Source organism: Adiantum capillus-veneris, chromosome 24, assembly GCF_014529385.1.
Source record: "Adiantum capillus-veneris isolate H3 chromosome 24, ASM1452938v2, whole genome shotgun sequence".
NCBI classification, from domain to species: Eukaryota; Viridiplantae; Streptophyta; class Polypodiopsida; order Polypodiales; family Pteridaceae; genus Adiantum; species Adiantum capillus-veneris.
In genome coordinates, this window is record NC_140954.1 from 66135229 (window position 1) to 66279407 (window position 144179).

At 43.0% G+C, this 144179-nt stretch overlaps 2 protein-coding genes across 3 annotated transcripts; one reads left to right on the forward strand and one right to left on the reverse strand.

The window, feature by feature from the left end:
* Positions 1–25192: 25192 nt before the first annotated feature.
* Positions 25193–72812, reverse strand: LOC147426506 (adenylate kinase 3-like). Of its 2 annotated transcripts, none has more exons than XM_086497936.1 (7): positions 72657–72812; positions 72288–72423; positions 71632–71777; positions 71430–71549; positions 70953–71120; positions 70706–70795; positions 25193–25531 (listed from the first exon to the last, which is right to left on the reverse strand). In XM_086497936.1, the coding sequence occupies exons 2-7, from the start codon at positions 72403–72405 to the stop codon at positions 25433–25435; spliced, it is 741 nt and encodes a 246-aa protein (XP_086354062.1). In that variant the 5' UTR covers positions 72406–72423; positions 72657–72812; the 3' UTR covers positions 25193–25432. The 2 variants fall into 2 exon arrangements, with proteins under 2 accessions (XP_086354062.1, XP_086354063.1); XM_086497937.1 differs by lacking the exon at positions 72657–72812 and adding an exon at positions 72490–72637.
* LOC147426507 (uncharacterized) lies at positions 62830–70280 on the forward strand. The gene has a single exon (XM_086497935.1). The coding sequence runs from the start codon at positions 63642–63644 to the stop codon at positions 65424–65426; it is 1785 nt and encodes a 594-aa protein (XP_086354061.1). The 5' UTR covers positions 62830–63641; the 3' UTR covers positions 65427–70280.
* Positions 72813–144179: the final 71367 nt, after the last annotated feature.

A 144179-nucleotide genomic window follows, 5' to 3' on the forward strand; every position in this document is an offset into this window, starting at 1 on the left:
TTTTGGCATTCATTTTGATAGCAATTTCTCTATGGACAGATTCATGTTTGTTTTAGCACACCATAGTGCTATTGAGCTCTTTTGAGAGCAGATATCCTCGCAATGATACTTTTTACTACACGCAGCAGTTCTTGACGCCTGTTTAAGCGTAGTCACTCATCTATTTTGAGTTGCAGACATTACCCATTGTACTACGTGTGGAGCCATTCTTTGGCTATTTTGGCAGTTTTTTCAGTCATTTCTAAGACTTGGTTTGGAAGAGCCCTTTTTGAAACTGTGGCTAGTATCTTTGAGTCTACTTTAGCCTTTGGAGGGTCATTGCGTGAAATTTTCTTTGAGTTGGGGTATTTTCAAATGTTGAGATACCTTCGGTGATACAGGTGGTTGGAGTTTCCCTCTACGTATCCTCACCATAGAAGATGTAACTTATGGGATTTTATGCTTGATGCCATGTATGGCAGTCCATTGAAAGTGACATTGTCAATTTTTTGATGCCTAGTTAGTGTAGTTGGCACATTCTATGCATTTTTTAGTTGAGTTTTGACTCCTCATACAAAGGAGACTCTGTTTGATTTTCCTGCAAGTTGTGACTTTCATGGTTAGAACTTTTGAGCCTATTTTGGTTAAGATTTTGCTCTCGATACAAATGCTACTTTGCCCAAATTTTTGCAGCTTCTCGCCACATTTTGACACCTCTCAAACCCTCTTGTCAACGATGGTTTCTTCTTCAGAAAAGGAGGAATATTTTATCCGCAAGTTTGATGGTAGCAACTTCACCATGTGAAAACACTGCATGAGGGATGTTTTGACTAAGAAAGTTCTATCAAAACCACTGAAAGAGTGTGCATAGGGTGATGGTTATACATAGGCTCAGTGGGAGATTTTTGATGCAAAATCCATGGCTACAATACGTCTACATCTAGCCGAGTCAATTTTCTTCACTATCATAGAGAAGACAACAGCCAAAGCTCTATGGGATAGCTTATGTTTAGCATGGGAGAGCAAAACTGCATCCAACAAAGATTTTCTCATGAAGAAGCTTATGAATCTCAACATGAAAGAAGGTAGTACAGTTTGTGGACACTAAAGTGAGTTCAACTCTTTGTTCAGTCAGTTGACATCTCAGGACTGTAGTGAGTTTAACAACGAGCTCAAGTCTATTTTCCTGTTATGCTCTCTACCCAGTTCATGGGACATATTTTGCATAGCCATTAGCAATTCAGCTCCCAATGGCAAGTTAGTGTTCAATGATGTCACAAATGCGTTGCTCACTGAAGAGATTTGATGTAAATCTCTTGAAGATGCTAGTCATGGAGATGCATATATGGCTAGCAATTCAATGAAACAAAGAGGCCATGCCAAGAACAAGAACAAAAGCAAAAGTACATAGAAAAATCCTCGTAGTCCAAGTAGAAACATGAACTCTAGTAGAGAGCACAGTGCCATAAATGTCAAGTGTTACTATTTCCATAAAAAGGGTCATTACAAAAAGGATGTCGTAGTTTCTTAAGAGACCAAAAAAACATGCAAAAAGATAATTTTGGCAAAGTACGATAAAGATTGAGGAGATCAATGTGGTTGAGTCTCCCATGCCTACCACTATAGTAGAGGATGCTTCTCCTCCATTAATGAATGTTATGCCATTAGTGATGAATGCAGAGGTGACAACAAATCCCTCATATGTTCTCATTCTCACTTTGGATCTCACTCTAGATTCTTTGGTTGCACAAGGTGAGGGTTACGCACAGAATTGGATTCTCGATTCTAGTGCAAGTTCTCATGTCACACTGCATAGAGATTGGTTTTCCTCTTATGCATCTATGCCTTGCATCCATGCAAGGCCTAGTCAAGCTTGGTGATTCTTATGAGCTTGACATAATTGGCATTGGTGATGTAAAGCTTTAGATGCATAATGGCACTACTTTCGTATTGCAAAATATCCAACATGTGCCCAAACTTACAAAGAGTTTGCTTTCTATATAAAAATTGGATGACCTTGGCTACACTACAGTATTTAGTAATAGTTCTTGGCTAATCCGCAGTAACAACCTTGTCATGATGAAAGGTCATAAAAATGGATCCTGTACTCTATGTTTGTATTGAGTGTCGACGAACACTCTATCTATGTTGCCGAGCTGTCGTCTATTGAGTTGTGACATAATGATTTGCGTGGTCCAATGCCACATAAGACTCTAGGGGGGGCAAACTATTTCTCACACTCATAGATGATTCTACCAGAAAGGTGTGGGTGTATCTCCTTAAGCATAAGGAAAAAGTCTTTTCTACGTTCCAAAAATTTCTCACCATGGTTGAGAACCAATCAAGAAAAAAGCTCAAAGCTTTTCGCACGGACACTGGTGGAGAATATGTCTCCATGGAGTTCAATTATTTTGCAATCAAAGAGGTATTCGTAGGTAGTTTACAGCTCCATACACACCTGCACATAATGGGATAGTTGAAAGAATCAATGACACGATTCAAGAGCGAGTTATCTCTATGATTTCTATGGCAAAGCTTACTCTAGAGTTTTGGGGGAAAGCTATCTTGATAGCAGTGCACATTACTAATAGGTCAACTAGCTCTCCTTTGAATTTCAAGATTCAAGAGGAGTTGTGGATTGGGAAAATGCCAAGCTATGATCATTTACGTATTTTTGGATGTGAGGCATATGCACATATGCCCAAAGAACTTTGTCACAAGTTAGATCCCGGGTCACACAAATGCATTTTTACTAACTATGGTGCAGATGGATAGATGGGCTATTGTCTCTAACACCCAAAATCCCGCAAAGTCATTCGTAGCTCACATGTGATTTTCAATGAATCAAAGATGCACAAGAAGCCCATTAAAAATTTGAGTACAGACGCGTTCAATTTGAAGATGTAGCCTCCAAACCAATTCAATTTATAAGTGATGCACCTGATCTTCAAGTGCAAGCTACTACTATTGCTCCAGAGAGAGCAGAGTCCAGCAGTCATGCACCGAGATGCTCTGTGAGAGTATCACATGCGTCCAAGTGGTTTGAGCCGGGTATACACCACATTTAGGGCAGAATTGGTTTGTAGACTTAAAAAGGCACTCTATGGCCTCAAGCAAGGTTCAAGGTAGTGGTACCAAAAATTTGACAAATTCATGCAGCCTCAGGGTTACATAAGGAGTCAAGAGGATCATTGCTTATACACAAGAAAGTTGAATGATGGCTCTTTGATCATCTTGATCTTGTACGTAGATAATATGCTCATTGCAGAAAATCAATTGATGAGATCAATCAATTGAAAGAGATGCTAAGCACTTAGTTTTCCATGAAAGGCTTGGGGAATGCCAAACACTTTATTGGTATGCGCATCAAGAGAGATAGGCAATGTGGAATTCTTGAATTGTCTCAAGAAAAGTACATCCACAAGGTCTTGCAATGTTTTAGTATGTAGGGGGGAAGTCATTAACTACCCCAATGCAAGCATACTTAAAACTCAGCAAGGAAGATTCTCCCAAGGCAGATACTAAGAAAGAGGAAATGGCAAAAGTGCCATATTCTTTAGCAGTTGGCAGTTCAATGTACGTGGCAGCCACAAAACCAAACATTGAATCAAACCCTCGCAAAAAGCATTGGAAAGTAGTGAAGAAAATCCACGGATACTTGAAGGGTACAGCTAGCAAGTGTTTACGCTTTGAAAACAACGATGTAAATTATGCGAGTTGTGTGGATAATAGAAGATCCACATTTGGCTATGTATTCATGTTTGCTAGAGTGGTTATCTCTTGGAAATCGTGTCTCCAAGATTGCACGTCTTTATCTACCACTGAGGCAAAGTACGTTATTACGTCTGACGCCAACAAGGAAGCCATATGGTTAGCTTGTCTAGTGGGAGATTTGGGCATTCACGAGGTTCCAGTACTGCATTGTAATAGTCAGAGTGCCATTGCTTTAGCAAAGAATCCGGTGTTTCACTCAAAGTTGAAACACATAGAGGTCAGATACCATGTCATACGAGATGTATTGGCTGGCAAGAGCATTGAGCTTGTCAAGGTTCACACTGACAAAAACCCCGCAGATGCTCTCACGAAGAGCCTAGCATTGGAGTGGTTTACACAATGCATAGAGATTATGGGTGTTGAATGAATCCTAAGTGATACTTCATCGACTTTGTATAGACTAACTATACTGACACCGCTATTCACCACCATGACCTTCAAGTGGGAGGTTGTTGGGGTGTAGGCAAGGTGGCCATGGGAACCACCCCCTATTTGAATTTTCTTCCTAATGAATATAGGGAGAGAAAGTGAGAGTAATACAACTCTCACTTCCTACTCCACTAACCCAAACCCTGATGTCTTATGCTTCATCTCCTTCTCCCTTCCCTCTCTTGCACTCACCGTTGCTCCTACATATCACAATGCAACACTGGAGTCTAATGCCAAGATCTCCTATTAGGCGAGGTAACCACACAGCTTCCTTGCTAGCATGGGAAACTAACACATACTAGCATACAATCCTGGAGACATGACCTCCATGACACGACTGCACCAGCATATAGGAACACATAGCAAGACATGGATCTTCAACTACCCACACAACCCGCATAATCAGCATCCATGTAACCCACAATGGATGCATCACTATTCCCAAAGTATAAGCACTTGTCCATCGTACCTTTCATGTATCTCAAGATGTGCTTCACCACTTCCCAGTGTTGCCTGCCAGGATTTGCCATAGATCTGCTAGCCACTCCCATTGTAAAAGCAATGTCTGGTCTTGTGGCTAACATGGTAAGACTACCAACACCTAAATAATATGGCACCTTATCCATTTGTACTTTCTCGGAGCATTAGACTTGGAAACATCATTCTTTATAAGTTTTGCATATACTTGCATTGGGGTACTCAACATAGTCTTCCCCAATGCCTATTAAAATGTTGCCAGACTTTTTGGATATACTCTGATCTAGCTTGATTCACATAACAAGAAAGCTCCCAAATATTTCATAGGAAACTACATGATAAGTGACTTATTTAAGATGGAAATATTGTCTTTAGACTTCCCAACTAGCAATGAGCATATCATCAACATAAAGTATGAAGATGATAAGCGAACCATCATTCAACGTTTGGGTATGAAAACAGTGATCTTCCTTGCTCCTTTCATACTCTTGGGATTGCATGTACTTGTCAAACTTCATGTACCGCTACCTTAAGCATTGTTTTAGGCCATACAATGCCTTATGCAATTCACAAACTAGTTCTATCTTGGGTTTGACTTAAAAACCCTTTGGATATTTCATGTAGACATCCTCATCAAAACCCCTGTGAAGAAATGTCTTCACATCCACCAATTCCATGTCCTCAGTGGCTACTAGTCTGAGCATGAGATGAGATGTTGTCATCTTGACCACTAAAGAAAACATTTCATTGAAACACGCGTCTTTATTTTGCTTGAAACCTTTAGCAAACAATCTAGCCTTATACTTAGGCTTGAGATCTTCTGTCGTGCAATTCTTCTTGTACACCCATTTGCAAGGCAAAGCTTGTTTGCCCTCTGGAAACTTTGTTAGTTCCCAAGTCTCATTTTCTATCATCAAGTTATACCAAGATTGCATTGTGTGCTCCCACTTCATGCTATCTTCCATTCAAATATTCCCTTGGTAGTAGGTAGGCTCCTCATGTGGTCAGTGATCGATAGATAGCCTAATCTTGGCTGAAATTTCTCAGGAGTATGGTGGGATTATGAGATACACGTGTAGATCTCTTCGTTGCCTAATTGTTGGACTCTACTCTCTGAGGAGTATCACTAGCTCTCTCATGAGCACTACTAGCTATATGAGATACACCTGTAAATCTCTTTGCTACCTAACTATTGGACTCTACTCTCTGAGGAGTATCACTAGCTCTCTCATGAGCACTACAAGCGATAGGTACATCGCAAGTAGACTAAGTTGTTTGGATAACTAGACTTGAGGCTACGTCCTTGAATCTCACTCTGCAATACTCAACCTCTTTCACAGGTTGTCTATATGTCTTTGATTCATTAAAATCACTTGTGAATTGTGACTAACTCTTTGAGATTTTGGATATCAAAGATAATAATTCATCTCTCCGTCTGCACCATAGCCAATGAAGATGCATTTGTGTGACTAGAGTTGTAGATTCTTTCTAAGCTCTTTAGGCACATGCGATAATGCCTCACACCCAAATACACGTAATCTATCATGAATAGGCTTCTTGCTTATCCACATCTCTTGCAAAATCTTGTAGTTCAATGGTGTACTAGGCAACCGATTGATTATATGCACCGATGTCATAACCTCTCCCCAAAACTCATGAGCTAAATTGCCATAGATAGCATGGAAGTGACCCTCTCATGAAAATTCCTATTCATGCACTCAACAACTTCATTTTGACTGTGTGTGTATGGCGTAGTAAACTGCCTCCTAATGCCTTGTTTGTTGTACAAGTCCTTAAACTCAATGGAGACATACTCGCAAAAGTTGTCAGTGTGCAAAGCCTTCAACTTCTTTCTTGATTGGTTTTCTTTCATAGCTAGAAACTTCTGGAAGAACACTAAAGACTTCATATTTCCTCTTCAAGAGGTAGACCCACACCTTTCAAGTAGAGTCATCTATGAAAGTCAAGGAATATAATGCCCCCCAAGAGACTTATGCAACATAGGTCCACATAGATCACTACGTACTAAATCTAAAGGATTTTCTAACTTTTGATCTAATGGCAATGAGGTAAGCCTAGTCTGTTTTTGTATATGAAATGCTCGCACAAATTTAAATCAAAATAGTTTAACATATGGATATAGCCAGAATATTGTAATTGTTTCATTCCCTTCTAACTTTTATGACCAAGCCGGCTATGTCACAACTCAATAGAAAGTAGTTGGGCCACATAGTTATAGTTCTCTTTCATAGAGGAAATATACAAGGAATATAATGAGCCAGACTTTTGTCCTTTGAGCATGACCAAATTACCTTTTTTTATCATTCAAGAACCATGGCCAAACATTATATTTTATCCAAGATCATCAAGCTATCCTGCTAAAACCAAGCTCTCAGCACATGTCTAGCACCTCGCATCATGAACTCAGTATTGTTGCACATATGCAACTTCACATCTCTAATGCCATATATCTCAAGTTGATGAGAACCATCCAACTTAACTTAACCATGAGTAGAATCATAAATGGAGAACCGTCTTTGTGAGGAGTACATGAAAATTGGCATCTAAGTCAATAATACAATTATGTACATAGCATTTGTCAAGAGCTGACAATGCCTCTGGACTAAATCTGTAGTAAAGACTAGTACATTTGAATGTTGCGGCATGTCAGGAATAATATCAACATGTGGAGATTCAATGACATTGAGATCCTCTATCTTCACATTGCTAAATTAGGAGGTGCAAAACTTACAACAACAACTTTACCCTTCTTTCTTTGCAACAAATAGAATATATTTTTTGTCCTTTCTTGTGCCAGTGGTAGCATTCAATGTTCCTCAAATCACTTCCAATTTCTTGATACATGTACTCTTGTGATCTTGAGAACGATCATGATTGCGACTATGACCTATCTGCCTTTGATTATTCTATTGACTACTCCCACTTGCCATGTACGCATCACCATGCCCACTAGTGTCAAGAGACTGATGTTGAATCTATTATATGAGCAAAGCACTAGTAACATCATTTAGAACAAGCTTTCTCTTAGGGACGTAGTTACTAACGGTAGTGTTAAATGTGTCCCATGATGTAGGCAAAGAACATAACAAGAAAATGGCTTTCGTTTTCTTATTGAAATTATGCCCCTTTGATGTCAAGTCAGTAAACACATTGCTAGACTAGTTCAAGTGTGAACTGACATTGCTACCTTCTTTCATGTTAAGACGCGTAAGCTTCTTCATTAGAAACACTTTGTTTGATGCACTCTTACCATCCCATGATGATTGTAAAGACTCCCACGCTTCTTTAGCATTGGTCTTGTCCACTATTATGAAGAATATAGACTCACCAAGATGCAACCTTCCATACAGTGAAATTTGTGCCATCAATCTTTTCAAAGTAGTACTGTTCTTTCTCAAAAGATCCAACCATACTAACAAGAGCTAACTGCAAGAGAATAATTCTAAGAACTTGTAGCAAATTTTTTGACAAAACTTTTTGACAGTCTCATTGCACATAGATTAAAACTCTCAATTGGAAACCCAACAAATCATTGCAATATCAATGCAAAAGAGTGTTGTAAGCAAACTAGAGACTTGTGAGAAAAACTTGACAGAGTCTCCTCTGTACAAAGATTACAAATCTCAAGTAAAACTCAACAAATCAACGTATAAACTATTAACAAAGTGCTAATAGGACATAAAATGGCATGTACTGCTCAAAAGAACTGTCGAAAGGCTACCAACCGGGCTGCCAACTTGGCATCAAAGCACTTATACCTATCTATTCATGTCTTATGGTGAGGCCATTGAAGGAGTACGAGCGGAAGTGCGACGCGAGAGAGAGAGTGCGAGAAGAAGAGCATGATGATATGGTGAACTCGCTCTGTTGTAATGTGTAGAGCATAGTGAGTTCTTATTAGGTTTTTACAAAAGAATATGTGTACATACCTGGCGGCCCGCCCACTTACCTGGGTAACCACATTGGGCTTTATACCCCAACAACCTCCCACTTAAAGTCCAATGTGGTACTTTAAGTGTGAGAGAAGCTACTATACAAGCTAATATACAAGAGATGTAGAGAAGTGATGTACTACCCTACACCTAACTGCTTGCGAAAATACGCAAAGCTCTCTGAGGGAAGTCCTTTTGTAAGTAGATCAGCAGGATTTTTTGTGGTGTGAACTTTGACAAGCTGAATTTGCTTATCCTCGAGCATTTCCGTGATGAAATGATACTTCACATCCACATGCTTTGTCTTTGAGTGATAAACTTGATTGCGAGCCAATTGTATAGCACTCTGACTATCACAATATAACACAGGCATCTCTTCTTTGATTCCCAAATCTGTTACTAGTCGATTAAGCCAAATTGATTCTTTGCATGCCTCTGATGCTGCAACATATTTAGCCTCTGTAGTAGACTGAGTAACACAATCTTGTAATCTAGAACGCCATGATACTGCTCCACCAGCCAATGTAAAGACATACCCTGACGTAGACCTTCGGTTGTCTAAGTCACCTGCATAATCTGAGTATGTAAAACCCTTTACACTTAGCTCCTGACTCCCATAGCATATACGAATACTCTTTGTAGCTTTCAGGTATCTCAATATTCCTTTCACTGCCTCCCAATGTTTCTTGCCTGGGTTTGACATGTATCGACTTACTACTCCCACTGCAAATGCAATGTCTGGGCGAGTAGCAATCATTGCATACATCAAACTACCCACTGCAGACGCATATGGAATCTTATCCATTTCAGCATGTTCTTCCTCAGACACAGGACAATCTTGTTTGCTAAGTTTCACATATGGTGGCAATGGAACACTCAATGCCTTTCCCTTCTCCATATTGAAACGTTGCAAAACCTTGTCAATATACTCTATTTGAGATAACCAAATCAACTTCTTTGATCTGTCTCTCTCAATGCGCATACCAAGTATATGACTTGCCTCACCCATGTCTTCATGTCAAACGATTTTGCCATCTTTGACTTCAAAGCTGAAATTTCTTCCAAGTGCTTGCAAGCAATCAACATTTCATCCACATACAAAATAAGGATCAGCCAACTGCCATCCTTATCCTTCTTTGTATATAGACAGTGATTGAACTCACTACGTTTGTAGCCTTGAGAAAGCATAAACTTGTGGAACTTATGGTACCATGCCCTCGGTGATTGTTTTAAGCCATAAAGACTCTTTAACAACTGGCATACCAAATCTTCCTTGCCTTTCTCAACAAACCCTTCTGGCTGCTACATGTAAATTTCCACATCTAAATCACCATGCAAGAACGTTGTCTTGACATCCATTTGGTGCAACACCAAATCTAATATGGCAACCAATGCAAGAAAGCATCTCAATGTAGTCTTGACCACCGGAGAGAAGACTTCATCAAAGTCAATGCCTTGTTCTTGCTTAAAGCCCTTGGCAACAAGCCTTGCTTTGTACTTTGCCTGACTATCATGAGCGGTGATCTTATACCTGTAAACCCATTTACAAGGTAGAGCCTTTTTTCCCTGTGGTAATTTAACTAGGTTCCATGTCTGGTTTTTATGCAGAGCTGTCATCTCTGATTGCATGGCCAATTGCCAATTCCCGGAGTCCTTCATTTGCATTGCTTCCTTGTAACATGAAGGCTCATTGCAATCAATCAACATGACATAGTTCATAGATGGAACATACCAATCAGGAGGTCGCGTGATACGTCCAGATTTACATAAAATAGGTGGCTAAGGCTCAGCCACAACCTGTGGTTCCACTCTATCATGTCCTTGCTCCTCTTGAGCCCTGACATTTTGTCTTGCACGTGCAAGTCTATCTTCTTGGAAGACAACTCTTCTAATCTCCTCAACCCTCTCTGGTTTAGAATGATATTTGGATTCATTAAAGTGAACATTATTGCGGATAACCTTTTTGGATTCGGGATCCCAAAGTCTATACCCCATCTCACCGGAATTACCATAGCCTAGAAAGATGCACTTTCTACTCTTTGGCTCAAGTTTGTTCCTAAATTCCTTTGGAACGTGAGTATATGCCTCACAGCCAAAGACTCTGAGATGCTTGTATGAGGGCACCTTGCCTGACCATACCATCTCTGCCATTGAATCCTTCTGCAAAACCTTGCTAGGAGATCTATTTATAAGATGAACATCTATTGATACACCTTCAGCCCAAAACCCATTTGGCAGCTGTGCATTAGACAACATACTTCTGACCTTCTCTTGTATGGTCCTATTCATCCTCTCAACAACACCATTTTGAGGAGGATTGTACGGAGCAACAAGTTCACGTTTTATACCTTTTGACTCACAAAAGTCCTAAAAGGCCTTAGAAACATATTCTCCACCATTGTCAGTGCGTAAGCATTTAAGCTTCTTGCCACTTTGATTCTCCACAAGTGTCACAAACGTTTTGAAAACACTAAACGCTTCATCCTTGTGCTTGAGAAAGTAAACCCATACTTTCCTCGAGTAATCATCTATAAATGTCATAAAGTAAGAAGCTCCCCCTAGAGATAGGTTAGGCATAGGTCCACACAAATCACTATGAACAAGTGCCAACTGTGTATCTCTTCTACTGCTTCTATGCTTATGTGGCTGCTGTGTTTGCTTACCATACAGACAATGTTCATAGAATTCAAAATCATTAAATGAAAAGCCAGGCAAATAACCAGAACGAGACAAGATTTCCATTCCCTTCTTGGACATATGTCCTAACCGGCTATGCCACAAAGAAACGTTCGGCTGCTCGGTTACATTGATTCATTTTTAGAGACATTTGATACATAAATCATGTAAAGTCCTCCACACTTTACTCCATGTGCTACTGTCATAGAACCCTTGGATATCTTCCACATGTTCTGTCCAAAAGTGGTGACGTAGCCAGTATCATCAAGCAAACCTGTGCTAATCAAGCTCTTTGTAATTGCGGGAACATGTCTCACATTCTTCAGCGTGAAAGAAGAGCCATTCTGAAACTTCAATTGAACATCTCCAACACCTAAGATCTCACATGTCTGCCCATTGCCTAGCCGAACATGATCTTTAGTGGTCACATAAGAGGTAAACCACTCCTTGTTTGGAGACACATGAAGTGATGCCCCTGAGTCTATAATCCAGTCACTCAGTGCATTTCCATCAGATGCTGTAAGAAGAGCTGAGTCCATTGTATTCTTCAAGAAGTAGATGTCTCCTGACACTAGACTGTCATCCTCTGCAACAGTGTTTGTCACATTTATTTCTTGAATCTTCACTGAGGACTTGTTCTTCTCACCATGGTCTTCAGCTTTCTCTTTGCCTTTTTCTACTTTCCATTCTCTGCAATCTCTTTTCATGTGACCCTTCTTGCCACAATGGTAGCATTCTATGTCACTCTTGCCTTTAGCACTGCGGGACTTGCTACGAGACTGGTTCCTCTTTCCACCTTTGTACTTTTCTTTGGTCCTTCCCCTGACAACTAAGGATGCTCCTTTGCCTTTGTCCATTGTCTTTCTATTAGTTTCTTCAGTAAGCAGACTGCCTTCTACACCTGCTATGGTCAAACCATCTGGAGGTGCAGAATTACTCAAAGCTGTGCGAAAAGTGTCCCAACTTTCCGGCAATGTGATCAACAGGAACATAGCTCTAACAGGTTCATCAAACTTGACACCTTGAGCTGACAACTGACTATAGATGGTGTTGAATTCATTCAGATGATTGGACATAGGTGTCCCTTCTTTCATCTTCAAGTCAACAAGCTTCTTAAGCTAGTATACGTGTGAAGCTGCACTCTGCTTCTCATAAAGATCACTCAGCTTTGTCCATGCTTCATAAGCCGACATCTCGTCTGCTACATTGAAGTAAACGCTTTCTGCCAAACTCAGCATAATGGTAGAAATTGCCAATTCATCCATTTCACTCCATTCATCTTCGTCCATATCTTCTGGTTTTATCCCCTTGAGCTTTATAGGTTTTATCTGGTTCTTTTGTACCAACACGTGCCAAATCTGCTTCTTCCACGATGGGAAATTGGTTCCATCCAGCTTCTTGATATTGTAAAGAGCAATGTCCTATGATCCAGCCATAGCTATGCTTCACGGTAGTTTACTTTCCTAGGAAAAATTCGACAGAGTTTCCCTATAAACTGACCTCTAAACCAATATCAACCTGTCAAATGAACCAAGAAAGCTTCAGATTCTGCAGAAATTTCGACAGAGTCTCCTTTGTAAAATGGCTCTGGTGTACTAAAAAAACAGACCAAAAAACAGCTCAAAAAACCACTGTCTCTCTAACACTGTAAGCTGTGGGTAAAACTGTCCTGCACCTGTACTGTCTCTCACTATCCTGTCATTGTCCTGTAAGTATAGACTGTGACAATGCATCAATGGCAGTAAAGCAAAGATGCAATCCCAACTGTTTAACTCACAGTCAATACATCCTAGCTGCCTATCTAAGGGTGCTCGAGGGATCGCTCCAAGACCTGTATCACCGAAAGGATCTCAACATTCGAGAATCCCCCAGCTCAATAAAACCTCACTCGACCCTCAACAAAGGCTGCAGTAAATCTGACAATACATAGACTTCCCACAAAGTCATGCATCCACAAATTTCCCGCTGTATGATGTAACCGTTGCGGCGGTTGTTTGCTGTGTGACTCACAGCCAGCAAACCCTCAACAGACATACATCATCTCTGACAATACATCCCATGTGGAAGTATCTGCAATGTCAGGATGAAATCTGGAATATCAAGCAGCAAACACAAGCTACCTGATGAACTAGTGGATATCGCCTACAGTCTGTGTGTAGATGCAGCCGTGTCGTATGTGATATGCCTCCAAGAACTGTGAGCCGTCCTTCGATGTGTAGACAGCCACAAATTAGCACTCTGGGAGTGCCGATATCCTCAGCACCTGCAGTCGTAGGCCGAAACCCCAAATTTGCACAGTCGGATCCGCACCAGCCTAGACCACGTAGTCGAAAATGGCCTGCACAAAACTTTGTCGAAGCCGAACGGTGGCCGAGATGACCTCAGAATGAAATTCTGAGAACACCAAGCCCTTCACGTTCTCCCACAGGATTTGGGGCCATGTCTTCACCTGTCGAATCTCACTCCAATCTGAGTAGGTGACTCTAGCTTCCTGCAATGCTTCCCCGAGCCTCGATCTGAGCTCTAATACCAGTTGAAGGATTACGAGCGGAAGTGCGACGTAAGAGAGTGCGCGAGAAGAAGAGCACGACGATATGGTGAACTCGCTCTGTTGTAATGTGTAGAGCATAGTGAGTTCTTATTAGGTTTTTACAAAAGAGTATGTGTACATACTTGGCGGCCCGCCCACTTACCTGGGCGACCACATTGGGCTTTATACGCCAACAGCCATGAATGGGGATCTCTGTCAACCTAATCCACCTCACATTGGGTAACCTAGCCCCCAATGCTCGGCTTTAAAAAAATTTACACAATTACCCTCACAAAAAGCTATGCAGACATGACTAGCCAAAGTCTCAAAAACGGCTCTTCTAGATCGGGTCTCAAAAATGGTTGGGATTTCTAAAACAAGCCAAAATTGGCTCCACAACAATGTACAATGGCAATCTCCACAACATAGCGTACATCCAAAGTATAAAATTGTCACTTAAAGACTGCAAGACGCACACTCAAATAGGCGCCACTGAGATGCAAGCAAAATCTGGACTGAAGTGAGCTCCTTGCGGGGAGTAAAAATCGCTCTCAACCAAAGCACAAGCACACACATGCTGCTAATCATGCATATCCATACACAAAAAGCCCAAAGAGAAGTAGTCCTTGTTTAGGAAACTCCAATTGAACCGGGAATTTGTCACTAACAAAACGTGTCAACTATAGCCAACTAGGCTAGGCAAAATCAAACCACATATTCCATACATGTAGTAATCTAGCACCTGTCACGTGTAGGAACATCAGATCTGCAATAGGAATGCTTGTCAAGAAAAATTGTGAGTCCGGCAAATTGATAAAACTAGTAACCTATGAGTTGTCAATGGTTGAGCATCACAAAACTAGACCACAGTAGGCCTATATCAAAATCTATACAAAACAGAGCACTAAGAAGCCAAGCAATTAATGTCAAGACTACTCTCTCTAACGATTCCATGAAAAACATTGTGTCAAGGTTCGTGTCGATGTTGAGAAGGTGTTGATGCTGAGAAGAGGATGTAGGGATCCACCATTAATGTTGATTTTTGATGCCTGATATAAATACCTTGTCGATGCGGAACAGCGAGAAAATTGATGCCATTGAATTTGATGCCAAAAATGCTTGAGGAATAGCTTATGTGCTCTCTCTCTCTCTCTCTCTGATAGTTGTTGAAGCCGTAAAGATGAGGGAAAATAGCGAGGAATCCAAATGCAAAAGAAGGTCCATTGACAGCTAGAAATCAAGGTGTAAGATATCAAAATCAAAGTTCCATCAAGAATCGCTTCTGTATGCCATGAGAGAAGTAAGAAATCTCTCTCTCTATCCCTTGCTATGTTTCAAAAATCGCATGTGTGTATGCACGCACACACACTCTTGCCTTTTGCACACACCCAAGAACTAACTTGTTCTTTCTCTATCTCCTTGCTCTGTTGTGTTCCAATGCCAATGCTTCTTTTCAAAGAACAGTAGCGTTAATAAATTTTTGCCACCATTTCTATGCTACTACAAAATCTTCCCTTAGCACTACTGAGAGCTCCCGCTCCCTTCACTTCATAGCGTTAAATAAATAAAGATCAACGTTGTCTATTTTCTCTGCACTATGGTTATTTGCTGCTCAAATCTCTATAGCATTGTAATATTGAAAAATTGCGTTATTGAGGACCTTCAATGTTAAGCTCACCATGTAGCTTGCATGCACGCTGAGACGAGAGAGAACCACCATGGCTCTGATACTACTTGTGAGTGCGCATGCAGATCCTGCAAAGGGCAAGGGAGAAGAAGAGCAGACATAGGGTGTTGGTGGAGCTCCATGTGAGAATTGACCCCTCACCTCTCCTTATTGATCTATATCAGCAAATAATGGATAATATTAGTACGATCAGTGTTATAGGTGTCTAGCAAGTTGGCCTGAATTCTAACACTCATGTAGTGAGAATAGGGGAAGAAAGCCATTCTCTACCTCCACTATTGGTGGTAGTGGAAGATAAAGGTGACCATTTAATCAAGCATGGAGAGGAACCATCTTTTTTTCAAGAGGATTTTTCGAAGCCATGGGCCCACGGAGAAAACACTTCTATCAAGATGCTCCTACTAAAAGTGAACCTCCACCAAGGGCCACCAATCCCTTCGCCAACCCACATGAGATCTATGCATCAAGCTCTACACCATTAGCTCCTACGTGGGACCCAAGAGGTTTAGTTTTCCCACTAATAGGGTGCTCATCCATAAAGAACCAAAGCTAGGGCCTAAAGTCACCCCTAAATCACCTCTCCACCTACACCATTTTAATCAACCTTGATTGGGGAGATGCTTGGAAGAAGCATATACATTGACTACCCCTATTCCATCTTGAACAAAAACAAGCTAAGTTGGGCTAACCACAAACATGATTACACACCTGAATGTAGGTTCTTTGTTCATTCCACAAGGCCTTTTGCACCACAATTTTATGAAAAATGGGGAGTTGAGTATTTTAAATTTGACCCCCACATTTCAAGGACTATACTAGGGCTAGAGTTTGAATTTTCCCAAGGGAAACAATGGGAAAAAGGGCAAATATTTTCACGTTTGAGGAACCAACCCCCATGGCTAGACCACATCAACCTCAATATAAGCCTCAAACACCACAATATCCATCAAGACCTTGGAATTTTTGAGGAGGTGTGACTAGGGACCTGAAGGGCAAAAGAGGAACCCAACCCATGTCTCTTTTGCTCCTTTCCCTTCTACTCCTTCTCATGGCCCAAAGGACTATTCACCTACAGTGAGAAAAACTGGGGAAACAAGCCATAAAAGTGACACCTAAGTAGTCTCTAGATGTAGCTTTTGGCAAGGTACGGATGAGGAAAAGCAACTCAAAGGGGTCAAAACCTCTCACCTCTAAAATCTTTGCAAGCGTTACAAAATAGAACCACCAATCCACACAATCATGTGGCTCAATTGTTTCCATGTAATCTATGCCCAAAAATTCATCAATATACATACAAGGTTCAAGGATTTGGCCTCACTCTAGAAGGCAAATCCCTTGCTTGGTGTCAAACTCTACAAGTGCTAGTTTTGTATGATTTACGGTTAAGGTATTTATAGAAGAAAACACCAAGACCAACATCAAGCACAACACACTAACTCAAAGTTTTTTATCTTTAAGTAATAATTGAAGGAAATTTTGCAAAATAAGATCGATAGGCTGAAGCAATATATTTTGAGGTGTTCTACTTCAAAGAAGTCATTAGAAGAAAGATTAATCTCTTGCTTCCTAGAACGGTTGAAGGAAAATACCTTATATATACACCTATTTAGTAAGCATCACCCTACTCTGAATGAATGCTACAAAACTTTTATACTTTCTGTAAATTATTACAACATGGAGGGAGCAGAAGAAGGGGTAGACAACACCTTTGAATCTTTATGTGCCATTGTGGACCAAGTCCTGTGGAGAGTACAGCAAGAAGCCAACGTATCAAGTTACTACATGCAAAATCATACCTCCTACCCAAGAGCATATGTCTATGGAATAACCACCCTACTAAAGTTTCCAAACAATTACAAATGTTGCTCAAAGTGCTCGTAGAATGTGGTGATATAAAGTATGTAGGAAAATGAACAACCATGATACACAAAATTGTTTCTTTAGGGCTAGCGAACTCAATGACCTTATAAGGAGAATTGACCAACGGCCGACCCAAGGGCAGGGCAGAATGACCAAGAAGGTATGTAGATGTGGTGCCTAAGGATAAGGGCAATGAGACCAGAGATCTAACACCCATGGCTACCTACTACGAAGGAGATTATGATCCCTCATATTCACCTAGAGACCTTAGGGAGATGAGCAGCTACTATAAGTCTGCTAGTCATAACCCTTTACCTAATGAGAGTCAATGTAAACATTCATATGATCAAAGTTTGAATCAAAGTTATAAAAATGTGTTAAAGAAGATGTTGAGGTGGGATATCACTTGTGGGATCCTTCTTCTCTTAAGATTCTATAGCAGTGATGTCATATTCAATAAGAAGAAAATGCACAAGATCTTCCCAACAAGGTTGAGATGAGGAAAGTTAGTTTTGACGATGATATACGACTTGTTTATTAGCAAATAGAACAAGCTATCCATGCACCATAGGATGAAGAAAGTGCACAATATTATGCTCCTATTAGCTTTGACCATGCACAAATTAGTTGTTGTTTGTCAAGGAATACCAAAATGCCAATGAGATAGGCCAATTCCTAATGGAAAAACTACTGCATTGAGAAGGTCAAATCAAGTTTCTAGCCACCTAAATGATTTGTATGACCTTAGATTACATTAGGCTGACAGATTACATTAGTTTTACATTGTTTTAATCAAAGTGCTAGTTGGCTAGCACAAAATCTAGTGTTTCATGCAAAGATAAGCACAACGATGTGTGAAGGCACTTCACACATCGTAAATGAAGGCACCTCATAAATGAAGGCACTTCATTTATGAGGTGCTTGAGGACAAGCATATCAAGCTTGACAAGATATACACATTTTTCATAAAAGGTCTACCCTCCACGAGGTTTTCATAGTGTTGAGTTTTTATGCACATTGGATAGAGATCTACATTCTACATGCCATGTATATACATCCATAGCTTGCTTAAAGGCACATTGGCCTTTACGACAATTGCTGGGGAGCAGTTGCACATTTCTATGAAGCTTCAAATGAGGGAATGGCTACACATTGTTTTTAAGCTCCACCTAGGAAATTCCTAACTACTTTCTCTCTCTTTTGGATTCCCTTCACTTACAACACTAGCAGCTAGCCTCGTTGACACATGACAATAGAGATGGGGAAGTTTCACAAGCTCTATCCACCCAGTGCTACCATCAGCAACAACAAGGATTGAACTCATACTTCAATCTAAAAATGGAGATAGAATTGGATGCATTAGCATTGCTTGATAGAAAATCAAAGTGAAATAAGGTCTCCCAACACATGCGGAGAATACTTGGAAAGTCCTCATTTTTTCAAAAAGGGACCAACCCATTGGTTATTGATGCTACTAATGGTGGTCTTAGTATGGAATTCTTGGCAACTACACTGTCTAAAAGCATTGTGAGAAGGTCGAACTCCAATTGACAACTCCAAAAGTGATGATATAAGAAGCTCCTGGCAGATAATTGATGGCACAACTCCAATGCTAAAGAGGAGCTACTCATCTTTTTTATTGTCTCCTCTAGGAAAAACAAAGTTGCAAACATAAGTATTTATTGGTGGGAAATGTAAATTCAAACACAACCTCAATATTGTCAAAGCTCATGACTCTAATGGTGCCCATCATGAATGTCACTATAACGAGGAAAGGCTAAAGAGGAATTAAAATGGCCTTCCTTTCATTACTTGTAGAAAATATATTTGTAAAGAGACAAAGAAAATCAAATATATACAACCTCAATCTTGTCAAAGCTCATGACTCTAATGGTGCCCCTCATGAATGTCACTATAACGAGGAAAGGCTAAAGAGGAATTAAAATGGCCTTCCTTTCATTACTTGTAGAAAATATATTTGTAAAGAGACAATGAAAGTCAAATATATAATGTAACAAGTCAACTAAAATTTAAAATTATCTACTTAAATTTTAGATAAAAATTCAAGCTCTCTCTCTCTCTCTCTCTCTCTCTCTCTCTCTCTCTTTCATTAGAGAGGTCTCATGCGACATGAGAGAGCATTAAATATCATGAAAACTTTAAAAATTTCCCTCGACACCTTAGGTACGCCCATATAAGAGTTGGGTAATTGTAACAGAGAGATGGTGTGATTACTGAGTTGACTACTCTCCCAAGAAGGAAAATACATATGCACCCGTTGAGGGTGCAGTTATTCAAAGGAGAGGGAAATGATTGGATTGGTGTTAACAACCACCACAACCCCCCCCCCCCCCACCCCCAAACACACACACACACACACACACACACACAAAGACAACTAGCCTCTATGGCTAGCCTTGTTGACAAATGACAATAGTGATGGGGAAGTTTCACAAGGCCTATCCACCCAAGCGAGGATTGAAATCATCCTCGAGTGTGCAAATGGAACTAGGATTGGATGCATAGCATTGCTTGATGGAAAATCAAAGTGAAATAAGGTTTCCCATCACATTCAAGCAATGCTTGGAAAGTCCTCAATTTTTCAAAAAGAGACCAACCCATTGGTTGGTGAGGCTACTAATGGTGGTCTTGTCTACACTAAATATCTAAATGCACTGTGAGGAAATCGAAATACAAGCACTAAGCTTTTATTGTTTGGTCTAAGAAAAGAAATATCAGTAGTGGCCAATCTAAATTCAAAGACAACCTCAATCTTATCAAAGCTCATGACTCTAATGGTGCCCTTAATTAATGTCACTAGGCTATAATAGGGAAAAGCTAAAGTGGGGCTTATCAGTGCCTTTCAATCAATATGGTCTTCTAACTTCTTGAAAATGCATTTGTAAAGAGACAAAAGAAAATAAAGAAATCTAACAAGTCAACTACATATTAAAATGATCTACTTAAATTTTGATAAAAAGCTCAAGATTCTAATACATGAAAAGAATATTATCATATAAAATATTAACAAGTCAATTATATATTTAAATGATCTACTTACATTTTTATAAACGGTTCAAAATTCTAACACAACGAATATTAGCACCCACTTGCCCTCTTGGGAGTGGTGCTCGTCCTCTCGCACAGGGATAAGGCCCACCTTCCCTTGTCTCCTTGGAACTCCTCTTGCGGCCTTGGATGTCTTTCTTGACAAGGTTTGGCTCCCCTAAATAGGGTGCAATTCCCCATTAGTTATGATCTTACTTTTGGTGTTGTGGTGGTCAGTGATTTGTTTTCGTTTTGCTTGTGGGGTTCTCCTTAGAGGTGATGGGGGGCATGGGTCTGCTTGGTGGCAGCAAGTGGGAAAATGGTGGCACCCTTCGCCTCTTTGGTTACCCTTCCTCATCTTGCGGCGGTATGATCTCTTGTGTCCCTTCTGAATCTCCCAATCAATACTAGTTGTATTGCCCTTGGTGGCTTCCCTTGGAATTGTAGTAATTCTTTTTTGTGGATGATCTGATGCTCTTGCACTATGATTGTAAGAGGCTTGTATGATAGATAATATATGTTTCACTAATTTAATCTATCTACTCACATTAGTGGGATGATCTGATGCTCTTGCACTATGATTGTAAGAGGCTTGTATGATAATATATGTTTCACTAATTTAATCTATCTACTCACATTAGTGGGTATGGCAAACAAAAAAAGAATATTAGCATATGGAATGTACAAAGAATGTAATCCCAATCTCTCTCTCTCTCTCTCTCTCTCTCTCTCTCTCTCTCTCTCTCTCTCTCTCTCTCTCTCTCTCTCTCCCCCCAACACACATACACAAAAATTAGAGAGGCTGCATGAGATATGAAAGAGCAATAAATATCAATGAAGCTTTAGGAATTTCCCTTGACACCTAAGGTAACCCCCGTATGAGAGGGGATAATTGTAACAGAGAGATGGTGTACTATTGTTTCGACTACTTTCACACCTCCATAAGAGTGTGTAGGGGGGTTAAGAGAAGGGAAATCGTATCATTCTTTTGCACTTAGCTAAGAAATTTACCCCATCCATATAGTCCTTCTGTTAGAAGGACCAGACAATGGATGCAAGTATTTTCCATTATAGATTGATGTGATGCAAAGATTAACAAGTAGTATAGTGATAAGAAGGGACTAAAATAATTATAGTAGAATAGAACACATTGATGGTACTATTCTGAAATATGAGAAGAATTCAATACCTGAGACCATACCTTTTTTATAGAATAATGAGAAATATGTCTACCGCAAATAAAAACATGGATCAAAAACTTGTGGAGGTTGATTCAGATACAAAAGCAAGTCTTATGTCCCATGAATAATGTCCAATGCTAAAGAATAGATGTCTTCCTCAAACCATTCAAAGGAGCCCAAATATCAAGGAGAAAAAAAAGTTGCAATATAGAAAAGTAAGAACTTGAAATTATATCAAATTTCTTATGCAACATCAATTGCAACTTCGTCTGATTCCAACATTCTCTTCAATCTCAAGATAGGGAGGCCACAAATGTAGTTTCTCGATGGACCAACAACCAAGCCATCAGGAGATTTTTGGGTACACCCCAAGGAAAATCATGTCATGTTATTACCTAAAAGACTAGCATCCATTAAAATATTTGTAAACAATCATTAATCTTTGTGAAGGTCGGGGATTTAGTTTCTATGATGACATGGATCGCTAGGGTATGAAATGAGAACAAAGGTACTTTTCTTTTGCAAACCGTATCAACACATGTATCATTGGATGGCTCTTGAGAAGGATGACCTAAACCTCAATGTCCATATAATTTGGAGATTGTTTACAAACTTTACGACTCGCCCATTGCTGAAGGAATATGACCGCATGGATGTACTTAGAGAGCCCTTTTGATCCCAAAACTACCCTAAAATATCTCCTTCAACAAAATCGAAAATTGCCTCAAAAGCCAATTGGAGGGGCAACAACTTTGTTCAAAGCCAAACATAAAGTCTTGTACATGCTCAACTCAAATGTATTAGAAACTAAAGCACTACAACCCTCGCAAGTATGAAGGCAAAAGGAAGCATTAAAAAAGTTGCAATTAAAATGAAAAAATAGAAAATAGCATTTTGGTAATAGAATATTATCTCAATAACAACACCAAGCTCAATAGATATTTTAATGGATGGTCTACTTATTGACCTTGTACATCAATATTCCAAATTGACTCAAGAAAAAGTTCCATAAAAGAAGGTGCTAACAAATTTGAATCTTTCTTTCAAATTCCTTTTTTGGTTTAAAAATCAAGTCACAACCATCTATAGAAATTTTTTCTTTATAAAATGTCCTGAGGCAAACACTCAAGTGCTTAACAATGCATGATCATTCTTGAAGTAGATTATGGTACATGGTTCATGTTCGAATTAAAGAGCATTTCTCCTTTTCACCGTGTATCTACAAGTGATGCTGCAAAGGAGAGGAACCAATGAAACACGTTTCAACCACAAAAATTCGTCTTGGAATGTGAAACGTCTTTTTGTTGCTAATGGCATTTTCTCTTATTTGGGGTTTTTCACCTTTTGCAAATTTGTTACCTTCACCATCAAAATGTGTAAAGTATTGTTTTTTTTATGCCCATTAATTACATCCACACAAGTAATAGAACTACACCATTCATAGGCAACTTGAGGATAACTTGCTCATACCATCGAAGGAATCAAGCTTGCAAGCCCTAATTTTTTATTGGAGCTTGTGCCATTTTAACAGATGGCAAAGAATATAAATATGTACCTTAGTATACAAGAACTAATCGGAATCAAAATGAAGATAAATACGATGATTTCTTCCTTGACCATGTTGCTAGTCTACCCTATGTGTTAACCAATTCTTCTTCATAGAGATGTCATGTGCAAAAACAAAGTTAATATATGCTATTAGCTTTGGAAGGTGTGACCTAGAATGTGTGAAATCACTCAAATGATACCATAAAACAATGCAAATTAGGGTGGGCTACTACAACAGAGCATACTATACATGAAAAAATTGCACTTTCTTCACAAGCTTTCTACTTATGTTGTATCTTTGCATTGAATCATGCATCCAAATTCTACTCTCAATTCTCCCTATTTATATCTAGTTTTGCTAATGAGCAATGATATTCTATGTTCACCAAGTAATTTTGAAATAATTTGTTATGTGACACTTATCGAGTAAGTGTAGTTCTGTTCAATTCTATATGGGCTCAAAGTTGAAGACAACCTTTAATCTCATAAGTGTTTGAGTAGTAATCTATTGAGTACAACCTCTGCTTGACTATCATCGGCAACAATGAGCGCTAGGTTCCATTGTATTTGCTTATGGCAGATTGATTTCTCTCAAACGGAAGGTTTTAATGAAATACATGATGTTGTGGCCTACATGAATAAGAGCTTTGCTTAGAGCATTAGGAGTTGGTGGTAGTGTGGCAGGGTTCGTGTTTCCATATTGGAAGCCACTCGACTCATTCTGTCATGTAGCAAAGTATAGTAGGTGTAACTGACAAGAGTCTAATCATAGCCCTTTGAAATGTGTAATTTGGGCTCATGCTATTCATGATAGCACATGTTCACCGATCCTCAACAAAGGAATAACAAAAGCAAGAAAAGAACTTTAAAAAAAGAAAGTTAATTTGCATTTAAAAGAGTCCCTCTTGAAAAAGTGATTCGCATCTGCAAGAGCCCTTCCATAATGCCCTTTCCACTACAATCCAAAAATATGTTTGCTAGATCCCCCTTCAATCATTCAAAAATATGCTTGCTAGAGCTCTAATCTCTTGCTCCTTCACTATCGTATAAAGTTCCTTTCAGGAGCATGTAATGCCCATGTCACAAGGGGAAAAAGATGCAATTTTTGCCGTTACCTCAGCACTACTGTGAAGACGAAGAAATATGATTCAAACCACTATACTCTCATATAATCATGTGTTTTTGCGCGATCAATGTGGAAGCACTCCTATTTTGGGCAATTTCTTCTCAATAAACTAATGTGGCTACTTTTAAAAGACAGGTTCCACAATTATCACCCATCTCACTACTTCTCCCGTAGGGTATGAACAAAAGTGACCTTGAAGATGCCACTGGAGGAATCTCTACCACAATCTCCTCCACCACAACTCATGGTTAAATATGCATGCCATTCTCTTAAGACCAGGCTCCGCTTTTACAGCTTTGTGCAAGGCTAAATGTTTAAAGCTCGCTGGTTCTTGTGATGAACCTACATTGTTAATCATATCAAACATCATCATCCACCAGATTATACTTGTTCTTTATAGTTAATATGCCACAAATGATTGTTAACGCATTGTGGTTTCACTTAGCTTCATGGGACCCCGTCCACCCACTCATACATGCAAATTTCAGCCAAGTGATTTTTGATGCGTTCTAGCACAACATGTTGGCATGGTATAGTGGAATAATCCCATGAAATGCAAGCCAAAAAAAAATCCATATTTCTTGATCAGTTGCCAACTAAAATAAGAACTCAAAACGGGTTTCACCGCCATCACAAAAATATGCTTTACTTCAACCAATGAAAACAACTAAAGCAAAATCCCACTTCACGCTATTATGTTATGTATTTGACAATGGCCAAATCAACAGCATAACCTTAGAAAAACAATAGCATGTAATTCTCTCCCCCCCCCCCCCCCCCCCCCCCCCGTTGCATGCGCTCTTACATTGCAATATACTAACAATCAATCTATGCCACTGTTCAATCATCACATTGATATATAGAGCTGGCGTTACCCAACAAGCATGGCCAATTCCACCATGCAAGCATGACAACATTCGCTACTAATGCTCAATAGCTTGCAACTTATTTAGCCCAAAAAATGCCTTAAAAAGGGCTAGCCTTACCTGATGAGGAAAAAAAAAAGGCAGCAACTTGGACAAACAAAATGTCCAATATGCAAGTGTAATCATGAGGTCAGCCTGACAATGCGCCATCGACTTTCCTCATCTCAAACGGCCGAAGCTAACCTCTTCAATGTCAAAAAATTGCTACCCAACAAACTCTCTAACTGTTAAGCGAGTTTTAACTCAGCGCATTCTTAATCTCTGCAGACACCTCCTGTGGAGATTTCTCCGCATGCAAACCGACCACGACTCCTCTCTCTTTGTAGTGATCAACTACCTGGAAAAAAAATATATGACTCTCTCTCTCTCTCTCTCTCTCTCTCTCTCTCTCTCTCTCTCTCTCTCTCTCTCACACACACACACACACACACACACACACACAAGTTGAAAAGACACTCTCCATGGAGCAGTATGGGACTGCCGTGAGATAAAGAATGGCTGAGAGGATGCATTGGGAAGAATGACTCATGATGTAGAATCCATACCCTCAAGAGTAAATCATCTTGACACGAGCTGCAACTGTAAGTAAACATGACGTGAGTGCAAAGGGAGAGGCTACAACTTAATTAGAGAGAGAAGCCATCACCAAAGTAAGAATCATCCATGACGCCTTCACCAGATCAAGGTTGAATAGGTACATCCAAACTACAGAGATAGTAGCCACAAGCCCAAGTAGAAGCGCGACAAAAGCTAGGCTAGAGAACCACCAGCATGAGCATACAAAGCACACACCCACTGCCAAAGGTTACTCACATCGAGAGGAAAGAAGTGTTTGACATGCAAAGAATAGGCACGGGTCCATTATAAAGAAACAAATGAAGGAGCCGGACAAGGCAATCCCATGTGGAGAGGTAGCAATCGAGGAAAAGGGAGCACAGATCACCGAGAGACATGTTGTGATCGACCATTATACGCACACCGAGCCACATCCACAAGACAAGTACATGTAGCAACACCATCATCTGCATCTTCCTGAGGGTAAGGGAGCCAGCTGCCACGCGGAGAAAAGATCTACAACACCAAGGAAGATGAGTCCATTTATGCCATAACCAAAATCCAGAAACCTCACTGTCACAAACTGCTGACGTGTCGAAGCACTGAAGAAGGGAGCCAACTTGTAGATCCTGGCCGAGGAAATAAAGCAGGACCCACACACAAACACACAAAGGAAATAAAGCAAGACCCACACACACAAGAAATTGCGTAGCTGCTGATGACGTCGCAAATTTCCGAAAATTATGTTGGTTGATGACGTGGCAGGCTGTACGGATTTCCACGTTTTGCGCTGGCTGATGACGTGGCAAGCTGTACGGATTACCGTAAATTACGCTGACAGCTTTTTGGCATTGCTTTTTGGACCAAAAGCTTTTGAGTTTGAAGGCTTTTCATGTAAACTGCTTTTCAGGCCAAGGGCCTTTAAATATGAGGTTAGGGCTCATTCTCTGGCATGCTTCCTAAAGAAGGTGCAGAGTCTATAGTACCGGCTTGTACTGTGTTCATGCAATATAAAGAAATACCGAAAGGGGCGCTAAGGTTTGGGGCCAATACTCTCTGGGGTGGAATTCCGCCACTCCGTGTCACGTGTCGTCTGTCTCTCAGTTCTGCTTTTATTGAAGTGCTAAAAGTCTATTCAGTCTGTTCTTTGCTATTGGCACGTGGTGCCCGTCTTGTGACACTCATGTCTCAATTCGAAGAAGCAACAAGGCGATCTGAAAATCATGCCGGATCACCACTACACCGATGCAATAGGGGGTAAAGACTTGCGAAGCAAGAAGGGAATCCAAAAGGGTACTGATGGAGCAAAGTTTTGATGCTGTCCACACTGAAAAACACGGCAAATGAGGGCTGGAAAATCTGCTGGAAACAGGGATTTCAGCAATCTACCCGGTGTCGAAGAGACGGGAAGCCAAAAATTTCGGGTAGATATCAATATGTGCACCAAGATTTGGCTGAAAATCAGGTTAAAAAAAAAAACTCCACAACTTACACTAGAAGGAATGTTGCTTAATTAGCTTTATATGACCAAAAAAAAAAAATCTAAATGAATTATTGGAATAATAAGTGAGAGGGTTTTTCTCACGGGAGACATCGGAGTGCAGATATTTCTTGGTGGCACTATGAACAGAAATATTTGTAGCACCACCAAGAACGGGTACTGCTAATCCGTTACATAAGATGGGTGACAAGGAGCATCGGTAAAAAGTATTCAACCATCCGGGGAAGGACATCTCTGATGCGTCATAGGATGGGTGGCATAGAGCATCGCAAGGAGATTGTACCATAGGTTCGGTGAGAAAAGACTAGGTGATGAGTATTCCTGATGCGTCACAAGGTGGGTGACAAGGGGATCGAAAAGGGGATATTCCATAGTCAGGAGGAAATTCAAAACTATGTTAGAATTGTGCACAAGAATGAGCAAGCACTTGAATGAAGATGGGTTCAGAGGAAACTTTTGAGGAAAAACAAATGCTTTTTGAGAAAGCAGGTTGGAAAAGCAAATGCTTTCCCGCAAAGAGGTCTATGTTAGCATTGCATATGTGCATGAGACTGCATCCAGGGACACCTGGGTTGTGTTTGTGTGAGCATTGTTTTCAGCTTACAAGGTTTTATCAAGTTTTTAACATGTTCAGACCATTTTTTTAAATAGACAAGCTGGCCACTTCATAAGTGGGCACCCACCAGTTAAAATACCCATTAAAAAATCCAGCGCTTTCTTTCTTGGCAGCCCACAATCGTTCTCTCTCTCTCTTTTTGGCTGAGAAGCAGCGATCCCTCTCCCCCTCTCTTTGGCACCACTCTCCCTCCCCTATTCCTACCGGCAAGGCTGCTTCTATTCCCACCAGCTGCCAGGAGTTATGAAGGCAGATTCTCTCTCACTCCCAAGCAGAAGAAAAAGGCCAGCGCTAGCAACAAGGAGAGGCTGCTGCAGATTTCAGCCACGAAGATGACGCCGCCGGTGATCCCCATAGCTGCCCCAAGTGCACGAAATGTCTCCAAGACCATGTAGGCAAGTCCCATCGTCAAGAAGTGCCATAGGAAGTTTTTCCACCACGACAAGAAGTTGTTTTTCTCTGTTTTCAACCCATAGACGTCGTAGACGAGGGTGATTTACGAGAACCAACCAAAGAACACACCTCTCCTATGTGTAGGATTGGAGGAGAAGGTTCTCTACGACAAGATCTCTTTCGGGAGATTGCTTTTCGAGAACCAAGTTGCGTTACGAGTGTCAAGACTTCAAAGGTAACATTTTCATGTTTAGATCTCTAACTATTTGTTTGTGGGAGTACTTCCTCTTTGCGAGGGAGTAGAGCCAGATCAGCCCAAGGGTTTCACACCCTGAGTTGGGAATAGTTCCACGAATCTGAGAGTGGTAAGACTCTAGAGTTCGGATCCGGAGGTTGAGATTCCCAAGGAAGGACGTCCAAGAAAGCAAAGTTATTCTACAGGAGGAGGACTCAAGGAACAGAGTTGGAAAAGAGTTGCAAGGATGCCATACCCCGAGTTTGGAAGGTAATACCCAGAGGCAAGAACCTTGGTTCTCAAGGATTCTAAAAAAGAAACGGAAGTTCCTTGGAATAGGGTCTTGCCCCTAAGGAATAGGAAGTTGAGGCTTCCGGGAACCATCAAGTCTGATTCTAGAATGAAATGGTAATACATTCGATCCAAGTGCTTGTATAGACTTTTCCCTAGAAACAAAGAATCTTTTTTTTTTTTTTTTAAGGGGGGGGGGGGGGGGGGGGGGGGGGGGGGGGGGGGGGGGGGGGACCAGCCCATTTTCTGGTCCCTAGTAGTGTGCCGATCTTCTCACTCCTCTCTACTTCTCTCTCTATCAATTGGCTTCAGCAAAACCTATTTATCCAAGTGTATTCAATATTGTTATGTGTTGCTCCCAATTGTGACAGGCCTCGAGATCTATCCAAGAGCAGAGAACACAGTCAGCAAGGCCTAAGATGTAGATCCCGCACAAGAAAGGGCTCCAAGACAAAACGCTATCCTAGGAGAGGGAAAATGCAGGTGCAGTCCACCCTCAAAAACACAAGGGCATCCCATCAAGGGGAGAAGGTGAAGGGGAGGACGGGGGGCAAGGAGAGGTGACAAGCGCACTCCACAGGCTGCAAAAACGCAGCAAGCTTTTCAACAACATAGATGGAAAGGGGACCTTTCTCGCAACAAAAACTTGCTCAAGAGCTCCTCTAGCCTCTAGGGGTTGGGAGAGAGAGAGAGATGAATAAAAGATTGGCAAGCCCACTACCACCAGATGGAAAACTCTACAAATGATACAACAAAAAGGACAGAGTGCCTTCTAGGCCAAATATATAGTGAAGGTCGGGCAAAAGTCTCTGTCAAATATCATGACCAAAAAAAAACATCATCCTAAAGATAATAAAGCGGGCAAATCAGGCCTCAGACGGGCAAGTGCCGGTGCAAACCCATAAGTGTGCCTAATATTCCTATCCGGCAAGTGTACAGGTGGCCAAACAACAACCGTGGCGTGTGATGAGAAGCTTGTAACCAAGAGAAAGGATTTAGAAGGTGCACTCTTAAACACTTAAGGCACCAGATTGCTTCAGCCATTGCATGTGCCAAAGCATAGCTATGGATGCCTAGAGTAAAGGTCAAATATGGACTATTATATTTAGCAAGCACGCTCACTTTGTCCCAAAGAAGAAAATCATCATAAATAAGCTATACATTGCCCAACTTTTCAGATATCATGGGATGCCTACATCCATTATTTTGGATAGAGATCCTCAAACGACTAGTTTCGACTGGCGGGCTCTTTGCCAGAATATGGAATTGCTCTCAAATTCTCTTCATTCTTGCATCCCAAGACAAATGGTCAGTCTGAGATCACATATTCAATGGTGTTGGATTGTTCTCGTGTTATGTTTCAAACCATAAGCCAAAGTGGGATAGGTACTTCCCTTTGGTCAAATTTTCTTGTAGCATACACCATCTACACCCTCTAAGATTGCGGAAGGTTCCACCAACCTCATGTGTCACAAATTGCTGACGTGTCAAGTCAGTAAAGAGCAGAGCCAACCTTCAGATTACGGCCAAGGGGCCTACACCCTAAGAAGACAAGCAACTGCAAAAGAAGAAGTCCTACCAACTTATGGGACCCCGTCCGATGGGACCCAATTGACATAAAAGCATTTAGAATAAAGCTGGACCCTCACACACACCAGCGTGGAACTGATGACGTAGTAGTTGTACGTAGGCTCCAGAAATTACGTTGACAGTGCTAACGTGGCAGGTTGTACGGATTTTCGCGTTTTGCGGTGACTGCTGACATCGCAATTGTACCAATTTCCATGATTTACGCTGGCAGCTTTTTGGCATTGCTTTTGGACCAGAAGCTTTTGAGCTTGAAGGCTTTTCATGTAAACTGCTTTGGAGCCTAAGGCCTTTAAATATGAAGCCATAGGCTCATTCTTTGGCGTGCTTCTTGGAGAAGGTGCAGAGTCTACAGTACCTGCTTGTACTGTGTTGATGCAATATAAAGAAATATCGAAAGGGGTGCCAAGGTTTGGGGCCAATACTCTCTGGGGTGGAATTCCGCCACTCCGTGTCGTGTGTCGTCTCTCTCTTTCAATTCAATTGTTATTGAAGTGCTAAAAGTCTGTTCAGTCTGTTCTTTTTTACTGGCACGTGGTGCCTGTCTTGTGACAGTGGTATCAGAGCATCAATCGTATGCTTTTCTGAAAGCATACCAATCCTACCAAAGAGGAGACAAAGCAAACCAGAGACTACGGAATTTTATTTGAAGTATTAGCCACTCCCGACCCGGTCTTATTAGCCACTCCCACATAAGCCATAAATCACTCGCAAGAGAAGAAGGATATGAGATTTATTTCGAGTCACTGTTTTTCTCATAAGCAGTGTCATACAGATGTTGATGTCTACAGCTACCAAGCCACACACTCCAAGGACTTGACAAGCTTTCAAGAAAAAAAATTTCCTCAAGTTATATGGTTTCTGACATCTTCCTTCGGAGTGCAACTTCTGGCAGAGTGGGGTATCCTGAAATGCTTGCCATGGAAACCCTAGCAGATTGTAACTTGAAATTTCTCGACATCTCTCAGTAGATGTCTCTTCACGAGCTGATGACCTTGGAGGTCCGATGTGACTGCGACGATGTGACTGCAATGTCTTGGGGCTACCATCACTGCCACAGGAATATTGTCTGTCCAAGAGCTTATGGACCATGGTGCGGTCAACTACGACCTTATGGAAGGAATCTAACCTTAATTTTTTGCTGCAAGTTTCAGGATGGAAAGTCAGTCGACTTTTCGAGCTCGATTAATGTCGAAATTGCTTTTTAAGTTTGAAATTTGTTTGAGAACTTGTTTTGTGATCGTGTTTGAAATTTGTTTGAAATGGATGGTCTCTGTTTTGAACCTGTCTTGGTGCCGATTTGAAATGTTTGACTCTAGTTTTAATACTGGTTTCAATGATTGGTGATTTTACTCCCGGGTGGAGTACTGAGAAATGATGTTTGATAATGCTTGTTCATACTCATGGCCCGAACCCTTGTGGTTATTTGCGGGGGGAGTATTGAAATGTTTGAAAAGTGTTGTTTTTACCGATGGCCCGGACCCTTGTGGTTATTTACGGGGGGAGTATTGTTGTTTTGACTCCCGGCCTGGACCCGGATGGTTATGTGGGAGGAGTATTAAGAAGTCTGAGCAGTGGTTACTCTCAGCACCTCCAAACAACGCAGGCTGCGGTCTGGGGGGCGTTTGGTTGTAAATGGGCTCTATATCTCCCGACCCGGACCTTTTTAGGTTATGCGGGAGGAGTGATGAGGGAGTCGTTGAATATCTCTCCGCCCGGACCTTGTTAGGTTATGCGGGAGGAGTGTTCATCAACAGCTTTATGTTTCTATGTCCTCTAACATACATATGTGAGCATTTGTGTTGCATTGTGATGTGCCAACCACTCAATATTCCTAATTGGATGAGATTGCCTGGGTATGTAATTTTAGTGCATCAAGACACCCGTGGAAGATTAGTGCGGCTTGGGTGTGATGGCTAATTTTACTACGCCAGCATATCAAGAGTTCCGAGCTAGACGAAAGGAGAATCCAACTCCTTGAACAAAAGAGCCGAAAGGAGAATCCAACTCCTTGATCAAAAGAGCCGAATGGAGAAGCCAACTCCTTAACAAAAAAAAGCAAACTGATTGTCCCTCGGAATGACCCTCGGAAAAAAAATTTAAGCCGACTTGAGTTGTTTTGCAGAAATGTTGTAATCGCCGACGATTACTCTCTTTCAAGAAGAAGGGATGTCACAAATTGCTGACATGTCAAGTTAGTAGCAAAGCCAACTTTCAAATCACGGTCGAGGGGCCTAAACCCTAAGAAGACAAGCAACAGGAGAAGAAGAAGTCCTACCAACTTATGGGACCCATCCGATGGGGCCCAAGTGACATAAAAGCATTTAGAATAAAGCTGGACCCTCACACGCACAGCGTGGAACTGATGACGTGACAGTTGTACAGAGCGTGGAACTGATGACGTGACAGTTGTACGGAGGCTCCGAAAATTACGTTGACAATGCTGACGTGGCACGCTATACGGATTTTCGCGTTTTGCGTTGATTGTTGATGTGGCAGTTGTACAGATTTTTGTGATTTACGTTGACAGGTTTTTGGCATTGCTTTTGGACCATAAGCTTTTGAGTTTGAAGGCTTTTCATGTAAACTGCTTTTGGAGCCTAGGGCCTTTAAATATGAGGCCATGGGCTCATTCTTTGGCATGCTTCCTTGAGAAGGTGCAGAGTCTAGAGTACCGGCTTGTACTCTGTTGATGCAATATAAAGAAATACCAAAAGTGGCACCAAGGTTTGGGGCCAATACTCTCTGGGGTGAAATTCTGTCACTCCGTATCGTGTGTCGTCTCTCTCTTTCAGTTCAGTTGTTATTGAAGTGCTAAAAGTTTGTTCAGTCTGTTCTTTTCTATTGGCACGTGGTGCCCGTCTTGTGACATTATGCACTACGGATAAAAAGATTTGGGCATGTCGCTCTGTAGAGGATTTGGCTACTTCCTTTGCCAAAGTGAAGGAGTCTTTGCAATAGTCTTTGTACAAAAAGGTAAATCATAGAGATTTACAACTGAAAGAAGGTGATTACATTCTTCTTAGGTTTAAGGAGACGAGACTCAAAAAGATAAGAGGAAAGGAGAAGCATACCCAATGCTTAAAATGACATACTATGGTCCTTTCCACGTCTCTTAAAAATCAATGATGTTATCTTTCAAGCTACAGCTATCAAAACATTGGAGGATCCACGATGACTTTCATGTGAATTTTCCTTCTTAGGCCACTTCACGAACAAGTGCCATGAAAAATGATCCTAAGAAGCAACCAGAGGTTGCAGAGAGTGAGGAGATTCTTCGGCCAGTAGCACACACGAACAAAAGTGAAGGGTACGTTGATCTCAAGGCGGTTGGTGAAGTTGAGGAATTGTCCCAAGCGGGTCAAGGAGGCAAGGTCACCCTCAGTTCTTGGATCTTTACCATGAGACTTTTGATTTGGAACCTACTGCTTCAAGGGTATAGGCAATTATAGCAATTGAGTCCAATTCGCTTGTTGTATAGAGGAGAGCCACTCCACCCCTTGTCAAAATATCAACTATAATCACCATGAAACACATTTTGACAGGTCTAGATAGATGAAACATTTTTAGCCTTGAACATTTCACTAATCAAGTGAAGCACGTGCCATTCGCTAACAACGAGCTAGTATAGTTTGAAGACCCCTAGAAATCCGTGTATATAAGTTTCACAAAGTTACCAAAAACGAGGACGGGAGGGTCCGAAACGTGGAGAGGAGGGGCGGCCAATGTAACCGGCCTGTTCAATCCAAAAAGGGCGGTAGACTTTACTTCAAACCTTGATTTAGCTTTCACCAATTATTAGTCGTCTATTATACCTGCGCTATAGTGACACAAGAGAGGGGAATGGGATACAGATGCTAGAATGCACCTGTATGAGAAGACCGACACCAGATTGGCCCCTAACTTAGGCGCCCCTTTCGGTATTTCTTTATTCTTTAAAAGAGGGAATAAATGTTGTGGATCCCTACGAGCTGCCCCGCACAAACTTGGCTGAATTTCAATTGTTCCGGCCTGATTTCGGCAACATAACTGTACTAGGACCCTTCACAGTCAGTATTCCCACGCATTGAATGATTTTCCCGACGCATACGGGAAATTTACACAGCAGGCTGTAATTTACTGTTTCGGGCTCCGTTTCGCATGCCGGTCGCATCCGTAGCAAGTCCTCGAGCTCCCGCACCTGTAGGGCTACTTGCCCTTTGAATCGGACGAGATTTCTGGCGTGAAACCTCTCCGAATTCACCTGTACCTGCGGGGGAATTAGCCGCTAGCTAATCCAGTACCTGTGCAAGAGGCTCTTGCCTCGGCAATCGCGCATGAACCCACACAACTGTACATTGGTCAAATGAAGAGCCCACTAGAGGGGCATAACATACTGCCAAAGGGGAGAGAGAGGGCAGTGCGTAGCGTGCAGGGCATCACTCCTGGCACCGCACTGTGCATAAGAGGGAAAGCAAGCACTCCATAGCTCTTAACCTGTGACAAATCTGAAAATGAGGCTCTCCTCCTCCTAAATTCACCGCCACTTCTTGTTGCATGAGGCAAGTGCACCAGAAGGTGCCACTTGGCACATTTATAAGCATTTTCCCGTTTCGGGGTTGCCGTCTAAAAATATCCCAACCGGTTGCCCAGTTGACTTCACGGCAGAGTAAGAAAATGTTCCCCTTGTCATTCCGGAGATAATGACGTCAACACATTTTCAGGTCCCAAAATAGCAGTTCCCTAAATTTTAGGAGATGCTGCCATTGTATCTTTCTAGGTCATCCGACCCTCTTTGTACACTGCGGCCACATCCAGAACTGAAATGTAGCCTCTGTAGCAAAGGATTCCACTTTGGCTAGTCAATGACCCCACTTGGCTAACCATAGTCCTTGTCCAACCTTAGTGCTCTCTTGCCCTCAGGCCTGGACTCCCTCTGGACAGTTTCACACTAGCTATGCAATGCAGGGCAGTTAGATTTCCCGAGGGGTGTTTCCAAAAGGTGAAAGTAAATAGATAATAAGAAAGAAATCAACAAAAAGGATAGATAATAGTCACACGCTGGTGACAGCCAGAAAGGAAACGGACCCGGAAAGGTCGACTAAAGAAACGCTTGAATTGCCTCCATTCAGTTGAGCCTCGAATCTGCTCCCAAACAACCCCAAAATTGCCCCCAAACATGCCCTAAAACAGCCCCAACCTGACCCCAAATGGTTACTTTTGTCAGTTTCGCGCGTCCCCCTCCCCCCCCCCCCCCCCCCCCCCCCCCAAACAAAACTCTGGAGCACTTCTAGACAGGGGGTCTTCCCTCGTCCAAGGGTAAGAAAGCACCTGTTGTCTCGTGCACACTTCAATTGCGCTACGTGGACATGCTTCTACTACAATCTACCATGAGTCATTAGCTTAGGACTAAGCCTAACACCTATGTGAGCCTCTAAGAAGACGTGCATGTCTAGGCCGGTCATAGTTGCATACCCTCTCTTGCATAGTAGTCATTGTAACAAACTTGGACACTCCAAGTCAAGATTCTACCGCGACACAACAAAGATTCACTTCAAAACAGTTCACAATTCACAATTGATTCGACACGGCCCGGCGGAGTTCTGTGCCTAGAGATACTGGCCCCAAAGACTGGCGCCCCTTTCGACATTTCTTTTTGTATTAATCTGTGTTCAAAGTACAAGAGAGTGGGAGGGTTCTCACTCTCAGACTCTACGTCCAGATGCTCTGAGTTGTGAGGGCCCTACCCACTTATTTATAAGTTTACAAGGGATTCCAGAAAGCAAGGCCCCAAAAGCTTTCAGTGAAAAGCCTTGCAAAATAAAGCAAATTGACCCCAAAAGCTTCTCAAAAATATTGCGTAGATTTCAACAGCGTAAAAAGCAACTTTCCGTGCAGCCTTGTCACGTCAGCCTGTTGCCGCATATTGCGCCACAAATCACGGAAAGCAGTACAGCATGCCACGTCAACAGTGCGAAATTTTTGCCACGTCAACACTTCAAGAGCAAGAGTGTGTCCAAGTCTGCTGCCCAGGCATGCCACGTCACCAATTTGTGACATATCCCCCTCTTGAAAGCATTGTAATCGCCCTCGATTACGCCTGCAAAACAGACAGAAGCCATAAATTGTCTTAGCAGACACTGACTGTTAGACCAATCAACACTCACATCACAAGACATCACAGGACATCACATGACAAATCACATTCAACAATCATTCCAATCTCAGACGATGATTAATCGGCAATGTATTTAGCAAATGCATCTAGATCCAGTCGGAACCTCTCAGATGCCTAATTGACTAATCCTTATTGCAATCATGCCTATAGAGATTTATCGGACCGAAATGCAGCAGTCATTTCGTCTATCAGTTCCTGCACTTAAACAAGTCAAATACAAATCAGTATCATATTATCGGGAATTCCAGTTCATAAAGTCATACAGCAGAATATTGTCAGCTCAGCAATATCCCTGAAACCCAAAGAGACATCAGTGACTCTATATCAAATCAAGCTATCGGGGCAATCTATCGACAAAGGAGTGGAGTGACTCCCCTCTTGTGCATACCCATTGCACTAGATTCGCCCATGCTGAAATCGGGGTTCTATCGGAGTAGACTATGCTAAACCGAATGCTTCAAGGTAAAGATTCACAATCTAAGGAGTATCTGCCAGGTCCTCCTTCTCCATCCACTTCGCATCCAATGCGGGATAGTTCTTGAATTTAACCAAGAACCGCCTTATCGCTTTACCTTTTATCTTTCTATCTTAATGTACCAATATCTGTTCTGGAACGAGTATCTCCTCGTTTTCCTCCACTTCGGTGTAAGGTGCAGCGGAAGTGAATGTTGAACTTTGCTCAAGATGAGTGCTCCGAACTGTGCTCAAGGGTTCCTTTTACTTACGGAAGAGAGAGCCTTCCGTTCCTTTAGTGAGAGAGTACAATGGACACAAACAAAGTGGATGAACACTGTGAATGAAGGTGCTGAGACTGAGAGATAGAGAGAGAAGAGAATATGACACCAGAGACGTTGTAAAACCCTCCTCCGAAGGCCCCACTTTTTTACTTTTTACTTTTTACTTTTTTGGGCTAGAGCCGGCAAGCCAGCAAGAAACTTCCTTTGCTTCGCATGCACGCAAACGAGTCAAAGACAAGTTATCTTGCGGACTTGCCGACAAGGGGAAAAGCGCCTCCATGCCGTATCGTGGCATGTCAACGGGGAATGGAAGCAAGTTTCCCCCTCGGGGGAGTAAAAAGTCTTTTCATGCCATGTTAGTCAGTCCATGTTCCCTTGTTAGTCACGCCACCCGAGGGTAACGTCAAGAAATCACCAAACGAATTCAGTGATGCACTTAAGGACCAAAGCTGAGAGAGAGGGACAAACCCTTGTAACTCACAGACCATGCTGAATCTTGCCCAAGTACTCCAGGATTTTCGCCTGGTAGAAAAAGGCCCCCGTCCAGCGGATGTACGGTAGGACTGCCATACCCAAAATGGGCGTCAGCTCAAAGGAGGCATCCCAATCCGGCCAACCATGGTCACCAAGGCCCGCTCGGAAAGCCCAGGACCATGTTAGGCGAGACCGCACCGTACGCAATAACTACAAGCCCTACGAGCTTCAAACACCCTCATGGGCCAGAGCATTGTAGTATCGCGGTACGGCCCCGTAGAGGAATGCTGCAACGTTATCCACATAAGCACTCCTCAGTTGCGGTCCACGACGACCATTATGGGCCCCACGAGGGACAACCCAACCTGGCAATCGCTTTCCGCTAATCTCCCCTCCCAGGAGTAACACTTCGGTATCTTCACCGCTAGGATTGTTTAATAGCCGTCTAGCATGTTCCAAACAGGGTCGTATTGAGCTTCTGAGATTGTCCAGTTCAGGGCACTGTACCAACAAGTGCGTAAGTGACCTTGAACCTTCTTCCATTCCGCACAACGGGCAAGTCCTCGACTGCGCCCGTTCAATCTTATCCTTAAGCATTAAGCCATCCACTCTTGCTAGTAACAAGACTTTCTCCTCCATCCCACCGGGGTTCTTTCCAATGCTCTGCCTAAAGAGGTATCCACGCGTGTCCTCATACTTCCTCCCAATATAAGGATCAAGGGAGACACATTGATGTGAGTGTTCCCAGAGCTTCCAGCTCTCCTGTTTTGCGGTTTCAACAGAAGCGCCGTTGATATACCTCTCCCCCCAAAACTTTGTCCTTTTACACCAAGTCCACTTCTTGAATTGGTTCCAGTCTGGTATATTGTTAACCAAATCTGCAATCCAAGTCTTTAGATCTACGTATTTGGTAAAAGCTTGTACCCTCTGCCCTACACAATAAGCTGGTACGGGGGGGAGCCCTAACTCCCGGTGAAGAGTTGTTGCTGCCACAGAACTCGACTTCGCGGCCTTACTGACTACCCACCTCATTCCAGTTGCTATAAGCGTCTCTAATGGGTTCAACTTCCTCGTGTCATGTGAACCCATTATCTCCGCTCCATAGGTCGCCACTAGGAAGACGCACGCCTTGAGAAAGGCCAACCTTGACCACATCAGAATTTTCTTAGAGCACAGAAGATGTTTATGGGCATACAAAGACTTACGTGCGCTTTCAATCCTATCTTTAAGGATAGTATCGATCGAGACTTCGCTGTCTATTAATATGCCCAAGTATCTATACTCTGAGGCTACCTAAATCTCCTCAAGTCCGATGTGCGGCTTGAAGGCAATAAGTTCCTCAAGGTCCCCGTTAAACACGGTCGCCTGGCATTTCTTTATGCCGAACTTCATCCCCCACTTCTCTGCCCAACTATGCAATCTATCTAAACTAGCCTACAACTCCTCCTTAGACTCCGCAAATAAAACTAATTCATCTGCAAAAAGCAGGCCCTGGATCTTCAGGAGTAGGCCTGGAATAGCCACCCCAAGGTCAGTCGCACTCTCATCCACGATGTCATTAATGAATATATTAAAGAGAGTAGGCGACACGGGACACCCTTGACGCATGCCACGGGCGATTTGGACCTCCTCACTCAACTTCGCTCCGAATGTCATTAATGAATATATTAAAGAGAGTAGGCGACACGGGACACCCTTGACGCATGCCACGGGCGATTTGGACCTCCTCACTCAACTTCGCTCTGACCCGCACTCTGACCTTGGAAGATTGGTACAAGGCTCGAAAGAAATTCAAGCAACGACCTCCAATCCCTATGGCTTCCATCTTTAAAAAGAGCGCCTCGTGTTACTGTATCGTACGCCTTTTCAAAGTCAATTTATGCAACAAACGTCAGTTTCTTAACAACCTTTCGTCTGAGCACAATCTCCTTCAAGGCAATCACTTGTGCCACACATTCCTCCCGAGTCCGAAATCCGGCTTGACCACGCAAGAAGAAGTTTCTTTCCTCGAGTTTCACTGAGATCCTATTGATCACGAGTGAGGTCAAGAGCTTCAGAGAGATTGGAATAAGAGATATCCCTCTGTAGTTGTCCAGATTAGAAAGATCACCCTTCTTCGGGATATACAACACTACCGAGGTAGATGATGCCTCCGGCAACTTCCCTGAATCAAACCAAGTACACAACAGTTTGAAGACTACTCTTCCCATGTCTGTATTTGGTTTAAATCGATCCGATCTAGTTCCCTTATCTTGCATAAGGATATTGAAAAATTCAGGGGGAATGCAGTCTATCCCAGCTGCTTTATGTCGCTTGATCTTGCGACATACCTCTCGAACTTCATTCCAACTAATAGAGTCATTGATGCCCTCTATTCTAGGCCAAAGTCGCATAGCATGGTTACGCCAGTGTTCTGGGTCCTTGTTGTGCCCGGAGGGGTCGGCGAAGACGCGAGAAGCATGATCCTTCCAAATGTCTCGGATCTTCTCTTCGTCCGCCTGCAGCTCGCCGTTCTGGTCTCTTAGGGGTTGAGCGGGCCCTCCTTTTCTGCTCCCCCCTAGAACGGCTTTCATATGCTTCCACCAAGCATACCATTCCTTGCGTCTTGCCAACTCGACGCTCTTGAGCATGAATCGTTTGAGAGCCTCTCTCTCGCTTCTCTTCGTTTCAGCTCGCGTCTCTTTTCGGCATTCAACAAACTTCCTCCAAGCCCTATCTTCACTAGAGGAATCACTCTCTGCTTGCCGCAGAGACTTCCAAGCTTCCTGTCTTCGGTTGATGGATCTCCCGGCTCTCGGGTCTAGCCTAAAGCCTCTATTCGGCCTCTGGGGGGCCTTACGGAGAACGCACCAACATCTCGAGAGACTCTTTCAGCTGCCTCCTCAAAGCTCTTCGACTGGCGGTTTACCGCCGCTTGCGTGATTTCCCCTTCCTCTGTCGCTTCTGGTAGGGAGTCCCAAAAGTTGTGATGCAAAAATAGTTGAGCCGCCGGTTCAATTCTAGTCGCATAAATGGAGGGGGGGGGGGGGGGGGGGGGGGGGGGGGCTCCGCACACACCACATCACACACCAACTTCACCTTAACAGGCCAGTGGTCCGACAAATCCACCGCTCTTTGGACACTGGCATGGCTGAGGAACTGAAGGGCGAGATCATTGGCCAAAAAGAAGTCAATGTCTCATCGTCCTTTACCACCGGAAGAGTGATACGAGAGTCCAGAGCCTCTCGTTTGGACAATCTTAAAATCAAGGTCCTCACTCCCAAGCCATCTCTTCATCAGGCGCCATCTAAGATTCCAATCCCCTCCTACCAGGAGAGGAAGGCCCTTTCTGCCCAACCTACGAAGCTTCGAAGCTAACGCACTTAACACGTCTGCTCGCTCATCCACTAATTGCCTCTACGGGACATAAACATTTCCGTAAATCCAACCATCCTTCATATTCAAAGGAAAGAGTTGGACAAACAAGGAGTTTACGTCCGACATTCCCAACTCAAAGGCTCTGAGCTCCTGAGAGACTAAGGTCACGAGTCCCCTGGCTCCTGGCTTATCAGATCCTGGCACTTGGAATGTCGAATACCCCGCCATTCTAAGGGGCCATGCACCCTGGAATAGTCGAGTCTCTTGGAGACCCACCACATTCCAAGTCTTTTGTAACATTACGTACTCCAACTCCCCCCCTTTGACCGGAGTCCATTAATGTTAAGCGTGGCAAAGATCGGCGATTTTAGCACTTCCATCGCCGACACCTGACGGTTCCTAACTCTCCTCACGAAAGGAAGCGAGATCTTAGCAAACCACCTAAGCATACTCTCCGTTTGGATATTCTGGAGGATATCTAGGGCTGCTTGTCTACTAGAAGTGAAAACATCGAAGCGGGTGCTCCCCGTCCGATTGTTAAGGAATCGATCCAAAAGCTCAATACTTGCAAACAGGGAGGTTGATCTCGGTGCGCGCTTCAAGGCCTTGCTGAATGACACTTCGGTGTGTTCATTAGCGCCCCAAATGCACAGCTTGCCAACCGTCCCTTCTGAAACACCCCTCCCAAGCCTGCTTCTCATCATTACCCGTTCCTCTCAAGCTGGTCTGCTTGGGGCGACGACCGGGTCAATCTCGGGTATCGACAAGGATCTTAGCCCATTGTTTTGTAGTTGATCGGCATTCATAACCTCAATGTACCGTACTTCCCTTGTTGAGTTCGGTCCATCTTGGTCTATGCCCCCGCCCCTCCGCTCCTTAGACGGCTGCCCGTCAAAGTTTACTGCGGGGCGTTCAGTCTCAGCCATAGCTAGTGAGTTTCGCTGCCCCGCTACGCATTGGTTCATCCCGTCCTTCCCGGTTTCTGTGAGTTCGGGTTCACCGTAGCAGCAACCAACGAGGCCCCGCTCCCCACTTTCTGGGGTGCTGTCGATCGCTGTACTCGGAGCGGCTCCCAACGCCCGCCTCCCCGAGGGTACCTGGTAGCAGCCCTCTTCCACGTCAACCCAAATACCCTTAACTGGTGCTCCTGGATCGTTTATATAATATGGTTGTGATTTCATAGAAAAGACACGACTATACTTAACGATCAGGTTGTTCACCTTTAGTTTGGAGGGGTCCGGGTTAGGTACGTCGTTCCCGAGGGATCGACAACCCACTTTCCGGATTGTGGTTGTCCTGTATGTAAGATTTCATGGTCACAACTGCCAACGTGTTGACGAATCAACTCCATCTTCTAGACTTGTGGATTCACATGTAGTATCGATACAATTCGCACAACGTTTCGCTCCTCGATCGGTGGGCCAAGGGACAAGCGGGTCCTTGATCTGGGTGTGGTCCGTAACGGTCCCGTGGTTAGCAAGACTTTAGAATCCACACCCTACTGTAACTCATCACGTAGTTGGTACACTTGCGGGTGGATCACCAAGCCCGAGGGTCCATGATTTTGGCTCGAAGTAGAGGGTGTTCCGTGAAATGGGATGGGTCAGGGGAACTCGTCGCCTCACCTCACCCGTCTCCCGTTTCACAGCGCACCCACCCTTCCACAAGCGTTGACTGTTCTGTGGAGGGTGACATTGGCACCGCCCCGAGGGAGGGTGAATCGTGAAATGGAGTGGGTCAGGGGAACTCGTCGCCTCACCTCACCCGTCCTCCGTTTCACAACCCACTAGTCCGTCTCAAGACGTCACCGCCACCCCTTTAGTTTGGAGTTTACTCTCTCCATGAGTCAAGGGGGGGACCAACGAAAAGGTTACACAGGGAGCGCCTTCAACCCACCAACCTCAACTGTATGAAACACCCATCCGCTGGGAAATCGTGAAATGAAGTGGGTCAGGGGAACTCGTCGCCTCACCTCACCCGTCCCCCGTTTCACAACCTACCAGTCTAGGTTCTGGTCTCAGGCCGTCACCGTCACCCCTTCCATTGGGTAAGTGTTTCATACCGTTGGTGCGGAATTACAATCAAAAGCCTCTCCCCCCAAGCGGTCCTCCAGGGATTGTGTCCCTCTTGGCTGCCACCGGTTGTGTCATGAGGTACACTCTTTCTCCCCTTGCATCCAAATATGAGAAGCAGAGCCTCTAAACCTAGGGGGGTTGATCGGTGTCTGACGGAAAATATCTGGGCGGTGAGGAAGTTCCCCCCTTGAGTCCACTCGACATACTCAAGATGATTTTTACAGAGCTTTCTCTAGATGGGTCCATTCGACATCCTCGGATGATTTTTACAGGGCTTTCCCTAGGTTCGACCATCCTTCTCGCCTTCCATATTCTCCCAGTCCCAACCCACCCCGATCTAGCTCTGCAGCTCATACTCGTCTTTAAGGCATTATGATCGCTAGTGTCCTCCCCCCTCCCCTTTGGGATTTTACTCCTACACACGGAGAGGGTTTTTTAACCGTACGTGGTCCCCCCATTGAGTTTTTGGGAAGCACTTAGTCGAAGTCCAATCCCGCCACGTGGAGGCGGCTTCCCGTTGGGACCCCGAAGGCCCCACTCTCTATGGCGAGAGCGGTCTAGTTGTGATTGCACAAATCTCTACAATGCTTGGACTTGCCGACAATGTCGACGACGACAAGGACGACAACGAGACGGGCTGAAATCTGAGAATGCTAAGGGCTGAAATCTGCAAATTTTTATTTGCTGAATTCTGACTCTATGTCGGTGACAATGTCAATGGCGACGATGCTGAAATCTGCGTTTTCCGGGCTGAATCTACAGACTTCGCGGGATCTGACCATGCGGCGAGGATCTGCTGCAAGAAGGTGAGATCTGCGAGGTTCATGACTTGTACTGCGGGTGCTAGCTGCTGAAAACTGAAAATGCTGGTCTTCTTGTGGCCTTGTCGCGACAGAATTGCAAAAACGCTGAGCTCTAGGCTGATCCAAAAACGCTAGGGGCTGAATTTTGCTGCTGGTGGGGGGGATCCACTAACGCTAGGGCTGATCTGCTGTCGTGAAGGAGTTCTGCTGTGTCTGCTAATGCCGAAGTTGCTCTGCAATGCAAAAACACCAAGGCTTTGTGCTATTGTTCTGCTATATCCAAAAACGCTAGGTCTTGCAATCTGCAAAACGCTAGGCCTTATGATGGGGTTCTGTTGAGAAGTTGCCTGTTGAGCAAGGTGCTCCTGCTGCCTCTTCTGCCAGAAAGTGCTAGCGCTAGATTTCTACTTATACAAACTTGACTAAATTGCCCTACCTACTTTCCAACAAAAGTCACTTAAAAATAATAAGTGAAAAACGTCAAAAATAGAAAAAATAGGTCTATGCACGGTAAAAATGCTCCTGATGGTTCTAATGGAAATCTGATGATCATGTTGTGTGCAACCAGAGGATATGCATCTAATCTAAGTGTCTGGACATGCATGGTCTGCGAACAGACTCACAAAAGTGCCAAATCACTTCCTATTCTAGACTGACTTGACTGACTGAACCCTGATCATGCTGTAGCTTATCCACGGACACATAGGGTTAGATGTGTCACGTGACATCCCCTCCTTTTCAAAGTGAGGTATTGGTACCAAACTGTATGGCGTCGAGGGAGATCGCCAATAGCATCCGCAATCCTGGAAAGGACTCTTCGCTGGCCCACTCTGATGTGTGGGTTGTGCGGTACTTGAACTTCATAAAGGTCTGCAACGCTTGCTTCTTTGGGCCGCGCCGAAAGCGACACAAAGTCTTCTGAGTCTCCTTCAATGCTTCCACTTCTTCTATGGACGTAGGTCCACCTTCTTCAAGAATCTCCGTGGCTGAAAATTCCTGAAACCACTTCCAACACAAAAACATGAACATACCATTCCATGTAAAGTGACTGGAAAAAATCTCGTCTTCTCAAAAGATTGTGCATGCAATGTAGATGGAACAAATAGACGGAGTGCCAAACCGTTCACCACACACACACAAACAATGAGATTGAATCTTGTCTTGGTGATCTAAATCAATCAACTGTGGCAAATCACAACGGAAATGCCCATGCTTGCTACTCATACTCTCTTGTGCTTTTTCTACGACTGTGTCGTGCCAAGGAAGAGACATGGAATGTGAATTCCTTGGGTGCATACTTTCATGAATAATCGGCATACATCCGTGCTCATTCATGAGTGAAACATGCTCAACGTACAATACGTCATGCCTAGGAAAAGGGATCACATAAAGCCGTTGACTAAAATACAGGCAACAATCACAAAACACTCGATTAATGCGTGCTGACTAATCATGCGAACACATAATACTTCCTTGGGGGGTTCTCTAGACCTAGGCTCGAGAGCCAAGATCGGTTCTTCGTGATTGATCGAATCTTCTTGTGGGGGTTGTCACCAGGAGGGGTATTTTTCGTGTTGCCTTCCGTAAATAAGTACTAGATATTTTTATTTATTTTTATTTTTACTTGTTTTCCGCGGAACCCTTGAAAAGGTGCAAGTGGACATTGCATCGCCAGTGTGAAACGGCTGCGGCCGAATAGGTTTCTCACAACAGGAGTCTGGGTCGGTCGGTCTGGGACTGGTCGGGCCAGTTAGGACTGAATTCTGATGAGTATGGAAGCCTATGTGCGCCAAATGAAGTCTGGGCCACTCGGAAAGTCACTTATAACTTTATAAGTCCGTGGGAACTAGAGAATTAACTCAAGGACACATGGAGGCTCTAGGCAGTTTTGCCACTTCCATCGGCAAGAGGGGGCGCCCAATTTGAGAGAGGAGGCTGATTTGACTCATTAGTGAGCTACAGTGTGTGTGTGAGTAGTGGGTGCAGGTCTACAGCTTTAATGGAAAGCTTGCCTTCTCCTCTGTCTCATGTAGCACGATGATTTGCTCTCGTGCAGCCCTCTCCCCCCTTTGGCACATATGGTAATGCCCCACTAGTTGGGCTACTCAGATGAACATGTACAGTTCTGGGGGTTTATCCGCTTTTTTTAAGGCAAGAGCTTTGAACAAGAACCGGATTAGCTAATTGCTAATCCCCCACAGGTACGCACAATTCCATCACTTCGGAGAGTTTTCTCGCGTGAAAACTCGTCCAATTCACAGGGGAACTGTCCCATTGTGTGCGGGAGCCCTTGGGACACGCGTAGGTGTGTTTGCTCCGCTAAAAACGATCCGAAACAGCGAATTACAGCCTGCTGTGTTTTTCTGCAGGTTTAGGGTTTCGCACCTAAACTGCAAGGGAACCCCAGGGGAGCCTCGTGAGAGCCTTGGGATGCGTGTACAAGCTTTTGGACACCCGGCAGTGAAAAGCAAGGAATTACAGCGCGCTGAATTTCTGTGACAGCTCACCAGAAAGCTTCCAGATAGCGAGGGAATCCGTCCTAGACAGGTGCTTTTGACCTACAGGGGTTTTTGCGCCGTTATGCTGCCAAAATCAGGTCAAAAACCTGCGTTTTCAGCCCTCGCCAGGTTTGGACAGCTTTGTGAAAGCTTGTGCGAAGTGGTCGGATCGTCTACCTTAATTTCAATAAAGAAATACCGAAAGGGGCGCCTCTTTGGGGCCTACAGGGTGTCGGTCTCGTGTGCGCAATGACATTCTAGTCGCTGGACGCAACTGTGTTCTCTTCCCTTCTCAATGCTCTGTGTGAAGTTAACAGGTAATTGAAATTGTACCGGCCTGTACAACGTTAACAGGTAATTGAAATAGTACCGCCCTATATTTATATGGTTCCATCGACGGGATAGTCACTTTTTCTTCAAAAAGTGCAGTGTGTATTGTTGTGGGTGAAAGCAACACAGAGCTTGTCGATATGGCAAAGAAGAGAGACCAAGTACCTGAAGAGGGATCTTCCTCACATGGCACAGAGAAAATTCCTTCAACTCTTCAAGAAGAGGACAGGTTGTTTAGAACTCAACTGCGTTGTTGCATGGACATGTTTCAGCAGTTGGCTAACAACCCAAGGATGCAGGAGTTCTTACAAGCTCCGACACAGGGTTTTCAGCCTCCTACACAAGGCATGACTGAGCCGTTGCAGGAAAAGGAGATTTCCAATGCGCATAGGACTCATGATGCTCGAGGGAAAGCCCATGTGGTTGAGCAACTAGCGGTGTCCAATGATCCAAAGCAACTTGCTTTAGCTGGACAGGAACCGTTTGTGAATGGTCAAGGGAGTAATGAACACGCTATGCGTCAGACCCTTCCATTACCTAATACTTATCCTGTTTATTTTGGAGGTGGTTCAGTGTTTCAAGCTATGGTTGGACCTTCCACAGGTTATATGCCAGGGAATGTGTTCGGGACAATGCAAACAGGCATGGGTAACCCTATGTACACGAACACGGGTGTCCAACCAGGTTTTCAGGGTGCCTATGACCACTTTCGAGTGCCTAGAACACAATTTGGTATGGCTGGTTTTTCGCAGCCATACGTACAAAATGCAGATATGACAGGTAAAACAGTTGATGCGAGTGCTGGAATGAACAATCATGGGGCACCACTGTTACAGGCACTTGTTTATGATAATGTGGCTCCTTTGAGTCAGCTTAAGGATTACAAGGAAGGTGGGCAAGGAGTGAAGTTTGAAACTTTCAGAGGAACTAAGGATCAATTGAAGGCTTTGACCTTCATACAGCAGTTCGATGCAGCTTATGTTGGAGGAAACTTCACGGAATCTTCAAAGATACGCAAGGCTGCCACTTTCTTGAAAGGGAATGCGCTTCAATGGTGGACCGCATTGTTGAACCAGGGTCAAGCCCCAACAACGTGGGTCCAATTCAAACAACTTTTTGCGCCTGCATGGTTGACAAACACTTTCGAAGTGGATGTCATGACAGAATGGCACGAGTTGAATGCTAAACAGTGTGCGAATCTGGAAGAGTACAATAAACTGTTGCTAGTCACCTCTTACAGGTTTGTGCCATTGTCAGAACAAATTGAGAAGTACTGTTGCAGATTGCCCAAGAAAATCAGGGACTATTGCACAAAGAAAACTGTCATGAGTATGTTTCAGTTGATAGAGAATGCAAGAGTGGCCAGCAATCTGTCGAAGGGAGATGCCGATGGATTTAATAGCCACAATAAAGGGTCCCAGGGCAAACAGTTTTCAGCCAAGGACAATGTTGCAGCAAAGCCTTATGAGCCTCCCACAAAGAAGCCCTCCACTGAAGAAGGTGATACGTCCAAGAAGCAGTCTAAGTCTTCTTCGGGACGAGGACAAGGACAAAAAATCAGGGACTATTGCACAAAGACTATTGTCATGAATATGTTTCAGTTGATAGAGAATGCAAGAGTGGCCAGCAATCTGTTGAAGGGAGATTCCGATGGATTTAATAGCCACAAGAAAGGGTCCCAGCGCAAACAGTTTTCAGCCAAGGGCAATGTTGCAGCAAAGCCTTCTGAGCCTCCCACAAAGAAGCCCTCCACTGAAGAAGGTGATACGTCCAAGCAGCAGTCTAAGTCTTCTTCGGGACGAGGACAAGGACAAAAAAGGCATTTTTTTGGCAAAACTTTTGAAGAAAAGGAAAGCTCTTAGGGAGGCCAAGAAATGCTATATTTGTGAACAGGAAGGACATTTTGCAAATGAATGCCCACAGAAGAATTCACAAGATAAGGATGACAAGTCAGACCATAAAGGAAAGAAGCCAGAGCCAAGTGCAGGACTTGTTCCAGATTTGGTTGGAGACCAGCCAAACACAGATGCCACGGAGCTGTGCAGAGCTTGGGGCAAAGTTAGAGACCAAACAGTGCTGGTTTTCTTTGATCCAGGAGCCCGTGCAAATTTCATATCACCAGAATTGGCATCAAAGTTGGGCATTCGTGCAGAGGAGATGGGTATGACGAGGGAAGCAGGTTTGGCATGCCCAGGTCATTCAGAGCCTGTTACTCCCATTTTGGGGAAGCTTCGTCTGCACATTCAGAGCTATGTGGATGCGGAAGAATTTCATATTATGCCACTTGAGGACTGTGATGTGTTACTGGGTATCCCATGGTGTTACAGGTTGCATGCTATGGTGGATACTTACAACAAAAAGATTACCCTTGTACATAGAGGAAAGACTCATGTCCTTGATGTAAAGCTTAAAGGCGAGTCTGTTCTAGTTGTTTCTGCTTCTGCTATTTCATTTGTAATAAAGAATCATCTTTCTGCGTACTTGATCTTTGCAAAAGAAGTACCTCAAGTTGTATCTAATTTGTCTACCTTAGATAAAGGCAGGTCAACTTTTTTGAGTGGTTTCAGTGATTGTTTTTCGGACTCTTTGCCGAGGGAGTTACCTCCTGAGAGACCTGAGGATCATACCATAGATCTTGTGTCAGGTTCTAGTCCACCGAATAGACCACCATACAGGATTAGTGCAGCACAGCAGAAAGAGATTATGAGTCAGGTCAACGAGCTTTTAGAGAAGGGGCTGATTCAGCCCAGTTCATCCCCTTTTTGTTCGCCTGTACTCTTAGTGCACAAGAAGGATGGTTCATGGCGCACGTGCATTGACTATCGCCCCTTGAATAAGAATACCATCAAGAACACGTTCCCCATACCGAGGATAGATGACATTCTTGATCGGCTTGAGGAAGCGTCATTGTTTACAAGGATAGACCTAAAGAGTGGCTACCATCAGATACGCATTAGGCCAGAAGATGTCCATAAGACTGGTCTCTATGAGTTTCTTGTCATGCCATTTGGTCTCATAAATGCTCCTGCCACGTTTAATAGAATGATGGACAGAATTTTTAGACCACATAGAAACTTCGTGGGTACCTTCTTTGACGACATGATTGTCTATTCGAAGTCTGAAGAGGAGCATAGGGATCACTTGACTGCAGTTTTCAATGAGTTACGTAAGAACGGGCTACCCATTAATGTGAAGAAGAGCGAATTCTTTTTGCAAGAGATTCACTTCCTTGGGCACATTGTTTCAAAGGATGGGTACGAATGGATCCCGCTAAAGTGGAAGCAATCAGGTCATGGCCAGACTTGAAGTCCGTACATGACATTCGAAGCTTTCTAGGCTTATGTTCCTACTACAGGAGGTTCATCCGAAATTTTGCTGAGATTGCTTCTCCACTCCATGCACTACAAGGAAAAGGAGTTACTTTCAAGTGGACAGCCAAGGAAATTTTAGCGTTCAAACACTTGAAAGAGAAGCTGACTTCAGATCCGGTAATCATTTTGCCAGATCTTTCGAAACCTTTTGTGGTTCAGTGTGATGCGTGTGGCCATAGTCTTGGTGCAGTTCTAATGCAGAATGGCCGAGTAGTCGCATATGAGAGCAGAATTCTTTTGAAGACTGAAAGGAACTTGCAAGTCTATGAGAAAGAATTGCTAGCAATAATTCATGCTCTCACTAGTTGGAAACACTATCTGCTGGGGGCTGATTTTGTTGTCCAAACGGATCATCAAACCTTGCGATATTTTCTCACACAAACGAAGTTGTCTGAGAAGCACATGCGATGGGCAAACATCTTGTCAATGTTCCATTTTCAGATTGTGCATGTGCAAGAGAAAAAGAACATGGTGGCTGATGCGTTGTCACGAAAGCCCCAAATTTCAGCAGTGTCAATTCCGTACCATTGTGAACTAGACGAAATGGAGACACAATATGCTGAAGATTCAGATTTTGCAAGGATCTATGACCAGCTTGTTGATGGGCAACATCATGAGCACTATATGCTTAAGAATGACTTTCTCATGATGTATGGAAAGTTATGCGTTACTAAACAGTTACGGCCAAAGATTTTGATGTAAAGTCACGCTCCACCTTATGTTGGGCATCGTGGAATTGATGCGACAGTGAAAGGGGTTGAGGCATTCTTCTATTGGCCAGCTTTGCGTCAAGATGTTGACACATTTGTAAGATCATGCTTAGTATGCCAAAAAGTCAAATTTGACAGACAAAAGCAACCGGGATTGTTGCAACCATTGCCGATCCCAGATAGGCCATGGGAAAGTATAATGGACTTTATCTTTGATCTTCCAAGGACACAAACAGGCAATGATGGGATTTGGACTATCATTTGTAAGTTCAGTAAGCAGGCCCATTTCATTCCTGTGAGGAAGAAGATAAAGCCAGAACACATGGTCAAGATATTCATGAGTAATATCTTTAGATGCCTCAGTCAATTGTCAATGACAGGGATCCACGTATGACGAGTCTTTTCTGGAAGGCATTGTTTGCTAAAGTTCTCTTCTTCGTTTCATCCGCAAACTGATGGACAATCAGAAGAGGCAAATTCTACTGTCCTGGACCTGCTCAAATGTTATGTGTCAGAGCATAAGGCAACTTGGGAACACACCACCTTTCATTGGTTGAATATGCTTACAATAACACTGTGCATACGTCAACAAGTAAGGCACCATTAGAGATAGTGGAAGGAGGAAAGAAGGTCCCGCCCATTTTGCAGACTAAGGACAAGATTTTTTAGGCAGACAAGTATGTGCAAGATATGGATGAAACATACAGGAAGATAAAGATTCCTCTTGAGAAGACTCAGGCTAAGCAAAAGAAAGCTGCTGATCGTCACCGTCGTGAACTTGTATTTTCACTTGGTGATTGGGTGCTTTTGCGCTTTGAAAAGGCCAGGTTAAGGAAAAGAAAAGGCAAGGAAAGCTTGTTTCCTAAGCTCAGTATGCGATATTATGGTCCTTTTCAAATTTCAGAAAAGATCAACAATGTAGCTTACATGTTAAAGCTACGAGAAGGCTGGAAAATACATAATGCTTTTCATGTCGGCCTTCTAAGACCCTTTGTTGGTAATGTGCCAGAGAATATGCTTGATGAGGAACAACCCGAAGTGGAAGAATTGTTCCTGAACAGATATTGGCACATAAAGAAAGAAAGGTTAGAGGAAAGGTTGCAAGACGCTATTTAGTAAAGTTCAAGAACTATCCATCGTTGGATGCCAAATGGATGGAAGAGTCTGCATTGGTTGATTCACCTCAGCTATTGCAATTGTATCTTGAAGCCTTTCATATGGAACCCACAGTGACTTGATGTAGCCTTTTCTGGAGCAAGGTAAGGAGAGTATGGTTCATGATGCTCAAGAGAGTAGTTAAGCAAGCAATTGTATCTACTCTTTCCATACAGAATTTAGCTAGAGAAGTTTGTGCTTGAGAGTACACTAGAAGACTTCTATGCTTGATATATGTGTCGTAGCCAAGTTGGTGGGATTGTTTAATCGTCCAACGCTACATTTCCGGAAGCATGTATATCTTGGATTCCCATCATAGAATATATGTGATATTAGGAGATACCGCATGGCATGCAAGCGAGGTCGCACAATATTTCAAGGGTGGGATGTGTCATAAGGAGGTCTGTTGCCTTCCATAAGTACTAGATATTTTTATTTATTTTTATTTTTACTTGTTTTCCCCGGAACCCTTGAAAAGGTGCAAGTGGACATTGCATGGCCAATGTGAAACGGTTGCGGCCGAATAGGTTTCTCACAACGGGAGTCTGGGTCGGTTAGTCTGGGACTGGTCGGGCCAATTAGCACTGAATTCTGATGAGTATGGAAGCCTGTGTGCGCCAAATGAAGTCTAGGCCACTCGGAAAGTCACTTATAACTTTATAAGTCAGTGGGAACTAGAGAATTAACTCAAAAGGGGCAAACTGGACATATGGCGGCTCCAGGCAGTTTTGCCACTTCCATCAGCAAGAGGCGGCGCCCAATTTGAGAGAGGAGGCTAATTTGACTCATTAGTGAGCTACAGTGTGTGTGTAAGTAGTGGGTGCAGATCTACAGCTTTAATGGAAAGCTTGCCTTCTCCTTTGTCTCATGTAGCGCGATGATTTGCTCTCGTGCATCTCTCTCTCCCCTTTGGCACATATGGTAATGCCCCACTAGTTGGGCTACTCAGATGAACATGTACAGTTCTAGGAGTTTATGCGCGTTTGCCAAGGCAAGAGCCTTCTAAACAGGAACCGGATTAGCAATTTGCTAATCCCCCACAGGTACGCACAGTTCCATCGCGAAAGATTGCAAGTTCAGAGAGTTTTCTCGCGTGAAAACTCATCCAATTCACAGGGGAACTGTCCCATTGTGTGCGGAAGCCCTTGGGACACGCGTAGGTGTGTTTGCTCCGCTAAAAACGATCCGAAACAGCGAATTACAGCCTGCTGTGTTTTTCTGCAGGTTTAGGGTTTCGCACCTAAACTGCAAGGGAACCCCGAGGGAGCCTCGTGAGAGCCTTGGGATGCGTGTACACGCTTTTGGGCACCCAGCAGTGAAAAACAGGGAATTACAGCCCGCTGAATTTCTGTGACAGCTCACCAGAAAGCTTCCAGATAGCGAGGGAATCCGTCCTAGACAGGTGCTTTTGACCTATAGAGGTTTTTGCGCCGTTATGCTGCCAAAATCAGGTCGAAAACCTGCGTTTTCAGCCCTCGCTAGGTTTGGACAGCTTTGTGAAAGCTTGTGCGAAGTGGTCGGATCGTCTACCTTAATTTGAATAAAGAAATACCAAAAGGGGCGCCAGTCTTTGGGGCCTACAGGGTGTCGGTCTCGTGAGCGCAGTGACATTCTAGTCGCTGGACGCAACTGTGTTCTCTTCCCTTCTCAGTGCTCTGTGTAAAGTTAACAAGTAATTGAAATAGTACCGCCCTCTACGTTGTACAGGCCGGTTATAGGGGTTCTGTGGACCTCGACTCGAGAGCCAAGATCGGTTCTTCGTGATTGATCCAATCTACAATGAGGTTAGCTTCACTAGAGAAAGTATCAACTAACACATCATCCTTGTGAACAATCACATCATCTTTATGCAAATATTTATGCTTGTGAGAAATCACATCGTGATCATCATGCAAATCATCATGCTTGTCATTGTCATTCAAATCATCACGCTTATCATCATTCAAATCCTGTGTGTCATGCTTTGGAGACAAAGAGACTGAGAGAGTCTCCTTTTCCCGAATCTCTTGCATCTGTTCCTGCACTTGAGAAAAGAGTCGCAACATCTCTTTCATGTGGCGATCATTCATGGCTTTTCTTGCTTTGTTCTCGCGATCCATTTCTGCTTTTCTTTCTGCGCATTCACGATCAAATTCTTCCATTCTTTCTGCTCTTCTTGCTTCGTGTTCTAACTTCCTGTCCATCATCATCGTATCAAAAGCCTCCATAGGAGTTAGTGCAATCCTTTGCGTGGATGGGGAAGGGAGAGGGTCAAAAAAACCTCATGGTGGGGAAAATTCTTCTTCGCCTCTCTCATGCTCATCACCTCCAAGCGAAGTATCCATTCCACTTCGAGTGATGACCATTCACTGAAGTCGTGGGTTCTTGTGGGTTCTTGTGGTCTTGGGTTCTTAAGTTCACGAGGAACTTGGTTTCTTGTGGATCTTAGGAGCTTGGGGTTCTTGAGGTTCTTCTTTCGCTTGCAATCTGCGTTAGAGAAAGATCTTCTCTTCACCCGAGTTCTGCTCTTTTCTGCGGGTGCACCCCTTGGCGGCCTTGCGCTCACACCAAGGTTGCTTTTTCCCACCTCACGTCGATTGGCCGGCCGCTAAGTGCACGGTCCGCTCTCAATGAGGGAAAGGAGGCACAAGGGGAGGTTGGACAAGCCCTTCTTTCTTGGGTTTCCTGTCACTCCTCAAAAACACAATTAGGAATCGACACGCCCAAGAGGTCTTGGATTACGTGCGACCGCAACACGCAAAAAAAAATTTGTGGTTCTTGTGGTTCTTTCCTTGAGTGATACAGAACACTGCCAAAGCTCTAATACCAATGTAAGGTGCAACGGAAGTGAATGTTGAACTTTGCTCAAGATGAGTGCTCCGAACTGAGCTCAAGGGTTCCTTTTACTTACGGAAGGGAGAGCCTTCCGTTCCTTTAGTGAGAGAGAGCAATGGACACAAACAAAGTGGATGAACACTGTGAATGAAGGTGTTGAGACTGAGAGATAGAGAGAGAAGAGAATATGCCACTAGAGATGTTGTAAAACCCTCATCCAAAGGCCCCACTCTCTATGGCGAGAGCGGTCTACTTGTGATTGCACAAATCTTTACAATGCTTGGACTTGCCGACGACGAGACGATGAGACGGGCTGAAATCTATGAATGCTAAGGGCTGAAATCTGCAAATCTTTATTTGCTTAATTTTGATTCTATGTCGGTGACGATGTCGATGGCGACGATGCGACGACGACGCGCTGAAAATGCAGATACTGAAATCTGCGTTTTCCGGGCTGAAACTGTAAACTTCGCGGGATCTGACCATGCGGCGAGGACCTGTTGCGAGAAGGTGAGATCTGCGAGGTTCAGGACTTGTACTTCGGGTGCGAGCTGCCGAAAACTGAAAACGTTTGTCTTCTTGTGGCCTTGTCGCGACGGAACTGCAAAAACGCTGAGGTCCAGGCTAATCCAAAAACGCTAGGGGCTCAATTATGCTGCTGGGGGGAATCTACTAACGCTAGGGTTGATCTAATGTCGTGAAGGGGTTCTGCTGTGTCTGCTAATGCCGAAGCTGCTCTGCAATGCAAAAACACCAAGGCTTTGTGCTGCTGTTCTGCTACATCCAAAAACGCTAGGTCTTGCAATCTTCAAAACGCTAGGCCTTCTAATGGGGTTCTGCTGAGAAGTTGCCTAGTGGAAAAGCAGGGACTTGCGGCAGTGGAAAAGCAGGGGCAGCGTACGGCTTTTTGGCTACGCAATTGCAGAGAGAGAAAGAGAGTCTTTTTGCTTTATTTTCTACGCAAGCTAGAAAGAGAGAAGAGCTTTAATTTTTTAAGGCTGGCTTTATTTGTGGCCTAGTATGGCATGAGAGAGAAAACCTCTTTTAGCTTTATTTTTCACAAAGCTTTTGATTTTTACCAGCTTTTGAAGCTCTGCTTTTGGCATCCCTTGCACTCATTACATACGTGAGCAGGCATCTCACAACTCAGAGCATCTGGACGCAGAGTCTGAGTGTGAGCACCAGCTCACACTCTTGTACTTTGAACACAGATTAATACAAAAAGAAATACCGAAAGGGGCGCCAGTCTTTGGGGCCAATATCTCTAGGCACGGAAGTCCGCCGAGCCACTCTCGAATAAATTGTGAATTGTGGATTGTTTTGAAGTGGTTATTTGGTGCTGTCGCGGTAGATTCTTGACTTGGAGTGTCCAAGTCGGTTACAATGGTATCAGAGCACGGCCGATTTCTCTTCTATGGGGAATCCGATCCCTTTTTTTTTTTTCCGCGGCACCTATGGCTTCAGGCAGAGATCTGTGGACTCCCTCTGCATCCGGAGATACGGAAAGGGATCACAACGAAGATTCAAGCAAGGAGTATGGCCTTCCTCGGCCTACTCAAGCGGAGCGTCGAGAGATGGAGCGTCAACGATTCATCGGCGACGCAACAAAGATGATGCTTAATTTTGCCAAGGACCCGAAAATGGCAAAATATATGAGCAAGACTTTTTTGGAGGAGGTGCACACGCAGTGGCAGAAAACCACAGAACCACCCCGAAAACCCGCTCTCAAGAAACCTCCTACTCCCAAGAAGTATACAGAGAAAGAATTAGAAGAGGTGGATGCACGAATTGCTCAGTTTTTTGACGTGCAGAACAAAGCTAAAAAGCAAGACAAAAAGCAGAAGAAAGGCGCTGACTTCCCGGGCTATTTGGGTCGTCAGTCTACTTTTGAAAAAGCAAGATAGCAGAAGAAGCATGTTCGGTTTGAAGGAGTACCCAGTTCTTCTTCTTCTGACACTTCTTCTAGCTCATCTGATTCGAGCGAAGAAGACCGAAAAGACAAAAAGCAAAGCAAAAAGCAACGCTTCAAAAAGGGCAAGAAAAAGGCAAAGAAGTCTAAATCTCGCCACGTGAGTGACAGTTCTACAAAGGACTCGTCTACAGACAGTTCAGACTCTGACGACAACAACTTTTATGCAAAGAAGAAGAATTTTTATAAAGCCAACCAGTATGACTTTCTCAAGGACAAAAGCAAGAAAGTTCGAGAGTTTAAAGAAGGTGGACAGTCAATTAAATTTGACACGTTTTCTGGATATAGAGATGCTTCGAAGGCTTTGTCTTTTGTACAGCAATTTGGCATCGCTTTCGCGGGAGGGCGTTACTCAGAGCACTCTAAGATTCGGAGAGCTGCCTCTTACTTTAAGGGGAATGCTTGAACTTGGTGGTCCACGCTTCTATTAAGTAAGACTGTGCAAGTTAAATGGCTCAAATTCAAGAGGCTTTTTATTTCTTCTTGGCTGACTCGAGAGTATGAACGCGATATACGAACTGCTTGGAACCATCTTCGGATGACCAAGAAGGATACAGTGGACGCTTATTGCAAGAGATTCTAGAGCTCTTTTCTATCCGCCTCTTCATTTAAGAAGATCTCTTTCAAGGAATAGATTGAGCGGTTTACCTTGGGCCTACCTACAGTGATCCGAGATCACTGCTTAGAACAAAAGTCAACCTCTATTCAGGAGTTGATGAGTCATGCGAAACGGGGTTTTGCCATTCACTCTGGCAGTTTGACCTACCCCAACGATGAGATCATGACACAAAGAGCCGAACAGACTTCGACAAATGAAAGTAGAAAGAGGAAGAGCAACCCAGAAAAGAAAGATATACGACCCAAGCTTTACCCCTCAGGAGCGAGCTCGCTACATCAGGGAAGGGAAGTGCTTTGGATGCAAGGAAACTGCACATATCTTCGCGAAGTGCCCTAACAAGGCACAAAAAGAACAGAACGACAAGGACGATGAAAGGCCTGAGAGTTCGAGAGCAGCTGAGGAACGTGGAAGAAAAGGCAAGATAAAAACAAGACTGGTTCCAGATTGCATGGGTATCGATCCCAACGGTGGACGAGTACAAAACTTTGCCGAGCTTGGGGCAAAGTGAAAGACCAAGAAGCCCTGATCTTCTTTGATGGAGGAGCCAAGGCCAACTCCATTTCACCGGGATTGGCGACGCAGCTTGAGATCACTCCCGATTAGATGGGACCACTTGCGGAGGCAGTTCTAGCGGCACCCGACAAGGACGTAGCCATTACATCTATCATTGGCAAACTTCGATTGCATTGTCAGGGGTATTTGGGGAATGAGGACTTTTACATAATGCCTTTGAAAGGATGTGATGTCCTCTTGGGAATTCCCTAGTACCACAAGAACAACGCAGTGGTCGACTATCGGGCGAGAAACGCAACATTGACTACAGAGGAGGGCAGAACCATTGTACGTGATATTAAACTTAAGGACGAGTCTGTCCCTATTGTATCGGCTTCGATCATTTCCAAATTAATGAAATCCAGTCTGTTTGTTTACTCGATCTTTTTGAAAGAGTTGAGTGATGAGGATAGGACAAATATGTCTGAACTTGATAAAGAACGCCAAGATTTTCTCCACTCATGCCGATTGCTTCTCAGAGGGACTGCCAGGCGAGTTACCACCTGCTCGTCCTGAAGATCATACCATTGATTTGATACCTCGAAGCACACCACTAAACCTGGCACCTTACCGTATGAGCCGAGCACAGAACGAAGAGATTATGAACCAAGTGAAAGACGTCTTGGAAAAGGGTCTTGTCCAGCCTCGTACTTCACCATATTGCTCTCCAATGTTGTTGGTTTTGAAGAAAGACGGATCTTGGAGAATGTGCATCGATTATAGAGCTCTCAACAAAATCACCATCAAGAACAGATTTCCGATTCCTAGGATTGATGACATTCTTGACAGATTACAGGGATCCTCCTGTTTTAGCAGGACTGATTTGAAGAGTGGATATCATCAAATCTGAATCGCGCCGGGAGACGTCTACAAGACAGACTTTTCGGACGACTTTTGGGTTATTTGAGTTTTTGGTGATGCCTTTTGGCCTAACCAATGCTCCTGCAACATTTAACCGGATGATGGACAGGACTTTTTGAGAGTACAGGCTATTTGTTGGCACTTTCTTTGACGATATCATTGTTTTCTCCAAGAATGAGGCAGAACATAGAGATCATCTGCTTCAGGTCTTTCAGGCATAACGAGATCACAAGTTAGTGATTAATGAGAAGAAAAGTGAATTTCTCCTACCAGAGATACACTTTTTGGGACACATTGTGTCAGCAGCAGGAGTGCAAATGGATCCGGCCAAGATAGAGACTATCGATGATTGGCCCGATTTGAAGAATGTCCATGAAGTTAGAAGCTTCTTGGGGTTGTGTTCGTACTACATGCGGTTCATTAGAAAGTTTGCAGAGGTTGCTTCCCCTTTGCATATCTTGACACAGAAAGGAGTCCCTTTTCTCGTGGGGACCCACAGAGGTGACTGCCTTTCAGACTTTGAAAGAGAAATTGACTACGAGATCAGTCTTGACTTTGTCGGACTTGCAAGTCATTTGAAGTATATTGTGATGCTTGTGGTCGTAGTCTGGGTGCGGTCTTCATGCAAGAAGGTCATGTCATTGCTTACGAGAGCCGATTGTTCTCAAGCCCGGAATTGATAGCACAGATTTATGAGAAAGAGCTTTTGGCGGTTATCCATGCTCTTACTCAGTGGCGGCACTACCTTCTCGGGGCGGATTTTACTGTCTTTGCAGACCATCAGAGTTTACGCTACTTCTTGTCACAAAAGCAGCTATCAAAAAAGCAGATGCGGTGGGCGAACATCTTGCTACAGTTTCACTTCCAGATTGTCCATGTTCAGGGACAGAAGAATTTGGTGGCAGATGCTTTGTCTCGCAAGCCGTTGGTTTTGGCTATTTCCGCGATACATCATAGGAGCTTCGAGGATATGGTGGAGCAGTATGCCACAGATCCAGAGTTTGCTGACGTTTTCAACTTTTCACACGGATATGGGATGGGGAGACAGTAGCGGGATATTCCATTCGGGATGGCTACTTGATGAGGAAAAGAAAAGGTTATAACTGAGTGCCACTATCCGCCTTTTACGGGTCATCGCGGCATTGCTACCACCATGAAAGAGGTAGAGAGATACTTCTTTTGGCCGAGACTCAAGAAGGATGTGGACGAGTTTGTGCGCAGTTGCTTGGTATGCCAGAAGGTCAAGTTTGACAAGCATAAGGTACACGGATTGTTACAGCCTTTACCCATACCCACCCGCCCTTGGGAAAGTATTGCAATGGATTTCATTTTTGATATCCCGAGAACACAGAGTGATCACGATGGTGCCTGAATGGTTATTGACAGATTAAGCAAGCATGCTCATTTCATTCCAGTGAAGAAAACAGTCAAGCCGAATCACTTAGCGAGACTGTTTGTGGCCCAGATCTTCAGATTACATGGCATGCCTGAGATGATTGACTCAGTCAGGGACCCCAGATTTACGAGTTTGTTTTGGAAGGCAATTAGGGAGAAAATTGGCACGCGGTTGCAGTTCTCGTCATCTTTCCACCTGCATACTGACGGGCTCTAAGATTGCCAATTCAGTGGTTTTAGATTTATTGAAGTCTTACATCTTGGATCAGAAGACTCAATGAGAAAAGTATCTACCTTTGGTGGAATTTGCCTACAACAACATGATACACTCTTCGACGGGGAAGGCGCCATTTGAGATTGTTGAAGGTGCTGTGAAGGTTCCACCCTTCCTAAGCACGAAAGATAAGATTTTTGAAGCTGATGAGTACACCCGCAACTTAGACACTACTTTTGCCAAGGTCCGCGAGGCTTTGCAGAAATCTAGAAAAAGGCAATGGATCGCCATCACGTTTTGAGAAGGCACGCTTGAGAAAGAAGAAGGGAAAGAAGAGGCTTTTTCCAAAGCTTAGTATGAGATACTATGGACCTTTCCAGATCTCCAAAAAGATCAATGATGTCTCCTTCCAACTGAGTCTCTTGAAACCTTTCAAAGGTGATGTGCCTGGTGATGGGGAGCCCGATGAGCAACCCGAAGTGGAGGAAAACGAGGAGATCCTTGTTCCTGAACAGATTTTGGCACATAAGGACACAAAGAACAAGGGTAAAGTAAGAAGGCGGTTCTTGGTTAAATTCAAGAACTATCTTGCATCGGATAAAAGTGGATGGAGAAGGAGGACCTAGCAAATACTCCTCAAATTGTGAACCTTTTACCTTGAAGCTTTTGGTTTACCCCGAATTCAGCTTGGCCACAAATCTGGTACAGTGGGATGCACAAGAGGGGAGTTACTCCGCTCCTTTGTCAACAGATGCCTCGATTTTAGAATACTGATGTCTCTTTGAGCTTCAAGAATACTGAGAGATGACAGTATTCTGCTGTATGATTTTATGAAATGGAATTCCTGAATATGAAACTGATTTGTTCTTGACTTGTTTTTAAGTGCAGGAACTAATAGACGAAATGACTGCAGCATTTTGGTCTAAAAGATCTCGAATAGACATGGTTGCAATAGGTGTTAGTCAATCGGGCATCTATGAGGTCCTGAGTGGATCTAGATGCGATTGCTAACAGCATTGCCGATAAATCATGGTCTAAGATCCGAATGAATGTTGAATGTGCTTTGTCATGTGATGTCCTGTGATGTCAAGTGATGTCCTGTGATGTCGTGTGATGTGACTGTCGATTGGTACATGTGCTAGATGTGTGTCCCTAGTGCGTCGGTACTAACAGTCAATGTCTGCTAAGGCAATTTATGGCCTCTGTCTGTTTTGCAAGCGTAATGCAGAAATTATTGGCTGCTTGCTGACGTGGTAGGATGACGCGGTAGGCCTTGTACGAACGCCCGCATTTTGAGGCAGTGGAAAAGCAGGGACTTACGCCAGTGGAAAAGCAGGGGTAGCATACGGCTTTTTGGCTATGCGATTGCAGAGAGAGAAAGAGAGTCTTTTTGCTTTATTTCTACGCAAGCTAGAAAGAGAGAAGAGGTTTAATTTTTTAAGGCTGGCTTTATTTGTGGCCTAGCATGGCATGAAAGAGAAAACCTCTTTTAGCTTTATTTTTCACAAAGCTTTTGATTTTTACCAACTTTTGGGGCTCTGCTTTTGGCATCCCTTGTACTCATTAATAGTGAGCAGGCCTCTCACAACTCACAGCATCTGGACGCAGAGTCTGAGTGTGAGCGCCTGCCCGCACTCTTGTACTTTGAACACAAATTAATACAAAAAGAAATACCGAAAGGGACGCCAGTCTTTGGGACCAATATCTCTAGGCACGGAACTCCGCCGAGCCAGTGTCGAATAAATTGTGAACTGCGAACTGTTTTGAAGTGGTTATTTGGTGTTGTCGCAGTAGATTCTTGACTTGGAGTGTCCAAGTCGGTTACACTTACATGAAAAGCATTGTGAATCCTCCAAGTATCAAGCAGCTTCAGTCTAAAGGAGACATCATATATCTTTTCTTTTATCTGGAAAGGTCCATAGTATCTCATGCTAAGCTTTCGAAAAAGCCGCTCCTTTCTCTTTTTCTTTCTCAGGTGTGCCTTATCAAAACGTAAGAGCACCCAATCGTTCTCCTTTAATTTCAAATCGCGACAGTGTCGATCTGCTACCTTTTTGTCACAGTAACACGGAACGGGCGGAACGGGGGTTCCGAGCAAGGCCGGCCGGAGAAACGGCTACGCGAACGGGCGGACGTTCCAGTTCCGGAACGTAACAGCGGAACGGCGTTTCAGCAGGGCGGAACGGGACGGAACAGTCCGGAACGGCCGGACGGAACGTCTGGCGACAGTTTTAAAATTCAAATTTGGGTGGCAGTTTTTAAATTTCAAAAATAGACGGCAGTTTTTGGAGCGCCCACTCATGGGATCGTTCACACTAGAGGTGTGTGTGTGTTTGGGGGGGGGGGGGGGGAGGTCTTCACTATTTTCTCCTATAAAAGCTAATGCACACCCCTCACAATTTCATAGCCCTCACTCTCCCGCATTGCTACTTGAGTCTTGAAGCGCCACTCTCTCCCTCTCACCCTCCCTCTCAAGCTTGAAGCTTGAAGCCACTCTCTCACACCCTCTCTCAAGCTTGAAGCTTCAAGCCTCTCTCACCCTCTCTCTCAAGCTCGAAGCCACAAGCTCTCAAGGTTGAAGCTTCATCCCTCTCGCAACTTGCAAGCTCCATTCCAATTTCCTTCATTGCATCCCTCTCTCAAGCTCCATCCCTCTCTCAACTTTCAAGCTCCATCCCTCCATCTCTCTCTTGAGTTTCAAGCCTCAAGTCTCAAGCGCCATCAACATGGCACAAGCTTCCGCATCAAATGAAGGTCCCTCGGTTGGTAAGAGAGGAAAGAAGGATGAGCCTTCATGGTGGGATGAGGTGCACTCCGAAGTCTTGGGCAAAGAAGGCGGTGCAAGATCATGGACGTGCAAACTATGTGGATTTCAACGCAAATCCGGGACAAGCAAGGTTCGAGCACATCTCCTTCACATAGTGGGAGAGCAAGTGAAACTTTGCATTAATGTGACGGCCGAGAAGAAGAAGGAGCTTGACATCAAGGATGCCATCATAAGAGCCAAAGCAAATGATCGACCCAAGCGGAAAGCCATTGACCCCAATCACTTGGTTTTTCCTTCTTCTACCACTCATTCGCACGCTTCCGTTGGAGGTAGTAGTGCGGCGGCTCAATCATCATTTCAAACGAGCACTGCCTCTCATCCCACCCATCGTCAACAAACTCTAGATTCGTCATGGGATCCCAAAAAGAAGGAGGATGTGGATGCCGCCGTTGCCCGCTTTTTTTATCACGATCATATCCCTTTCATAAAGGCTCGGTAAGTTCCAAGTTCTCAATGCTCTTTCATATCATGACCATAACTAGTATGTTTGTTTTTCAATCTACATTGTCTTCTCTTTTGACCTTTGTGACATGTACATTGTATAGGTCGGACTACTTCAAGGCAATGTGCACAAGGATTGGGGATTACGGGCCACGCTACGTGCCACCCACTTCAGAGGCCCTCCGTACTACTCTTCTTGATAGAGAGAAGGCCGTTGTGGAGATGGCAGCCGTAAACATGAAGCGACAATGGGCCAAGTATGGAGTGACACTCATTGCAGATGGATGGAGCGACACAAGGAGGAGATCCATTCATGGGCTTGTGGCTTATTGCAAGGGAGAGATGTACTTTGCCCACTCACATGACGCCACAGAAACAGGGAAATCCGCCGATGTGCTTGCTGGAGAGTGGGCGTCTGCCATAGAGATCATTGGCCCAGAGATGGTGTTGCAGCTTGTCACGGATGGGGAGGCATCAAACAGGGCAGCCGGCGCCATTTTGGAGGGCATGTATCCCCGCATCAAAGTGTCATTTTGTATGGCACATTGTCTCAATAACCTTTTAAAGGATATAGGGCGCCTACCTTGGATTGAGCCTCTCATTACAAGTGCGTCCAAGATAGTGTCCTTCATCAACAATCACAATCTCCTTCGTGCTGCATTCTTGAAGCGGTCATGGGGTAAGGTTCTCTTGAAGTATTGCGAGACCCGCTTTGCCTACAACTACCTAATGGTTCATCGCCTATGCGAATGTCAGAGTGCAGTGCGGCAGACCCTCATCAGTACGGAGTATACTTCCTCATCCTACGCAAGTTCAGTCGCAGGGATCTTATGTGCAAGCAAGTCAGAGGATCCCCAGTTTTGGGAGTCACTGAAGACTATAGACCAAATGGTACAGCCGGTACTCCACTTGCTTCGAGTAGTTGATGGCATGCAACCTTGCATTGGCAAGGTTTATGAGGCCATGGATCGCATGGTGGAGGCCCTCCAAACACTTGAGCCAAATGCAGATAGGTTTGAGGAGATTAGCTTGCTTTGTCAGAGCAGATGGGACGCCTATGCTTCCCCTTTCCATGGTGCGGCTTTTGTGCTGGATCCAGAGTTTCAAGGTGCAGGACAGGAGCATGATGGGGAGGTGACCAAGCAATGGAACGAGATCTTGACCATGTTTCACCCTAATCGAGAAGAGCGCCGCAAAATCAAGGATCAACTTGCTATGTACAGGGATATGCGAGGATCATTTGGGCTTGCCGATGCCCAAGTTGATCGCACCAAGATCTCCTCAGTTTTGTGGTGGCAGGACTATGGCTCAGATGGGCCAGAGCTTCAGAGACTAGCTATCCGCATCCTCAGCCAAGCGGTTAGCTCCTCTTGCTTGGAGCAATTGTGGAGTGTTTATAGCCACGTTGCATCCAGGAAGAGAAACCGACTTGCAGTGGAGAAAGCAAATGATCTTGTATTTGTGAGTGCAAACTTGCGTATGCTTTGCAAGTCGGCATCCAAAGTATCAGATCCCTTTCTACAGTGGGAGATGGAGGCAGAGGCGGAGATACTTGGGGAGGGTGGATCTACAGAGGTTTTACATGAAGTGGATGATGCGGACGAGCCTGTTGGGGATGAGGATTGGGATGACATCCATGATCTCCATGACACCACTACAGATTGGCAGGCTGGCTCTTCTGCCACTGGTCCTTGAGCCTTGGCCCTTGACATGTTTCCATTATGGCATTTTGGCATCTATGTATTGAGCTCTTGAGTCCATAGTGGCTAGTCTTTACTCTTGAGCCTCGACTCTTATCTTTTCTCAGTGCTTACCTTTTTGTAGTGCCTTGGCTGGCCTTATAAGCCACACTTGAATTTATACTATATAGTCATAGTCTTTTAAGTTTTTAATCCGTCTTTCTGTCTATTCAACTTTATTGAGCTCTTCAATCTTTGCACTTCCTAGATAATGTTATTTGTGATGCACTTAGTATGTTATGAGGTGTCTACAACCCCGGTAAATTGAATTTACATCCGCAACCACTAAATGGCATCGCGCACAAGCGACATGTTGAAACTTAAAACATGCTTGAACATGATTCTAATTGTCCAAGTAGGTGTTAGAAGCTTGGCTTATAGTTGTTTCCTAACTTATAGGCTGTTTTGAGGCTAATTTCAGCGTTTTTTGGTGGACCGTTCCGGCGTTCGCGTTCCGATCCCCGCCTATACGTTCCGGTACCGTTTCGAAGCCCCCCGTTCCCGTTCCCCGTTCCCGTTCCAAGTAACTTTGCTTTTTGTGTCTTTCTTGAGATTTCTCTAAAGCCTCTCTAACCTTGGCAAAAGCAGTGTCCAAGTCCCTCGTGTACTGGTCGGCTTCAAAAATCTTATCTTTCGTGCTTAAGAAGGGTGGAACCTTCGGAGCACCTTCAATAATCTGTCGAAGAGTGTACTGTGTTATTATAGGCAAATCTCACCAAGGGCAAATACGTTTCCCATTGACTCTTCTAATCCGAAATGTAAGACTTCAATAAATCCAATACATTGAATTTGCAATCTCAGATTGCCCATCTGTCTGCGGGTGGAAAGATGACGTGAACTGCAGCCGTGTGCCAATGTTCTCCCAAATCACCTTCCAAAACAAACTCGTGAATCAAGAATCTCTTTCAAAGACAATTGTCTCGAGCATGCCATGTAATCTGAATATCTGGGCAATGAACAGTCTCGCTAAATGATCCGACTTGACTATCTTCTTCAGTGGAATGAAATGAGCTTGCTTGCTAAATCTGTCAATAACAGTCCAGATACCATTGTGTCCACTATGTGTCTTCGGGAGATCAAAAATGAAATCCATAGCAATAGTTTCCCAAGGGCGGGAGGGTATGGGTAAAGGCTGTAACAATCCCTGTGCTTTATGCCTGTCAAACTTGACCTTCTTGTATAACAAGCAACTGCGTACAAAATCGTCCACAGCACCCAAAAGAAGTATTTCTCCACACCTTGCAAGGCGGTATCAATGTCGCGGTGACCCGTAAATGGTGTACAGTGGCATTCGGTTAAAAAGTAGACTTCCATTTTGAATAGCCATTGGTCCAACACGCACTTGTCGCGGCGACCGTTGTACGGTTCTGGCAGTTTAACATCAAGCTTCTTCTTTTGTGCAGCATTAAAAATTTTATAAAGTAATTGAAGTTCGCGATTGTCTACCTCCTCAGTTAGATCTCGGTCGTTTGGTTCGTCCATTGAAGCTTCGGAAGAAGATTGTGAATCAGTATGTGTAGTCCTATAAGTTGTAGTACGATTCTGGGAATTGTTTTGCATCAACATCTGATCCAAACGAGTGTGTAGTGATGCAAGGCTTGTGGAAAGTGTGGCCATCTGTACCTTGATAAGAGTACAAGCATCGTCAGATTGACCACCTCCGTCCTGAGAATTTGGCATGGTTACGTCTCTAAGGGAATAACGAACAGGTGCAAATTCTGGGAACAAGTTTTGGGGCGGGTACTCCGGGAGTGGAAATTATGTTTAGAACGGATTCCGGCTCTGGGGTCCGGTAATAATCTTGAATAAACTACCACTTCGGGTGGAAATTTTTTTATTTTTTTAAACAAGAGAACATTGTTCGGAATTCGTCGCCGGCTATGATGGCAAAAAGGTTCGTGCACGCAAAGTGCACTCTAGACCAACGTTGGAGGAACAGAGAGGAGCAACAACGTGCCAATGAAGAGATCGCTAGTTGATTGTCATATTTGGTTGTACGTACTTGTAATTCCAATGAATAGGTGCTTTCACATGAGGGGTTAAAAAATTAGGGTTGGCCAGGCAATTCAATCATTAAACATTGAAGTCACTTGATAGCATTAAAACATATACGCTATTGGTTGTTTACGTAAGGGGATGCCAACGAAAAAGTGCAATTTCAATCCAACGAAGAGGTGCAATTCCAGCATGGCCTGTCAATCAACGTCTCAATTCTCATGAGCAGACCGACACTTGCAGAAAACTCAGCCAAGCATGTAAAGAATATCAGCCCAGTCAGTGCAGAATAAGCAACCCAACATTTTAGCCTATGCAAGGAAAGGGGTACGCAAGGGGCATCAAGGGAAGTAAGTGATGTCGGGGCTGTATGCGCATGGGTGCCAGCAAGGTGAATAGGTGCCGTCCTTTCACATGAAGAGGTGCGAGCGCAATCCCGAAAGGACACCACCCGATGGAGGCTGGATACGTGGCACTCCTATACACACACATCAGCATCCGTGTCCTTTATGTATATAATTGGAACATAATAAATTTAAGTTACCTCATATTGTCATATGTGTATACCATCTTTCTGCTCCTTCCATGCAACGCCAGGAGAGGGTAGAGTGTAACGGCAAGGTGAGAGGCTCACAACCTTCGGGTCCGGGGAAAATAATTTGCTCTGATACCATTGTAAGGATTCTAGGTACTAATCCGTAATTAAGTACTTGAACTCATGATTAAGACTTAAAAAACTTGAACTGAACTCAGAAACAAAACTCAGAAGACTCTGTGTTTGATTGATTGAACGTGTGATACAAGGGCTCCTTATATAGGAGACGAAGAGACATAAATGAAGACATGTCTCCTGGTGAAGAGACATGATTTTAGACGTAAAGACACATCCTTTCGGCGAAGAGATGCAGCCAATGGGCGAAGAGTCGCACCCATAGAGCGAAGGGGTGTGCACTCGTCAAAGGAGTGTCTCTTTTGCCGTGAGACGTCTTTTGGGCGAAGGGGTGTGACCATCCAAGCGTAGGGGTTCTCCTTGGCATGGCACTTCGCGTATCTGAAACTAGGAGTAGATGTAATACTGTTAACATGGTCACAATCGTGACACAATCTATCATCAGCAACAAACATTTTGAACACGTCTGCGTTATTGTTAGCCATGGCAAATGACTACACCTGATGTGAAAAATGTCTGAAAAGAGAAGAAACGGAGCGGGACCAAGACGTGCCATATAGCACAATCCGTAGAAGATTGTAAGGAACCTGTTATGCAGTAAACAGTACTGACAAAAATTATGCACATAATGACGAAATTGCATGCGCAACGCTGTCTGAAGTGGAAACAGAGGCCGAAATGAGCCCGAATTGAAAATCTGAGCAGACCAATCTCTTCAAGTTCTTCCGAAGTATTTGTCGACCTGTTGACATTCACCAAAGCTCACTAAAATCTGAGAAAGTGAGCAAGACTGTGCTGGCGACGCTGACGACTAAGCCCGGGAGGACGCAACCTACTCTGATATCGATTGTTCGAATTAGAGATGCAAGGAAACACACAGAGCTTGGAGAAGACGAAGGAAGCTCAAGGCACACAACAAAGAGTATATATCTTAGTGTGCAATGGAAAAATAAGATAGCCCTAGAGTGATGGGCATATATACAATGAATGGGGAAAATTCAAAAAACCTCCTAGTGAGTAAAAAAATGCCCCGACGGTCCAAAGTGTGTTCACACACACCACTACCACATATATATGGTAACAAATAATACTTTAAGGTCAATGCATCTGAGGGCACAAACACACCGTGCCGTGTTCACTTTCCTTCTCTCTTGAAAGCGTCCCAAGAATCCTAGGAGAGCGAGGAGAGAAGAGCTGCTTTCCAACCACCGAACAAGCCACAACAGCAACCGAAGCCAAAACAACAAAACTCTCCAAAACCCCACCCAAAAGTGGATGAAAACGAACAAACAAACAAAAACGAAAGCAACGGAAACTCGAAGGACATGCTTCCATGCACACTTGCCGAAAGCAAGTCCTCAAAGGGCAACAGAACACACACTCGCACTCACACCACACAGTGACAAACACACACACACAGATACAATCAAGAACAACCAAGAAACAAGGAAAGAAGAGAAAAGAAAAGAACAATAAAAGAGCAAAAAGAAACCAAACCTGAAACAAGCAAGGCACCGACGAAGCAGCTGGACCACACGAGAGAGAAATGTCCAAACAACTCCCGCGAAGTCTACAACACCAGGAGGAGGATGGCTAGTGAGGGAGGCGAGGTCGCACAAGCAACCTTCTCCAAGCAGAAAGAGTGGTCCTGACAAGCTTCACCTTCATGGATGATAGGCGGCACCTCCAAAAGCGGGAACGTGACAAAAGAGACGAGGGATACGGCTTTGAACTGGATCAGCAAAGAGGGTGACAATTGCACAACAAAAGCCAGCCGAGGCAGCATGGCGAGCAAAGGGTGCTAAGCTGAGACCTCCAGGGTTAGCGAGCAGTGCATAGCAAGCTGAATCTGGAGGCTGCGGGAATTCGCAGCAGGCCAAGGGTGGATGCGCACTCCAGGGGCAGCAAACAGGACATGGCAGGCTGATTCATCATTCTGCAGGATGTGCTGCAAGAGGACGAGGGTAGCAAGGGGCAGCAGGTGCGGCAGAGGGCCGGCTGCAAGCTCGCGATGGGAGAAGCAAGGGGGCCAAGGCAGTGGGGAGTGGCGAGGCAAGGTGAGGCAGGGTAGACCTCCATGGCAGGGCACGGCAGGGCGGAGACCTCCATGGCAGGCAGGAGCCCTAGCCTCTCTCTCTCTCTCTCTCTCTCTCTCTCTCTCTCTCTCTCTCTCTCTCTCTCTCTCTCTCTCTCTCTCTCTCTAGTTATATCTTGTTATCCCTAGTTTAAAAATTTATTTTGTTAATCTGACTTGGTATCAGATACACCGCATTGTAACTTCCTGGTCTCATAGGTCATTTTGGCCTTTTGAAGACAGATACACCGCATTGTAACTTCCTGGTCTCATAGGTCATTTTGGCCTTTTGAAGACATTAATATAACATTTCATCTCTCTCTCTCTCTCTCTCTCTCTCTCTCTCTCTCTCTCTCTCTCTCTCTCTCTCTCTCTCTCTCTCTCTCTCTCTCTCTCTCTCTCTCTCTCTCTCTCTCTCTCTCTCTCTCTCTCTCTCTCTCTCTCACGCGCGCTCTCAAATTTTATGAAAATTGAACACTAACGTAAAGCATTATACCGGTTTTGTTTGCTTGTGAAATGCCTCCAGTCTACTTTTCAATACATCCGCGTTATCATCCTTTCGTTGTATCAATGGCTCTCCAGTAATCTGAGACACCAATGACCAAGATATTTTGTCCTCATGTGACCAAAAGGTACATTCATAACAAACTTCAAGCACCATCTTTGTTTGAGTTTCTTTTAAACTGTACATCTGCACCATGAACAATGATACTCCACTTGACAACAGAGAATGTTTCACTTACATCATCTAGTCCAGGAACTTTGGGAGGTGCAAACTTGTTGTGGTACGATCGACCACTTGCAGGATGAATCCAACGACCTGTTATTCTCTCTTCCAAAATTGAGTCTGCAATCTCAAAGTTCAGAACCTTATCTACTTTTGTTCCCTGATTTGCCAGCATGGCATCAAGCTGCATCACATGCACCAATGCAATAACGATTAATTACCTAATAAGGAAATAACTACTTAACCATAAGTTTCGTCTAATGTTATAAATGTAGCAGAGAAAATCATTTTCAAACTAATAACAATGCACATATTGCTTGGTTGGATAATAAGTATGCCTCCAACAAATTGAAGAAAGGGAGATTGAGAGACTCCAAATTGACTTCTAGCAAAACAAACAGTTACAAGAGCCCTACATCAAAATTTCAAGGAAAAAAATGGAAATATCTTTCCTTTTGAACACAGAAAAATGGGTGAAGAGTCCAAACAGTACCTTCTCAGCTTGAACAACGGTACGTGGAAAGCCATCTAAAATGAACCCCTTTTGACATGAGGGCTTTTTCACTGCCTCATTGATGATACCCACCACCAAATCATCAGACACAAGCTCCCCCTGTGATTTGCAACAAGGGAAAATGAAACTGAACTTATCTTTAACTTTTTAAAAAAGCATTTTCCAAAAATAACAACCGCACCTTGTCCATAGCCTCTTTCGCCTTCAACCCTAACGGAGTCTTTGCAGTCACTGCTGCACGTAGCATGTCTCCTGTGGCTAAGTGGCAAAGACAGTACTCATCCTTCAAAATTGGAGACTGAGTTCCTTTTCCACATCCAGGAGGACCTTCACCTCAAAAAAAACCATAAGGCCCACTGTCCCTTGTCCCAATGCTAAACTTGCTTCGATACTCAAAATGTGCGAATGGGGCTTTCTATTTGCTACCCTACCACATACACTTGCTACATACACAAACCACAACAAAATGTACTATCTTCAAGGAATGCATCATGAGATGTATAAGGGGAATAGGAAGGCTAAACAAAATAATCTTAAAATTCACCAACCTTATGCAAAAAGGTAGCTTCCTCTGTCATAACAACTGTAATTTCGTTTCTAATACATTAGAATTTCGACTGTTCCATTTAATCCTAAAGCCTGAATCTCAACGACCTAAACTACATATGAATGCTATCAGAAATATGACAGGACAATGGATGTTCTATATAGCACAAAATCCAGAATCAAGTAACAAGAAGAACAACATGCTTATCTATTTGAAGTATCAAAATTGCTGAGACCCTGCTGTGACTATTCTCTATGCTCTACGAATTTAGTGAGTACAAAATGACCTACCAACAAGAATAACGCGCTTGTCTGGTTTTGATGCACACTTCATGCGGTGGAGCAGCTCACTCATCAAGTCTGTCGTTGCCACATCAGCCAAGTCAGCGGCAGGGGCAGCGGAAGCCATTTCTGTACTTTTGTGCACCTGCAATTCCGGTGCAAATCAAAATAAGAAAGTGGGAATGGCATTCAACAACATTTGAGCGCATACCCAATTTCAGAACGCAGAGGAAGCTGAAGAAATCTCTCTCTCTCTCTCTCTCTCTCTCTCTCTCTCTCTCTCTCTCTCTCTCTGTGTGTGTGTGTGTGTGTGTGTGTGTGTGTGTGTGTGCGCGCGCGCGCGCTTCTCGAGTTCCAGAAAGCGGAACAACAGTCTACCTTACGCGAAGAGAACGCCCTTTTTTTCTGCGTAGAAAGGTTGAGTAGGTGTGCAGAAAGCGCCTTCTTCTGTGTGGGAGAGTAGATCTGCAGTCCTTGAAGACTTCAAAGGCAATTTAGCTTTTAATTAACTCCACCACGTGCCAATGCTAAAACCCCGCATTATAGGTAGAGGAGGAACAGAACCTTTAGGCTGGGTTCAGACGACGCCCCTGTGCAAAGCATTTCCGTTGTAGCATCAGAATTGGGCTTTAATAACGTTGTGGAGAATATTTGACAACCCTTCAACTCTAAGACGTGTGTGTGTATGTGTGTGTGTGTGTGTGTGTGTGTCTGTGAGAGAGAGAGAGAGAGAGAGAGAGAGATTATCATCTTTAGAAATAAATCTTTTCAATTTACTAGCATGAAACACTAGATGAACTTGATACTGTGGAAGTAACTCTAGTAGTAGATAGGCTAGGTCACTAAGCTTTCTAATAATCTTCCAAGGACCACAATACCTTGGCAAAAGCTGGTGGCACCGTCCTGTTGATAAGGACATAGACTTTGAAGGAACTGGGAGAAACGCTTTGACTCTTTCAAAAGCCATAAAAGATCTCATCTGATCTCCACAACTTTTAGCCCTATCAATTGCTTGTTAAATCCTTTCTTGGCTAAAGTTAGCATGTCTTGGATCTGTATAAGAAAGCTTTCCATAGTAGGGAAACAAGCCAGAGAACCTGAAATTCTTGAAGCTAGAGGAGTCGTACCATAATTCATTTCAAATAGTGTAAATCACATAGCTCTATGTGGATGACTATTTATATGCAAATTCCATCAAGGGAAGATATGTAAGACACATAGTCTCTCAACATATCTTCAAAATTTTGAGTCACCCTTTCTATTTGACCATCTATCTCAAGGTGATCACCTCTAATCGTATTTAAATTGACATTCAATTTAACGAACAGTTACCGCCCAAAATCTCTTGTAAACATTTGATCTTTGTCAAAAATTATGAATTGAGTTAATTCACCTTTTCCAATTGATCATTTGTCTCAAGGTTATCGCCTTTATCTGTATTTAAATTGACATTCAATTTAGCAAACAATTGCTGCCCAAAATGTCCTATAAACGTGTGATCTCTATCAAAAATTATGGATTGAGGTAATCCATGGAGTCTAAAAATATTCAAAATATAGAAATCCGAGACTTGTGGAGCAACCACAGTGTGTACGGTGGGAATAAAGTGAGCCATCTTGCTCAAACAATCAACCAATACCGACATAGAGTCCTTGACATTCAATTTAGCAAACAATTGCTGCCCAAAATGTCCTATAAACGTGTGATCTCTATCAAAAATTATGGATTGAGGTAATCCATGGAGTCTAAAAATATTCAAAATATAGAAATCCGAGACTTGTGGAGCAACCACAGTGTGTACGGTGGGAATAAAGTGAGCCATCTTGCTCAAACAATCAACCAATACCGACATAGAGTCCTTGGCTCTTTGAGTTCTTGGTAGTGCCACTATAAAATTCATAGAAATGCATTGCCAATTATATCCTGAAATTTGTAAAGGATTGTGAGTGCGTGAACACGTTGTGTGTGCGGAGAGGGAGAAGAAGAGAAAGAACACAAAATGTGGGTGGAGTAAGTCACCACAATGTGTGAGAGAGAGCGAATGTCAAGTATTTCTTAAACGGCACAACCCCCCCATATCTTTTGCCATGAGCTCCATAGTGTTTTGCATGACATGTATGTAGATGCATAGGTAGAGTGGCCATGCTATAACGAGACACACCAGATTGATCCTCTTAGGATAGAGATGCCTCCTACCATAGAGATGAGCGATATGGAGTTCTTTGACATGCTCATGCTAGAGGCTAATATGGTAATTATAGGGCATGTGGATATTGTCCCTATGGACGATGAGGGATAGACAACTATCTTGGAGTTAGGATTGACATGTCCATGTGTGACTAGTTCTGGTGGTGATGCAGTGAGCGTCAAGATACCTATTGTGGATAGATTGGCGGAGGTCATTGCACATGGCATTGATGCGCTATGCATGGAGATGCTGACAGAGATCACACGTTTGTCATCAGCCTTCGAGACTCTCATGTATGACCTTTTAATGTCGAGGCTCGACATTGCAGCTACAGTGGGAGCGTTTGCAGTTGGGATTATCAATTGAGACATGATCAACACTAGCATGATGCATCATGGAATAGTGCAAAGTCATTACAAGATACCTGCAAGACATGCATGATGATTCTAGCAGGGATATACGCCTCTGCACACCACTAGAGTGTATACGACAGCATGCATCGACTTCAAGAGAGACAATGGGTATAGGTTGAGATGAGATTCCTCCTTATATATCTCATGTACATAGTGTTAGGTCCTATAGTAGTACCACTTATCAACACATTCGCTTTTAAGTGCGAGATTTGTCATAAAATCTAATATCTACCTATTTCAAAAACACTTTCTCATATTGAACTGATCATTTAATATGGGGGAGATGAATGGGAACAAGAGGTAGAATATAGACATGTGCATACAATGGAGCTTATAAGACCTTAGGGTTAGCTTCATTAAAGACCTCCAAAGGTAAGTGTTAAAAGTCCTTAAACCTAGGACCTTAAGCAAGTTAGGGCTGACCTTGAGGTGGGAACCCTACCCAAGCTTGAGGTGCTTGCTTTGCTTTCTGGCTAAGGTGCTTAAGGTGTTTGTGGGAACCTTGCCCAAGCTTGAGGTGCTTGCTGTGCTTAAATGACTAAGGTGCTTGAGGTGTTCAATTCAAACATGATCTCTCAAGAGGCATAAAAGATTGTCATGCTTGAATGACTAAAGTGCTTGAAGTGTTCAGTTCAAACATGACCTCTTAAGAAGCATAAAAGTCACATGTCAAGATCCTTCCCATTTTGTCCTCATGATGTGATTGAATCCTATTGGATAGGTTTTAAAGGGTTCCAATAAAAATTTAGATGCATTTAAATAAATAATTAAGCTCTTTCTCTCAAAGAGAAAAAAGAGGACACTTGTCCAAATTATATAATTAAATAATACAAAAGAGAGAGAGGGGGGGGGACCAAGCATGAGAGGGGGGCTGATTTGGGCAACCTTAGTCTCGTTTTCACACACACACACACACATTTTTTTTCCAAGAAAAAGATCCTTCTATTAGTTAATGAAAACTGCCCATAGGGCTACAACCACCTCTTCAAGAGAGGGCTACAACAAACATGATGGGGAGACTCTCCCAATGAAAAAATGACATATATACAATGAGGCTAAATCAAGAGATGGGAGGAGGGAAGAGCCACATAGGTGGAGGGTAGTGCCATCTAAGCACACCCTGGACTATGGTGTAGAAAGGCCCAGGGCGCCAGAGTCGAAGGAAAGCCTCGCGGCGCTCCTGCATGCGGTCGGAGCTGCCCTGTAGTCCCTCAAGCTGTCCTCTGAGAGTATGGATCAGCTCTAGCCAAAAGTCACAAGCAGTCTCTGCTGGTGGCACAGGGCGAGCCTCAAAGATGCAGAAACAGCGGGCCCGCCGGATGAACCAAAGTGTCAGGCCACTGATGAGCTCCCAACACTCCTTTCTCTCACTGCACCACTCCTGTGGAGTAAGCTCTATAGGCAGGTTGGAGTGTAGGTCGCCCCCCCTGCATCACTATCATCCTGCTGGTGGAAGATAGCTCAAACTGAAGTGTCGGGCCCGTGAGGGTGGACCACGCCGCTGCCCCCCAAGTGTACTGTCGAGCCATGGAGAGAGCAGGCATCAGCCAAAGAACTCGTAGCCACACCTGTTGGGCCGAGGGACAGTCCCAAAGACAGTGACGCTGACTCTCCACCAAATGGTCACAAGCTGCACATGCGGCCGAGAGACCGCTATGCACTAGCCAGCTCCCTACTACTGTAACTCTGTGTGCGACCAGCCACTAAAACAGAGTGACTCGCCTTGGCTGTCTGGAGTCCCACAACCTCTCCCAAAAGGCTGCCAAGAACTCGCCTGTGAGACCCTCCTCCTGCCAATGACGTGCTGAGCGGGGCGGGCCTCTCTCTGTGCTGCTAGTATATGACGTCCCAGTCGAACAGTGTACCGAAAGAACGGGACTCCTAGGTGGTCTGCAGAAGAGAAGGGGTCCCTCCATAGCCACTCACTAGGATCCCACTGTACTCGTGCCAGTGGACAACACTCCCAAGCCCATAACCTCTAGTGTCCAGTCTCAAGGGCTGCTGGGTCAGGGTCTATGACGCAAGTCCTCCCACAGATGCCCACTACTCGGATCCTCTGAAAACAACACTCTGCTACCTGCGGGGCCTCTACTGCAACTTGTTGTAGTCATCTCCCACCCTGCAGCTCGAAGAACAGGGCTGGGACAATCTCTGAGCAGGCCCTGACTGAGATGAGAACCTCCATTCGTGTGAAGGCTCCCATCCACCGGGGTGCTACTGGCTCGAGAGGCGTGAGCCACTCAGCTGGAACCGACTCTGAGATGTCCTGACACATGCTGTGCACCCCTCTCATGCCCTGTAGTAGCTGGAACCCTTGTACCTCCTATGACAAACCTGTGAACTCTAGCCAATCACCTAGAGAGCGCGTTGGACCTGTTGCCATGGGACCCCAGGAAACATGAGGCCTACTACCAACCAAGTGGCCTCTCTAAGTGCTAACCATGGGGTTCCACACAAGGGGCTGTCGTAGGCGCTCCTCCGTGCAAGTAGGTTGTCTCTGCTCTAGGCCTCGTCGCAAGAGCTCCCAAGATCGAAGCAAGCTCACAGCGAAGCAATCCTCCAGTCTCCTGCTCAAACCAACTCTGCGCATCTCTGTAAAGATCCATCTGGTCGAAGGTTGCCAAGGGCCTCTTGACTGAGGCACCCTGGCACGAAGCCACTGTAGCAAGAGCTCCTTCCAAGGCTCCTCACTTGGAAGAAGTCCTTTGATGATGAACTTCCCAAGAAGGGCTCTGCTCTGCCGTGCTGGATCAATGATCCCAAGCCCTCCCTGAGAACAAGGAAGCGTGATGACCTGCCAAACCACCTTGGCTCGGGCTATTTGAGTGTCACGTCCTGACCAAAGGAAGTTCCTGATCAGCCTCTCTACATGGCTGGTACAAGAACTTGAGAAGATCCAGCAGGAAGTGATGTACCACATAGTCGCCAACAACACCTGGTTGGCAACCACTACTCTGCCAGCCAGAGAAAGTCGTGCTGAGCTCCAATGTAACAACTTTCTCCTGATAGATAGGAGAAGGGGAGCAATCTGTCGCTCGGGAGATAAGTCCAAACCAACCTGACAACCCAAGTACCGAATTGCAGCCATGGGGGAATCCACCTAAAACCCTCTCCTGGCATCCAATCTGGCACAAGAGCACTACCAACCGAGAAAGCCACAGTCTTTCTCCAGTTGATCAGTGCGCCCGATGCACAGCAGAAGGTCTCCAAAGCCTGCTCACATCTGTGAAGGTTGGCCTCCTAGCCATCTAAGTACAAGGCTGAGTCATTGGCAAACTCAGCGTCCTGTATCTCATCTCCCCGAATAGGGAGTGCTAAGCCCCGTAGACCAACCTGCTGTGACACCAAAAATCTTCACATCGCCTCCGCATAGAACAGAAAGAGAAAAGGGGCAATAGGACAACCCTGTCTGACCGAGCGTGTAAGCATGAAGCGATCACCTCTACCTCCTACCAAAAGTACCCGACTGTGAGCCTGTCTGTACAAGGCTGACACCCCTCTGATCCAAGCATCTGAGAAGCCCATCCTGCGTAGAGTGCCCTCTAGAAAGTCCCAGTCAACTCTATCGTATGGTTCTCAAAATCAAGAAGAAGAATCACGAGGTCCTCACCACGGAGCCGTGCCAAGGCAGAAGCCTCCCAAAAAGTAAAGATGTTGTCAAGGATACTGCGTTCCTTGACAAAACTTGTCCGAGTCCCATGTATAAGGCTCTCTAAAAGTGGCTGAATCCTCAAACTCAGAGCCTTGGCAAGAATTTTGTAAGCTGAGTTGAGGATGGTGATGGGGTGCCACTATTGAATCTCATCCAAGGAGCCACCCTCCTTGGGAATGAGGTAAATCAGGCCCTCACTCATGCTATCAGGTAACACTCCTGTGTGCAAAATGTATTGAAAAGCACTACAGAGATCTGGGCCAAGCAGGTCCCAGTACTCCAAGAAAAAGTTGGGAGTCAACCCATCCTCACTTGGACAGCTACCTCGGGGAGGGCCCTAAGAGCTGTGTGCAGCTCCTCAAGCTGAAGTGGCATCTCTAGCCTCTGACGCATCTCCTCAGTCACAAGACAAGGCATTTGTGCCCAAACCTGCTCCATGCATGCATCCTGCCGCTCTGACTGGGGCTCTGCAGACAGTAACTCACGGTAGAAGTCAGTAGCAACTACATGCATATCCTCGGGCTCACAAGCAACTGACCCGTCGCGCCTCCTCAATTGACTGACCTTGGCATGCGAGTGCCAAGGTCCCATTGTCTCAAAGAAAGCACCAATCACTGTCACCCACCCGAGTCCACTGAGATGCCTATCGGTGGAAAGCAAACTCATGTCGCCTCTCCTCTGTGCTAGCAAGCTTCTATCGAGCCTGCTGTAACTACTCCTCCAACCAAGGACTGTCTGGATGTTGCTCCTGCATCCTCTGTAGTGAAGCAATGCCCCGTCTGAGACGCTGCTCCCCCTCTCTCGCTGAAGCCCGGCGAGCCAGAGACTCCCGAAGAAAAAAATGGCTGATCTGAGCTAGGCCTGAGGCCACTCTATCAGCAGGAGAATCCTGTCTGTCCATGCCCTCTATCCAGAGAGCCTCTACCCTCTCTCTGAGTGCTGAGTCCAACAAGACCCTCTTTTGGATACGGAGCATCGTGCTCCCACTCCTCTGCCTGTCTGCCACCACTGTGAGGATCACTGGTGCATGGTCCAAGAAGGAGGTCCTTGCCAGGATGCCCACTAAGATCCTCCCAAGTCACTGAAGTGGTCACTAGTGTAGAAGATCTATCCGCGATAGATTCACTCCTCCCACTCTGCTGTCCGATCGAGAGAAGGCAAGACTGTCAGGGGGCTTCACAAAACCAGAGTGTTGCCATGTATTCGAGACCCTCAGAGTCATACAAAACCTCTCCCAAGCTGCCAACTCGACCCCATGCACAGTAACATGGCTGCCACCAATCCTGTCAGAAGGCTCCTCCAACATGTTGAAGTCCCCTCCTATGCACCAATGATCTGCCTGTGGTGGAAGAGACTCAGCAATCTGTGACCAAAACTCTGCACGAGCACTCACCACATTGGGCACATAGATGTTCGTGAAACCCACAAGGCCACCCTGAACCTGCATAGTAATCCATTGAACCCTGCCTGACACAATAACCCCTCTGCCCACAATGGCCTACTGCTGCAGTGAGTTTGCAATAGTTATACATACCCCACCCTGGATGCCTCCAGGTCCAAAAGCAACTGACCAAAAGGTATCATATCGTCCACGCAAAAGCTGACCACATCGCCGAATGCAGCTCTCACACAGATGGTGCTCCTGAAGCATAAGGAGATCAATCTCTCCTCCCACAAGGCAAGATGAAGCTCCTAACGTAATCGGCCCTGCTGACACTGAAATTGGGCCCACCTAGTCCCTGCACGTTCCATGAGACGATCCTCATGGGGAGCGAGAGAGAACAGATGCTGCCGCATCAACTAGATGGGCTATCTTCAAGGCTGGCTTGGATGGGGAGTAATCCGCATCTGAGCGTCCTCTAGATAGGCGTGACTGCAGTGAGTGCCTAGCCCAAGCCCAAGCAGAGCGAGCCGTGCGTAAAGCAACCTCCTCTGTCCAAGAGTCCTCATGAATGTATACATAGCATGGCAAACACTGCGTATCAGCAAAGAAGTAAACCACAATATGCCTACATCCTGCTGAGTCTGGGGGTGTCACCGCAAACTTGGCCAATGGCCACAAAGTCTGTAGCATGTCTGTAACTCCTAGTTCTCCCATGTGGTGAGAGAACTCTAAGACCTGTGTATGCAACCATCCCAACATTGAGTCGAGAGTCCACTCTGTCTCGGCCCTATCGCAAAGGGGGAAGGAGAAACCAACTGCTGAGTCCAAGGCCTTTGTCCCCCTAGTGGCAAGGAAAAGAGAATGGACCCTGAAGCAGGCTGCCTCATGGTCTGCGGAGGGATCACCGAGAAAAAGAGTGAAGCCATAGTCGAAGAAGTCCCAGCGGCGCCAGATGTCAATGCTCGTCAGACCATGAGGGATAGCTGCAAGGGAAGATGTCTGTACGTGTAGAGGGGGTCGTAAGAAAGGTTGACCCTCTCTCTCTAAAGCGACTCGTGGCAAAGGCGCTGCCAAGAGATCTCCTAGCTGCCGGAGAAGGCCCTGCCCCCTGGGTCGACTGTGGAACTGGAGTAGGAGGGGGGGGAGAAGGAGCTGGAGGAAGCGGTGGAGAAGAGGGGCGGGAGGGGGTGACAGAGGTAGAGGGGTGAGGTGAAGAGGCGACTGGAGTAGAAGGCGGGGGGGAAGATGAGGAAGAGGGGGGGAACTCTGGGGGGGGAGAGGCTGTCGAGGGTGAATCTGGGGTGGGGGCTGGAGTAGGGACCTCCTCCCGCTCTAGAGGACCAAAGGGGTTCCTCGTGGGAACCCACTGCTACTGAGTAGGCGCTTGAGGGCCACTCTGAGTGCCAGGTTGACGCTGTGGCCCCTATCGTCGTCTAGCACGGGCCTGCTGCCATCCCTCCTCCGCCCCACTAGAGCCCCAGGCTCGGAGGGTGGCTCAGCATGTGTGCATTGTGTCTCTGTCTGTGGCTGCGGGCGAAGCCGGGTCAAAACCATGTCTCCACTGTCGAAAGTGGGCACGTGCTGCTCGGATGGTCAGGGGACTCATGGCGATGACCTTGGATGCCATCTCGGAGGTCTCAAACTTGATCTGATAGTAACCCCGTCCGAGAATCTGTACATCCAAGATCTTGCCCACCTCTGTGAGAAGGCGGGCATGGAGAAGGTCACGCAACTCTCCTCTGCTAGGTCGAGTGTCGAGAATCTTGCAGATGACCGAAGTCGCCTGCAAACGCTCTACTTTTGCGGCAAGGCTCGCTTGCTCTGTCGTCGACGAAAGAGCAAGTCGAATGGTGGGCTCAACGGGGTTGGGCGAGGGGGCTTTGGGCGAGTCCCTCTGTGGCAAAGCTGGAGCCTCCGTCTATGTCTACTGCTGTGATGTAAGAAGAGGGTGGCAGGAGGATTCTACAACTTGGCGCGCAGAGCACTGTCCCAAAAAAGACTCAGTGCTGTAGGAGCCAACTTGCAGGAGGCTATCGGGAGGAAAGAGATCAAGCGGGGCGGGGGGGCAACAAGTGGGGGCGGCTATGGCGGGAGCGATGGTAGCAACGGTGAGGGCGGCAGTGGCGGGAGCAGCTGCAACACAGGGGGGGCGGTAGTGGCGCGAACTGCTACAGCAGGGGGGGCAACGCACGGACGAGCAGGGCAGCGAGGGCTGGCGGGCAGCGCTAGGGGGGGCGATGGGGAAACAGCAGCAGCGAGAACGGGTCTCGGATTCTTCAGCAACACTCTTCTACACACATACATTTTGATGGTGTGAAGCAAAGAACTCCATCTCCTTCTCCAAGCTTGAGAAGTTGAGAGCCTAGACCAACAGTTCTTGGCCATGGAATGCAAATCCAACCAAGATCCAAGCTTCAATGGCATGCTCATCTTCTCTACCATCTATATTACTATGCTAAGATAAGCTACAAGAGTAATTTATGGTGAGGAAGGTACTTCTTTCTCGTATGTTACTTCTTCTTCCTGTTCCCTACCCTCATTCCCTGCTAGCTCTCTCCACCTTTGAAGTGTTTGAGGTTTTGGACTGAGGCCTAGGACAAGTTAAAGCTTTCATTAAGTCGATTAAGGGCATAGTTTTGGTGCATGAATCTTTCCATCTTCATTGCATCAATTAGGTCTTAAGGAGCACAAAGCTTGTATTGTACCAAGTCTCTCATTATGGGAGAATCTATAATACAAAAGCCTTTTGGAGGGGGGACCGGCTCCAAGTAAATCCGGTCCTCAACTGTTGTCAACTTCTCTAATTCTCTCTCTTGCAAAGTATTGTTCATGCCAAGCTAATTAGGTATAATGAATATGTTGCTATCTATTATCAAGTCTTCTCTTTATGCGCTCGAAGAATTCTCTTAAAAATGATCGCTATAGCTATTTTAATTCCGCTACTTTCCATGTTACAAATACAATTCCATTACATTGGCATCAGAGCTATTGGTTTCTCTTTTCTTGCTGAAGAAGAGAGGTCCTTAAGTTGTCCACAAAAGGTTGGAGTTGTTAATTGCAAGAGGGTAAGTGGGACAGGGATCTATTTTCTCGGTGGGAAAAACTTAGTTCGAGGTACACCATTGAGAACTATAGACTTAATAATGGAGTCTTTTGGAACTTGTCTTTGGCTTAACCATTATTGAGCTAATAACAAACTTGGCAAGAACCATAATCCATCAGACACTATTAGACCCTCTCCACTACTCTTTAAAATCAACAATCTCTAAACCACTGGTGTGGTTGCTTGAGAGCCGATTTTAAAGAGTCAAGAAGGGTAGCAACTACGATTTTGAGGGTACCAAAGCACAAATACTACTTACATAAGTTTAATTACCATAGCTGAATGTTGACAACTTTGATTTTGCACATGAAGGTGCTACTGAAGATGCCCCCATGCTTGTCAACTACCTTTGTCACTAGGCTACAACAAGCTATGGTCAACCGTGCCCTACAAGCCGAAGTTACCCAACAACTTCGCAGTTATGGCCTCCTTCAAACTCCCAAAGATGAGAGAGAGCTTAGGAAGCCTCTTAATGAGACTTTGAAAAGAAGACTCTCTCCGGTGCGGGAAGAAGAAGAGGAAACCACTGAAAGAGAAAGAAGTGATTCGGAGGATGTGGCTCCACAAAGATGGCGGTCTCAACGATTACCATCTCCTCCTAAGAGGAAACGATCGCCGCATAGTCCTTCTCCTCGTCATTTTCACAAGGAAGGGAGGAACCAAAGGAAGAAAAAGATGTCACTCTCTAATCCATCTTCATCATCTTCCTCCTCTCCCGATGAAAGCGGCGGCTATTCTCCTAAAGAATACAAGAGGAGAGGACATCGCAAGTCCCATGCTGCTTGGAAAAGGTCTTACGAGATAAAGAAGTTCAAGGAGGGAAGAAAGACCATCTCTTTTCTCACCTATGATGGCACCTTTGGTGCTACAAACAAAGTTTTGTCCTTCATCCAACAGTTCAATGCGGCTTTTGGAGACGTGGACTTCACCGAGTCCTCCAAGCTACGCCATGTAGCTATGCACTTCGCAAAGTCTGCTCGTCAATGGTGGGCTAGTCTTCGTGGGAATGGCAAAGCCCCAAGGACATGGAAAACTCTACGAGTTTCCATAACGAAGCAATTCCTTGCAAGCGATGCCAAGGACAAAGTGCTCACCGAATGGCGAAGTTTGAAGCTACTCTTCAACGAGTCTATCCACAAATATGTAGACAAGTTTTGGGATTTACATCTCAAAGCTACAGTCTTTCAAAGGATAGACTTTGTCGAACAAAAGCAACAATTTTATGTGGGATTACCTGAAGAAATGGCTGAGTATGTCAACTCACAACGGCCTAGCACTATCACCGAAGTCATCAACCACACTATGGTTGCTTCAAGGATCAATTTCCAACAAGGGGCGAGAAGAAATTTCGTGCCAATGAAAAGCAAGGATCGAAATGAAGCTAAAGAGAAGAGCAATGCTCAAAACTCTTCCCAAGGCAACACCAACACCAACAACAATAAGGCCAAGGAGAAAGGAGCTTACAAAGGTAAAAATAAGCTCTCTCTCGGAGAATTAGAGGCCTTTCGTAAAGACCATAAATGATTTAAGTGTGGGGATCAAGGACATGGTTATCATTCTTACCCCAAAAGAAATGTACGTAATGACACTTCTAGAGCTTCCATGGTTGAAGCTCCAAAAGAGGATACTCATTGCAAAGGCTCATCCCTTTCCTATGCTTGGGGATAGGTGAGGGAGTATGATGTCCTTATTCTCTTTGACCCTGGCTCTACTCACAACTTTATATCAAAGGAGTTGGCCACCAAGCTGGGCATACAAGCTTTTGAGATGGGAGATACGATCACTGTTGTAATGGAGATTTCAAGGGACAACAAGCCTCGTCACGCCCTTAATTGGGAAGTTCAGGCTTCATGTCCAAAGCTATGTCAACAAAGAAGATTTATTCATCTCCCCTCTCCAACATGAGGATGCTATCCTAGGGATACCATGGTTCAACTGCATGGCTGCCAACATGAAGTTCCCTAAAAGGAGAATCTACTTCACCTACAATGAAAAAAGCATGTATATAGATGCTAATAAGTCTGGTCGTACTATACCACTTGTAAATTCACCTGCTTTTGATAAGCTTAAAGAAAAACTTACCTCTCAACCTGTGCTTACACTCTTGGACCTCTCAAAACCATTTGAGGTCCAATGTGATGCTTGTGGAGATTGCCTTGGAGCAGTCTTGCTTCAAGAAGGGCATGCCATAACATATGAGAGTCAAAGACTCAATTCCGATGAGCATGTCTTGGGCATCTACGAAAAGGAGCTACTAGTTGTCATATATGCCCTTGATACATGGAAGCACTAACTTTTGGGGACTCCATTCATCCTACGAACGGATCACCAAAGTCTTAAGTACTTCATGACGTAAACCAAGCTCTCCGACAACCAAATGAGGTGGGGAAATTTTCTTTCGCAATTCAATTTTCATATTGCTCACATTGCTGCAAGCACAATCAAGTAGCTAATGCACTATCACGATGGCCAAGGGCCAATGTGGTGTCCATAACAACTCACAATTATCTATCTTCCATGATAGATGAGTATGCTACTGACCCCGATTTTAAAGATGTAATTTCAGCCCTTGCCTTAGGGAAGAAAGAAGAACCGTTCACTTTGCAGGATGATTATCTTCTCCATGGAAATCGGCTATGTGTTACTCACTCTCTTCGCAAGAAAGTAAAGTATGAGTCCCATGCTCCTCCCTCTGTGGGGCATAGAGGGGTTCGACCTACTCTTTGAGGAGTAGAGACATATTTCTATTGGCCTACCATGAAAGTGGACATACAAGAGTACGTTTCCAAATGTGTGGTATGCCAAATGACCAAGTATGATAGGGGAAGCAACCTGGATTACTCCAGGCATTGCTAATTCCTAATTCACCATGAGCATATCCATGGATTTTTTCTTTGGATTGCCTAAGTCTATCCATGGGAATATGGACGATAGTTGATAGGTTTAGCAAACAAGCACATTTCATACCTATCAAAAAGACTATCAAGGCACACCAAATGGCAACCCTCTTCATATCCCAAATTTTAAAACACCATGGCTTGCCAACATCAATAGTGTTGGATAGAGATCCTTGAATAACCAATAATTTATGGAAGGGTCTCTTTGAGAATCTAGGTGCATGGCTAAATTTCTCTTCGGCCTATCACCCACAAACGGATGGCCAAAGTGAAATAACCAACCTTACGATACTCGAGACTTATGTTACAGAAGTAGATCAATGTGTCCAATGGGAGAAGTAATTATCTCTTGTAGAGTATGCATACAATAACACTGTCTATACCACTACAGAGAAGGCTCCTTTTGAAATCATTGAGGGAAGATTAGTAGGTCCCTTGCTACTTAAGGTACATGGGAAGATCTTCGCTATTGATGAGATATCCAAGACCTACAACAATCTTTTCAAAAGATCAAGGAGGCTATATCTATCTCCCAAACAAAGGCAAAAGTCTACTGCTGACAAGCACAAAAGGGCCTTAGTCTTCGAGGAAAATAATTGGGTCCTACTCAAGTTTCCCAAGGCTCGATTGAGGAAAACTATGGTCAAAAATCATATGGGCCACCGAAAGTAGTATGCTTAGTTAGCAAAAAGATCTATGGTCCTTTCTAAATCTTAAAACCAATCGACAAGATGGCCTATCAACTCAAGTTGCCCAACAATTGGCCGCCAGAGATCGAAGATCAAGAAGAGGTGCTGCAGCCGAAATCGACTCTTTGACACACGAAGACAAGGTAGTAAGACATGGTAAGATTAGCACAGTATCTTATTGAATTTATAACCTACCCTTTTGAAGATGCTAGGTGGATGCAAGGAACACAGCTTAAGGATAGTATGAACCTTGTCAATGCATACAATACTACACTGGAGTAAGAAAATGTAAATGCTTTCAAAATGAACAATGTTTTTGTCTTATAAGATTAATCCTATTTTTTGCACAAATTTAAATAGTATGCATGCTTAGAATTATGTTTGTGATGACGACGTCACTCAAACACCAAGTAGAATTTGTCACTTTACTTTGGGAGTATGATATGGACTAAAGAGAAGACATGTTTGCACCAGCCAAGTCTCCCAAGCACCAAATGGACTAGTCATCCATTATGGAATGATGTCGTATCTACCCGCTAAGAAACGTAGACTAATGACTAAGACTTTATCTCTTCTACCTCATAGTCAAGGACGACTATGGTTTGAAGAGAGAGGTAATGTCATAAAATCTAATATTTACCTATTCCAAAAAAGATTTTCTCATATTGAACTGATCATTTAATATGGGGGAGACGAATGGAAGAAGAGGTAGAATATAGATGTGCATATAATGGAGCTTAGAAGACCTTAGAGTTAGCTTCATGAAAGACCTCCAAAGGTTAGTGTTAAGAGTCCTTAGACCTCGGACCTTAAGCAAGTTGGGTTGACCTTGAGGTGGGAACCCTACCCAAGGTTGAGGTGCTTGTCGTGCTTGTTGACTAAGGTACTTAAGGTGTTTGTGCGAACCTTGCCCAAGCTTGAGGTGCTTGTCATGCTTAAATGACTAAGGTGCTTGAAGTGTTCAATTAGGTGGGCATGGCTTTGTAGGATCTGGAAGGGGGTCTTGTCCAGGAACTGTATATAACAATGAGACGTACGGGCCCCACACATCATGACAAGTAATCACTGGGGGAGCCATGCCTCTCTTGAGTTTCTACTCAAGAACACTTTATACAAGTCTCGCTCCATCTAGGCCAAGTAAGCTTGTTTCTTCTGTCACACAAGGCGCCAGGAAGCAATCTGAGATTAGAGCAGAACGTAGACACAAAACTATACTGATTGATTCAACTTGAAAGTGTGTACAAAGGGCTCATTATATAGAGCTGGCTAAGGCATCTCATTTGGCATCACTGATGACATCATACAAAGGCTCCAAATCAACCCATCAAACTTGCAAACTTGTGGGTGACCTTTCAAGCCACTTTAGGAGTCGATTTACCAAACGCAAGCTCTTGCCTATAGGCTTCAAAACTTGCCTATTTTAGATGCTATGCTTTATGCACGATCACAAGTTTGTCTTATTGAGATGCAAATTTTTGTTTGAAAACCTCATAGTTTAATCCTCTTTAGATACATAATACCTAGACTTTGTAGCACGAAGAACAAGGTTAGAGTTCATGTTGGCATTCTCAAAGAATAAGAAAAGAGAAGTAAAGCCATGTAATGCTGTGAAATGAGAGGACCCATTTACAATTTAGTTGTTTCCTTACATTGACTGATCCACCTTTTCATGGGACATTTTGTACTTTTATTGTTTCCTTATATGGATTGCACTTATTCAAACGTTTGTCACTTCAATTGTTTCCTTACATCGCTTGCAGAATCTTTTCATGAATTTTATCATTTTATTGTTTCTTTACAATGATATGCAAATGGGTGCAAAAGACTTGGAAGATCCTCTCACAGAGGAATGACATGATTCTAGGAGGAAAGGTTCTTAAGAATCAAGCTACTTTGGTTTGCATCTAGATTATTTGCTTTTGCTATCTCAAACAAACCTAGAAATCGAGGAACCTGCAAGTACTTGAAGGAAACCTTGCAACAACTAGGTTGAAGAGATCATTCTTGAGAGCAAGGAGTGGATTCTCTTTATTGGGAAACACAGAGAATCCGAGGAGTGGAAGCAAGTACTCCTACTAGACATTAGGGGAAGTGATAATTGTGGACTCTTGGCTACAATAGTGCCACAACTTGAACACGTTTTGTAGAAGTGGCTAAGAAAAGTGTGAAGCACACTTTTGTATGTCTAGGCTCCTCAAGGCACAAACCGTGCTTAAGGCTTAATCTACGTTCTTTGCTATGATAATACAACCCTACCACTCACAATTGTGAGCATGGAAAAAAAAAAGAAATAGGAAAGAGAAGCACATTCCCTAAAATGCTCCTATAATGTGTATCTCTCTTGCTTAAAGATTTCCAAAATATCCCTTTCTTTTGCAAACAATTCTCACAAAAAAAAAGTCAATTTTGAGAACATCTCTAGCACATTATTTTTATGAGTTTCCCCACAAAAATTGATGTTTTTGTGAGACAAGATAATGCAAGAATTTTATGTCTATGTGGGCTCTTTTGACGAAATTCATTATCCATGTGCACAATGCCACAGTTTTTTAAAGAAACACTTTACCTAAGGTACAAAAGAGTCTTTATCGTTTGATAGACTAATTAATCGTGTGAAACTTTGATCAGTATGCAAAATTTGTTGTACACTTTTTAAAGACATGTTTTATTGGAGGCAAATAAAAATATGTCAACATTGCTCAATAGACTAAACAATCTGAAATTTTGATCCATATATACAAAATTTATACAAGAGTCTGTGGGATTTTAAAAAATTGCAAGGGTCAAAAATATTCTTGAGAGAACGGTGAGTGTGTATTTGAGTGAGACAAAGAAGAGGCAGGAATGCTTTCACAAGAGAGAGAGAGAGAGAGAGAGAGAGAGACGGGGGTAGAGTGTGTCTCAACATGTGTGCACACATGTCATGTCTATCTCTTCCTCGTTTTGGAGGTTTATACATTATGTTGATATATTTAGAGAAAGTTAACCAAAGAGAAGAAATCTTTTTTGAGAGGCTCCTTTTTTTGGGCCATAGTCACAGATTTGAGTGATAAACTTAAAGTAAAAAGCAACCACACCCATACAAACTCCTCACGAACTGCATGCAAGAGTTTCCAAAAAGAATAACTTATGTTAGTCTACGAGAGCATACGAAGATCCGATAGATATAATGAAACCAAATACATCGGCTCATCTGGGAGCCATTTAACCAGGAATCAAGGGACATAGATATGCACAAGCAAAGAGCCTAAAAACTCAAAACACAAGGAAGTTTTGACAGCCAAACCACAACGGATTCCACAAATTGATTCAAGCTACCACCAAGACCAATCCTCCTTGCAAGTGCCGACAAAAGCTTGACAAAAAAAACACGTATGTCGATTGATAGAAGAAAACAACAAGTTCAAAAGGCAAAACCAGGCTAAAAGGGTGAGCCAAGCCGCCTCAAACTCCAAAGCTACCTAGGGGCGCCATAAGATGGAACAAAGCTACCACCGACCCCCCCACCCTTCTGAGATCTGCTTTGCCTATAGCTTGCCAACTCGAACCAACCACAACCATCATTTCATCACAGAGGGCTTGGAGGGAGGCCTCCACTAGGGCCAAAAAGAAGGGGGAGGAAACGAGTAGAGCTAGAGACCCCTTGGCCAGAATTGCTGGGCTCTTTGCCCCAAGAAACCCCAGGCCCCGCTCAGGAATCCACCACCAAGAGGCACATCAGACCCTGCCACATACACACCTTGCGGCAAACCATCCGGGGCCTCCTTGTCCATATGCACCTCATAGATTGTGGGGATACAATAGGAAGCTCCCTCAATCTTTGAGAGGTTCTTAAAACAAATGCATTTTAAAGAGCATGGTTTGTTGGATTAACTAGGTAAAGGTGAATTTTTAAAATGCCCTCTTTTATTTTGTTTTTGCTAGCACTTTGTGGTAGGCATGCGAATCAAAAGAGATAGATGTATAAAATGGGTGAGGTTTCCCAAAAATGACAAGCATATAGCATCGATTATCATATATGTATGAAAATCATATTATTAATTAGCATTTTATTTATGGTATGTTCTTAATTATGCTCGCTTGATCCTTTAACAATTGTCTAGCTGTAACTTTGCCTATGTTTGGATGTTTCTCCAAGAATAAACCCACTTCACATATGCATCTTCTTTGATGTTGGTCATAGGCCGAGGCCTAAAAGCATGCAATAGTTGACAGGTAGCCTTTACACCCGATAGAAGTAGGACATTGTCCCATCTCTATGTAGCTTGCATTGCAAAACACCTTTATGTAATGATCAAAATTGCATGCAATATGAATAAATATAATTTAGAGATAATTTCCTTTTGTAATATTCAACCATAATTTATATCATGCACTGAAATTGCTGCTTATTAGCAAGTATCTATAGAGATGCCACCTTGGGAAGAGAGATGAATGGAAAAAGAAAGTTGGTAATATGGAAAGGAGTCTATGTGGGGACGGGCAATTTGGAGGGGTGCGAGGTCCACAAGTGGAAGCAATAAGGGTGGGGAGGTGGTAGCAAGAGACAAGGATAGAGGGACGTCTTTGTTTTGTTATTTGCAAGGTGAGAATTGGTGAGCAGCCTAAGCGTTTTCCCCCCTTGGTTTAGCTTGGCAGGTGAAGAGTATTGTGGCTCTGTGCATTTGGCTTTGAGTGCAATGAGTCTCTATATTTTGAGTCTAGTGTTTCCCCCAACCTTCATTAGTTGGAATTTGGGGAGATTCCAAATAAAGGAAAGCAAGAAAAGGAGCTTGGAGGTGGGCTCATTCTAGATTGGAGCTAATTAAGTGGAATCTTGGAGATGCCCTTGGTTAAAGAGAAGAAAAGACAAGGGGTGAGGCAAAAGTAAAATTGAGCGAGTTAGGTAATTATATGCTATCTTGAAAAGTTGAAATTAAAGGGTAGTGAACATGGGATAGTTAGCAAAAGGAAGGGTGGCCTAGGTGTATAGGTACCCACAAGGGGCATTTTCAAATGGTGTGGACTCACTTAGACTTAGTAAAAGGGTGCACAAAACGTGCCTAAAAGAGTATCCACGTCTTATGATGTCATGTATGATGCTAGATGAGATGCCTACTCTATCTCTATAGACTTAGTAAAAGGGTGCACAAAACGTGCCTAAAAGAGTATCCACGAGTTATCTATTGGATTTGGAGCCTCTTATGATGTCATGTATGATGCTAGATGAGATGCCTACTCTATCTCTATATAGTGAACCTCATTGTACTCACTTTCACTCAACTTGAGTTATTATTTTGTGTTTATGCTCTACTCTAATTTCAATTGAGTGATTAAGCTTGTGCTTAGCATGTTATTATTATGAATGCAACACTCTCTAAACCTCCCTAATCCCTACAAATGGTGTTAGAGCCATAGTACGTGATTAGCATCTCATGATCATCCATTAGGATCACTGTGCTAAATCATGTGGCGTCTCTCCTCTCTCCATTGTGATTGTTTCAAAATACTTATACATTTACATATAGGCTGTGTTAAGTATGGAGCTTGATTTACCCTTTGTAATTTTCTGTGGTAAAAGCGCACATTTGTAAGGCCCCCATTATGAGGAGAAGCCATCGTGCGTGAAGGAAAATCACTCACCGAAAACCAAAAATTTTCACGGACAAGAATCAGGGGCAACTTTAAAGCCCTCGGGGGCGGAGGCCCCCAAGACTTTTTTTTCGCCGGAATATTATGGCCGGACGGCGGCCGGAAAGTGGTCGGAAAACAACCGGTCGGTTGGCCGGTGGCCAGTGGTCGGAAGTCAATGGCCGGTGGCCGGTGGTCGGAAGTCAATGGCCGGTGGCCGGTGGCTGAATTCAATGGCCGGTGGCCGAATTCAAAAGCGGACTTGTCTTCTCAAGGGCGGCCACACATGGGCGGATTGGAGGGTCCGATTTGGACCTATTCGCACAAGGGCGGCTACACATGGCTGTCTCTCATAAGAGAGGGCAACCCTTTTGGCCTATAAAAGGAGGCCATTTCTACACACATTTCATAGTGTGAAGTTGATGCAACAAGGTGAGTGTGAGGTGGTGAGAGTGAAGCAAGGCGGGAGCTCCATTAAGGGTATAATCCCTTTGTAAACTACTTCTTATTTTGAAGTACTAAAGCCATTGAGTGGCTGCTTTCCCGTGGACGTAGCCCACATTGGGTGAACCACGTATATCGTGTGTACTCTCTCTCTCTCTACTCTATAATCTCGTGTATATAAATCTGTCTCTCTCCATTAAGTAATCTACTCAATTATCTATTTAGCTACGTCTTATTTCCTAACAGGCTGCACTTTTCATTTCACTCTCACTAATCGCTCCTTGATGGGATAGGTACACATTGTGTGCCACTACTCAAATTAGGGTGTGGAGTAGTGAAGGGAATTTGGATAAGAGCTTCATTTCTTTAGAATTGGCTCATTACATGTGCTCAAAGTCCTCTACACAAGCTTTCTATTGAGCTCCTAACCTCTTCAAACAGCCTTGATTAGCCCTTTCTAATCTTTCTCCAAGTTAGGTGCGTATTTGGTTTTTTTTTCATGGGAGCTCATTGTTAGAACAAGCTTAACATTCAGTCTTTTTGGGACTCCTATACCCACTTGGTGGAGTGGCTTAGCTCACTAAAGTTGGGGTATGGAGCCAAAGGTTGTGGGCTCAAAGTTTGTGGAAACTTTTGGAAACGTGGATGGACTTTAGGGGGGACTACTCAAATTGAGCTAATAACTTACGATCGTGTCTGCAGGGCGTGATTCTCATGAGGGTGAGCCACAAAAAAATTTGGATGCAAGAGATCCTTCAATGAGGTTTGTTACTATTTTGATTCCACCCAAACCCCCTTCTCCTCTTATGTGAGGATTCTCATGGGACAGCACCGGTGCGCACTCTTTTGCTAAGGGCCAACTCCTATACAAAGATTGGAGAACCATAAGCTTGTAAAAGCTTCAAGGAATTCTACCAAAGGAGTTTAACACCATCAAGCAATTCAAGGGGAGGTGCACTTTAAGTTGCTTCTAATTGATTAAACATGTTTCGAGTGTGGCAAAGAGGGACATATTGCCAAAGACTTCTTCATGTACAAGGATTCTAGCATTTGTGAAAAGAAGGGCCATACTCCTTACAAGTCTTTCAAGGACAAAGGTAATACCAGTAGTAGCTCAAAGCCTAGAAGATCAATTTGCCTAGCTAAAGAAAGCAAAGAAGAAGAAGGGGAAGAAGCTATCAAACAACCTCCTTGTTTCTTGTGAGTAAAACTATGACAACATTCTTTGCTTGTGTTTTTCGCCTTTGCCTCTTAGTGTCTCTTGTTGAAGATTGTTTGGATTAGCATGGTCTTGGTCTTTATACAAATATTCAAGCCGAGGTGTTTTAGAGGTTATCTCTTGGATTATAGATGTTTTTCTTATCTCTTTGGATTGGGAATGTTCTTTCGATCTTTGATTGGAGCGTGTCAAATGTAGTTAGATATTATAGTTTAAATCCCAAGGGGCGGATTGTTGGGTTTGAGGAACATAGCCTATGCCTTGGCAATAACATCCCTATTCTACTGGATGTCTAAGTGGCAGGAATCATGCAGTAGCATGTTGAAAATGGACCTTAATTGTTTAAGGACCCATGAGGGGCATTTCTAAATGGTGTGGACTCACTTAGACTCATAAAAGGGTGCAAAAAAGGAAAAAAATAGTACCTAGTGGATTTGGAATGATTTGGAGCCTCTTATGATGTCATGTATGATGCTAGATGAGATGCCTCCTCTAGCTCTATATAATGAGCCTCTTTGTACTCACTTTCAATCAAACCTAGTCATCATTTTGTGTCTACACTCTAATCTATTTTTTATTGAGTGATTGAGCATGTGATTAGCATTTATAACCATGAATGCAACACTTTCTAAACCTCCTTAATCCCTACAAGTGGTGCAAGCAACTTAGGGTGCATATCGGAGTTGCAAGCAGGAAAGTCAATGTCAGAGGGGGGGGGGGGGGGGGGGGGGGGGGGGCATGCACACATCTTCCTATTAATCAATGAAGGCCTTTGTTGGTAACGAGTATTTGCATGCACCCAAGGGGTTTAGCTCAACTATCTTGAGTGTGTACATGAGCCAGCCTCCTCTCCTTTTGAAAGGGATACTAGCTCTTTACGGAGGCCTTGCCAAAATGGAATTTGTCTATGTGTCAATTAAAGACCATATTAGGTATTTTGGTGAAAATCCTGCATTATGGGAATCTCCAAATTGACCAAATTCATGTAATTTGGGAATTTCGCACTGAAAGTGGGAAAAAGGAGATAAGCTTGTTGATTTATGGTTGGTAAACAAAGTGAAAATCATAGGATTGGTGTTGATAAACACCAAAAGTCAAGAGTATGCACAACACATGAATACTATCAATTAAATAGAAAAGCGAAAGATACAAACTAAAGATCATGTTTACAAAATTGACTATAACAATCACAATAGAAGCTGCACATACTCTACTACAAATTTGATACCATATCCAAATTTTGATCCAAGCGTGGTTGACGTGCATGAGCAAGGTCTGCTTTGGCTTTTAGAGCATACCTTTCTAGGATATTGATTCTAGAAAATGGTCCTTCTTTGTTGGGTCTCTAAGACCAAACAATTGCATCTAGAGTTTCCCACACTTGTGGGTCCTTACAGACCACACTTGTGCATCTGTCATCCGACTCTTTCTCGCACAAGGTGCCCCATAAAGAATCAATTTTTTTAAAATTAGTTTGATGATGTAAGTCCATTATCAATGTTGGATAAATCCATTGCAAGCAAAACCAGATAGATTTATGTGTCACCTTGAACTAAGATAACAAAGTCACCTTGGTGCACATTAGTCATAGGGTCAAATTGTCTCCTTGATCTATCTCATTGATGATCATTCAACTCTTCAAGGCCAAGGAATCATTTTGCTTATTGTTGTAAATTCATTGTATCAAAGTCTAACACTTCTCAAGCTAGGCGCTAATGGAGGGTGGAGATAATAAAGAGCCACCACTTGTACATGTTAAGCCCTATTGAAGCATAGAGATAAGCAAGGTCCACCACCACTTGTCCAAGCTATAAGGTCAAATTTTTGATATAAGGTCCAACACCTATGCTATTTTACATAATGGATAGTGTGTTTTCCTATTGCTTGCCCAACTTATGATAAGTTGTAGCATGAAGGGTTTGATTTCAAGGTCCATAATTTATCTAAGCTGGGCTCCATTAACACATGCAAAGAAGCAAATTCCACCACTTTGCCAATATATGCATGGAAACTGAGAGGGAGTCCACCTTTTGGGTTTCACATGTGGTGGAATTGTATCAATAGCTTATGCCTAGCTTGGACAAGTCATGTTCCTTGATTCTCTTCATGCTAAAAGTAAGCTTGTGGTGGACCTTGGAACCCATTGCTCATTTACCCACATAGGCTCTAACATGGATAATGGTTGATGTTTTTTTCATCATTGTTTAATGAATCCTAGCTTAGATCATTTGTGAGTTTTGAGACTAAATACCCATGCTATAATTGCAAATAAGGCCATGGACCTTGTATCAATGTCCCATGATTAGGTTGGACAAGTGGTGGACCTTAATTCTATATATGCTAAGATTGAGTAGAAATTAGTCAAACCCTATGTTACAATAATCAAGATTGAATCTTTATTTGACCACTTGCACAAGTGAATATGAGTTTTTCTTTCCATATTCAAATAGATCTTATATTGGAAAAGTGATAGACCTTGAGACCTAAACACCCATTTTGCAGTAGAGCATTGGTTTAGAACTTATGCACTTCGAGCATACCTTTGACAAGTAGTACTTATTAGTTGACTTATATCTAGTTGAACTTTATGATATTATTGAGACTAAGAGAGAGTGTAGCATAAAAAGGGTTAGGTTTTCAAATTGACTTTCTTTATAGCAATGAGTATATTGTAGATGGATTTTATGTTGGAAAAGTGATAGACCTTGAGACCTAAACACCCATTTTGCAGTAGAGCATTGGTTAAGAAATTATGTACTTCGAGCATACCTTTGACAAGTAGTACTTATTAATTGACTTAGATCTAGTTGAAATTTATGATATTATTGAGGCTGAGAGAGTGTAGCATAAAAAAGGTTAGGTTTTCAATTTGATTTTCTTTATAGCAATGAGTATATTGGAGATGGATTTTTCCATCTCCAATATACTATTGTTTCATCTATTGTTTCTTTATAGCAATGAGTATATTGGAGATGGATTTTTCCATTTAATATTACCATAGGATAGACAATGTAAAACTCAAATCTATTGTTTCATCTACATTAAATGTTCTCTTTTTCAATTTTAGAGTCATTACAAGAAAGTGGATTGGCTATATGCATGCATGATTTGAAGGAAACTATTGAACAACCCAAGCAACCTCATCCAAGACCTTGTATAAGGCTTTAACCACATCCTTATCATTTTACCACTTGATGTCAAGGACATTAAAAGAGTACTTATCTTGGATCAAGATGGATTGGTTCTCAAAAAATTCAAACAAAACATGGAGATTCTATGCCAGCTTGGGCTCAACACATGCAACTTGTGGAGGATAAAGATGCAGTTCTTCATGTGGTGCGACTAGACGTAGAGAGTTTTTGTGGTGAATACTTTGAGCTATGGATATGGAGTTGCTATAACCTAACATGAGTACAACACATAATACAAAAATGCTTCCCTAAGCATTTTACCAAGTTCAAGATGCTTATGAGTAGCAAGAATTGCCAAAATTCAAACATCATGGTAGGATTAGAAGGGTTTATCACAAAAACTTGAGTCATATTTGGAAGATATTTGAGGATTTGGATGCAAAGAATACCCTAATTTTTTATGACACTCCATATAGGGTGACGTGCAACATGCCAGAGACATATCTTATATTTCCAAAGACGTGGAGGCAAACATCTCGGTAACTTCAAAGCTTCTTGCAAGAAACAATGATGCCATGGTTGCTAGGATGGTTGCATGCAAGAGAGAGTATATCTACAACACAATTGTAAATTAGTATAATTATTTCGAGACAAATTAATTACTCAGTGTGTACTTGCCATTGCAAAACCATTGATTAACAATAATCTATTATGTGTCCACAAGACGCCTCCTACAATTTTGTAATGGGTATCTTTCAATATTTGCATAATTATATAATCAAAATATATTCTAGAACAAAGATGTGTCAACTTGATGAACACTACAATGAAGTGCGCCCTGCTCCGAGGGGACCTTTATGTATTACTAGAGTGTATCCTATTGTAAGGAGACTCCAATGTATTGTTAGAGTGCACCCTGTTTTTTGGGGACTTCTTTTTTATTCGATTAGGATCTGTGTTTGATCATATAGTAAACAAAAATTAATTCTTGTTTATTAAATTAATTTTATGTTAGTCCATCCCAAGGTTGCATCTATTTGTAAGTAGGAGAAATTAATGTTTCGATATCAAAATAAAACTTGAAAGTGTGGAATGGATCATTCATGGACTCTGGATGTGTGTGAGAGATCGATACAATTGTTTGCTTCAAGCATTGTATCATTTCATCCTTCATGTAAAAGAGTTTTAGAAAGTTAAAATACTTTGAAAGGAAAAACATGGAATCTAACCGCATGAGTTGGCCCAGAAGTCAATGTATGCATGCATGTCTTGATGAGGGTTTATATCTAGTTAGATGATTCTTGGTTGTTACCTTTTCCAATGCAGTATGAAATAGCATATTTAACTTTCTTTTCTTGTGGGTGGCAAATATTTCTTTATGTTCATTTTGAATCCAATTGCCTGGCCTTCAAACCGAACCTCATTTGTTGCAATAGAGAACCACTTAGACATAGTTGTAGGTACTCATTTTAACTAACTTTATCACTTTGAGTGTAGCTTGGACAAGAAGTGGACTTTGCATTCCTCCATTAAGTCAAGGGAACTTAGCTTGGACAAGTGGTGGGCTTTGCATTCCTCCATAAGTCAAGGTAGCCTAGCTTGATCAAGTGCACCATGAAACCAACACTCCTATGATGCAACCAAGCATACACTACACATTTTATGTATGCTTCATGCTTCAAATGAGGAAATCCTAAATTAGCGATGGACCTTGCTTGAATGCCATAGAAAAGTGGGTTGTATTCCTCAATTTGGATCCTAGCTTGTACAAGTGGTGGACCTTGAATAAAAAGTTTAGGTACTCACTTTGAACTTAGCTTGGAAATGTGGTGGGCCTTGAAACCAAACTCTTCACATTCAGATAAGTCATAGGTAGGATAATAGAGCATAGACAATGATAGTGGATGAAATGTACTAGTCTTAATGGTGCAATTGACTAAAACCATGGAATTTCATGTCCAATGTTGTTCTCAATGTGTAATGTACATGCATAAGTCAGAATGAGACCTTAAGCAAATCGACGTTTTTGAAAACAATCTTAGTACTTTATACATGATATGTTGATAGTTGTCTAACCTGAGAATTGTGTTTTTTCCACTTTATCTAATATAGTCTTGTTAATGAAATGGGAAAGTAGAGCTAGTAGGTAGTACCAACGTCTTCATTAAATGGAATCTAAAGAGATCCCTTGGACATTGGAAAAAGAAAAGGGAGTTTAAGTTGGAATGAAAGTTCCCCTTTGATATCAAATTAAACTCCAAAGAAAAAGAAAAGGGGAAGGGGGGGGACCGGGGTGGGACGAACATCAATCTTCTTCTTTTTTTAATGCTTAAGGCGACCATAGGCTTGTAGCCTAGTGGTTTAGCTTGACCCTCATTGATTCAAAGTGATTAGTTCAAATAATGAAAGTTGAAATTATGAGTGGTTTTGTGTAGCCTTTGAAATGGAGAGTGGGTGGAATATCTTGTGGAGATTCTATATAAAGAATTGAAAGTTGAGTGAATAGTAGGAGCTAATACAATTTAATAACAAGGTGGAAGTTCACTAGGACCTACATAAGGATATAAAAAGAATTTAATAATAAAAGGCTTTTTTCTTTGTGAGAGAAAACAAGAAAGCAACACTAATTTTTTAAAACACTTGCTATCACAATAAAATATTATGTTTCTTGAAAAAAGTGTAAGAAGAAATTTAATAAAAAGAAATTTTTTTGCCATGTAGCACTAATCTGCAAGATTTATCCAAGAGTCCACAATTGCATAAAAAATGCAACGCTTTACTAAGGTCTCCTTATGTAGTCCAACAAGGTAAAGTATTCACAAAGGCCTTCAAAAGGCAAAAAGGTGACTATTGAGGGGTCATGAGAGTTAAAAATCCATTTTAAAAAGGTAAAAGCTCATAGTGATCTCCACCAAAGAGAGAGAGAGAGAAAGAGAGAGCACTGTTTAAAAGAAACCTTTTATTTGGTTCTTAACATAAAGTTGTGGAATTTAGTTTACTTCTTAAGCAGTGTTCGAAAAAAACCGGGGCTTATTGTATTTTTAACCGGCTAGATTTGCAAAATCTTGGCTAGATTATGATATGGCCTTGACAAACACCTGTAAATATTTATAAGTTTTAATGTAAAAATTGACAAATCTTTAATATTTTGAGCCAAAAATCGACAAACAAGTGTGTCCTTAATTGGTCAGGGAAAATGCTTTTGGCAAGCTTTGTTCTTAATATTAAAATGATTTATGATATAAAAAAATCAAAAATTTTAAAAAATTTATTATGTTCAAATCATTTGTTGCATCCTTTCCAAAATAAAGTAAATGTTGCATTGGAAAAGATCATGTGAAAGGCTTTCTCTCCAATGCTTTCAAGACTTTTAATACTCCTTGGAGGGACACTTGTCAAACACCAAGAATTGGACTACATCCACATGGATACTAAGGCCTTTAGAGGCCAAAAAGAGAAAACAACATGCATTTTTAAAGAAGTATGAGCATGGAGGATTACTACAACATAGTATATTAATCATTCTATTGATCATTTTCTAATGTCATTAAAACCTTGTAAATAGCCTTTGCATAACATTCCTGGAAATTTGGAACTTTGTGAAGCCCATCCTTCTATTTATTATTCAAAATAGTTTATGTTGTACAAAGCACACCAATATCATTTGGGCTCACTAATCTCCCACTATTGCTTTTCATTTCTTTTTGCTCAGTATAGTGAGCTATTTTATATTAGAACATACAAAAAGATTTACATCAACTGCTCATGCAACAACCCTACCATAAGAATAATCAGACCATGTTTTGGCTTTTACAAGGAGCCCCAAGACTAGCAAGTCAAATCCCATCTCCACAATGGTCCTTAACACCAATTGAAACTTCACACCATCTCAAGATAACTTCAATTGCACCATTTTGAAAAGCTTGGCTAGCCAGTCTCATTTAGAATCCACGGTTAGGCCTTGAGAGTACTACCAGAGTTGGGCACCCTACCGCTCGTGCCACCACCCCCTCCCAAGCACACTGGCAAGAGAACTCGATCCAAGTATTGCATGTTGATCCCCTGAGGAGAACCTTGGGTCCAAAAATGGAGGCTTGAAACAAGAGAGAGACTTTCAAAGAGAGGTAGGTATCCAGATGCCAACCTCAAGGCCTTCACTATTAGAAAACCCGATGTATCACATGCATTCAAGCAATGTCTAAATAGTCCCTCTTCACATACATATTTTCATGAATTAAATGACCCCTTGTCCTTTAAAACATGTTTTTTTTTTTCAAATGCGATTTTTAAAACCCAATCGGTCGACATAAACTTGTAACTTTTCTAAAATTTTAAAACCCTCATGATGAACTCACATGCTACAGTTACATATTTTAAGGTGGATTCCCTAAGATGCCCCGCTCAAAGTGGTCCTCCGCTTCATCCTCTACACACAACACACCCTGTCATCGCAACAAGAGCATTCCTCATCCCTTTGCCCACCCCCGCGAGCTTTCCCTACTCTCAGTGAGAGGAAAGAGTTGAGCAAGCTTGCAGTGACGGCTCTCAAGGATCTCTCGACTTCTTACATATGGGGCATGCACCAATAACTATCATTGCAATGGCATTTAACTGGCTATAGAGAATCGTTTATGGTTAAGCTCTTGTAAAGCTCTAATGTCATTGATAGTTTTTGTGAAAATTCTCATTGTTTAACATATTTTTTATTAATAAGGGGGCTATTCAAGGGTTTATAACATTATAAATGCCATGTAGTATCGGGTGTATGATAATGGAATGACTACTTGTTAGCGAGTGTCTCCAGAGATGCTACCTTGGGAAGGGAGATGAATATAAAAAGAAAGATAGAGGCGGGGAAAGGAGTCCACATGGACATGGCCAAGTGGGAGGGACACCGAGTAGGTGGAAATAACAAGGGTAGCATAAATGGCAGCAGGAGGTGAGGGTAGACGAACATCTCTTTTTTGGCTTTCTAAAAGAAGCCTTAGAGAAGTGTTGGGTTAGACATACTTTCCATGTTTTCAGCGATGATTGAAACTTACCTTAAATGTTATTTTGGTTTTAAAGTATTAAATGGATATTTTTATTTCACTTTCATTTCACTTCCTCACATGGCTTGACTTCTCTTGCATTCGATTCTTTTAGAATGATAAAGTGAAGCTTCACCTTGCATAGTTCTACACACACACACACATACAATATAAATAAGTAAACATAATATATGTTAATGAGTTCTTTTTATTATATATGTAAAATTATTTATCTATTTATACACACACACATATATACTAATGAGCAAAGCATGGTAAAGAAAAGAAAAACCAGTGCAATGATGTCAAAACTTAGTTCAAAAATCCTACAAAATTTGAAAAAATTTGCTAGTATTTTTGGCTCGCTTCTTTGCAAGGAGGACACTCGATTGCTTAATAAAAGAGACATTTTTGAACACTGCTTCACCTTATACTATTTTAGTTAAACTCAACCTAATAATTTTATCACTTTCTTATTGTTTTAGAAAGCCATCCCGACCCTTTCACTTGTTTTTAATTGCAAGGCAAGGACTCATGAGCAGCTTGGGTGTTCGCTCCCCTAGTTTAGGCTCGTAGTTGAAGAGTGTTGTGGCTCCATGCATATGGGTTATGGTGCGACGAGTCTCTAACTTTTAAGTCCAATGAGTCTCTTGACCTTGAGTAGTTGGAATATGGGTGGTGATTCCAACAAAATGGAAAGTAGGAAGACGAGCCCAAAATATGTCTCTCAAACGTTTTTTAATTTCTTTTTGCAGGACTCTAGGCAGATTCTTGTATGGCTTGGGGGAGGAAAAAGCGAGGTAAAAACACGTGGAGGAGAGTGAGTGAGAGAGGGATGCCATGTGTGAAGGGCGTCGTGTAGAGAGGGAGAATTTTAAAAAAAAATTTCCTCTATCTTGGTTTTGATCAGAGTGTGATGCTCGTGTCTGGTTGCCATCGCTGGCTAGTTCTGGGTTGAGAGAGAGAGAGAGAGAGAGAGAGAGAGAGAGAGAGAGAGAGAGAGAGAGAGAGAGAGAGAGAGAGAGAGAGAGAGAGAGAGAGATGTCTGTCATGCAGACAAGAGATACAAAAAGGGAGACATTTTGGCGTGTCTTCAAGTTGTGAGCCTTGTCTCTCTGTGCTCACGCGAATAGTAGTTGGAGCTCCTTGCCATGCTAGAATTTGGCGATCATTGCTATCACCTTCAACTAACAGATGTGAGTGAAGATGTGGAGGGCTACAAAGCATGAACAAAGTGGATTGCATAGTTGTCAGGTAGGGCATCACTTAGTCGCAAGCATGCTTTATCTCGTGAGCAAGAAGGATGCATGCACTACATCACGAGCTAGAAGGACACATGTTGAAGCCAAAGTGGACTTTGGGGAGAGGGGGAGGGAATATTCTCCAAAAATTCATGGATTTTTGAAATGGAGCAATACCCTGGATGTGGTTACGATCTTGGGCCCATTTGTTTAAGGCGAATCTCAAGTAGATGCCGTTTGGCAAAGGGAAGCAAATGGAAAAAGGTGAAGAGGCACGAAGGCCTGCTAAGTCAAGGGAGGAATGAGATGTATGGAAAGTAAGTTTAAATAAGTGCCTACAATCACATGAAATTTTTATTGTGTTTTAATATAAAATTATATTATCCATTATACATATATAATCACAAATGGTTTATATTTTGAAAAAGGCCCCACTTAAATAATGAGGTGAAAGATATATATCGCACATTATTTTGAAAACAAAATAAAATGAAAATAAAAATATACATTGTATTATTCATTATACATACACAAGCTAAATTCACAACAATTGGCGGAAAAAACCTCGTACTCTTTCTTCCACCTCTCTCTTCATTCACAAAGGATGGAGGTAGCTCTATAAAACTTATTATGTACAATTTTGACGTCCAACGAGCTGTAGTGTAGTTGTAGTGTTGTTGAGTACTTAGCTGTTGGATTCAATTCAATCCCACCGCTCCACGTTTTGTGCTGAAAAGTGGACGGTAGAATTGCTCTTCCACAGGAGGGAAGACTTGCTAATTGTTTTTGTGGGTTTAAAGAAGTATAATTTTCTCTTTCATCAGCTCTCGTGAACCAAACCATAATCTCGAATGATTTATATATCAAGAAAAATTCACTTAATTAATAAAGTGAAAGGTGCACATTACACATTATTATAAAAAATAAAAAATAAAATAAAATAAAAAACTAAAACAAAAGAATATATTATTGTTTTCATTAAAAAAGATAGATTCAATAAGCGTAGAGAATAATAAATCAATTTATTAATTTAATAAAATGAATCTTGGTAAAGTCTTTAAATAAAAGTACTCTTTACAAGTGAGAGTATTTTTAAAAAAAAGAATCAATACTTCACATCATATATGGATCAAACTCCTATGCACACTCTTTAATCCTTTGTTCTTTAGTCTTTTTCAGCATGCAAAAAAAAAAACGAAAGCATCTTTGGGAAATAGCACTTCAAAGAAAATGCTTTCTTTCTCTTCAATTTTAAAAGGGACACATGTCAAGCAAACAAATTTGAACGACCTTCACCCATATGAATACTAAGGCCTTTAGCAGGTCAAAAAAAGAGGGGGGGGGGGGCGCAATCGCATCACTGAGACAACTGCCAATTGCAAGAGATGCACGCGTGGAAGGAGCCGATAGTTTCTAGGAGAACATGCAAAGAGTTGGTAGCAAAGACGCGTGTCGAGGAGAAATGCAGGTCATCGGTGTATGAGAACGAGCGTTATATGATGGGACGACGCACAAAGAGGAGCGTAGGAGGAGAAGACTGGGAGAAGAGACATGGAACTTTTTTTGTTAGGGATGCAACACTAAAGACAACAAAACGAGGGCTGTGGGGTGGTTAGCCGAGTGCCTCTATTCTGTTCGGGGATGCCAGTACGTTCTTACAATTGCACTAAGTTTTGTTTTAGAGAGATTTAATATGAAGACCTTGGGAATACAAGCAAGTTACTTATGCCCCTTACATAACATAACATGCATTGGCCACTATTAAGCACTCTCTTGGTTATTTTTGCACAAGCCTTTTCACTCAGGGTTCGCACAAGCTCTATCTTTAACGATGGGGGTGAGGCATGGAAATGCCTTGGTTGCAGGGGAGCCCCATTCTGATAGGTTCGTCTCCTCAAGACGGAAATTGACAACCCAATATTTTGGATATAAGGTGCCTTGGGGGCCTCCTATAGAGATGTGGGGAATGCCACTACATTGGCAAAGTCAAAGCTTTGGAGGAAGCCGGGTGAAAGGGTTTTTGGTGCAATGTGGTGAGTGGGCAAAGCTTTTCAAGTTCGAGGGCTACCCTACCATGTTGAGGTCCTCCTTGCCAGTGAGTTTGGTTACCATTTACCATGGAATGCAGGGTATCTAAAATATTGAAGAAGCACTCCTTGGTTCTTTGGTTGATGCTAGCAGAGGCTTGTCGGATTGCTTTGGTGGTTTTGATTGTTTGGACGTGGCATCGTGGGCTACTCTTGGACTTTTTAGAGATGCTCGGATTGTGCTTTTGGTCCTTTCCCAGTTTATGTTTCAAGCGTTGGCAGTGTTGCTTTCTCTCCTTTTTGGAGGTTTGGCATGTGGACTCCTCACATCTTCTCTTGTCGACTCTATGGTGAGTTTGAGGTGAGGTGGCAGACCCCGGATGGCCTAGTGGCACAACCCCATTTTCCCCTTGCATTCTCCTCAAATGTGTGGCTCCCAATTCAACCAAGTCATGAATGTGAGGGTGGTCAGAGAGTCATGCCTTCAGGGCCCTCAAATTCTTGGTCATCGAGGAGCAATTCAAAGTACTTTCTACCTAGCTAAAGGGTTTTTTTCAGTGAGATTCAAAGAGGCCTCCGATGTGGAAAAGATCCTCGACAAAGGGCCCCTAGTATTTAATAGGACTACGATCTGTGTGGTGCCTTGGGAGCTAGTGTTCAACTCAATTGAATCTCTACAAGGGTTTCATCCAGTCTGGGTTGAGTTTGTGGGACTGCCTAGTTGACTGTGGGATAATCTCAGGATGCTCGCTAGTCAACTGGGCACTCCCTTATTTATACCTAGCAAGAGAGGGTTTGGTAGAACCTCAAACAAGGTTTGTATAGGTTGGGATGTGTCTAAAACGCCACCTAAGAGCATGGTAATCAATGTTCGAGCTGGGCTTGTTACTATTCTGCTCAACTTTGGAACATACTTTGCAGCATGTTTTGAATGCAACAACTTTGGACACTTTGCCAAGGATTGCACCTTAAAGTCTAATGGTACTGCAGCTCCGACAGCACAGGCCACCAGTGAAATGGAAACCCAGATGGAAGGGCTGGAGAAGCAAGGAGGTAGTAACGAAGGAGCAAATGCAGGGAAGGATAAAGAAGGTATGATGGATGTAAAAATACAGGAAAAGGCTGCGGAGGAATCGATTCCCATACAACGAATTTCCGAAGGTGCATGCAATAATAAAAAGATCATTATTCCCGCTGTTACCCCAAAATTTATGACAGTGACAATAGGGACGGCTGTTCAAGTCCCTAGTCTGAAAAGAGCCAAAAGGGTGAAGGCAATGGCAAGAGACTCCAAAGTACTTCAAGTCATGAGAACACTTGAGGTGAAAGGTTCTAGTCCGTCCTCCACCCCATTGAAAGGAGGGGGGTTCACTGTCCCACTGTACAATCCGTTTGCAGCACTATAGGAAAAGAAATCCCAGAATTCGAACCCTCGGATTCTCCTGAGACGAAGGAGGGGGGGGGGGGGGGGGGGGGGGGGGCGATTCGGATGCTGGAGAATTTGTTCCTCTTTCCCAATGAACCCCTCATTAATGATGGAGTCTCTCACTATCCAATCTTGGAACATAAAGGGGTTGAAAACCCGTAAGAAGAGTACCCTATTCTGGGAGGAAATAAAAAAGGAGAAGGCATTCAACTGTTGGGCCATCCAAGAACACCACTTAGATGCCCATAGCAAGAGAAAGCAGGCGCTACGAAAGAAACTAGTATTCTATGGAGAAGGAAGTAACGGTTTTAGTGGCGTCCTCATCATTGTGGACAGAGAATTGGAGCCGAAGTTGGTTCTCAACCACCCATCCGACAGAATCCTAGGGATTAGAATCAGATGGGAAGGGCATCCCTTTACCATTGTGAATGTCTATGGATTTTGCAATTCAAAAGATAGAGCTAAACTATGGATGCATCTTAGAGATACTCCTATTGAATACGAGTGGTTGTTAGTTGGCAACTTCAATATGGTAGAAAAGAGCAGGGATAGAACAGAATCCTCCCAGTATGCTGGCTGGCTCGGAAAGTTCTAAATGGCAAAGTTTGTGCGATGATCCACTTATGGGAAATCGGCCCATGGAACAACACGCCTGGGTTCACCTACACAAGCCTCCAGTATTCCCGCACTGCCTCCAGGCTGGACATATGCTATTCCTCACACCAAGCTAACTAGATACAATCATTGATGGAGATGAAGGTAGCCCCAACAAAAAGCCTTTCGGATCACATACCTCTATACATACATTCTAAGAAGAATAGAAGGGAGGAGCAGACCCCAAGAGGTGGGAAAAAACTGTTAGTAATAGGGGCACACCTATTCAAAGACCCTCTTTTCAGGAATCTAACCAAGAAAGCACTAGGTAAGCTAAAAAAAGATGTCGACCTCAACAAACACAATGCGTGGGACCTCTTTGCTCCGAGCATCCAGAAAGCAATCAAAACCTCAGGCCCCGAATCAAGAAAGTTAGGGAGGCACACCTTCTGCATCTTACAATGGAGGTACGATTGCTTACCTCCAAAAAAACCAAGGGGCTTGCTATTGAGGATGAGCGCAAACGATGGCTCGAAGCCAAATCTAACCTTGCTAATGAGAAGTTAGAAGATATCAAAAAGGCAAGGCTTCTCTCTAGGGAGACCGCCCTTCAACCTGAAGCCTCTAATCAAGCGTATTTCTTTAGGGCTTTAAAAATCAAGAACATCCGAGGCCACGTCCGCTCGCTCGATAATGAGAAAGGGACAGCAGTTCATAACCAGGATGAAATGGATGGTCTGATGAGATGGCTGGTCTGATGCTGAGCTATCTTAGTGTTAAGGCGGTTACGCCGCTAGCGGAAGCTAAATAGCGAGAACTCAACCAACAACAGAATTTGTCAGACGAGGATGGAGCTTGACCCGCAGGCGCATGGAAACAACTAGGTGGGTGTCAAATCACCTACTCGACCTTCTAATGACAATCACTACTAAGGAAATCAAATCTAAGTTCTAAAATACGCAAGTGACTGAAATCCGTACTACGAACGAATGCTATACGAAACAGGATCTAGAATCAACAACACCCTAAAGACTTGAACTGCAAAATCAACCTATAACCACTCCGTGCGGTAAACGCGTATGAAGAGAGGCCAAAAAATACAGGTGATCGAAACTTGACCCCGATGGTACTAATGTGTAGCTCTACTCGTTGTGGTTCTATAGATATGCTGCACGCTCCATTCCGACACACGAGTTGGAAGAAAACTCACACCGAAGCTCGTAGGAACTTACCACACATAGAAGCCGATAGCGCGCACTCTTGGTATCTGTGCGTAGCTCTCGTCGTTGCTAACACAATTGCGGTGTCGCTTCTCCAATGGCGGCTCCGTAGCTCACGTAGCAAGTAGATAAGACTCTCACTCTCTCTCTCTCTCTCTCAGACACAATCACGACGCTCAAAAAACTCACTTTGATTAATAATCTTCCCCCCTTTAGGTTACAAAAACTTTGGCTTATATACCTCAGCCTTGGAGGTGAGAACATCTCTAACTAATTACATCAGCAAGTGAAATTACTTCAGGATTACAAGCTGGAAACTCAATTGAGTCCCATTACTTAATGAATGGCTCAAATCAAAATTAATGTCGGAAAGACATTTATTACAATCAATGGTTACAACATGATGAGTGTGAGCAAAAATGTAGGTGTGATCCTCTGCTGGCTCAACACTCCCCCCCTCCGCGTTCATGTCGTCCCTGACATGAATTTTATGCTTGGTCAATACAGTCCTATCGTCTTGAGCATCTGCAAATGTGATTCGTATCGTAGGTTGCCGATGGTCAAGGTTGGGCCGAGTATTTTGCTCTCGTGGGTGAAAAAGCCGGTGTAGAAAGCTTCTTCGAATGTTTGCATGTGGAAGCTAGGCAAAAACATAATCCTTTGGTATAGGAGGTGTAACACTTTTGGAGAAGGCTGCAATGAAAGATCGTACATCATATCAGTCACCGTGTCGGCCGTCGATAGTAGACTCGAGGTCGTGGCTTTATCTGGCGCGAACACTTCAATGCAAGCTAAGAGAGTCCTGCAGATTTTTTTGAGCATCTGACATGAAAGGTCAGGAGAGCCAGTAAAGAGCTTGATGGTGCCCGTTCGGGTTTTCACCATGTAGGCTTTACCTATTCTCTCTCCTGCCTTTGGTCCTGGCATCCTGGGATAATTAAACCAATTTGGCTTCTTTTCTGCAATCCTGCCATGCTCTTTCTAGTTTCTGACTCTTGGCACCGGGCAGAAGGTTGCATCCTCCCGAATCTCCTTTGGTGCCTCCACCAAGTAGATGAGGTAGGCTGGGTATTTGTTCAGCCAACCTTTCCTCCATCTAGGTTGTGAATCCATTATCTTCTTTGATTGTTCCTCCTTTGTGATGTCGCCTTCGTAAAGAGCGACATACTACTCCTCCTCTATTCTCTTTTTCGTCTTTAGCACTTCAAATTTCATCAAAGGGAAAGGCAGGCTGGGTTGCATCCACTGTTCATGGAGCACTTTTGTGTCTAGTCCCTGAAGTCTAATGGAGATTAGGAGTCTCCTCTCCCATTCCATTTCCACCTTGGCACTCTCCTCTGCTGACTTTTCTATTTGGTCATGGAGCCTTTGTTCTTCTTCTTCAGAGATTCTTGAAGTCGAGGCCACCTCTTGAGCTGGGGCTGGATCTTCAATTGTGGTTGCCTCTCCAGTTTCTGGTAGCTCTATGGCTGCTCCACCTGATTCTTCTTGTGGTGTCTCTGTCTCTCTTCTTTGTTGCTCTTGTAGATCTTGGAGCTGTTTGCAGAGGGCCTCATTCTCTGTCCGTAGTGTTTGATTTTCTAATGTGAGCCTCTCCTCTGCGGCCAATGATCCCTCCGCAATGTGCAACCTTTGCACTTGGTCTAATCTTAGCTCTCTTTGTAAGCTTCGGACCTGGTCTTCCAAAACTGGTACGATAGCTCCCTCTTGTTCGGTTCCTGCTCTGCTAGATCTAGGGGTAGACCTGAGTCTAGTGATTGTTCTTTCTTGGAGCTCGACTCTTTCCCTTAGCTCAATGAGCTCATCCTTAGCCGCCTCCAACTCATCCTCTATCCGCTCCCTTGCTTCCTGTGCACTTGTTACTTCTCTTGAAGCCTCGGCTAGCTGGAGTACCAAGCCGTCTCTCTCGTTTTCCGCGTCATAGAGTGATGCTTTATGACTTTCAGATTCAGTCATAGCATTCTCTAAATTTCTATGCAAGTCTGCTTCCCTTTGTTTGGCTGTCTCAATCTCTACTTCCTTTGCCTTGGACCTTTCTTTTATCTTACTGAGCAGTTCATGCACCATGTGCATGTCTTTTTCATCATCATCTGTCAACTCTAAAGCTCTTTCCGCCACCACCTCCACTGGCTTTGGCTCTTCTAGTACTTTCGGTTCGTCCAGTTTCTCTTCACTTTCTTTTTAACTCTTTGTCTTTTTCTCCGTCCCTCTCCGTTCATCTTGTTTTTGTAGGGTGATCCCATAAACTGCCTCAAGGGCCTCTTCTTCGGTGTATTCTATCTCTACTAGATCCTCATAATCATTTCTCTTTTGCTGAACTGGATCTATCTTCTTTTCTTTGGTCTCGGCTTCTGGCTTTTCCAAAACATCTGTGTCCACCTCTACTGTGGTCTCTTCCACAATTTTTTCCGTCTTCTTCGGACTTGGTACATCAGTCATAGAGGGATGTTTGTCCTCAGCTTCCTTGGCTTTCCCTTTGTCGGCTTGCCCATCTTTCTCTTGAGGCTTAGTAGACCCATCTACTTTCCTTTTCCCCTTGTCGTCTTTTTTCAGCTCAGCTTTTAATTGATGTACCTCCTCTTCAGTGTATGGCTCGACAGGTTGCTGCTCCAAAATAGCCTCTGACTCCTCATAAGCTTTAATATATTGATCGTATTGATCAATATGTGGCCTGGCTGAGCTAGTTCCGACTTTAGTGGGGTATGGCACCCACTTTTCTTCAAAGTCACCCTTTAGAGCTCTTTCCGCTCTATACTGCTCCACTAATCTTTCCATCCTTGCCGCTTTCTGACTTTTGGTTTGCTTGGGAGCAACCTTCTTCTTTACTTTCTTCTTAAGTGGCTTGTCCACATCCTCTTCAGGTTCTGAAACTACTTCTAGTTTCCGGCGTGCTCTTGTGGATGCCCTCTTGGGTACTTCGGGCTATTCTTCCTCCTCGTCGGCTTCTCTAAGCCACTCATTCTGGGAGGGAGCCTTTGGCCAATGATCTCTAGCTCCAATAGCTTCATAAGCTATTCTTGTCAGAATTTTCGCTCCTTCTATGTATTTTGGCTTCTCGTTGTGCATGGCAATTACTTGCTCGTGGATGTGTTGAGCGTAATTCACCTCTTTTGGCATATTGCTCTTTAATGCCCATGTGATGGTGGTCGCAATGGCACGGGGTGGTGTCGTATTCTTTTGTGGTCTTTTACAGCAAACATGAAGAAATTGGTTGTACAGTCGGCAAAGGGTTGCCGCTCTTGGGTCCGCCATATCTCCATAGGTCGCATTCTGTTTCTTGGGCCCATAGATCTCTATGGTTTCTCTTCTTTCCGTGACCGAGCTCCCTTTGTTGTGCAGCTTCAATGCGTCTGCAATTAGCTGTGGAGTGATCTGTACTTCTACCTTCTCTCCATCCATGGCTGTCAATGTGGTTTTTCCATCCTTCTAAATGGATGTTGCCAACTCGTACACTCTTCTTGTATCCACACCTGATGGTCTCGAGGTGAAGAAACTGTGCAAGTCTGCCCTTTCCAGGTACCTGCTGATGTCTCCTGACCTGCTATAATCTACCAATTCCTGTGGGATCATCGGTACATCCACCGCTTGGCCTTGAGGATCTCTGAAAGTCCCCTGGTAGATCTTTATTCCCTCTTTCTCCAATACTGCTTCATCCACCCAAGTTTTGGTTGGCTTGAGGGTTTCTGTTGGAATGTCAAAGGGTTCCGCTTCTGCAATAGCATCTTTGATTGTCGGTCTTTTTCTCTTCGTTGCCGATGACTTGGTGGAATCCATGGATCCTGTAACTCCAATTTCAGAAGTTAGCGTCTTTTTAGTACTGAAAGCCGAAGTGAAGCTTTTAACTATCCAAATGACTTGAAAATTGAAACATGAGCTATTCAGAGCCTAAGGATGCAAGGTAGGTGAAAAAATATGCAAAATGGGCTCAAAATCATGCTGGAGACATCATATGTGTATGATGTCTTTTGTGTCAAAATCTTCATATTGGTTGTGCTTGTAGCTGATAGTGTATACATGATTATCATATGCTTGGATTTGAGTTTGGATCCCATTTGGTCAAGTTTTGGCCAATTTAGTCCAGTTCCGGCTCTTGGAAAAATTTTGAAAGGGAATTGGATTTTATGATCCAAATTGGATAAAATTTGGTGGTTCACTTTCAAATGGCATGTAGATCACTTCTGTTTGGTGGTTGAAGCCCTGAGGTGCCAAAATCACATAGTGAGAACATCATACGCGTATGATGTCTTTTAGTGTATTTTTGGACCAAATTTCTCTATAAGCTTGGATTTGGCTTTAGATAGGCTTATTCAGTGGATTTATGAAGTTTGGATAGATATTGGGCTAAAAATGGCTCTGGAGACATCATACGCGTATGATGTCTTTTTCATCAATTTTGCATGGGATTGGTTCTGTGGACTCCCCATGTACTAGTGAAGGACCGTCTCTACTCAAATCTTGGTTTGGACTTGAGTATGTTGGATTTGGGCCAAAAATAGGCTTTAGGTGAAGGATTTTCCCTCAATTGGGCTAATGGGGTGATCCTCTTGACCAAATGGTTCCAAATTTCATATGTAGCATGTATTAGATATATATAATGGATGTATGATGACAAATGAGCAGTTTTGGCTCTGTAAGTGCAAATAGACATCATACGCGTATGATGTCTTTTGTGTCAAAATGGTGCTTTTTGGTTCCAGATAGCTTGTAGATGTGTTTAACAACAATCCTACAAAGTTTCAATGAGTTTGGAGTTATTTTGACAAAATTAGGACCAAAAATCAATTTTATGGCCTACTTTGCGTCTTTTTGGTTTTCCTTGGATTTTCTAACTCCAATTCTCATGATACTTGGTTCATAGGATGTGATTAACATGTGAAATGAGGCTATGCACTCAAATGTTGAAATGGATGTGAAATTCATACTGTGAGACATCATACGCGTATGATGTCTTTTCTTGAAATGTTGGTCCTTTTGTGCAAAGAATGCTTTGTGCTAGTGCCCTAAGCCCTGCTAACTAGTTTTCAACTTAAGAAGTCATCAGTTTAGCTAAAAAGCCCCCTTATAGGCATTTCAGTCTCCGAAGTCGTCTTTTTGCCTTGGAGTTGAATCTCTTCAACTTTTCTTCTCGAGAGTTGCATTTCCAGCTCATTGGATATGTTGTGAAGCCATCTATTTGGTTGAACTTGACTTTGGCTCCCCGTTCTCCATCTTTCTCCATTTGGTTGCCCGAAAGCGTCTTTTTCACCATCGGTAAGTGAATCAGCTTTCTTTTGGGTTTTGCTTGCAAACATAAGTCATCAATAGTTACTTGAAGCTGCTTGTGAAGTTTCATTTCATTCGGTCGTCAATTTCAGCCGTTATGCCAAAATGACGCTTTGTGTGTCTGTCGTCGAATCGGTTGTTTTGACTCACTTTTGGTGGTCCAAACCTGGAGATACTCCATGGTTGCATTGCCCTCGATGTTGTTAAGCTTCCTGAGAAGTTTTGTGTCGTTTCGACAACTTTTTCCTGTTTGCCTCTTGCAGGCTCTGTTGACCTAGGGTTTTTCCAGTCGTTCTTTCTCGAGCTTTGAGTGTTAGAAACCCATCTTCTATACTAGGGTAACCCACCTATAAGTGCTTGCAAGGTTTGGTTAGGCGGTTGTGCCACTACCTAGCATTCTACCGCATTCTTCGTCTGCTCTTGTTTCTTGGTTTTGCTTAGTTTTCGCGACAAAAGTTAATGATAAGCATCAAAAGCTTATGGCAACGAGTCTACCTCTCATGTCTGGTGTCCTCTGAGCTCTCGTAGCAGTCATAGAAGGTTGGATGCTCCTGTGTGCTCTTTGCTCTCTCCACGTGGGTAATAGTGCAATTGAGCCTGTAAGTGAAGTAAAAAATACTTAACTTTGGACTTCCTGGATCACTTGTTACCAACTTTGACATGTGCTCCTATCTTGTCGTGAAATGCACTTTAGGATTTGAAATTTCTCAATTTGGACTCCGTTTGACCTTTTTCTGAGAAATCTGTCCACTTTGCTAAAATTCTGTCATTTCGGGCTTTCCGCAACTTTTCCCGAATTGTACTCAATTTTTACCATGGGTTGCCCTTGTCATTAGGATCATCACCATCTATTCTTTTCTTTTTTCTGATCTCGTTTCATCTGCTTTTTTATTTTTCTTTTACTTTTATCAAGAAAATCATAAAAAATAAAGAAAAATAGCAAATTGAAGCCAAAAAATTCCAAACATACACAATAAATAGCTGGTAACCCTGTGTATATGAATATACACTTATTTGTGATTTTTGGACTTGGATTACCACTTTTTAGCTCCAAAAACACTCTTATTTAGTGATATTTACACGTCTAGAGACCCAAATTCATCATTTGATCTCTTCTTGTTGCAAAACAAGGTATATAAGGGCATAAATATTATCAATATCCGCAATCAAACATAAAAATTGCGAAATCATGTAAGACACTGCTTTTGTAATATAATTTTTGTTTTTCTTTGTTTTTATCGCTTGTAGCTGCTTTGTAGCTCCTGTATACCTGTATACCTCCCCCCCTCCGAGTCTGAGTCCTCTTGGACGACTATGAAGTGTCTGTGGGCGAAACATTGTAGTTGTTTTGGTCATAAGTTCCCAATGCAATTGTAGAGCGATGATACAACAGTCTTTCCAATAAAGCTGGTCTTTGTTTGATTGAAGGATTGGTGGTCGGGTTTTGGGTTGGTTTTGGCACTTCGGTAGTAGAATCAGTAGATGTATTCTTCTTTACCTTGTTGTTCTTTTTCACAATCCAAATCTGCTTCCGCTTCGCTTGTGCTTGCCACAAACTCTTTGCGACCCAAACCTGCTTTGTTCTTTGTGTTGATTTCCTCGCCTTGAAATACCTAGGAGTTTCCGTGGATTGTACTGAAGGGGGTTCCTGTTTACAAATCCTTGGGATCCAAATTTGCTTGCTATAGCTTTGTGCCGTCATGAACTTCTTTGGAATCCAGATCGGTTTCATTGTCCTTGATTGTCTGGAATCACTCTGTTGTCTGGTATTGAAGACTCTGTTTTCCACCTTTGTGTTCTCTGGCACAACCTTTTTTGGTCTCCATACCAACTTTGACTCCGTTTTTTCCCAAGGTTGAGCTGTTATATTATTGCTTGTCTTCCTTATCCAATGTTGAGAGTTCCTCGTCGAAGAGCAATCCAGTTGTATAGAAACTTTTGGTTGCCATTGCTTCTTCTTTTTCTCTGGTTGTTGTTTACCTTTGTTCTTGGATTCTTCCTTTGGAGTTGGCTCTGCTCCTTTGGTGAACTTAACTGATTGACTTTCACCTTCATATTTGATAAGCACTGATTTAGAACTCCAGTCAATCATTGCATTGTATTGCTTTTGCCATAACTGTCCTAGCAATAATGGATGTTGTGTAGCTTGGTCTTCAACCACGTAAAACATATGAGGATACACACAGTGGTTAATCTGTATATGTAAAACTGTGCATCCGACAGTTTTGATTGAATTCTCAGAGTAACTCTTTAACTCTTGCTTGGCAGTTTGTAATTTAGTGTCATTTGTCAATTGTCAATTGTCTATACAAACTGAGTGAAAGTAGGTTAGTTTGAGCTCCTGAATCCAATAGTGCTCTGGCTTTGATTTGGTTGGTTCCTACTTTGCATTCAATGATGGGTTCTTCCTTGTCATTATCCATTTCTGTTATACTGATTGCGTTTATTCGTATTGCTCCTTCATTGCGCTGTTTCTGACGTAGTAGTCTTCTTTTCTCCATTCTTTCCTTCGCCTCGGCTTGCGCTTCCTCCACAATCTTTTTCTTTTTCTGGACACGCAGCTTTTCTTGATGTATTTTGAGAAGCATGTCTTGGGTTAGCGGCCAAAGATAATTTTTCACTCTGCATCCACTAATCTAATTGGGCATTTCTTCTCCGTCTAATGTAGCAAGCTTGACGGCTCCACTTGGTGATAGATCTTTAATCACCAGAGGTCCCATCCCTCGCTTTTTAAGCTTCTTAGCATGCTGTTTCAGAGTGTAAACTAAGACATAGTCCCCAACCTTAAACTCTTTAGTCCGCACATGCTTATCAAAAAATTCCTTTTGTCGCCTTTTTTGAGCGTAGATAGAAGCTACTACTTTTAGGCGAAGCTCCTCTAGCGTTTCCAGGTCATCTATTCTATCAGAAAGCTCGTGCCATGTCCACTCTAGATCCTTAGCCACCCTTAAGGTTGAAATCAAGAATTCTATTGGTAAGATAGCATTTAGCCCAAAAACCATGTTATATGGGGTCGTTCCTATTGATGTTTTATATGCTACCCTATATGCCCATAATGTTGAATGCAACTTCTGGTCCCAGTCAGTTCTCGACTCAGATACAATCTTCGTAAGGACCGTGCATATGGTTTTGTTTGTTGCTTCAGCTTGTCCGCTTGCTTGTGGATGATACGGGGCTGATTTCCTATGGATTACCATGAATTCATCTAGAAGGATCTCTATCACTTCATTTATAAAATGTGTGCCTCGATCACTCACAATTTCTATTGGCAATCCATATCGTATAAAGACGTATTCATATAGAAATTGTGCCGTGGTCCTGGCATCTGCTTTTTGAGTTGCCTTTGCTTCGACCCACTTTGTTAGATAGTCTGTAGCCACAACGATGTATTGTGCATGAGTCTTATATGCAGGAGGTGAAATGGGTCCGACATAATCAATCCCCCATTTTGCAAAAGCTCTTGCACCCATCATTGGTCTAAGCGGCATATCATCTCTTTTAAGTGGTACTTTGGTCCGCTGACAGTCATCACACCGTCTAACGTATTCCTCAGCGTCCATATGTAATGTTGGCCACCATATTCCTGCGGCTGAGACAAGTTTTGCTGTCTTATCACCTGAGAAATGGCCTCCACCTACTCCTCCATGAGCTTGCTCCAGGATTATCACATACTCAGACTCTGATGCGCAAATCCTAAGCTGGTTGTCTTTACCTCTCTTATAGAGTTGATCTCCTATTAAAGCGTAATCTTTTGACTCCATTTCGGAGCGATCATTATCTGATATAATGTCGAATACTCTGCTGGCGGTTTTGATGAACATACAATACATACAGTGACATATTCATGTACGCTTTCTTTCATTCCTGGCCAATAGACTCCCAATTGTAACAAATTCCTATATGTGTTCCTTCTTGAACAATGAAATGCACATTCCTGAACATGTGCTTCGCACAGATATATGTTATATTCCTCAGGATTGATGCATAGTCGTAAAACATGATCATTTCCCAATTGATACAACCTTCTTGCAACCAATTGAAGATTCTTGGATTGCTGAATAGCAATATGTTTCTGGTTGTATTCTCTTCTATCAAACTCTCCTCCATAGGTTAATAGGCTAACGACATTTTGAGACCACTTTGGTATCATTTCTATGTTGAACAAGTACGCGTCTGGCATGTCGTCATCTACTCCTATAGGGTCTTCTCCATTCGGCAATCGCGAAAGATGATCAGCTCTAAGATGTGTTTTTTCTTTCTTTACTACTACCGTGAAGTCGAATTCCAGTAAGATAATGAACCATCTCACTATTCTCCCGGTATTGCATGGTTTATTCACTAGGTAGAGCAAGGCTCGGTGATCCGTAAAAAACACAAACTTGTTGGCTAGAAGATAATGCCGAAATTTCTTCACAGCACATATCATTCCTAATCCTTCTCGCTCTGTTGTGGTGTAATTCTTCTCTGCATTATTGAGCTGTCGACTGGCGTAACAGATAGGAAAATCCATGTTTCCTTCTTCTGGCTGAGCCAGAATGCATCCTATTGCATATGCCGAAGCATCTATATGCACATGGAATATCTTCTCCCAATTTGGTGATTTCAAGACAGGAGCAGTAATGAGTGCCTCTTTCAATTTCTTGAATGATTCCTCACACTCCTCTGTCCATTCAAAGTTCACTATTAGCCTGTAAAGTGGTTGGCCTATTATAGCGTACATGTAAATGAATCGTCTATAATATCCGCAATGTCCCATAAAGCTCTGTACTTGTTTCGCATTGGTTGGTCTACGCATATCCACTATAACTTTTATCTTCTCTAAATCCGTGGATATTCCGTTTTGTGAGACAATATGTCCCAGAATTCTGCCATGTCGGACCATAAACACACATTTCTCAAATACTTTTCTTAGGTGTTCTAGATGCTCATCTCTCAGAAGAGAATGTACACATAAGTCATCCATGTATATTTCTAGAAACAACCTTAAGTATTCTTTGAAAGCATGCGTCATCAGCCGCTGGAAGGTTGCGGGAGCATTGATTAGACCAAAAGGCATAACCCGATAAGCATAAATTCCCCACTCCATTGCAAAAGCTGTTTTATGTTGATCTGCCAGTGCTATGGCTAGCTGGCTATATCCTGAAAAACCATCAAGAAAGGTGTATGTTGTTTTCCCTGATACACGCTCTAGAACATGATCAGTTATCGGTAGGGGATAATTGTCCCTGATTGTTGTAGCATTCACTTTCTTTAAGTTGACACACACTGGGAGTTTTCCGTTCTTCTTGGGTACCACCACAATTGGAGATACCCAATCGGTGTGTTCAATCTCGTATATGAATTCAGCTTCCATTAGCTTATCTATCTCTTCTTTGATTCGCTTAGCAAATGTATCATTATATGTGTATGGTCTCTGTCTGCTAGGCTTTGCATCTTGTTTTAGTGGGACTGTGTGTTGGCATATCGATGGGTCAACTCCCTTTAAGTCCTTAGAAGACCATGCAAACACATCCATGTACTCTCTGAGAAGACTCAAAAGTCTCTCTTCCTCGCCTGGAGACAAATCTGTGGCTATGTACACCGTCTAGGTGTCTCACCTGGAGCTGCTAAATCAACTTTTTTTGCATCCTCCGGTCCGTCATAAGATTCGTTCTCCTTTCTCTCTCGAATAGGTTGGGTTAATACCACCTTCCTATCCTCTATTGTGAATTTCCTGTAGTGAGAGGGAACATCCATGTTTTCCTTGATTTTGGCGTTTTCGTCCTCTCCACTCTCAATTTCTGTCGTCCAAACTTCTTTCAGAGTTTTCTTGAGCTCTCTGTACTTGTTTCTACGTTCTAACTTGGACTCCGTGTGTTCTCTGTTGCGCTTGTTCTTTTCTGATTTTTCTGTTTCAGTTTTCGTTTCATTCCTTTGAACTTGATTTCTTGAGCTTCTTTTGTCTTTTCGTAAGCTCTTTTGATCATTGCCTCTCATTCTTCCAGAAATCTTGTCCTTAACACAATCTTCCGCCTTTACTAGCATTAGGAATTGATTTTTTCCTCTTATTCTAGGCATCGGATTGGTTCTAACCCCCTTTGTTTTTCTCTTTGCTCTATAGCGTTTCTGGCGTTGTTTAGTTTGGTTCGGAAAATCATAAAATCTGACATCCGTTATAGTTTCTTCGTTTCCGCTTGAATTGTCCGTTGACTCGTTGTCTGCTTCATTTCCCCACTCTGGATGATCGGGAATGTCGTGAAACACCTCTTCTTCATCTTCCTTTTCCAGTGTATCGTTCTTTTCAGTTTCTTTTTCGAGTACAGTTCTCAACATGAAGTACGGAACCACGTCGTACCCGTCCTTGTCGCAAAATTTTGTTGTGGGACCATCCGGAATTGCACAAACATCTAGGGTTGCTAGAATGTGTGTCCATTCTAATGGTTCAAGCGTGTCCTCTGGAAAGGGTTCTCCTATATAAGTTTCGTCTTCGATAGCCCTTTCTAAAACATATTCTTCTCGCCTCAGACTTCCACATTTCGAGGCTCCACACATCCATAACTCCTTGGGCTTACCTAACCAAGCTGGAAATTCGGATCCCGCCAAAGTAGCTGAATCAAACTCCTCTACCGGTGTTCGGTTCACATCTTTGTAGCTATGGTCTTTCAGGTTCACACGTGTAGTGGTTTCCATATTTCTCAGGTATATGTGATCGTAGCCCCAATCCTGGACCATTTTCAACTGTCTCATGAATGGTCTTCCCAGTATGATATCATAGTTATTCTCCTTGCCAAAATCGACAATAGCAAAAGTATGTTCGTATTCAATGCCGCAAGAAGTCACTACGACTTTCTCTAATAACCCCATAGGTTTCTCCATGTGTCCATCTGCTAATTGGAGTTTCAACCTAGTCTTCCTTATTGCTGGTTTCCCCCATTTTTTCCAGATTTCTTTTGTAGCAATGGCTACCCCAGCTCCGCTGTCTAGTATTGCCATCGTGTTCACTCCTTGGAATTCAACTGGTAAGGTTGTATTCCCCTCTTCACCTTCGCAATACTCTCCGACCTTGTTTAAGGGTACAGGCTTAGCGTTCTTTTGTGGTTTGCTCAGCTCTTGTATACCCTCTTGCAGTCTCGATGTTGGGTCTTTTATCCCAAATTTCTCCAAGCATTTTCCTACAGTGGTCCACATATGTGGTCTTAGCCTCAAAAGCTCAGCTAGAGTGATAGTGCATGTCACTGGTGTTGACAAGATCTCTATCAATCCTTGCGAGTCCATGACTTTTTCTGATGAGATTCTTCGTGAGGGAAGTGCTCTAATCTCGGATTTTGCTTCATACTCTCCTAAGTATGAAGGTAAGGTATTCAGTGAATGAGGTTTGCTCTCCATTGTTCTAACAGAGCCCCCATCTCCCCAGTAAGATTGCAGATCCAAGTCCACTTGAGATCCTGCCTCAAATTCCACTATGGGAGGATTCCTGATGTCCTTTTCCCAATTTGTCTGATTAGCTTGGCAACTTAGCTCGTTTGCAAAGTTTGCCTCTCTCACTTGTTTCCAAAATTCATTGTAATCCTCATCTCTTCCGTAAGACCTCTGTATGACTGGATGAAAACTCTCTATCTCCTGATCGGTTGTGTTCAATACTATGCGGTCATCCTTGTGTGTATTTTCAGGCTTTTGTGCACTGGGAGTCTTTTCAGCTACCCGTGAAATGATAGTCTCTTGCTGAATTGGGTTTTCCGTTCCACAATTCATTGTTTCTCTTGGTGGTTCTAATAAGGCTTGTGCAGTCTCGATCATTCTCTGGCACATTTCAAGTCTCTGCTTTTCCAATTCCGCGTTTGGGTATGTCATCCACCTCTGTTCTTGTGTTTGGTTGTTCTTTAACCTAGCTTCGTAAGCTCTCATCAGTGCGTCCAATGGTTCGTGTACTTTGTCGACTAGCACTGATCCCCCTGAGCTTAAGCTCGTTGTTCTTTGATACTCTTTTGTTTCGTTCTTTCAAGCTCATCTCTCGTTTCCCGTTTTGACTCTCAAGTTTTTCTAATCTATCTTTAGTTTGCTTTAGTTCCTCAGCTAGAATAGCGTCTTCACGTTCTTTTCTCAACTTCATGCGTGCTTTTCTAGCTTTCCACTCTGACTCCGCGGTCCTTGACTAACCACTTCAGTCGCTAACTTTTCTCAGGTTCTCTAGTGGTTTTCTTAGCTTGAGCTCTAGTAACAACTTGCGTTGGTATCAGAGTTTCATTTTCAGACCCACTGCTGGTAGGAATAGTTTCTAGCATATTCAATGTCGTCTTTTGCACTTTGTTTGGATTCTTTGAACAATCCTCAATGAAGTGAGTAACCCCACACTCAGTGCAATAAGCGTTAATTCTAATGATTTCCGTATGTGGACAAACATTCATCAGATGGTCACCTCCACACTTGTAACAGGGTCCTAGTGCTGGTCTTGGTCCCACTTGATTCGTCCTTTGTGGATAGGATGGTCTTTGTCCTGTTAACCCTCCATGAGCTATGAACATCAATGTTCTTGCGTCCAAATTGTATCTCTCTTCATCAGAAGCACTTGTAACTGTTGGTGTTCCAACATTCCCAATCATGCCCCATGGTTCTGGTTGTTTGGGTTCTTCTGGTGGGTAATACACAGTTGGAGACATGTGTGCACCAGATTCTTCATAATAGGCTTGAACAGGCACTAAGGCTTGTTCTTCCTGATTCTCTAAGGTTGGTGCATATCTAATGCCCACTGGTCTTGCTCCTGGTAAAGGTGGTTGTTGTCCCAATACCGGTTGCGGTCTTTCTATCCCCATAGGTCCTGGTACATTTCCCGTTGGGTATCGAGGTACTGGATGTACCTGAGGTGGTGCTAATTGAGCAGGAGGTGCATACTGACGCTCCCTTACATACCCTTTGTTGTAATAGCACTCCTCTGTTGGATGGTTTGTCCATTTTTGTTCAATAGCACACCATTTCAGTGGTTTTGGCAATGGTTTTTGGTATGGTGCCATCCTTTTTAGAGCATCTTCTATCATTTGCTCTACATTTGGCATGGTTGTTGTTTGAACATTCTTTTTAGTGGTAGTCTCGCTCGCTACGGAGGAAGAGCTACTGGATGCAAAATCTGTATCCGCTGACACCTCTCCATAAACCGTACAGTTATCCACTAAGTACAATGCTTCTCTCGTTACTTGCTCGAAACTTGTACAAGCTTTCAAGTGCAAGTCCTTCTTGAGAGTGTCGTTTCTCAATCCTTCAATAAAGAGAACAGATAGTCTGTCATCTTGTGGTCGTTCACGTACTGGACATCTCTCAATGTATTGTTTGAAGCGAAGTGAAGCTTCCTTCACTTTTTCGTGTTCTCTCTGTTTAAAAGCATATATTTGTGAGACCGTATTGTGCTTAATCCCTCGTTTTGAGAATTCCTCAGCAAACTCTCTTAGCAAATGGTCAATGTCATGGAATCCCCCTCTGTTCAGTGGTTGAAACCATGTCAATGCCGTACCTTCTAGAGTAAGACCAAATCCCTCGTATTGTGTATGGAAATCTGTTATCTGCTCAGCTCTTAAGACTTGCTTAAAGAGTGACACATGTGCATACGGATCTCCTGAACCACCATACTTCTTTGGCATACACTTGGCTACTTGAGATGGTCTCATACGTCTATGGTCTGCTACCAATCTCATTGCTCCTGTGTCCCGGCTAAAGCTTTCTCTAGCATCATGGACTTCATGGGTTACCCTTGTCGGTTCCCCTGCCCTGAGTCTACTACTAGGAGGTAAATGTGATGGTTCCGCTTCGAACCTTGGACCTGGAGTGGTATACGTGGGGATTGGAACTGCACTACCTCGATTCGTATCCATTGACTCTCTGGAATGTAATGATCCCATTGGTCCGGGCTTCGAGTACTGAGGTTGACTGAAAGAGTCAGCAGCCTGAGTTCTTTGTCCTCCTGTTGTCATTGGGTTTTGCACTCCATTTGTTGGTGCTAGTCTTTGTGAGCTAGAAGTAACATAATACTGATGTAGTGGTCCCCCAAAGTATGTATATCCTTCTAATTCTTTCTTGCCCATTGTTGAGTATTGCCTCCCATACTTGTCGTAAGCGGCAATTTTCACTTCTGATCCCTCTGTGTAGGTAAAGACATAAAGTCTTTTTTGGTCTGTCAACTCTCCGGTGTAGGGTTCTTCACATCTATAATAGAGATCTTGCTCCCCATTATTATATTTGTATAGCCCCACATAGATGTTATCAGTGTTGATCCTTGTAGTTTCATTCTCTCTTCTTAACCTCACATCAGGGAAGTTCATTATTGGTGCTTTCTCTTCAAGTTCTTCATCTACTTTGGCTTTGGTGCCCATTAATCCCCACTTGTCCACAATGTTAGGGTTTAGGACTACCAAGTACATGGTACCCTCGTCATCTAGATATCTATCTCCGCTATAGCTCACAGGCACTAAGTCCTTGAACTCACTAGGTCTATCTTTTATCTTTACACAATAGCGGTCCATTCCATCTTTGTAGATCTTGGCACCTTGCTCATTGTCGTACTGGTATTTTATGAACAATAACTTCATTGTGGCGGAAGGGTTTGATGATCCTGCTTCCATATTTTCTCTGTTGTTCTGGTTCAAGTGTTCCAAGTGTTCGGTGAAAATCTCGTAAGATCTATCCGAAGAAGTATCAGAAACACTTCCTTCAAAGATCGGCTCTAATGGTTGCACCCAACTTTGGTTTACACTTCCCTCGGTTAATATGACACTTGCTTGTTCCCCTTGTTTTGTTTGGTTATTCTGGAGATTCCTGCCCGATCTCAAATTCATCAATTCCCCTAAAGGACTTTAACTTTTCCGTCTCGGCAATTTGTTTTCCCAAGTTTTTGTGGTCAGAATTGATCCAAACTGATTGATACTTGGTCAATTGTTTAATCTTGTCAGTTGGACAACTTCTGTTTCATCAAGTGAGAATTTTGTTGCAGTTATGCTGAAAAAGATATTATACGCGTATGATGTCTTTTTTCACAGATTTGGACTATTTTGGTTATGCTCACTCTTAGTAGCCCCCTTATGCTCTGTCCACTCATAAAATTTAGTTTGAACTCTGTTTGAGCAAGTTATGGCTAATTTAGGCTTTTCTTGGCAATTTTCCGCTTTTGACTTGTTTTGGGTCAATTGTGATCCAAATGGGATGAAACTTGAAATATAACCTCTAGACAGCTATTACAATGGATCTGTGTTGGCAAAGTATTAAAATATGTCCAAAATTAGGTCAAAGACATCATACGCGTATGATGTCTTTTTCATCAATTTGGGTCAAGACTTGATATTTATGCTTTCTACAGTGTTTGTAACAATCTTGTCAGGTCAGATATCAAAAATAAGCAGTGGATGTGCTAAAAGACAATATACGCGTATGATGTCTTTTGTCCCAGATTTTGACTATTCTTGGTTTTAAGCCTTCTCCAATGTTTATAATTGAGTTTCAAGTGTTTTTGCCAGGTTTGAATGTAAAAACAAGATCTGAATCCAAAATTTCCTATTCTTTGCGTTTCTTGGACTCCGGCTTGTCTTTTTGGGTTTCTTTGAGTGTTAATGCTCTTGTTTTAAGTTGAAATTAGGGTATAACCCCCCTTTTGAACACTCTGGTAAAGTCAAAATTTCTGTTTTGGTCTCTGTTTGGTCATTTAGACATCATACGCGTATGATGTCTAAAGTTGCAGATTTCCAGTTTTTTGGCACAGAATCCTTCCTAAAGCTTTCTCAAGTGCTCAGCAACTCCCAGATACACAGAAAATTTCTCTGACTTTTGTTTATTGCAAGTTTCACTACTAACTCGACGGTTTAGTGACTTAACATGCAATCAACCATATCAAGCAAATACTCCAATGATTACTAGCTCTAGATCAGGATCAAATGAAGTCCTACCTAAGCTATTCCTAATCATAAAATGGGTTTGGTAATTGTGATTTTAAAGAGATCCACTGCCACTCACGGACTAGCAAATTCTTCTTCTATTAACAACTACTCAACACCAACAAAACAACAAACAAATCTAAGCTAAACTAAAAATACTGTCAACACGGAAGACCCAGGAATACCCCACTTCCTAGTATCTCTCGAGATCTTCGAAGTCCACCACTCCTAGATCTTTTCTAACTAAAGTATACAAAGTAGTTTATACGACTCACCTCGTAGGATTAGTCTAAGGTCACCTACTTAGGGCTCTCGTCCCCGGCAGCGGCGCCAAATGTTAAGGCGGTTACGCCGCTAGCGGAAGCTAAATAGCGAGAACTCAACCAACACCAGAATTTGTGAGACGAGGACAGAGCTTGACCCGCAGGCGCATGGAAACAACTAGGTGGGTGTCAAATCACCTACTCGACCTTCTAATGACAATCACTACTAAGGAAATCAAATCTAAGTTCTAAAATACGCAAGTGACTGAAATCTGTACTACGAACGAATGCTATACGAAACAAGATCTAGAATCATTGAATCGATCTCAAACTCAAGGGGAAGTCTATACACTAGGTAAGAACAACACCCTAAAGACTTGAACTGCAAAATCAACCTATAACCACTCCGTGCGGTAAACGCGTATGAAGACAGGCCGAAAAATACAGGTGATCAAAACTTGACCCCGATGGTACTAATGTGTAGCTCTACTCGTTGTGGTTCTGTAGATATGCTGCACGCTCCATTCCGACACACGAGTTGGAAGAAAACTCACACCGAAGCTCGTAGGAACTTACCACACATAGAAGCCGATAGCGCACACTCTTGGTATCTGTGCGTAGCTCTCGCCATTGCTAACACAATGGCGGTGTCCCTTCTCCAATGGTGGCTCCGTAGCTCGCGTAGCAAGTAGATAAGACTCTCACTCTCTCTCTCTCTCTCTCAGACACAGTCACGGCGCTCCAAAAACTCACTTTGATTAATAATCTTCCCCTCTTTAGGTTACAAAAACTTTGGCTTATATACCTCAGCCTTGGAGGTGAGATCATCTCTAACTAATTACATCAGCAAGTGAAATTACTTCGGGATTACAAGCTGGAAACTCAATTGAGTCCCGTTACTTAATGAATGGCTCAAATCAGAATTAATGTCGGAAAGACATTTATTACAATCAATGGTTACAAAATGATGAGTGTGAGCAAAAATGTGGGTGTGATCCTCTATTGGCTCAACACTTAGTCAAATCATTGGACGGCCACAGATCGAGTCCCAAGAAGTGGCAGAAGCCAGAGGGTCCTTACTTTAGAGTGTCAAGAAGAAGATTCCCCACTCAGAAGCTAATTTCTTGGAAAGGGCATTTTCAGAAGACGAATGTTCACTAGCATTGCAAGCCCTTGGCAAGGAAAAGTCCCTTGGTTGGGATGGGATGATGGTGGAATTCTATAGAGAATTTTGGGACGATCTCAAGGTCCCAATCACAAGGTTGGCCAATAAAGCCATTGTTGAAGGGTCATTGGAGATAAGTGTAAAGAGAGGGCTTATCAAACCCATCCCCAAACAGATCTGTTGTTCTCAACTGAAACACTGGCGCCCTATAACCATGATGTCGGTGGCCTACAAAATTATTGCTAAAGCTGTAGCCCTCAGACTAGCCCCCTTACTAACCAAGATCATCTCTCCCCATCAGCATGCGTTCATCAAAGGAAGGTCCATTTACGATAACATCTTGGCAGCAATGGTGGGCATCGAGTACGCAACTGTCACATAGCAAGAGTGTGTACTGTTACAGTTGGACCTGGATAAGGCTTATGACACAATAACATGGACATATATAGAAGCAGCCATGGAAGCTTTGGGTTTTGGGACGCGCCTATGTCGCCTGGTAAGTGTACTGGGAGCTAGAAGCCAGTCAGAGCTCCTACTCAACAATAGAATTGTGGGCTCTTTTGAGGTCAAAAGGTCTATTAAGCACGGATGCCCTCTGCCCCCCCTGCTGTTCGCCATAGGATCATGTCCATTAATTACGAAGCTCGAAGCTAGTGCGGAACGAGGGGAGTTGCACGACTTGGATTTGCCAGGGAATAGCCAACTCCTAGCAAAACTGTTTGCAAACGATTCTCTCTTCTTCTTGAAGGTGTGCCCCCAGGTCATCAGGAAAGCTCTGGAGATTGTACAAATATTTTCATATACAGAAGTCAAGGCTGATCCCCCTATCGGAAAATGACTCATTTGACCCTTCTGACTAGTCGGGGGAGATTGTCAGAAAAGGGAATATCTTCAGACATCTGGGAGCCCCCTTGGGGGTGGACGTAACTCACAAGCAAAGATTTGAGTGGGTGCTTGAAAAAATCAAAACAAAAATGAGTAGGTGGGAGTATGCTCTTCTCCCATTCCCAAGTCGGATAAAAGTGATAAATGCCTTTATGCTTCCTTATATTGCCTTCACTAGCCTGCTTCTCAAGATGGCTAAGTGTCACTGGAAAGAGTTCTTAAAACCAGTGAAAAGGTTTTTATGGAAAAACAACACGAAATCCTCCAGGCCATGGCAATGGGCCCATTGGGAATCAGTTTCTCGGTAGGGGAATCAAGGCGGCCTCGGAATTTCAAACCTTGTGGCCCATGCAGAAGCTTACTACGCCAAATTTGTTGTTTTCTTGGCTAAACAGGATCAAGTTTGGGCTGTCATGATCAAAGATATGATAGATACAGCTCAACTTGGCTCGAAAGGTGGAAAGTGGAGAGGGGTGGAGGTTCATGACAAGTTGTTAGCCCCGACGTGGACTACCCTAAGACTGGGGGGTAGCTCAGGAGAATTGGTAAGAAAATGCAACAGAGTAGCAAGAGTCTTAAAGTGGGGGGAAAAAACTAAGTACTTCAAGAACTCCATTTTGCATTGGTCCCCCTGGCTTTCCAAAGTTGTAGATCTGCCACAAATTACTTATTGGATAGAGACAGCCATGAAGCTGAATAATAAGGGTCTGAATCGACTGGGGCACTTCTGGGACAGTGACAACAAGAGTTGGAAAACCATTGATCTTTTGGTTACCCAGTTCCAACTGAATAGCTTGGAGGTCTTGCTGGTCCACAAAGTGAGGAAAGAGCTTGACAATATAGTGATGCTTATCTGTAATTTGAAGCTTGACTGGAACGCCTGGAAATGGCCCGGAAGCAGTCTCTTATGGAAACCCCATCCTAAACACATTTACCATACAATGATGCAAAAGAAGAATTGGTCTAGCCCCCTTAACCAAATATGGAAAAAACAATGGCCGGAGGAAAGGTGGGAGCAAGTAATCGAGAACATATGGAAGCCAAAGGTTCCGCAACACGTGAAGGTATTTTTATGGAAGGTAATTTGGGGTGCTCTACCGACGGGGTGAAGATTCAGGAAAGAGGGATTGGGTCAGATCGATGCTTGGAGTGCAGATTGGCTAGTGAAGATCTGGCCCACCTCTTCATGGATTGCCCAACTATCAAAGGCCTCGCATGGAAAATATGCAAGTGGGTTCAAAGAACATGGAAAATTGGTTTTTACAAGAATGATCTATTCCTTGGAGGGAAGAATTCAGGTGGTCCTGCCATCCTCGTCAGCACTCAAATCATCAGGTACTTCTTCTTGCATAATGTATGGCAGACAAGGAACCGCCGTGTGTTTGAAGGAGGTCTTGAGGTGGCAAGCTTCAAAGAAATTATACAAGAAAGCAAAGTGCTAATTTGGACGCTCGGGCACAAACAACACTCGGAGGATTGGTCTAGGACTACTTGTGCCTTGTTGTCAGCAGAGGATATGCCTAGGACGGGGGAAAATATTGGCTATCGGTAATTAAAAGATCTCAGAAGAACATGATAATGGAACTTATGTATCAAGGATAAGGGGCCGAGTTGGTTGGGATGGCTGCCCTGATTGCCGATGTAATTATGGTCCCTGGATGATGTCATGGCTCAACAGGAGCATGACAAGATCTTGTAATTTTTTGGGTTGATTAATATAATTCACTCACAATTGTGAGTTCTGCAAAAATAAAATAAAATGCTCATGAGTGAAAACACATCTATTTTGTTCATACCATGGCCTTCAACTAGAGCAATTATTGAAGATGAAGCCGTTAAAATGTTTTTGCAGCAGCAACAGGTGTGCAGTTAAACCTTGGGGCACATTCTGGGTCGAATCCACATCTCATTAATTAGTTTCCATCCATGATTCATTTGGAATCATGAATTCAAAAGCAAAAGTCTCTTTCCATGTCAGAAACCCCTCGTCCCCCCTGCGCCTCCTCTGTGATCGCCATGGAGGTCGCCTGCATTTGGATGGTAGTCTTGACCCCCTCCCCCCCTACCCCCACCCGCCCCTTCTTCTTGCCCTTCCGAATTCAACCGCCTCTGCATCCCCTGATTCGTCGGGTCTCTTGCCTTTACATCCGCTCATCGCCTCAACCTCAGATGAAGATGGTAGCCCTACCTCTATCTCGACGTTTGAGATCAAAAGCCCAACACACCCTCTCTCTCTCCCATTGCCTTCGTGCTCACATGTCGCAAGATACCATCTCGCCAGACTGCCCATTTTAGAGAGAGAGAGAGAGAGAGAGAGAGAGAGAGAGAGAGAGAGAGAGAGAGAGAGAGAGAGAGAGAGAGAGAGAGCATTGCCGCACCCAAGCCTTGCAGGCTCTATAAATGAGCTCGTGCGTAGGTCGCCTGCCCCTTACCCCTTCATGCGAAAAATGCACAATGGCCAGGCCAAACCGTCGCTCTGGCTTGATCAACAATGACTCCGTTTCATCATCTAGAAGCACCATCGCCAGGGACCCCTACATCCGGATGATCGCAAAACCAAGAAGACTCTCTCTCTACTCGCTTAGCTCTGATAGATGGCATCCGGACGATCATGAGAGGAACAAAATCATGTTCCATCCAGACACATGGCATCCCTCCCCCCCCCCCCCCCCCCCCCCCCCCCCCTCTCTCTCTCTCTCTCTCTCTCTCTCTCTCTCTCTCTCTCTCTCTCCCCTCCTCCTCCTTTTCCCTCAAGCCTGTAGGAGAATCTATTGAGATTCCTATAAAAACAAATGAGAAAAAGATTGTAGGGACATACTAGGTAGGCAATTATGTTTCTTGGCCCTTGGAGGATAGCCCAAACCTCAATTAAAAGTCGCACTAATGACAATGCTACTCGGTCCATTCCACTTTCATTAATTAATTGGGAGCTTCAAGGAAACTGAATAATAAGGGTCTGAATCGACTTGGGCACTTTTGGGACAGTGACAACAAGAGCTGGAAAACCATTGACCTTCTTGTAACCCAATTCCAACTTAATAGCTTGGAGGTTTTGCTAGTCAACAAAGTCATGAAAGAGCTTGACATTGTAGTGGTGCCAATCTGTGATTCGAAGCTGGACTGGAATGCCTGGAAATGGCCCGGAAGCAGTCTCTTATATGGAAACCCCATACTAGAGGCATTTATCATACAATGATGCTAAAGCAGAATTGGTCTACCCTTAACAAGATATGGAAAAAACAATGGCCGGAGGAAAGGTCGGAGCAAGTAATGGAGAACATCTTGGAGCCAAAGGTTTCACAACACATGAAGCTATTTCTATGGAAGGTAATTTGGGGTGCTCTACCAACGGGGGGTGAAGATTCAGGAGAGAGGGATTGGGACAGATCGATGCTTGGGGTGCAGGTTGGCTAGTGAAGATCTGGTCCACCTATTCATGGAATGCCCAGCTATCAAAGGCCTCACAGGAAAAATATGCAAGTGTGTCCAAAGAACATGGATTTTTTTTTCAAGACTGATTTATTCCTTGGAGGTAAGAATTTGGGTAGTCCTGCCCTCCTTATCATCACTTCTTCTTACATAATGTATGGCATACAAGGAACCGTCGTGTGTTTGAAGGAGCTCTTGAGGTGGCAAGCTTCATAGAAATTATACAAGAAAGCAAAGTGCTAATATGGACGCTCAGAAGCAAGCAAAACTTGGATGATTGGACTAGGATTACATGTGCCTTGTTGTCAGCAGATGGAATGCTTAGGAAGGGAAAAAATCTTGGCCATTGGAAATTAGAAGATCTCTGAAGCACATGATAATTGACCTTGTGTTACAATGACAAGGGGGCAGGTCATTAGGGATGGCTCCCCAGATAGCCGATGTAATTATGGTCTCTTGATGATGTCATGGCTCGGCACGAGCATGGCAAGATCTTGTACTTTTTGGGATGATCAATATAATTCACTGACAATTGTGAGTTTTGCAAAAATAAAATAAAATTAGGAGCTTCTACAATGGAGAGTCCAAAGGCAAAAGTCACATGCCACGTCACCCAACCCTCCTCGCAAAATGGGCCGCTACGGAGACCCGAGTTTTGCTTGTGACCATCGCACAGTCAGGGTAGTCATTGTGGGCTTCAACTTACCGTTCTAGCATTGAATTCCCACCCCTTGCTACTATGGACGATGCTTCCTTGGTCCTCCCAAGAATGCACCTATGGACCTCAACCACGAGCACCGACATGCCCGCTACACTTGTGATGCTCCCCACCCTTTTAGAGTGCGTCGATCCTGACATGAAAAAAATTTCACTACTCGTCCATCTTCGTGCCACTGCATGTCCTCATGTCTTGATCGTGGCACTTGCTGCCTCAGCTAGCTGGTCGACTGTGCACCAACCACCTCACCTTTTCATTCACCCAACATCACAACTCAATCGCCTGCCCATGTGACACCCCCAATCAGGTTCCCAAATTCACAAGATTTTTGAATTCTAAAGCTTCCAGACGTGCTCCGTGTAGCATCCTGCCTGCACTGACATGAGCATCTTGCCTTGCACGCGGAGTTCTTTTTGGATTCCTCGCAAATCCCAAGTCTCTCTCTCTCTCTCTCTCTCTCTCGCCCACATGGGTTTCGTTGCTTCTTTCTCTATGGCAGCTCGTCGCTGTGAGCAGCCACATCTTCCTTAATTGGACAGCATGACAGCGCCATTGCAAACAAAGTGCGGTTGTCGCCATCATTGCTCATGCGCAAAGGCGGGCCTTGACCATCACTAGTTGTGCATAGAGCTCGTTGCCTCTGTCTCTTCGCATACCATCTCCCTCTCGGTTATGCTATTTGCTGACAGTACACACACTAAAGCTAATTTTGTGCTTCTCGTGGCACATGAGCATTTGATCAGCGCTGCGCGCTGCACTCATTGTTGATTCATGAGGGCACACACACTTCACCCGCTTTGCTCCTCCTTGTAGTGCAATTGACTCTCTGCACTATCCCATTTCATTGGGGCCCTACCATGTTGTCGGTTCCCTTCTGCAGCCTCATGCATGCATCAAGCAATATTAGCCAACCTACCGTCCCTCACACAGTTCACCTGCAAGACTGCATAGGGAGGCCATCGCGACCACAAGAAGATTTAGAAATTTTATGTCTACATAGCCTTTGATAAGGGTTGTTGCATGAGGTTTTTTGAAGCCGAGCATTAGGGCTCAGGTTACCAAGTATGAGGTGGATTAGGTTGTTGGAGATCCCCATTGTGGCCTCACCATAGGATATGTACAAATGGGTATAGGTGCTTTGATGCCAAGTTGGCAAGAAGTTGAAGGCTTTGTGTACTAAAACGATGCGGGAGAGTACATCTCCACTAAATTCAAGAATTTTAGTAGCAAAAGAGGAATTTAAATACAATTTTATGACAAACTTACCTCCAAAGTTTTGGGGAGAGGTTGTTATGATAGCAGTTTACATCATCCAGCTAATACACCATTGAATTAAAAGATTCAATGGGAGATGTGGACAAGCAAGAACTCCAATTCTGATAGATTACATTTACTTGGGTGTGAGGCATTCTCACATGTGCCTAAAGAGGTTAGAAAGAAATTGGACCTCAAGTCATACAAATGCATATTTATTGGCTATGGTGTAGATGGGAAGATGGGTTATGTCTCTAGCGCACGAAATCTTGGAGATTTCAAGGACTTAGCTTCAAGTCCAGTCACGCAAACAACACAGTCTACTAGCCATGTACCTACCACTAGTAATGATCTAGAGAGAGCTAGTGATGCTCCTAAGAGAGCAGAGTCTAGTAGTTAGGTAGTGAGGAAATCTACATGTGTATCTTGTGCCCCATTGACTACTCCTATATATAGGTAGCGAGGAGATCTGCACGTGTATCTTATGTCCCACTGATTGCTGCAGAGAGCCTACCTTCTACCAAGAGGCTATTGAGATGGAAGATAGTGTGAAGTGGGAGCAGGCAACGCAATATGAGTATAACTCGATTACGGCTAATAAGACTTGGAAATTGACAGAGTTGCCAAAGGGGAAAAAAAGCCTTGGCTTGCAAATGGGTGTATAGGAAGAAGTACACAACAGAAGATCTCGAGTCTAAGTATAAGGCTAGATTGGTTGCTAAGGTTTCAAGCAAAAATAAGGCGTGGACTTTAAAGAGACTTTCTCTCTAGTAGTCAAGATCACTACATTTCATCTTGTGCTTGGACTAGTAGCCACTGAGGCCAATGAGGACATGGAACTTGTCCAGATAGACGTGAAGACATATTTCCTTCACGAGGATCTTGATGGGGATGTCTACGTGAAGCAGTCATCTTGTGCTTGGACTAGTAGCCACTGAGGCCATTACATCTTGTGCTTGAACTAGTAGCCACTAAGGCCACTGAGGACATGGAACTTGTATAGATAGACGTGAAGATAGCTTTCCTTCATGGGGGTCTTGATGGAGATGTCTACATGAAACAACTAGAGGGCTTTGAAGTCAAACCTGAGAAGCTTGCAAGGTTAAGACTGGTGTGTAGATTGTGTAAGGCTTTGCAACAGCCAAAAACAAGGCTCAAGGCAGTGGTACATAACGTTTGACAAGTACATGCAGTCCCAAGGGTATGAAAGGATCCAAGAAGATTACTACTTGTATACCAAGAAGTTGAACGATGGTTTACTTATAACCTTGATACTTTATGTTGATTATATGCTCATTGTTGGGAAGTCTATAGACGAGATTGCCAACTTGAAGAAGTCACTTAGCACACAATTTACTATGAAGGATTTGGGAGATGCAAGTCACTTTCTTGGTATGAGTATCAAGAAGGATAGAGAACATGGAATACTAGAGTTGTCTCATGAAACGTATATCCACAAAGTCTTGCAATGTTTTAATATGCAATGAAAAAAAGTTACATTGAGTACCCAATGCAAGAAATATGAAAAACTTAGCAAGAATGATGCTCCCAAATTTGATGTTGAGAAAGCAGACATGGCCAAGGTGCCATATTCTTCAACAGTCAGCAGTCTTATGTACACCACCATGGTAGCCACGAGACCAAACATTGCTTTTACAGTGGGAGTGGTTAGTAGATTTATGGCAAATCTTGGAAAAAAGAAATGGCAAGAAATGAAGCACATTTTGAGATATTTGAAAGGTGCAATAGACAAGTGCTTACGCTTTGGGAATAAAGATGCATCCATTGTGGGTTACATGGATGCAGCTTATGCAGGTTGTGTGGGTAATTGAAGATCCACATCTAGCTATCTTTACTTATTTTCTAGAGCAATTGTCTCATGGAGATTATGTCTCCAAAATTGTACGTCATCTTCCACCAGAGAGGTAGAGTATGTTGCAATTTTTGATGCTAACAAGGAAGCTATGTAGTTAGCTCACCTAGTGGGAGATCTTGACATTACTTAGACTCCATTGTTGCATTGTGATAGTCATAGGTTGATTGCATTAGCAAAGAAGCCTATGTTTCATTGACAACCCTGCAGATGCTCTCACAAAGAGCCTACCCTCATAGTGGTTGGCACATTGCATGGAGATAACGGATGTAGAGAAAATCCACTTAAATGCTTCATAGTTGTACAAGTTGTCATACATAGGCCACTTGGGCCGTGTTGGCCTTCGAGTGGGAGATCGTTAGGATTCAGGCCAATTGGCCGCGGACACCCATCACATTGATGGTACTAACCTTATCTATTCTTTTGATCATATGAACAGTAAGGAGTAGTGAGGTAATTTAAAAAATCCTCATTTAGTCATCCACCAACACTCTTTGTCTAATCTTCTTCTCCCTCTCACTCGGCACACACCACGCACTCTTCAACATAGATGATTGCATGTAGAAATTTTCCCACTTGGAACACATATTGACCATGCTCCACCAAGCATGACCTTGTTTTCTAGCATCCTCTAACTCTTAAATTTATCATGAACTTGTTTATCTGCATGTCCTGCCAATTGTCACATGCCTCCAAAGTGAACCAACCATTAGTGCAATTGATAGTAGTTGCCCTTTCTCTACATTACTAAAAACAATCAAATCTTCCTAGTTCTACCCATGATGGAGGTACCCTAGAATAAGTGCATTCGTAGCCTACACATAAATCTCATCAAGGATGTCATTGAAGATAATTCTTGGATCCACACTAACTGAAAATGTCCCATAGCTTCTTGGCATACCAATGTAGGACATACCTTACAATAAGTACCCTGCAAGGCCACATGGGGTGTCACAAGTAAGGATGCAGGTTATTTATAAAGGACTATGGACAAAGTTTGAGTAATAAAGGGGAGCTCCCAAAAATGAACATGGCTTCCATGGTCATCTTACTCGCAGGCCCGTGTGTAGCTTCAAGTGTGGCATAGTTGTTGATGATCGTGGTGGTATTGTTGGTTGTCATTGGAAGTAGCACTAACGTAATGGGCCGATGGTGGTGTGGTGCATTGGGGTCCACAATCGGGTGGCCCTTATACAAGGGCTGGCTTACACAATGAATGGGGGCAACTTGGGTTGTCATGGTGCTATGACAAAGGAATTGGGAAGATGAATTGCATGTGGTCGATGCTGACTGTTAGCAACAAGCTAACTTGAATATCATTTTTCGAAGCTTTCATTGTAAAAACATTTATTATTTTGATGAATCGGGAATATTGTAACTTCTACTTTTAGAATAAAGATTGTAATTGATGAGCCGGGGCTACAAGCTTTTAGATTGTATCAAACTGTCTTTAGTTAGAGCTCCCAGATTATTGGTTTTGACCATCGAAAACCTTGGCTAAGATATAAAAGCCAATTTTTGTAAGTTTTTCATAAGTTTTAGATAATAGAAACACAGTGTGAGCTAACGACGCTCACTTCTCTCCTTCTCGTGCTTTCTACTCCCTCCCCGATTGTCACATTGCAGTCACATCTATTGTGTTGCAACTGCAGGTAAGAGCTCTACGCATTGACGTAAGCATTTCATGGTAATCCATAGATTTTGGCGTCATCGATCCATGGCCTAATTTCATCATAAGTAGGAATTTAAGCTTTAAATTCAACAACTAAGTATAGGCGGGGTATTGGGGCATCATTGCTAAGCATTTAGATGCATTCTGGGTCGAAAATGACTAGGTCAAAAACTCATTGCTGCTGTTAATAATCGTAATTTTTGCACTTGACCTAAAGTGAGATTTGAAACCATAAGCATGTGTGTTTAGGTCTTATAAACATAGCCTAGAAGTTTCGTAACGTTTGGATGTCATTTGATGCTGTAACGAATGTGATTTGTTTGCCGATGAGCGATTAGCTTTTGGTGATTTCAGTCATTTAAGTGTAGCCTGACTTAGATGTGAGTTTTTGGTCGTTTTCCAAGAGATTGACGACCTCTTGTAGCCTCTATGCACTAGTCGAGTCAGCTTCGTCCGATGGATTGACAATTATATTCGTGGTTCTCGCTACGTCTGTAATAAGATAGGAGTGAGGTTAGACACCCGTCCCACATTTGGCACCACTGTCGGGGATCGAAGATACCAAACTAGGAAAAAACACGAGCGTCTTGTGAAGTTATCTTTTAAATTCCTCTAGGATCTCCTATAGTCAAAACTTTCTTTTTAAAACTACATAGCTTAAGATTGTCGTCTTTTGCTGTGTAGAGGTAGCTTGGAAGTAGGTTGTACTTGCTAAGTACCTTTAGGATTGCAGGATTGTAGAATTACATTAGGATTTTGAGAATGATTGATGGACGAGACAAGTCTTGAGATCAAGGCTCAGAAAACCATAAAAAACCAGAATACGAGTGTTTGTGGACACTATCCACAACCCCATTGTGGTAGAACCTAAGAGTAGGGTAAGTAGAATCCTAGGTGGGATTTCAGAACATTGCTCGCTCCAAAAGAATCAATTCTGAGTTGTTTATGTGAAGTTGCAGAATTTCAGGTTTGCGGCTGGAAATAGCACCAGAAGACTGTCTACCACTCAACCCGATTGGAGTGTATGCTTTAAAAGTTGTATGAGCCAGTGAGAAAGCTCAAGGACGCATTGAGGTAAAAATTTCAAGAGTTTGCAAAAAATCAGATTATTTACTTTTTGACATTTTAGGCCAAATTAAGTTTTGACTTGACTCAGAGGCTTAAAATAGCTCATGAAAAGACTGTCCAGTGAAAAAGTTCAAAAAAGTGATCATTTTAGGCCTAAAGTAAATAATCGTGATTATTTACTTTCATCTCAAAAGTGACCAAGGTTGATATCAGAGACTCTATGCATGTGTACAAACAACTTTTGTAAAGGCCCATAGAATTTGGATCACCAAACTGACCAAAAACTGGGTAAAAACTAAATTCTGTACCGACTTCCGAGAACTTGAGTGTAAATTGGGAAACTTTTGTTCAAACCAAGTGAAACTTGATTTATAGGCTTATATTGATGTGATAAACAAGGGTACATGCTTATTTGACCAAAAAGATGCAAAAATTTGCTAGAAGTAAATAATCGTGATTATTTACTTTTGTCCCATTTTTCAACTTTTTTAACCAAGCCAGCATACCACTAGCTTTATCATGTTATAATAAGCCCACAAATCAAATTTGGTAAGATTTGGTTCATTGGATTGAAAATTGTGACCAAATTGCCAAGTAAGTCTGCAGACACAAAACTGTTGACCATTTGAACAGAAATTATCCAAACTTGATGAAACTTGGCTAGGAAGCTTGAGTTAAGCTGCTTAACAGATCTGTGTCAAGATTGTGACAAAAACTTGCTAGAAAATAGCATAAGTAAATAATCATGATTATTTATATCTGCTATAAAATTGTATATTTTTGCACATTTGAGTATACCACGAGGTCAAGCATATCAAGTAGACCACAAAAATCAATTTTGGTGAAATTTGGATCACAAAAGTGAGACTTAAGCCAGATTCTTAAAAACTGAATCTGTGGACACGAAACAGTTGATAACTTGAACAATTTTGGTTCAAACTTAGTGAAACTTGTCCAGATACCTTAACAAGTTGCATACTTGACAAATCAAGCCAGAATGTGCAAAAAATTGAGAAAAGTAAATAATCTCGATTATTTACTACTGATACACAGAGACAAACTTTTTGACTTTTGAACTTTACAATGTTAGACCAACATAATACAAGGCCACCAAGCAATTTTGGGTTCAATCAGATCCAAATTGGTACATGTTTACTCAGTTTGCAGGTTAGAGATTAGTCCTTTGGCTTTTTGCAAAAGTAGAATCTGAAAGTCTCAACTCTTGACTCACTTAGCTCAAATTGGAGTGATACATATAGACCAGTCACAATAGTTAGCAAAAATTGTACAGTCTTTATGAAAGAATAGCTAACTTGATTAAAAATGATACAGGAATCAGGTTGCAGACAAGGAATTGAAAGCTTGATAGAAGTTGCAAACAAGTCAATCCGACTGTAAGTACTCTATCCAAGGCTTCACAAGTCTATATGAACCTTAGATCTAGTCGTATACTAGCAAATCAAGGCATATTTAGAGAGACCGCTAGTAGAGTATCCACCGAAGAGAGTGTGAACCAAGGACAAGGAGATTACTGGGACACTATCTTTGAAGAAGTCTCAGACACTTTTTTAGAATCAACATCTGAAATGTCTTTCTATTCAACTCGTTCAGAAAACCGGAACGACAGTGCGATATAAGCACATACTCTCTTTTTATAAGATTAATCGCCTAGATCCTAATGAAGAGTATGCCATTCGCATTGATGACCATGACATAGAGTTTGAAGAGGAAATCAGGGCAAACAAACAAGGAAAATATACATGGATAAAAACGAAACTCAATGTTTACAAGTTAAAAACTTTGACGTGATCGAGTTAGAGGTAAATACCATAATTCTAGATATGGCAGCAAAAGAAGGACCACCAACTTTAGAATTTGAGGGATACGATCAAGCTCATTTGAAGCCTTTGAAACGGCTTAGTATGGATAATCCTAGGATCGGAGTCTATTGTTGGGAGGATAGAAATGTCAAAGATCTTCTATGGACTTCTCATGCCAAATCAGGATAATTAACACCCATGAAGATAATTTATATCTTCAAAATCAAAGACAAGGGATCAGCAGATCTACCAACCTACCTATTTAGAGATTGTTATAACAATAAATTTGTTATGTTGACTCCTGAGGAGGTGGAGCAAACCAAATACTAAGGGTACTCCATGAGGGATTTGATATTGGGCCAAGGACCAGAAACTATTCCAAGAGATGAACTTTGCGAGATCTTTTGAGAGCAATGTTAAGAAACCAAAAACTACCTCATTACGAAGAAAACCAAGTGACACTAAAGCTAGTCCAGGGCTACATGAGTCACTATTTGCAACTGATTGGTTTGAAGGACTTGGAACAGGACCACAAATGCCAGGAGACCGGAAGTTGAACCAAATAGCGTGTCCGACCAACTGATTGGTTTGAAGGACTTGGAACAGGACCACAACTGCCAGGAGACCGGGAGTTGAACCAAATAGACGTGACAGACCAACTAATTTTTAAAAATGGGTCAAAAAATACAGTGGATGTAGGGATCCATATGACTAGTTAGCAAGTGCTAAGAGCAGAACGCATATTTGATTCCCATACTCAATTCGAGGGATTTGGAATGACATTAGAAGGAAAAGCGCTGACATGGTTCCAAAACATTCCATTAAGGTCAATCATGGACTTAAATACATTAGCTCAAGGATTTGTAGCTGTATGTTTCAAAACGGGAATCAAACACAAGACGGTAGCTCAAATCTATAGCTTCAAATAGAAACAAGGTGAATTTATTAGGGATTGTGCAATTAGAATGAAGCAATACATTGCAAGATGCCCAGAGCTAGAGATACCTGTAGAAGAAAGACTAGGATCATTGTTTCTAGAGGGACTGCTAAACAAAGCCTATTAGGCAAAATTTGGACTCACAAAGGGGCCCTTTAAGGAGTTTGACTTTACCTCTCTCTACCAAAATGGGCGCATGGATAAATTTTTGCAAACAAACTCCAAAGTTGGCGGAGGTTTGACAGTTAGAATAACCTCTTCAAGCTCTATCTACTGATATATAGCACACCATGAGATTCCTCATATTTTAGAAGATTCTTTTTTTGATTCACCTGTGATGTGACAACTCTGTCGGAATCTAAGTGAATAAAAAAAAGAATCTTCTAAAATATGAGGAATCTCATGGCGTGCTATATATCAGTAGATAGAGCTTGAAGAGGACATTTTAACTGTCAAACCTCCGCCAGCTTTGGAGTTTGTTTGCAAAAATTTATCCATGCGTCCGTTTTGGTAGAGAGAGGTAAAGTCAAACTCCTTAAAGGGTCCCTTTGTGAGTCCAAATTTTGCCTAATTTGAACTTCATGCTATACTGTATAGTAAGAAACATATGACCCTAGAAGAGTGTGTGTCAGATGCTATTAACTTAGGAGACAATTGTGATATTTTCAATGAAGAAGATGTCCCTAAGGATAACCAAAGCAAGAAAATAGCGTCCACCAAACCGGCACAAGTGGGAACTGCCCTGCTGCAGCACCGCTCACAGCCATAGAAGACATGCTCAAAAAGATGAATGACATGAATAACATGCAAAAAGCACCTATGAGGGGACCAGGACAAGGGATACCTCAACAGGGACAACCAATTAGGCCGCAGAAATGGTGTGCAATCGAGGGTAAATGGACCAACCATGATACTAATGAGTGCTATTACTGACTAAAGTATGATGGGAATGTTCAATACGTGCCTATGAGGCCACAAGGACGACCCATGTACAGATATCACCCTAATATGGCCCCAGCTCAAAGACCACCGATGGGTATGGAAAGACATGAACTTGTGTTGGGTCAACAACCTCCATATCCTGGACATAATGCAGTGCCTGTAAAGTACATGCACTCAGAGGGAGTCATAGATGAACAAGCACTAGTACTTGTTACACCCTATGCTGAGCCTAGTCCATCTACAGTAATGGCAGAAGGAGATTGGTATATCACATCCACCTCCAATGGAAGAACCTGTGACTTATACTACACCAGAGCTTGCACTGATGTACTATGTAGCTAATCAAGGTGTTAGACCTCCAATGGTAAGACCCATGATTAAGCCGAGAACTGGAAACTATCATAACTGTGGTGCAGATGATCGTTGGAAAAATGAATGTCTAGAGCTTGATAAGAACCTAAAGCCACTTGAAGCTTATTACATACAATGTTGTCAAAAGGGAGGACACTTACCTGAAGATTTTCCAAAAAATCCTTTAAACAAGGGTAAAACAGTAGTGAACGTAGTCCAAGTGATACGTAGTAGCTCATTCGAGAGTAAACCGATTGTTTCAATCAAGGTAATCACCAGAGCCTAGGCTAAGAAAAAAAAACATAACTCCTTTGATGAGTCGGATAATACTAAAATTTCCTCACAAAAGACCAAAAGAAGCAGAAGCAAAAGGTATGAGATGAAAAAACAAAAACAAAGGGCTGAAATCGAGGAGAAAGCAAAGAAACTATTTAAAAAAAAAGTGAAAGAAACTAGAAGTGAAATCAAGGAAACCATCGTAAAATTTGGAGGATGGATTTTGGTAGACAAAATTTTTGAGCCAATTAATGCAGCCTTGGAAGCTTACCAAGCGGGACTTAAAGCATGCCAAAACATGAAAAACAAATGGAAAAACTATCCCTCTCTAGATATGGAAGCAGCTAAGCTTGAAGCTTATCAAAATTTAGTAAGAATTACTCAAGAGATGCTGGAAAAACAAAAACCCAAGCTCGAAAGTATAGAAAAACCTATGGAGCTTGTGGTAGGAACCAGTAAAGAGAAATCCAAAGTGGTGGTAGAACCCCACCTTGAAACAAAAGAGCCAGAACGTATAGTGCCCGACAACCAAGATGCCTTCGATAGAATTCCATTCATAGAAGAAGACTGGTCGGGACACTTAAAGGAAAAAGTTAATGAGATTAATGGTGGGAGACTAACTCTGAAGTCAGCTCCTATAGAGGAAGTTGGTTAGACAATCTACCTCCTGATATGGACATGGATGTAAGATCCTTGTATGGGGATTGCAGATCTGAAGCTTCAAGAATGTCTAAACCATTGACTTTGAAAACATTACCCTCTTACTTGGGAGATAACGAAGATGAATCCATAGTGTGTAAAACCACTCAGATAAAAAGAGTGAAATAGACCCTAGAAGTAGACAACATCCATTCAATCATGTCTACACCCATTCAATGCACTCTTACTATTAGACCATATCTATGGAATGATCTATAGAAAACTCTAGAGAAGGTGGAGATAACAAGGCTAATCACAAAAAATTTGGGAAAATTGAAACACGAATTGGATAACAAAGAGATTAGATCTATTCCAATGAACAAAGTCGGAGAATACTACGAAGGGGAAGAAGGAAACACAACCCTTCCAGTGAGATATAATGATATAGAAACCATGGCAATATTGGATAGTGGGGTAGGCATAACCATAGCCATGAAAGCAGTATGGAAATCATGGGGGAAACCAACCATTAACAAACTTGAATATAATTGCAATTGGCTGATGGACACATCGAAAGACCCTTAGGAGTGCTCAAAAAAGTGATAGTCAATTCTTGTGGGATTGATAATCAACATACTTTTGCAATAGTGGAATTTGCAAAGAAACTCAATTATGAAATCATCTTGGGAAGACCTTTCATGCAACAAGTACAACTTATCCAGGATTGGGGAAACAATTGTCTATACTTGAAGCAAGTGGGATCAATAACAAGGGTTAATCTAAAAGATCACACTTACAGAGATGTCATGAAAACACCCATTTAAGAATTTGACTCAGTCTCTTCGGCTGAAACTAAGCTTACATCTTGGTTGAGCCAAGACACACAAAAGATCTCAACCCTTCACATTGAAGACAAATTTCAAGAATCCAAGGACTTGATGAAGGCTCAACAAGTCTTTTTAGACCTCTACTATGATGCAACAGATGAGTTAGAAGAACATTCAGCTACTTCAGATGATTCGGGGTCGAAAAAAGAACATGTGAGAGCTAAACTACTCATGAAAGGAGGGGAGGAAAAGTGTTTTGACTTTCCAAACCAGAAACCGAGAACACAGAAGTGGTATAGAAGAAAAAGAGACACGAAAAACTTGAAAGCTAAACCTATGCCATCAGTCTCCAGTTGAACACAGT

What these genes read in the sequence shown, in the direction of transcription:
- LOC147426507 (XM_086497935.1), top strand. Translation starts at nt 63,642, where the DNA reads ATGGGATCCCAAAAAGAAGGAGGATGTGGATGCCGCCGTTGCCCGCTT.
- LOC147426506 (XM_086497936.1), bottom strand. Translation starts at nt 72,405, where the DNA reads ATGGCTTCCGCTGCCCCTGCCGCTGACTTGGCTGATGTGGCAACGACA. An exon ending in CCGTTGTTCAAGCTGAGAAG is followed by an intron (nt 71,121 to 71,429) that starts GTACTGTTTGGA and finishes CATGTGATGCAG; the next exon opens with CTTGATGCCATGCTGGCAAA. An exon ending in AAGTTCCTGGACTAGATGAT is followed by an intron (nt 70,796 to 70,952) that starts GTAAGTGAAACA and finishes TTGGTGTCTCAG; the next exon opens with ATTACTGGAGAGCCATTGAT.